This window comes from Aplidium turbinatum, chromosome 10 (assembly GCF_918807975.1).
Source record: "Aplidium turbinatum chromosome 10, kaAplTurb1.1, whole genome shotgun sequence".
NCBI lineage: Eukaryota > Metazoa > Chordata > Ascidiacea > Aplousobranchia > Polyclinidae > Aplidium > Aplidium turbinatum.
Genome location: NC_137481.1, coordinates 9,483,790 through 9,627,968, shown reverse-complemented (window position 1 = coordinate 9,627,968; position 144,179 = coordinate 9,483,790). Strand labels below are relative to the sequence as shown.

The 144,179-nt window shown below is 37.7% G+C and overlaps 7 protein-coding genes, 1 non-coding gene and 1 pseudogene across 13 annotated transcripts; 4 read left to right on the top strand and 5 right to left on the bottom strand.

Annotated features, from left to right (window-relative positions):
- Window positions 1-1,734: 1,734 nt before the first annotated feature.
- Window positions 1,735-9,956, bottom strand: LOC145778367 (UDP-galactose translocator-like). Its single transcript, XM_082589841.1, has 5 exons — window positions 9,823-9,956; window positions 9,359-9,535; window positions 6,194-6,345; window positions 4,987-5,109; window positions 1,735-4,748 (listed from the first exon to the last, which is right to left on the bottom strand). The coding sequence occupies exons 1-5, from the start codon at window positions 9,827-9,829 to the stop codon at window positions 4,197-4,199; spliced, it is 1,011 nt and encodes a 336-aa protein (XP_082445967.1). The 5' UTR covers window positions 9,830-9,956; the 3' UTR covers window positions 1,735-4,196.
- A 6,143-nt stretch (window positions 9,957-16,099) lies between these two features.
- LOC145779174 (U6 spliceosomal RNA) lies at window positions 16,100-16,204 on the bottom strand. Its single transcript, XR_014290526.1, has one exon. It is a non-coding gene; the product is annotated as a U6 spliceosomal RNA (small nuclear RNA).
- An 11,174-nt stretch (window positions 16,205-27,378) lies between these two features.
- On the top strand, window positions 27,379-38,645 carry LOC145779160 (long-chain-fatty-acid--CoA ligase 4-like). Its single transcript, XM_082590737.1, has 16 exons — window positions 27,379-27,506; window positions 28,296-28,454; window positions 29,797-29,981; window positions 30,180-30,332; window positions 30,824-30,958; window positions 31,619-31,729; window positions 33,730-33,911; window positions 34,104-34,162; window positions 34,393-34,529; window positions 35,356-35,495; window positions 35,753-35,924; window positions 36,066-36,144; window positions 36,549-36,740; window positions 36,898-37,012; window positions 37,351-37,511; window positions 37,834-38,645. Exons 1-16 carry the CDS (start codon window positions 27,503-27,505, stop codon window positions 37,986-37,988), a joined length of 2,139 nt encoding a protein of 712 aa, XP_082446863.1. The 5' UTR covers window positions 27,379-27,502; the 3' UTR covers window positions 37,989-38,645.
- A 4,327-nt stretch (window positions 38,646-42,972) lies between these two features.
- LOC145778303 (ADP-ribosylation factor-like protein 3) lies at window positions 42,973-50,361 on the top strand. Of its 2 annotated transcripts, none has more exons than XM_082589765.1 (5): window positions 42,973-43,061; window positions 44,247-44,393; window positions 44,740-44,907; window positions 47,241-47,426; window positions 50,222-50,361. In XM_082589765.1, the coding sequence occupies exons 1-5, from the start codon at window positions 43,059-43,061 to the stop codon at window positions 50,273-50,275; spliced, it is 558 nt and encodes a 185-aa protein (XP_082445891.1). In that variant the 5' UTR covers window positions 42,973-43,058; the 3' UTR covers window positions 50,276-50,361. The 2 variants fall into 2 exon arrangements, with proteins under 2 accessions (XP_082445891.1, XP_082445889.1); XM_082589763.1 differs by lacking the exon at window positions 50,222-50,361 and adding an exon at window positions 48,169-48,398.
- A 1,105-nt stretch (window positions 50,362-51,466) lies between these two features.
- LOC145778302 (serine/threonine-protein phosphatase PP1-gamma catalytic subunit B pseudogene) lies at window positions 51,467-53,965 on the bottom strand (annotated as a pseudogene).
- Window positions 53,966-68,574: 14,609 nt separating this feature from the next.
- LOC145778035 (methionine synthase-like) lies at window positions 68,575-87,617 on the top strand. Its single transcript, XM_082589427.1, has 24 exons — window positions 68,575-68,673; window positions 69,344-69,549; window positions 70,571-70,730; window positions 71,008-71,100; window positions 71,631-71,737; window positions 71,901-72,067; window positions 72,850-73,012; window positions 73,957-74,085; window positions 74,221-74,397; window positions 78,162-78,320; window positions 78,496-78,618; window positions 79,213-79,510; window positions 79,843-80,072; window positions 80,461-80,613; window positions 81,110-81,229; window positions 81,803-82,049; window positions 82,815-82,939; window positions 83,081-83,219; window positions 83,432-83,620; window positions 84,114-84,310; window positions 84,770-84,970; window positions 85,231-85,332; window positions 85,409-85,612; window positions 85,685-87,617. Exons 1-24 carry the CDS (start codon window positions 68,667-68,669, stop codon window positions 85,766-85,768), a joined length of 3,780 nt encoding a protein of 1,259 aa, XP_082445553.1. The 5' UTR covers window positions 68,575-68,666; the 3' UTR covers window positions 85,769-87,617.
- A 3,290-nt stretch (window positions 87,618-90,907) lies between these two features.
- LOC145778316 (uncharacterized) lies at window positions 90,908-97,262 on the top strand. Of its 3 annotated transcripts, none has more exons than XM_082589781.1 (8): window positions 90,908-91,144; window positions 91,511-91,563; window positions 92,054-92,136; window positions 92,275-92,371; window positions 92,935-93,044; window positions 93,775-95,785; window positions 96,014-96,133; window positions 96,217-97,262. In XM_082589781.1, exons 1-8 carry the CDS (start codon window positions 90,948-90,950, stop codon window positions 96,687-96,689), a joined length of 3,144 nt encoding a protein of 1,047 aa, XP_082445907.1. In that variant the 5' UTR covers window positions 90,908-90,947; the 3' UTR covers window positions 96,690-97,262. The 3 variants fall into 3 exon arrangements, with proteins under 3 accessions (XP_082445907.1, XP_082445905.1, XP_082445906.1); XM_082589779.1 differs by having other exon boundaries at window positions 92,932-93,044; XM_082589780.1 differs by having other exon boundaries at window positions 92,932-93,044; window positions 93,775-95,789; window positions 96,018-96,133.
- A 137-nt stretch (window positions 97,263-97,399) lies between these two features.
- Window positions 97,400-108,256, bottom strand: LOC145778317 (sentrin-specific protease 1-like). The gene is made up of 12 exons (XM_082589782.1): window positions 108,126-108,256; window positions 106,996-107,062; window positions 106,853-106,922; window positions 104,527-104,739; window positions 103,825-103,910; window positions 103,200-103,270; window positions 100,724-100,889; window positions 100,468-100,642; window positions 100,220-100,351; window positions 99,423-99,629; window positions 98,902-99,066; window positions 97,400-97,946 (listed from the first exon to the last, which is right to left on the bottom strand). The coding sequence occupies exons 1-12, from the start codon at window positions 108,196-108,198 to the stop codon at window positions 97,785-97,787; spliced, it is 1,587 nt and encodes a 528-aa protein (XP_082445908.1). The 5' UTR covers window positions 108,199-108,256; the 3' UTR covers window positions 97,400-97,784.
- A 6,393-nt stretch (window positions 108,257-114,649) lies between these two features.
- On the bottom strand, window positions 114,650-126,137 carry LOC145777973 (phosphatidylinositol 4-kinase beta-like). Of its 3 annotated transcripts, XM_082589348.1 has the most exons (14): window positions 125,307-126,137; window positions 124,762-124,952; window positions 123,858-124,150; window positions 122,647-122,830; window positions 122,180-122,309; window positions 121,728-121,962; window positions 121,227-121,387; window positions 120,617-120,783; window positions 119,981-120,194; window positions 119,554-119,685; window positions 119,260-119,411; window positions 118,744-118,876; window positions 118,124-118,244; window positions 114,650-115,463 (listed from the first exon to the last, which is right to left on the bottom strand). In XM_082589348.1, the coding sequence occupies exons 1-14, from the start codon at window positions 126,021-126,023 to the stop codon at window positions 115,282-115,284; spliced, it is 3,012 nt and encodes a 1,003-aa protein (XP_082445474.1). In that variant the 5' UTR covers window positions 126,024-126,137; the 3' UTR covers window positions 114,650-115,281. The 3 variants fall into 3 exon arrangements, with proteins under 3 accessions (XP_082445474.1, XP_082445475.1, XP_082445476.1); XM_082589349.1 differs by lacking the exons at window positions 123,858-124,150; window positions 124,762-124,952; window positions 125,307-126,137 and adding an exon at window positions 123,550-123,638; XM_082589350.1 differs by lacking the exons at window positions 123,858-124,150; window positions 124,762-124,952; window positions 125,307-126,137 and adding an exon at window positions 122,928-123,031.
- Window positions 126,138-144,179: the final 18,042 nt, after the last annotated feature.

Below are 144,179 nucleotides of genomic sequence, written 5' to 3'. Positions count from 1 at the left end.
AATATCGTGATGTCACACGCGTGCCAAAGGGGGGGTTGTAACCCCCCCCCCCCCGTTGGCTACGCCACTGTACTACGACATTATACGATATGCCATAAAATAAAATAGACATTAAAAGAAACAGCCATTTTCATCAATTGTAAACGTTTAAAAAATACATTTTGCTTGAATAAAAATTGCTATGCATGCAAAGTAAACTTGAAATCTGGTTTAAAACCCTGTATGCAGTGTCGATGACCAATTGGATGTTTGCAGGCATATACGGCAATTGATTGAAATTATAATGAAGGCTAAAAACTATAAAACAGCCATTCAAGGTTTCAGATTGTTTCAACTGACGTCATTCGATTCAGCGTTGGTTTCAGCTGAGTCAGCTCCAACAAATGTTGCTATTAAAATGCATTTGCAGTTGTATGAAAGAAAATAACGGAGTCTGATCGATGGATGATTTTAACTACAGCATGATAATAACAAAAAATTACCACCCCCCCCCCCCCCCCCAGATTAGTTAAGTCCGCCGTGGGACTAATATCAGCTGTTTAGACGCATACCAAACGATTTGATGCGGATACATAGAATTTCAACAATAATTCCTCACAACATTTCGGGGGGGGCCCGGGCCCCCCCCATAAATCCGCGCCTGTCGGTGAGTAACTCGACGCCGCTCGGACTCATCTTTCAACGAGCCATTGTTTGCTTCGCGTAGTAATAAGCCATTACGAAGACTCGAATTGTGAGTCGTTATAAGCATCAAGTGGAACTCGAAGAATAAGATTGTTTTTTTTTCAACATTTTTGCCTGTGGGTCTCATGACACGGCTAATCGCAATTGCTTGGTACAAGCACACCATGGGAGACAAGCCCGTAGCTAGACCCCTGGTAGGCTACAAACCTCCACTTTAATATTTTTGATTTGTATTTTATATCAGAGTCAAACCGGCCCGTATTACAACCAGTCATAAAAAATAGAAACAAAATAGATACCAGTGTTGTACGCGTCAATGCAATAAATTGACGGCGTCAGCGCGAATTGCCTAAAAACTTTAAGGCGTAAAGTAGCCTACTGCGTCGGCTCTGGCGTCAGCGCTTATTTTAGCCAGGGTCTCACAAAACAGAAGTATTTCAACCAAGTTTAGGCTAACAATACCTATGAATAAAGAGGAGGTATTATGTTTTGAGACAGTATAATTTGTATTGTAATTATCTGCTTAGCCTATTAGTTATTTCCTTGTAGAAACACAAGCATTTCAAAACGTTTGTCTGACAATCTGCTTCGTTTGGGACGCATAATGTCTTTTCCAAGTGAAAACATGTGTTCCACAGCAGCGCTGGATGGTATTGGTGTGTTGTAGCTATTTCAAAAATAAGCCTTGAAAACGTTTACTCGGAAAGGTATCACTGTTCCAAGCGTGGTGTGATGGTTTAGCATGTATAAATCTTTTAACAAGGTCCACTGCAACAAAATCACTCTTTTCAGGGGCATATAGCTTTTGAAAAAAAGTTTCTTCAACTTCCGCGATGACATTCATTGATTTTTCGCTTTCTCTCTCTGATCCCTCGTTCTCGATACTGCTCACGATATGAGTGATCACCATTTGGCAAACTTCTTCCGCTTGTATTCCAGGGAGCCATTCCAACCAACGCAAAAGCTGGTAATTCGGTTGAGTCGCGCTGGCCAGAATACATTGTGAAAATCTCATTGTGAAAGGAGATAAAAAATGACGCATAGCGCTTGATGCTTAAAATCGGCAAAATAGTTGACGGCGCTATCACTTCCGTCAACTAAAAAATAAACTGACGGCGCTAGCCTCAGCGTCAACAAAAAGTTGACGGCGTCAACGTACAACACTGCTAGATACCCAACTATTGCCAGGTGGTCAAAAGTATTAAAACATTTCTTCTGAGAAGTTAATCACTGCAGACTTTGAAAATAATCGCAATTGACCCAACAAACTGGAATCGATCAGTTTTGTAGTTTTCTGGGTCACGCGACTTCGGAACTAAAAAGTTAACAATGCGTGTTTACATATGCGATGTATTTCTCAGTATCTTCACTCTAACAGTGGCTATACACAATTACACATACATCAAATAGTAGCAAACGTCGTATGATGCAACTCTTATATACTAGCTATCTATCTTTACCGACATCTACACAATTTCAGATTGAAAATACACAAACAGGAGAGAGACGTATTATTCATAATAAGAAACTCTTCATGGTAAGCTGTAGGAAACGATTATTTCTGAAATAGTGAGACAATTAGTATGTTGTTTTAAACCATTTTATCAATATTTGTGAACCTTATAAATATTTGACATTGTTGGCTACCAGGGTTGTCCCGGGTAGGCTGTTTTTTTTTTTTATAAAAACAACCCGGTTTTTTTTTTTTATAAAAACAACCCGGTTTTTTTTTTAAAGGACGTGGCTACATCTACAAAACTAGTGTTGCCAGATGAGGAATACTGCTGCAATTTGAGAACACTTCAAAGCTGTTCAAGACAAAAACTTATGGTAACACCTGTGACGGAACAAAGCTTTTTCTCAAAACTTTTAAAAGTTTTATTTTCAACAATTGATCAAATAAACCAGCAAAGTTTGGGTGTTTATTGGGATTTTCATCTTTCCTAGCATTAGTTTTGTTGCAACTACAATAATGCTAAAACGAAAACTAATCGAATTCTTGTTATGTTTAGCAGGCTTAACAACTCACTGATCTCCAAGCATAATTTTCACAAAAATGCGTATTGCATAACAATAGTCGACATATTGTTAAGTCAAAAACAAATTCCGCAAAAAAATAATTATGCTATTTTTACGTGATAAAACCCATTTTTGCCCATAAAACACCTTTTTATACCAGAAAACTCGCCTTTGCCCTTAAAAACCCAGACGGGCTGGATTTCAATGAAAAAAACCCGGGTTTTTGACAGTCCTGCATAGCGCACGCTTAACGTTCGTTTGAGAAATTTATGACGTTACCAAAAGCAATTCTTCAAGTGAGTTTTGAACCTGAACTGGGACGATTACGCTGCTTTGTTTTAACTCAGAAATATTATTCGACCCTCGACAGACTAAAAAAACATCAGAAATGACAAAAAAAAAACGAGATCAGGCTATTCATAAGTATGACGTGCATATATATTAGCTGGGACATTAATCGTATTATGTGAAATTAATTTACTAATACAATGGTAGCGATGGTTAAAGAAACAACCCCGTACCGCAAAAGAGTCTCAAAATACTGAATGTACGATTAAGATTCTCAACATACAATACAGTAGCAATAGCATACAACGCAAAAATCGATACACTGAGCAGACGCTTTGCACATAAATATAATGTAATATAGACACCAGACACAATATAAAGATTTTAAGTTATCTAAAAATATTAAAACACATCACCAATCGTTAGTGTCTTCAAGAATTTAGGCTACAACAAAAAAAACATAATACAGTATTTAAAAAAACTTATGCATTGAAAGATAAAAAATATTTGTAGTGTGGCTAAGTATAACTAAAATACACTGCGTTCTTATGGTTTGAGTTTTGGTTTTTGTATAAAATAATCCGGCGAGAAAATATCTCAAATCAATTGTGTTATAATTTCAGAGCTGTAAAAGGAAAAATATTTTTGACTGCATTGAAGTTGAGGAAAGGCATTGGCTTCAAAAATGGAAAAATTGCCAAAGCCATCTCGTGATAACTGCCACAATATCAAATTTAGTCAACAGTGGTAGCCTTGAGACGTTTTGAGAACTGCACAATGGCGTTTTGAAAGAAATCATATTTTTTTAAATCAGAGATTTGAAGTAGGCCTAGCACTTTACAACACTCATTAAAAAATTAAACTAATAGCTCAAAACTAAAATCGACGGAGTAGCCCACTAGAATTGACACAACAGCCAAACTGGTACAAACGTTTGACACACAAAAAAAATAACACACATTATTAATTATTATCACTAAAAATCTGAAACACAATCCAAAAGGCTCTGTATAATAAAACGTGTATGATGCCTTGAAAATTTCAGATGTTTATGGCTGAAGAAAACTGGTGATTGCTTCCGAAAAGAATTTAATTGCACGAAGCAATTGCCGTTGTCCTATCATAACACCCTGGAATAGTAATTAGCACATTTCCAGCTAATCAAGGTGTTAATAAAATTTTCTATAAAACGAGAGTAACAAACATTATACCGACCGAATTTCAACCAGTTTGACTTTCGTTTTCGCCCCCGTGCCATTAGCTCTTGAATTTCCTTGTGCACTGTATAAATATACGGCAAACATAACAAAAACTGCTCCTAAAACAAACATTAAGGTAATATCGTAGTGAAATAAAAATACAGCAACAACAGTTGAAACTACTATCGAAATTGACGTTGCGAATCCTTTTAGTATATTGTCTGCATATTTAATAACCACAGCAACCAGCAATCCCCCGAACGCCTGATTAAGAATAGTTGCCCAAACTAAAGACGAATAACCGAAAAAGAAACCTTTTTCTACGACAGCGGTACCGTCTCTAATAAAAACACCGACAATCCCAGTCAAGGCTCCAAATAATCCAAGTTGAATGTTTCGAAACCACAATGAAGCACTGGAACCTTTCAATATCTTTTCAAAGTAAACGCCTGCAAAGCCTGACGAGAGGCACGAGAGGATAACGGCAAATAGCCCCACCAAAGCATTTTGTGAATCTTCTGATTGTTTAGGGCTGTTGCTGGACGTTTGAACTTCAACCTAAGAAACAAAGTTTACTTTATGGTTACATAAAAAAGAGCAGTGATTATGTTCTTTGAGCTTGTATGTAGTTTGTATTTAAGTAAGTTTATACAGTTTAACAAAATTACTTACAAAGAGTGTTTTTATGCTCTCTATTAACGTTTTCTCACAAGGGGGCGCTGCATTAAACCACATATGATGCCTCAAAGATTAAAAAAGGTCAAACAGTCATATCTACAAAGTTCATCTGAGTTACCTGCACAATAGCTACACCGGAAAATAGCAAGATCATTGAAAACCATTGTGTCTTCGATAGCGACTTTCCAAGCATACATACAGAAAACATAGCCGTGGTTAAAATCTTCAATTGGTATGTCACCTGTAAAAGCACAAATGACAAAGTTTTCCGTTATTCCTTAAAGCATTAAGTCACTGGTCGGCAAACTTTTTTGCCTTCACGTAAAACAGAAAGCATTGCCCCAAAGTTGTATTAAAGTTTACGAGTGCTTACACAATTTAATACGTTTGTCGTTCATACACGAAAAATCTTTGGGATGAAAAAGGTTTTAAGTTCTACCAGCAAATCAGCAATAATGCCTTAATTACTTACTGTTTAAAATTATATCTCCATAAATTTAAAACATAAAAAATTCTTAGAATTACCATTAAATTGTCGATTTAACCTCGTCTAGGGTAATTTACCCCAGTTACTGTTACCTTACACCAGTTGGCCTAATGCAGGTGTTCTTAACCAGGGGTGCACGCACCACTAAGGGAAGCGAGACCTGTGCCTAGGTGGTGCAGGGATGCTGAATTGTCAAGGTATGTTATAATATGACGTAAGAAGCGAAGTGGTTTTACCAGGTTTCAACAGGGTTGTCAGACAGCTTTTGAGAAAAAGAGCCAAACAATGTCGAAAAAAGGGCCAAACTGGGTAAAAAAGAGCCAAATTGTTCAATAATGTTAATAACGTTGCTAATAAAACATAATAACGTCAATAACGTTACAACATTGCAACAACACAGTCTACATTCTACAAGAACAATTCCAAATCTTCCTCTTTTACAGTGTTTCCTCTCGAATCTTTGGCATTGGCATAAATTTTGTCAGCTAAACATTGTCTAAAAAATCGTAATAACACTTTTTAGTCTCAATTTCCGAAAGACATTTATTTAAATAGCTAGTTTGATAGTATGTGCCAAATGCTTCCAAAAAGAGCCAAATATTGAAAACAAAGGGCCAATCTGGCAAGCCTGGGTTTCAAAAAAAATTTCGAACTTTGGCGACTATTACTTTTCAGCCAATTCTAGAAGGGGGTGCAAGAACTGGTTGGTTAAGGTTAAGAACCGCTGGCCTAATTAAAATTTCTAATTGTGATGTGTTACACCAGTGATGTGCTACATCCCGTTTAGGAATGTTTTGTGCATGCGTATACAGCATCACTGAATGGACAGTTAACTAACCTGATATGTAGCTACAGGGAGATTTGACAGGGCAAGGTATAGCAGATTGTTTTGGATCATGTATATCAATGCAGGAACAGCCAACTTAGCTGTGTCTTTTGGTTGTTGAATGATATTCGCATATAGAAAGATAAGTAACGTTTTCACATTTCCTAAACATAAGACAATATAAATTTTGAAAAGAAAACTGGCAATATTACATGATATTATTTTTATGTACAAATTGATAGCGGTGGCAAAAACATGGTACACGAAAGACTATACTAAGCAACTGTAATTATCCAAGTTTCCACAACCACCCACTGTATATTTCCGGAATGGCCCGTTTCGGCGAGTCCGATTCGGAGAGTTCCCTGTTTGGAGACAGCCTTTTTCGGAGAGTTCCCTATTCGGAGAATTTTTGAAATTTTTTTTGAAAATTATTGGGTTCCGCAGCCTAATTATCATTGCTGTTTTTACATCGTTTTAACGTCGCTAAACGTTGAAATCGTGCAGAGAAATTAGAAATAAAATGTTTGGACAATTAAATGAAAATTCGTCATGTCAGTTCAGTTGAGTTGTTTTTATTTGTGACCATCATATCAAAAACAATACACGTCAACATAGCAAAGGTCGAGAAAAAGGTAGAAGCGACAAAACGCAAACGTAAAAACGTGCTTGTGACCGAAGTAAGTGATTAAGTTGAAAGAAATTTGGCACAGCCGCAACACCTTCAGAAAAATTTAAGATATGAAGGGAAAATAAAAAAAAGATGTTACAAAAAAAAAATCATGTTTATGTCTATAAGTTAGTACTTTTGAATAGTTAAAATGATTACCGGTAGTTTGGATCAACAAATGTGTGGCCTACAGCTTGGATTGAAAGGAAATTATCGAGTACCGTAGCCTAGTTATCCCGACCAGACCAGTAAAAATTTGTTCCAAGAACCCAGTTAGCCTAACAGTTCATTTTTACATTGTAGTAACAGATAACCAAATGTGTGGCCTATCGTTTTAACGTCGCTAAACGTTGAAATACCGTAGCCTAGTTATCCCGACCAGCAGAAATTGCCGTTTCTACATCGTTTTAAGCTAAACGTTGAAATCGTGTAGAAAAGAGAACTTTAGCTGACTAGGATACGCATACTAGGATATTCCACAATATCGTTTCTTTTATAGTTGAAATTATCGAAGCTTTAGATGAGTGGGGTTTAGACCTAACCATTGAGATCTGAAAACTAAAAAGCAAATTAAATTTATTTTTGAACTATTAATGTTTGCTCAGATAAAATTGACATGTATCCTGCGTTGCCTTCTGCATGCAAACTTAGAATATATTAGAGTCTTCAACTATTGCAAAATTCTAAATCCAACGACGCTTTCTGTTTATTTACAGTAGATAATTTTGTATTTTATTCCACAATATTGTTTCTTTCATGGTTGAAATTCTCGAAGCTTTAGATGAGTGGGGTTTAGACCTAACCAGTGAGATCTTAAATCATATTTATGACACCGGAAAGACCCTAGTGATATGGTACGTTCCATATTCATAACTTTACCAAAGAAAACCGGAGCAACAGAATGCTCACTCCACAGAACAATTAGCCTTGTGAATCACCTAATAAACATCTTACTCCGAATCTTGATGATGAGATTGAGATCAAAACTACAATCGGAAATTTCCACAGCACAGTTTTTATTTGTTCCAGACAAAAGGACCACAAAAGGAATTTTTACATTAAAAATGATAACAGAGAGATATATGTCCGATTCTTCTGTTTATTTAGAGAATTTTGTATTTTATTCCACAATATCGTTTCTTTTGCATTCTTGCATTTTATCCAGTGTTTACCTTTGAGTGCCTTTCCAGACGGCAAAATCCGTCATTTTTACATTGATTCAACGTCTGCAGACGTTCGAATCAATGTAAAAATGACGAATTTTGTTGTCTGGGTTCGTTCAAAATATGTGTTTTACATCAAAACAACAGTTTTCATGATTAACAATAGGGGTTAATGAGATTAAGTCTCAGCGAAAACGTGTCAACTAAAAAAAGACAGTTGCCAAATAGCATTTGCCATAAAAGATGAAGTTAAAACCTAAGTGTCAGTTTAGAGTAAACCTATAATTGTTAAATAATTAATAATAATTTTAAAAAAAAATTTCAAAAAATCTCCGAATAGGGAACTCTCCGAAAAAGGCTTTCTCCGAATAGGGAACTCTCCGAATCGGACTCGCCGAATAGTAGCAGACCCGTATATTTCACAGCTCTAAAAACGTTTAATAATCTTGTATGGTATGCTGTAACTGGCTTAGCATTTGTTGCATAAGTGGAATTGCCCATAGCTGCTAACGAACGACGTATAGATTTGCGTTCCATAACGTGCTAATAAGTACCGGTATATAATAATTATAAAAGTTTAGTAATAACACTTAGCAGTATATAACTTAGAATGCTTCATAAAACTTTTGAATTTAAAGTGGGTGAAAGTTCTATGAGTTGCAGTTTGAAAGCATGTAATACTAGCCTACTTTTGTTTGATGTCTATGTTTGGTTAATTGACTTTGTGCAATGCCTCAAAATGCCTGTTTGAAAAGTTTCAAGTGAAGAATATTACTGTATGTGATTTGGCGATATACAATTGTCAGTATAATACCTCTATTTTCCTTGGTCAAATAAGCAAAGCTTTTATGTATGCATATGATAAAGACCTTATTGAAAACCATATTACAATGAAAGGATCCAGGTGTCTAATCATTGCTATAAAATAAGTGAATCATGTTCACACTTTTTTTGGTCAATATCATAAAGGAAAATATATTATACATGGCTAGAATTTGTAAATTGTGCTTGAACACAGTTCAATTTATATCACAAAATTGCTTTCATGCAAAGTGAAGACTCAAAACCAAAGTAATAACATTATAATAATAATGTTATTTTAATAATTATTGTGCAATAATGTCAACAATGTCTTTTTAGACATTACTTTTAAAGAAATAAAAAAAGAGTCAAAAGGCATGTAAATTTCACTCTGTGTGGAGCTACATGTACTTGAGAGGTTAACTGTTATTTTTTTATTCACTTAATAACATTATGTCTACAAACTGCAATATATATGAAATATTTCCAAACTCAAATGTGAGACTATTTATGTAACACACTTTAAAATGAGTATGAAAAAACCTTTGTATTCGAACAGAAGAATCGTGAGACAGGCAATGAGCTTCAATGTCTCTGAAACTACAACAGCTGTTGTTGTAAAGAAACGATCGCCCGGTGTGGTTCGTACATATCGCATACTGAGAATCAATGAGGCATTTTGTAGTACAAGAAGTACAAGGGAAATGTATTTCTTATTAACTGAAAATACAAAAATATGATTATTAAAATTATTCCAAAATCAATCAGTACAAAAATAGCAGACATTACTACAACAGTATAGCCATAGACTTACACAATATACATTTTTGTTTTGTTGCACAACAGAAAAAAAAACTTCTGCTTGATCACTATCAAGCATAAACAATGATAGCTGATCAATTTGCCTAAAGAAAGTTGTTCATGTTCATGCACTAGTTTCTTTTATGATTATAATGTCACACAAGTTACAAACCTTTCCACATGCTGCAGCATGTCTAATGACTTACCTCCCATATTGAAAAACAACAAATCTCTTTCACTGAAAGTTATTTTTTGTTTGCATAAATTTGACGCGAATCTGTAGCCTAGTTAATATTTCATCACTTGTGCCAGCCTATAATTTATATCCATGATAAACTGAAAAACTACACAGTCATATAAAATATACGTAGCCTCTAGTTTTCGGAGCTGGTATACAAGTCTCCCCTTCCCCTTGGTAACTCATGACAAAGACAGGACTCGACCAAACATATGTATTGGGTGAAACTACTTTACCTTTGCATTACTGTTCACACACATGTTTTCGTCAATTCCTCTTTGTCATGAGTTACCAGGGGGGGGGGGGGGGACTTGTATACCAGCTCTCTGTAAGACCTAGTACATAAGCATTTTAGGCTACTAAGATATTACACAAAACAGTGCCATTCACTTTAGGTGAGAAGTTATTGTGATGGTGGCATAGCCTGCAGCACTTAAGCCACATTATTTAGTTCTGAACCGCAATGATGACCCCCATATGATTTTCAGAATGATAGCTTAATTTCCAGAGCCAAACAAATGTTTTAAACAGTTGTGGTTGCATTTACTTAATGCTGACATGACATAACTTTGATGTAATAAGCAATAAAAAGTTCTGTTGGCCCAAAAATTCTCAATAAAACAAGCTATTGATTTGTATTTTGTTGAGTGCCAAAGTCTCAGGCTGCCAGACTGTATCATTGCTGACAAGCTTCAACTGAAAGTTGCCACTTGCCAGATTGATGGTTGCAGCAACTATAACCTCAGTTCGGTTCATTATATTTCAGTTTATAAAAATCAACAAAAATAAGATGAAAGTTAAAACAAAGCCTTGTGACAATAATTATTGTTGTGTTTGAATAAAAAAAAATTGTTGCACCACAGTTGCATTCCGCAGATGTCGATAGGCCCCACTTGCGCACCAAGCAAGCGAAGCGCCCAACACCGGTGCGGAGACGATTCAACCGTATCCAGGTATGTCGTCTGAGCTCCTTTCCTGGAGACATGGATCCAGCGTCGGGAACAAAGGTGTGGAGTCTGGAGGTGTTGTCTGTCCACTCCTCTTGCCAGGTAGGCTATTGGCGATCCAGGATGAGGCACTGGCGTTGTGCTCCAGCAAGGATTGTGCTTGAGCGACAATCGGCTTTTCGATTGGAGACGTTTCTTTACCGATCTGGTGATGTAGCTGTGGAGCGCGTGGTGTTCCTCCAGTGACCGGCAAGCCAGGGAGAGTGTGGCAGCTTTGCGGCAAAGCTCGGCAGGAGCGATGCCTGAAAGAACTGGTAAAAACTCAGTAGTTGTAGGTTTCAAGCATCCCGATACAATACGCAAGGCGTCGTTGATGGGTTTGTCGAGCAAGTGAGTATATGAGCACTGCGACATCATACAGGGGCGCAGTACTCCGCGGCGGAATGGACAAGAGCCAGGGTAGTGGTGCGAAGAGTTGTTGCTGTCGCACCCCAGCTCGTACCTGCCAGTCGACGAATAAAGGCAACGCGTAATGTTACTTTCTTGCGAAGTGATTCCAAGTGGTGTAGATATGTGAGAGTCCTGTCCAAACTAACACCAAGATAGACTGGTGTGGGGTTAAAGGGCAGAATGTTTCCATTGATGTTGATGGTCAGCTCACGCTTTGCTTCCTTGTTGTTTAGATGGAAAGCGGTTGACGTAGGCCTACCGATTTAGATTTACTGAGCTTGAGTCTCCACTTGTGGAGGTAGTCTGACATCTTAGCCATATGTTGAGTTAGGGTCTTTTCAGTGGAGACCATTCCGAAGCATTATGCACCATCGCCAGGTCGTCGTAGGCATACAGCTTAGATGTTGTTGGTGAAAGGTCATGGATGTAAACATTAAAAATGAGTGGAGCCAGGACCGATCCCTGGGAAACATCGTTCTTGAGGCATCTTGGCCTGCTTCTTCGTCCGCGTCCGGTGGTGAGGGTGAAACTGCGGTTGTAGACAAGCTCCATAATCCAACTCTATTGCATCACTACTTGTGAATAATGGGGTATACCCCTTGGGGGACAAAAGCACGGCTCGCCAAGTGGCTAAGGAAGTGTCTGAACTGTGGAAGATTCCAATAGCACCTGAGAAAAATATATCCGGAGACTTCAATCTTGAAGAATTTCAGCATGCTCTAAACTTCCTAAAGCCAGGTAAAGCACCGGGCCCAGACCATATATGCCCAGAGTTCATCCTCCATGCCGGCAAAGCACTAAAATCTTGGCTGCACGATTTCCTCTCTTCCTGTCTGCACCACCTAAGCCTTGTGCTAATAGCCAAGAAGAACGCTCCTTTCTTCACAATGTCTTTCCCTGGCGCTAGCTGATTTTGTTGGCTCTTTTTTCAACAAAGATAAGAGTTAAACTGACTGTTAACAGCGTTGGTCGAATAGGCTACCCTTGTGACATGAATTAGTGGTGCGAATGCGATACTGACGAGCCCAGCCTCATGGGCAGAACACGGAGTCTATCGCTATCAATTCTTGCTACAATCGGTTGCCGAGAAAGCAAAAATATACTGCGTCAAAACAAAATCACTTTCAAGTTTGTTCACCAAACATAGCCACATCCCCTTATGACGAACGAACAAAAACTTACCTAGAGAAATTTTCAAATTCCAGCCAATTGAAGAAATTATGATTAATAAAAAAATATTAAATTGTGCGGTGGGAAACAGATTACGCGAGGTGTAAATTAGGCTACAGGCATTGGACAAACAATTAGAACACACAATCAAACGTAACAATCCATCTCTCAACCGGCAGTTATTCGCCTGTGGCTCATCGTTCCTTTTGTGTGTGTTCTAACTTCTAATTGTTTGTCCAATGCCTGTAGTTTACACCTCACGTGATCTAACCGCATAATTTACTCGTGATCATTTGTTCAGTTTGTGCTTTTCGGTCCAGAGTGTCGTTACAGTTACAGTGCAAAGTCAAATTTATCTTACAATTTTTCATTTTAGGCTATTTATTGCAGATTTAATTCCTGGTGAGGACACACGTAGCCTACGTGTCGAAAACGTTTGAGTTTATTTTATTTTAATTACCGGTATGCTATATTTTTGTGTGTCATAAAGTATGCTAAACCCGCTAAGGATTCTATATTTTATTTCTCTAATCTTTTTTTATTACCATCAAAGCCAAAAAAAAATTATCACTTGCCACAACATAGCAGAAGTCTGAAAAAGGGGAGAATACTGTATATTGGTTGGTTTTTAATGTTTATCTTCGGACTGACAAAGGCTTAATGGGTTATTCTTGGTAGGTTTGCAACTTCACATAGCCTACAGTACTTGTAGATGCAGGGACGGTTATACCGAGATTGACAGACTGAAGTTTCAGATTGTTGAAGTGTAAGGAAATTATTCCATCCACTATAGTTGCCGAGTCTTGAAAGGCGTTACTCAAGTGCAAGGTCGTGTTAACCACCCCTGTACCGCCAGCTAAAAGGGAGCCATGGCTGATTAGGGGCCCACTATTCAATGGCTATAATTAAATCATGCAAGGCCGTATTTAGCCTTGCTTTCCAAACCCCGGACTGAGTCCTACCTTTAATTAAGGGCCTACTCATATTTAGCCCGTGCAGCGTTTATCGGCTTTTAATTTTACTATTTCTTTTCCAGTTTTGTGAACTTTTGTCACTCGCTTTGCTCGCTTAACCACATGTTGTTCATCGGCGATATTGGGCAAGCATAGTTGAGGATTAATTATAGGTTAAGAAGTGAAAATGTTGTCTGTGAAGGTCGAGACACTTCATGTAAAATTTTTGAAGTTCTAGCCTGCTGAAAGGCTACAACGCACTTCCACTAGGCTATACAAATTTTCCAGAAATAAATTATTGAAATCCTTCTGTGGTTGTGGATAAAAACATTTTGAAATGGTAGGCCTAGGCCAGGGGTCACCAACCAGCGGCCCGCCACGCTGTATCGCTGCGGCCCGCAAAAGGTATCAGCGTACAAGTATAACCAAAAATACTTTTCTTGAGGAGTTAAAGAGCACGAAGGCAAAAAACACTTTCCAGGAAGCATATTTTCGTTTTGCATACGATTCCACCGACCGACCAATCAGATTATAGTTCTCGGTGGGGTTTGCTTAAAGTTATTCCAATGCGATGTCCAGGGCTGCGATTTTTGCCTTTTTCGGTGACGAGGTCACTCGACACGCGCCATCACTATTCGACAAACGCCGTGCCTTACTAAAAATAAAACAAAAAAAAAAGGAAAATAAAAAGGAAAAAAAAACTGAGAGAGGACTAAACGTCGTCAGGTCGAGGAACAATCGGGGGGGGGGATCACGTGATGCAATCATAAGAGTGCTGACTTACGTAAACTTTCTTGCGCCAGGTACTTCAAAGCAAGGTCTAAAAGCGACGCTTCACACGAGAAACTCCCAAGGCGTCAGCGCCGCCATTTTCAACACTGTGGGAGAATGCTTTGATCGAAGTTCCAACGCCTGGCATCAAACATTTCGCCACACACGTTTTGTGTTATTCGACACAACGGGTTTCTTTTATAGATACAATAACCGAAGTAGGCTACTTTAATTGTCAACGTGTTTGCAAGTTAGGTTTTATGTCTGACTTATGCACTTGTTGTTCCAAGATTGCAGAAATGTTTTGCAATGTGAATAAAGAATAGTAGACAGATAAACACGGCTGCTACTTGACTTCCATCTACTAAAAGAGTTTCTGTGATTACGTAATGGGCGATTTTGCATTTGCATTCACAAAAACACACAACCCAGCTGGCAAAACCCGTCGTTTTTACATTGATTCAACGTCTGCAGACGTTGGAATCGAAAAAACGAAAAAATATACTAGAGTACGGTAGTCTATCACGAGTCACGACCGCACTGTTTGATTTGTAGTGATGTAATAATACCAAAAGTAGCGATACGCACGCTGTTACGTTAAATAACTCAGGGGGAAAAGTAAGTTAATTTTGGGTTGATTCAACGTTCGAGTCAGCACAAATCTATTTAATTTTCCTGGCGGGTTACATTGCGTACCCAGACAGCAAAAATCATCATTTTTACATTGATTCAACGTCTACAGACGTGAAGTCAATGCAAAATAACGAATTTTGCTGCCTGCGTAACAATGTCTAAGAAGAAATTTACGTTTGTTTTACATTAATTCGACATCTAGCGACTTTGAATTATCATAAAATAACGTTAATTGTTCAACCAGGTAGCCTACCGGTAACAAATTAATATCTCACTGCGAGATGATTGCCTCGATTTACGTTTACACTAACATACACCGTTCATGAACGCGCAATGCCATATGATCAGAAGCATTATTTTTCTTTTCTGCCGAAGAACCGTTTATCCAATTTTGTACTAATTTTTTAACTTGACCCCGTAGCTTTTCTAATTCCGATTTGTTTCCGTTATAAAATTCTTTACAAATTTTGCAAAATACCACACTAACTTTTTCTTCTGTTTGATAATGTATAGCAGGTAAATTCCACTTTTTAACTTTATCTTCTTTCACGATGATTAATATTCGCAACGACACTGGTAAACAATAAGCATTCGATGAAAGAATAACTTTTGCGTAACAATAAGCCGGTATTTATAAGTTTGCAAACTTTTTACAGTTCACAAGAGCATTGTCAGCGCATAAAATAGCTTGCGTGATGCTCTGGGCTACCGCCGTGTGACACGCGATGAAGAAGCGCATAAAATTTCGTTTGATTAAACATTAAAGCATACGGCAATTGTCGCAGCAATCCAAGGTGTGTTGATTTGGCGACGGAAATGTTTTTGCCGTCGTAGATTGAATCACTCAACCAGCGTGCGATTAAAAACTTAAAGTAAGTGACTCTGATACCACACAACTTGTGCGGTAACTCGCGGCCAAACGCTTATAATCTGACTGTTGTGACGTCATATTACTATTCGACAAACCAGCGTAGAATTTTTGGTCGTTCGACAAGAAAGAAAAAATCGCAGCCCTGGCGATGTCCAGCCACACTGATCCAGCGGTTGATTAAAACGTCTGTTTTCGAATTTGTCTGTGAGCATAGGGTTGCTTATATTTTAAGTTTGCAAATGTCATGTAAACACTAGTGTGTGTTTCACCGTTATTGTGTTTCACGACCAGTGTTCTCTTTATGCAAGTTTTTGTTGGCAAAATAGATCGGTGTGCCAACTCAATTTATAATAAATTGGCAAAATATTATATATAAATTTAAAGACTTTTTCTGATTGTATTATGAAAATATTTAGCTTAGTAGGCCTACTGCAAAATGTTTTTTTTTAAAGAAATATGGAACGCTTCACGATTTTGCGTGTCATCCTTGCGCAGGGGCCGTGCTAATTTTCTCTGTATCGTTCCAATTTTAGTGTATGTTCTGCCGAAGCAAGTCCTGCAAAATGTTGTTAATCAACAATTCTTGCCATGCTGATAAGCACCGCAAGTGACAGTTGTCTAATAGTCAAAGGAAGACGATTTTGTAGACTCTCACAAAAAGGATGAAAAACAACTCATTGCTTTTTTAAAGGGAAGACTGTTCATGAATTACTATAGAATTACAATTTTTCGGTGATTTCCACAAGCGTTTGTTTCATGGTGCCTGGTTTCTTTTTCCCTGTTATTGGAGCCTATTTTTCGCTGATATGTTTGCAGGTCACTATTGTATGCAGCCTGATGAAACCGCGGCTCGTCTCTCTATAAGTGCGCAAAACAAGTGGCCTCGTTTATTAGACATTGTTAAAAAGTCAAAAGTGTTGTAAAAGGAGCTTGGCCTGCCAGTACTCAGTAGCGTCGTTCGATTAATTTTGTTCCTGCGGTATTCTAACATATTAAATATGAACAACATGTAACGCTGAATACTGGGTACGAAATGCGTTCTTTTCTAGCATAAGAGTCAACCTACCTAACATTTTATTAGTGCGGCCCGCCACAGCTCTCCTTAGTGCCAAAGTGGCCCGCACGCAAAAAAGGTTGGTGACCCCTGGCCTAGGCTATTAAAATTTAAACAAAACTTCTACAGTACCCAATTGGAATTTTATTTTGATGAATTTGGTTACCGTACCGTAGGCTACATGCAAAATGTGCATCTTGATAAAAAAAATACTGCTCCTAAAGATGCCCAAACGTGACCATTGAAACAAGATTATATTTGTCAAAATGTTCTGGGGGCAAGCCTCATCCCCTTTCCGTTTCATTTATTTGGACATTAAGTTTTGTATTGCATTATTTATTCATGTTATACATTTTACTTATTCATTCATGTTATAAAATTCTGATCCTTTCCCAACTTTTTTCTAGATCCCCTTCTGCATTGTCAGCATAGCCTAATGACTAAGCCAAACTAAGGGGAGCATCTGACTCGAAGATTACATGTCACTTCGCTGCTTCCTGTCGTCTGTTGTATCGCATCTGTGATCGCACCTGGGTTTTTTTTTTTTGGGTCATTTTTCGCTCATTGACCGATTTTTTAGCAAAATGTCCGAAAAAAATATAGTCAATTCGGTCAAAATGTCCGAAAAAATATAGGCTATAGTCAATGTCCTATATCATAAAAATATGACCAAATATGACTAAAAATGACCAAAATAAATAAAAAATGACCGAATTTTTTCAAGTTATTTCGGACAAATGACCGAAAAGTCTCAGCGAAAAAAAAAACCAGGATCGCACTGTTATGTAGGCTGCTACTATGTAGATGTAGCCTATGTTATCGCAATGAGCGAAAATATAAGCATGGTTATTGTGTAGTAGTAGTCCAGTTTTTATCCGGTGATGTCCCCGTTACCGAGGGTGGCCGGATTCACCTCCAAGTGCCGCAATCGTCTTCACACCCTGCCTCCACATCGATCTGTCTAACGCGTCCTCTCTTGTCAAGCCCACCTTGCTGCTTTCTTCCTCAACTTGCTTTTTCCATGTTTTCTGTATTAATAACTATTTTCTGTATTAATAACCATGTTTTCCATATTAATAACTATTTTTTTCGCTTTTTGGTCATATTTTTAAGAGCAATTACTAAACATAGGGACCCACTTGGTCACAGCGGTAAACCATAATCTCTTCGTGGGAAAATTTTAACATAAAGTTCCCGAATCCGTTCGTCTGTATATAATGACTAGGGCCATTTTTATATGACCTTAAAAAATAAATAATATGACTTTATTTTTTGGAAAATATGACTTTATATGACTTTATGTGAATATCGTTTATTTTTACATACGAACAACGTCACTCATGGAACTAAAGAGTAAAACATACGCAACATAAGAGTAATACACTTCCATTTTTATTTTAAACCACTGTTGTAGTACAGTTTCATGTAGTGTGGAATGTTAGAGTCTTTGAAGTTACGATTTAGACGTAAAAATGACTTTAGTAAGGAAAATGAGCGCTCCACAGACGCTGATGTGGGTTGACACTTCTGCAGTTTTGCATAAAGCGCTGGTGAAATGTCTTGTCTTGGTAGCTCCATAATTTGTTTCACATCGTTTTTGTCCAATCGCTTCTTAATGTAATTTTTGAGCTCAAGCGGATCTTTTCTGAAATCAAGGGCATTTAGATCAGCATGGGTCTCTTTGATGGTGTACGTACAACTTTCCATTTTGAGTATTAAGTTGACCTCAATGTGTGACCTCATAAAATATAGGTCTGTGACTGCAAGTGTTATGTAGGCTAATCCTACAGTTTGCCTTCGTTCAATCAGAAATTGCCTTACTTTCTTAGTGCTTAATTGCTTCACCGCTTAAATTGGTACTTTTTTATTTAAAGTATACAACGATATGACTTTATAACTCAAAAATATGACTATATAATTTAAAAAGCTGATATATGACCTAACCAGGAAAATATGACTTTATATGACTTCATAACTTTCTTAATATACCTCATAGGGATGCGGTTTTTGCGTTAAAATTGATTTCACGACTTACTGATGCATAGAAAAAAATATGACTTTAATGACTTTAAATGGCCCTAATAATGACCGAAGAAACACACACTTGAACTTCTTTTCAAACAGTGTATTTCTGTAAAATTAGCCCGCGGCTATCGAAATGGGGTGCAACGCGATACACCTCTAAAACTGTCACTACGATACAGATTACTTGGATAAAAGACGGAGAATTTGTCCAGCTAGCAAGCACCAAATAAACCAGTTAAATGTGCGACCGACTTCCAACAAACAACTTCGAGAATGAATCAGAAAAATTTGTGATAACTCAAAGGCACGCCAGCAGTAGCGCGACGCAACATTTCATGTTTAAACCGGTTTCAACAGGTTTGACACAGGTCTTACGGACGATGGTGCAATTTTGGCTCATGTTTTAGGAATTTCCATGACGTAATATTCAGTAGACCCGAACGGTTTCTACATGACGTTTGACCAGGCTAACAACCGTCTGGAACACCACTAGTGAATTTGGGGGGGAGGTAACGAGATGGTGCTTGCACGGCCCTGCTCAAGCGCACAACTCGAGAGCCAAGTTGTCAGTCGGCAGCAGTGGCCGAGTGGTTAGCGCGTTGGGCTCACAGTCGAGAGCCTGCGTGTTCGACTCCAGCCACCCGCACCTGCTGTTGTTTCTCTGGGCAAGAAACTTTACGACAATTGCCTCTACCCAGTGATCGATTTCGAGTAATGGGTAGTTCCAAATTAAAGTCATAAGCAGAGTAGACAACCGGAAACAGACATTGTCGTCGGCTGCAGCGTGGGTCAGGTGTACGTCGGAAGGCGTACACCGATGCATAGCGCTCAAGTCCGCTTTCCCGCAATGCAGGATAAAGATAAACAAACAAACAAACAAACAAAAGCCAAGCCAGCGCTTAACCAGGCGTAACCACTGAGCTAACGGATTGTAGGCTACTGTACTGTTTCGACAGGAGCGCTAAAGAGCCATTTGGCACGCCATCGTCTTGCCAATGATAGAAGCAAAAATGTCGGTAGTGATTATCCAAGGTCTCGTCAAAAAGCACGCGTCATCACCAGTGGACTTTATACCTTCACAACACGCGTATCAGAGCCTTGGGGTCCCACGAATTACCCATAAGCCCCATAAGTACCCATAAGTACCCATAAGCACCATAAGTCGCGTCGAATTACCCATAAGTCGCGTCGAATTACCCATAAGCCCCATAAGTCGCGTCGAATTACCCATAAGCCTCATAAGTCGCGTCGAATTACCCATAAGCCCCATAAGTCGCGTCGAATTACCCATAAGCCCCATAAGTCGCGTCGAATTACCCATAAGCCCCATAAGTCGCGTCGAATTACCCATAAGCCCCATAAGTCGCGTCGAATTACCCATAGGCACCATAAGTAGCATTGAATTACATAGAAGTAACGTCGAATTACCCATAAGCCTGTATAGTGTAGAGTGTAGTCTATAGCCGTCTAGAAGCCTAGTAGTCGGCTGCATAGCCGAGTGGTGAGGAGCACGGGCTGGGCGTTCCAAAATATAGTTCGACACCGTTCAAGAGCAGGACACTTGAAGGCATGCCTAAAGGTGGACACGAAGATTGGCTTCGTTGCCTTCCCGTCCGCTGATGTGTAATCTGCAGTTTGCTGCAGCAGATGGAGTGTTTTGTCCGATAAAACACCTTAACATTGGACAATTTTCCCTATGAACCAGGTGACTGCAGCATAGCAATCGTTCTCGCACTCAGCCAGAGACTTAATTCTTGCTTTAAACTTGATAATTAAAGAAAAAAAAGAATAATGACAAGGGTGGGAATCAAACCCGTGTCACCAAATTCAATTGCCCTTTGGCTATACCATTCCGCCACGCAATCGCTCGTGAAATCTTCGCTTAATTTGTTTATATATGTAATGTTTCGAGAACGCTCACAATATTATCAGTTTAGTTTGTTTTTATTTCTGACCATCACAACGAAAAAACAATATACGACAAACTTGGCAGAGGTCTATAAAAGGTAGAAGCGACAAAACGCGGACGTTATAACGTGCATGATACCAAAGCAGGACAATCAGTTTAAGTGACACGATCGCAAATCGCAACAGCGACTTGCAGATTACATATACGTTGACATGAAGGCGTAAGTAATTCCACGTTGCTTATGGGTAATTCGACGCGAGTCGAATTACCCATAAGCCCCCTAAGTCGCGTCGAATTACCCAAATGCCCCATAAGTCGCGTCGAATTATCCATAAGCAATGTGGAATTACTTACGCCTCATGTCAGCGTATATGTAATCTGCAGGTTGCTGTTGCGACTTGCGACCGTGTCATGTTAAACTGATTGTCCTGCTTTGGTATCATGCACGTTATAACGTCCGCGTTTTGTCGTTTCTACCTTTTATAGATCTGTGCTAAGTTTGTCGTATATTGTTTTTTCGTTGTGATGGTCAGAAATAAAAACAAACTAAATTGATAATATTGTGAGCGTTCTCGAAACATTACCGATATAAACCAAATTAAGCAAAGATTTCACGAGTGCTTCCGTGGCGGAGTGGTATAGCCGAAGGGCTATTGAATCTGATGACACGGGTTTGATTCCCACCCTTGCCATTATTCCTTTTTTTTCTTTAATTATCAAGTTTAAAGCAAGAATTAAGTCTCTGGCTGAGTGCGAGAACGATTGCTATGCTGCAGTCACCTGGTTCATAGGGAAAATTGTCCAATGTTAAGGTGTTTTATCGGACAAAACACTCCATCTGCTGCAGCAAACTGCAGATTACACATAAGCGGACGGGAAGGCAACGAAGCCAATCTTCGTGTCCACCTTTAGGCATGCCTTCAAGTGTCCTGCTCTTGAGCGGTGTCGAACTATATTTTGGAACGCCCAGCCCGTGCTCCTCACCACTCGGCTATGCAGCCGACTACTAGGCTTCTAGACGGCTATAGACTACACTCTACACTATACAGGCTTATGGGTAATTCGACGTTACTTCTATGTAATTCAATACTACCTATGGTGCCTGTGGGTAATTCGACGCGACTTATGGGGCTTATGGGTAATTCGACGCGACTTATGGGGCTTATGGGTAATTCGACGCGACTTATGGGGCTTATGGGTAATTCGACGCGACTTATGGGGCTTATGGGTAATTCGACGCGACTTATAGGGCTTATGGGTAATTCGACGCGACTTATGGGGCTTATGGGTAATTCGACGCGACTTATGGGTACTTATGGGTAATTCGACGCGACTTATGGGGCTTATGGGTACTTATGGTGCTTATGGGTACTTATGGGTAATTCGTGGGACCGGAGCCTTGAAGTGAAGGGTGAAAAAAAGGTTGTTATTTCAGAGTTGCCAGTTTTCAATTCAATTTATTTATCTTTGTCAGAATGCAGAAGAAATGATATTGTGGAAACGAAATATAGTAACAAAACCAACAAAAAGAAAAGGTGGCAAAACCTTAATATGGTTTAAGACGTGCATGAAAACATCTAATTTTACCGTATCATTATGCTATAGTTAAGCACATATAGTTAAGCACGGCCTAGTATAAATGTACACATTCATTTGCTGCTTTGATAAATTAATACCGAGCTTTGCTGTAACGTGTAAGCCCATCTACTTTTTTAAAATTTTAGGTTTTATGCCAGTTTCTACATTGAACGATTGGCCTAGTTTTTCTTGCAATTGATCTGGAACTTTGGTGAATGCTTGGCAACATTTGTCATTTTAAATGCTGTTTGGCTGGTGCTGGAATGAGAGGTGAAGATTGAAGAATCATTTGGTGATCAACTGTTTTATTTTGATCAACAGCGCACGAGCAGTGTTGTCAGATTGGGCGATTTATCTGCAATTGGGCTACTTTTTGTTGGGCTTGGCGCCAAAAAATGTTGGTTTGCGACTTGCGCTTTTTTGGGCTACTTTCAGTCTCTTATTTGGCACGGTATGGCGCTTAAATTTGGCAGAATTTTAAGTTGTTTGGCAGTGAATTTTGAGTTGGCAGAATTGAATAATTGGTAGAATCCGACAAACCTTTGAAAATGTTGGTAAAGTTTCGGTTTATTACGGAAAAAATGACGTTATTTTTTTGATTCGGCATGAGGATTGATTTTACCGCTGACCATGAGCAGCTTTGACTGTTGTTACATTAATGCTGTATTCATTTTCATCCTGGAAAACGGAAGGACTGACTGGCGAGTGGCGAAAGCGAAATTGCACTTGTATCGAATATCGGAAATTATAGTTATGATCTTGGTTTAGTGCCATAATTTTTGAAGCTTTTATTGGTATCTAAGCTATAAATTAAAGTTGGAAAAATTGAATGTCAGTGGAGAAATTTACTGAATGTAAACTGGTCTTCCTTGTATGATGAAAAAACAATGATAGATTGTTGTAGGCTACTTTTTGTACCAAGATGTACAAGTTTAGAAATGCTGCAGTGCAGGGGAGTATAAATTTAGAGAAGTTGCTCAATTGGCACTAACAATATATACCAATCAGCATTCAGCAATGCATTGGTTGAGCGAGCCTTTTCGAGAGTTTCTGCAATCAAAACCAAACTGCGAAATCGTATGGGACTTCAACTTTTGTCAGCGATTTTGAGGATCAGAACTCTGCTACAACAATTGGAAAAATGCTGTTTGATCCCCGGTCATCAGTGCTGAAGTATGACAGCTCTATTTTATGAAAATGAAGCTTCAGCAGTTGATGATAGAATTTTGTCGGGTCTTGGTTCTTAGTAGTTCATCTGAGTTGACGGGCTTATGCTATGCGTTAGCATCTACTATGGAACCATTTGTATCTTGAATTTGCAAATAGGAATTTGTAGGAAGTCTGTACAGCATTGTCCTGTCTAAGTTTTTTTCTATTAAACAATGCTTGATTCAATATTGAACATTCTACTTCTTGTATCTTGTAACAGTGTATGCATTTTGTATCTACACAATCAGCATGATGGACAAAGATGTTGCTTTGTCCATGACTCTTGGGGGCATGCCCCAAAACCCACCTAGAAAGCTTGCGCCTTCGTCGCTCAATCGTCGACGTCGCGACAGCAAATTGGGCTACTTTTAAATCGCTTTGGCGCATTTTTGGGCTCTTTTTTTTTCAAAAAATCTGGCAACACTGCGCACAAGTACAAAATAATTGACATGGCGAGAAGAACACAATAAACATAGCCAGGTCAGAGACTTTAAAGAACCATTTAACTTGAGGACGAGGTTGCTGCTGACTCGATGACCGCCTGGTCTTTTCGCTATTTCCTCATTATATGGCTTTTTTTCGTGTTTGTGTTACAATATTTATATGACTAATAAAATGATGATTGATTGATCTGTAATATGATATGGTAGGTAATTTATGCAATGGACAGCATCAGCTATTGCAGAGGTGGTATGGTAGTACAAATTAGATGAGTTAGCACAGTAATTTCTTCTTTAGGGTTTGGTTTCAAGAGACAAATCTAAATTTAAGAGAGAAGTTGTTTTATTCAGTTTTTAGACCAGGACACTGGTTATTGCATTCGCTTATGGTGATGTATGTAAGTGAGATTTCAAGTTTAAGTCATACCGTATCAGACGTGGACAACTAGAGTTTTTGTAGCCTTTCGAAATCAGATTGGAATTATAATTACAGTAATTTAAGCTTCTACAAATTAGACTAGGATCAGAATTAGAGTTACCCAAGTTTTCACAAATTAGAATAGAATTTAAACTAGATTACAATTAGTTGGACAAAGTTGTCACGATTGAGTCACTTTGTCACTAACGATTGTCATTGTCAAAGACATTAACAATTGTCTTTGTCATTGAGTCACTAACGATTGAGTCACAAATGTTTTGACCCGCAATGACTCAATTGTTAGGCTGCTGCATTTTTGTGCTCAATTTTTAATTTGAGTAGCCTACAGCCCAATTTTTTTATGTCTTTTCAAATATGAGTAATAAAGTTAGAGTTTTTTAATTTGCTGGAATTTGAAAATTTCTCTGGATAAGTTTCCGTTTATGAGAGGATATGACCGTGTTTGCCGAACGATGGATTACATTTATGCTCTCAACAAGTTAGTTTGGTGGCTGTAAAAAGTTACCAATATATACTTCTTTAAAAAATGGTTTCATCAATGTTAAGTTTACTTTTAGGCAGTGTTTTTTACCAGGCAATTTAGTTTGACTTTTGAAATAAAATGAAAATGCTTCTGGGTAGTATCGAACTCATACCCTTGGGGATACCAGGCCGAGAAACATTGTACGCGCCGCTGATTCAGTTGAACAAAACTATTGTATTTAGAAGTTATATAGGCACTTTTTTCTTCTCTTTTGCTTTGAAAGAGAAAAAGAAAAAAAATATGTCATGACCGGTCAAATAGTGTTTCAGATTAAAAGATCAGAGCCGGTCAAATAGCCACTGCCTCATAGTATACATTGTGACGTCAGTAAATTGATAGTTTAATCAAATTTTGCATGACTTCGTTGCTCAAGGGGTAGAATGACATTTTGATCTTGAACGTATTATTGCATTTTCTTTGTATAAGGTTGGTAAGAGCGCAGTATCCTATAATTTGCCAAAAAGTACTGTTTTTAAGATCTTATTTTTTAACTTACGTTTTGTTAACCATAGACAAATAAAACTTAACAACCAGACGGTTTCAAAATAAACTAAAAATTACAAACATTTTCGGCCATACTTTAATATGTTGCCCTTTTCAAGTAACCAACTGACTAATATTCTTCATAAATTTAAATTACAGATCTGATCTACATACACAAAAACTGAAAAAAGAAACACATAAGAATGAAACGACAAGGCAGAGGAGAGGCAAAATCACAAGACGCCTAATTGCCTAGGAAAAAACAAATTAATGACGCAAAATTACATGAAGACATTTAGAAGATAGGAGGCGCCTGCGGCAAACAACTGCCTATTGAGGGGAGGATTGCAAGATTTTTGACTACAAGAGTGAGGGAGCATTTAGATTTAACAGCTGACAATCAATGGATATTAGATTTAACAGAAAAAGCGCCATTAAAGATCGGATGCAACCTAGTTCGTACCATGAACAGTTCGGACCGTCAGTTCGTACCTTCAAAAGATCGAGAGAAAAAATTAAAAACAACCGAAGTCGCTGATCGCAGTTTCCGCAATCATTTTAAAATTTTCCCCCTGAAAAGATTGAGAAAAAAATAGCTCAAAGCCGAAGTCCGCTGATCGCAGTTTCCGCAAACATTTTTCCGCAGTTTCTGCTAACTCTAACCATAGAGTAATCTATGCTCTAACCCTAACCCTCGCTGATCGCAGTTTCCGCAAAAATTTTTCCGCAGTTTCCGCTAATCGCAGTTTCCGTTTACCCTTACCCTAATTCTAACCATAGAGTATTCTATGCTCTAACCCTCGCTGATCGCAGTTTCCGCAAACATTTTTCCGCAGTTTCCGCTAACCGCAGTTTCCGCTTACCCTAACTCTAACCATAGAGTAATCTATGCTCTAACCCTCGCTGATCGCAGTTTCCGCAAACATTTTTCCGCAGTTTCCGCTTACCCTAACTCTAGCCATAGAGTAATCTATGCTCTAACCCTCGCTGATCGCAGTTTCCGCAAACATTTTTCCGCAGTTTTGCAGTTTCCGCTAACTGCAGTTTCCGCTAACCCTAACCCTCGAGTTTGTTATTTGTTTCCAATTGTTTGGGGAAACTCCGATCAGCGACTTCGGCTTTGTGCTATTAAACTGCGATCAGCGACTTCGGCTTTGTGCTATTAAACTGCAATCAGCGACTTCGGCTTTTTTTAATTTTTTCTCTCGATCTTTTCAGGGTACGAACTGACTGTACGAATGGTTCAAGGTACGAACTAGGTTGCACCCTTAAAGATCATATACTTGATTGTCAAACTTGTTATGAAAATCCATGAGGCTTTGCTCATAAAATCTTGAATTTCGCTACAATTCTTCAAAGGCTGCAGTTTTAGATACTGTGGTATAACAATTGAATGTTACGTGAATTTAAAAAGGGGCCAATTCACATAAAGGCGTTTTTGAGATAAATGCGTTTTATTTATTTTTGTCTTTTACTTTTGTGGTGAAACTTCAATAATAATAATCATATGCTTAGACATACTGGTAAGAAGTATGATGTCTAAAAATGGCACTTGGTGAAAATTTGTAGAAAGACCATGAAAAAGTTGAGGTCCAATTCTGGAGTTAGGCCTTTTTAAACATCAATGGAAATATTGAGGGGGTATTTTTCATGTTAAAGCATAAAAAAAATTTTTTCAGCTATTGTTCAGAAGACACTGACACGAATTGGAAAAACATAAAAACTGAAATTTGAAAAAAATGGAATTGGGCCTTTTTTTAATTCACGTATTCAATTGCATGGTATGCTACCATGGAAACAATTAAAACTAATTACTAAATGATTGATTCGCTATGAAGAAAAAATGTAACATGTAAAAAATATTTGCTTAGGTAGAGTTCTCAATACCAAAAAGATTTTATTCGACATTCTCAGTCTATAATTAGTTAATCTTCTAAACATCTTTGTACATTTTGTTCTACTTCAGACTTTGCAGTGACACTGTAAATTAATTAAATTACGCATAAAACTCAGTGTTGTACATGCAGTTCGTTAACTAGTTTAAAAACTTCATTTTCCTTGCATTTTTCATCAGGACAAGCTATTACCAATAGATATTAAGAAAACATTGTTTCGCTGGAGTGTTAAATTGATGTCCATGCACTGAGCGCAACCAGACAAATAATTTTGTGAACATAATAAAGTATTCAAAGTATGGGTAAGTAAACATTTGCTTAAAATTGCCATAAAAATACCTTTGAGTGCTTTCATAAGTGCATTTGTTATACTTGGATATCAAAGTTTATTAAGACTCATAATAATAGTTGAAGTGATTATTGTTGAAGTTCATAAGAATATTTTTTAGTCAGGCTATTGCACTAGCCCTTTACAATACAGGCTATTCTATATCTGTTGTTGGCATAATATTGTATTAGCTGCTGTAGTATATAATGTTTGCATTTGTACTCTAGCATAGTAATTTTGCGACTAGACTTTAACCATCCCCAACAAATATCTAGGTTCCAAATAACATATTTGATACTGTCAATCAATGGATATTGGATGTGGTTAATCTCATAAAAAAGCTTGGCAAATTGACTATGCGATTCACCGATTTCGACTATTGATCTAGAATAGCGCATGACAAATCTGGTAAAAGCATTAGTACAATAGTACATGCAATGCAAGGATATCACAAAAGGACATGCTAGGATGTGTAATGTGTATTTAGCACAAAATAACATGCTCAATTGAATTACACTGCATGTCATTCTCTATGTACACGCTTGGGTCTGTAGTTATACTCTGGGGTCTCTGGGCTACTAACTTTTTCTTTATCTTAGCTTTAGAAGTCGTTTTGATTTGAGTTAATTTAATATATTTACCGATGATATCTAAATTATATTTATAAAATATGTTTGTATGCTATTATCTGGCTCCGACGTTGGTGTGGCAAGCTATGAATGAATTATATTATATATGACTAATTTAAGTACTTTGTATTCAGATTCTGCTTCTAATTTAATTTCCCCATTCCGTTGGCTGTTTGGTTTTGTCACATTTATACCATGGATTTTGCTTGAACAAGTTTTATCTCACCAGTTGAAGGAATTTTTTCTCAACATGTCTCGGCGAGTGAAAGCTAAAAGAGTCACAAATGATCCAGGTGACAAATAGTATAGAGCTGTAATGTGCAACCTTTTCCCAGGTGTTATTAAATCAGAAGTTTTTCATTTACAACGTATATAATTAATTATATATATATCTTTCTGCTTTCAGTATAATTATATTTACTCTCATGAGGGGCTTCATAGTTTGAGGTATCTAATAAAACTTTTCTGTTTCTCTGAACCTAACCCAGCAAACTATCCACGTGAAGTGGTTGACATTATTAGTATAAGTCTTGTTACTGTTGTTTCTTTGGATCAGAGTGAGGAACTGACGATGCTGTAGTAGTATGTGAAAATCGATTTCTCATTATTAAAAATGAGGCTGTTATACTGTTGTTATGTGAGGCACTGTTACAAATTTTCCATCACTTTTATCGTTTAATTGATAGCAAGTAAATTAAATGTTGCTTTGTTTAACTAATCAAACCTAAATTTGTCTTAATTGTTTGATTGCTGTATTATTTACTTGTAGTAGCTCTAATGCTTACTTTATAGCTTCCATATGTTGACAAGAAGCATGTTTGAGCACTGAGCACAGAGAGTTTGTGAAAAAGTTTTTACATACACAAAAATAAAAATTTAAAACGATGAGCGCTGAAAAAATTAGGTCACTAATCTGACTGAGTGACTTACTTTTGCGACAAGGCTTGGCTTATGTCCCCTATTGTCATGCAGATTGTAGGTGCGAGGTGTGTAACGTACTGCTTGCAGGCCAGAGCACAGGTCATGGTACACTACTTGTTTATATGATCTGTTCAGATTTAGTTCAGTGGTTCATTAAGTGACCAAGTGATGAAAAAGTCTTTGCAGTGTTTGAAAGAACATTGGTTTGAACATTGGTAAAAGCGGCAATGATAATTAGGCTACGGTACCCGATAATTTAAAAAACAAAAATTCGAAAAATCGCCGAATAGGGAACTCGCCAAAAAGGGCTCTCGCCGAATAGGGCACTCGCCGAATCGGACTAGCCAAATTGGACTCGCCGAATAGTAGCAGACCCCTCCAGAGCATGCAGCTGTGTCTCCAATGGGAGAAGCTGTCTTAGTAACTATATGTCCCTTCGCTGTTCTCTGCTGTGTTGCACCTGTCCTGTAATTGTAGTACCATTGTGATAAATAGTTGCACGCTCCTGTTGTGGTGTTGTGGGACATCCGTCCAAACAGACCAAACTATATAGAAAGAACTTCACTCACCGACTGACATATTGTCAGAATGAGTAATATATTAACATTGTTTACTTTGTTTATAGACAACTTGCGTCAAAGTAAAGATGCTATGTCTTATATGCTAGTTGGTTGAGTGTTGTAGCAAGCGAATTAACAACATCTCACTTGTCAGGTGCTCCATATCGTTGTGTGGAAAACACAGAAAAGTTGATGGAAACAGCTTACAGTAATTTCAAAACCATTGATAAAGTTTTTGAAGCTGCAGCAAAGAAATATGCTCGCTATGCATGCTTGGGAACGCGTGAACTTTTAGCAGAGGAAGATGAAATGCAGCCTGACGGAAAAGTCTTTAAAAAAGTATATGCCTTATTTAGGAACCCTTATAGAAGGATTTTCACATCAAAAATATTGTGTTTTGAAGTGAAGGTTTTTGTTTTATAAAAAATTGTCATTAAAATTGTAAGAGTTTGATGGTATTCTTTCGGATGTTGGGATTGAAATAGTATTTAAAAAAGTTTAGCAAGCCTTTATTTTGAAGCCAATCTTTTTATCCAGGCTATCTTTGGAAACTACAAGTGGGAAACATACAACGAAGTATATGATCGTGTACTTGACTTTGGTCGCGGTCTGTCTTTGATTGGACAAAAACCGAAAGCAAAAATTGCAATATTTCTAGAAACTCGATCGGAATGGATGATAGCAATTCATGTGAATATTCTGCTGCTACTGTATTTCTACTTTTGGCAGATTCTACTAAATTTGTGTTTTACTTTTTTCAAGATCTTGTTTGTTTTTGTTTGTCGTATCCAGGCTTTACACCCGGTGGTTGAAGATTTAGATTAAGTGGACGCGGGAAGGCAAGGAAGCCAATCTTCGTGTCCACCTTCAGGCATGCCTTTAAGTGTCCTGCCACAAACACAGCCGCATGCTCTTGAGCGGTGTCGAACCGGCGCCCTTTCGATTGCCGTTTCAGTGTTCTCACCACTCGGCTATGCAAATCATCATTTTTAATTTAAGGAAGGCTACAACTACAATACGTTGCCATCATTGTCATGTTATCTTAAAGTGAAATGCAGTTGCCAAGTTCTCACTAGCTAACCAATTCTTAACGCTGAGTATAGTGTAAAAACTAAAGCTAGACTGCAAGTGGTTGTAATTTTGTTCCATACTGTAGCGTGTTCTGTTTATGTTTCTGTCAGTCATGCTTCCGCAATAACTTTCCCGTCGTGACGGTGTACGCCACCTTAGGAGAAGAGGGTATTTGTCACGCCTTGAATGAAACCGAAGTGTCTCACGTCATCACAAGCTCCACTCTATTGAACACTAAATTGATAGTAAGCTTTTACTTATTTTTAATGTACGGTACCGGAAACCTTTTGTAAACGAAACGAAATTATGCTTCTTTGTAATGAACGACTGAACGTATTTGACCAAGTCAATCGTATAAAGTTTATTTTCATATGTTGTTTTTTCGTAATTTTTCAGTGTTTTGTCTATAGCTGCATGAATTCAAATTATTACATTATCTTGGAAATTTGGTGGAGTTTTAAATTCTTTTCCTAAAATAACGCCCCTTCTTCGTTTGACTTGTTTGTTATCTAGTAGTTTGAATACTCCATGAAGGCGTAAACGTTGTTTAAAAAGATAACCTTCTTTGACCCTTGACCTTTCCAAAATCATCTTTGTGGAATGTGAGTTGAGTATAACGCAGATGTAGATTTGAATTGTTATCAAGGTCTGTTCTTGCTCTACGTGATTATGCAGTCGACATGATTGAGCACTGTTAGGAAACCTATTCTGTCTTGTGACAATTCAATTGGAAATAGACGCCGTTTAATGTGCCTTTGTTTGCATAACCAAATTTTTGGATGTTTTGACGTTTCCATAAAATATGCAGTTATTCGGGTGGTTCCTTTGTGCCTTTTCTGTGGTATTTTGCAAGTTTTTATCAAAGTAACTAAGCTCGACGGCTTACAGAGTTTGCTTTCTTACAGAACTGTTTGCGCCTAACTCCAAAGGTCACAAATGTCATCTACGTCGACGACTGCAAACTAAAAACCGATTTAAATTGTCCAAAAGAGGTTAAACTCCACACTTTTGCTGAGGTAAGTGTTTACTTTACTTACGCTGCATTCTGTCTTGCTATAATGCTTGTTTTCTGTAGTTGTGGTAAAGGAAAAGATTGAAATCGCATTCATTTTCGATTTCCATCACGCATTGAAGCGGTGATCTGATAATGAAATTTTCTACGGTTCGGGAAAAAGTTTTCTCTGCCTATAAAACGTTGAATGGTAGTTTAATTAATTATTTTCGATTTGGTGACAAAAATGTCAAAACTTTCTCAGCTTTGTGCTGTGGTATTCTAAAGGCTTTAATAGCTTCAGTTTCTGCTTACGGCCAACTTACATGTAAGGGAAGGTGTGTGATGTTTATTAAAACCACACGAGCACAAGATACTTTCTCCCTGCCAAGTTTACTTCACTTACTAGGTGCCTTGCCAGAATTATATTCTCCTCGTGCTGCCATGCATTTTTAGACAATGACTCGGTCCTCAGTTTGTAATTAGGGTTGGCGTCGACAAAGGCATAGGGGTGTTCAATTTCGATTATTTGAATATTCGAAATTCAATTTGTTTTCGATTTCCGAATTTCGATTTCGAATATCACAACTATTCACCTAACTGCAAAATGTGATTTTATTGAATGAAACAACATGAAAATTCGCTAGAAAAGGCGAAAAAAAAGCCATGAAAATTTGCGAAAAAAAAAAACACAAAATAACGTCTACAGCTCCAGGCCCATGTTGGTGTTTATGAACACAAGCTGATCGACATGGTCACCCGTCAGTCGGGATCTCAGCTTCGTGACGGTCAGGCCAGCTTTTGAAAACGATCGCTCCGCTGGAGCCGAGGTCGCTGGGATCCCAAACACTTCAAGTTCATCTTCACAGCGAGCGATTCACTGCGCGACATTTCACTGCAGAGTGCAGAGGTTTCGACTCGAAAGCGACATCGAGTGCGTTTGCAAGCGCATAAAGCTAAACGCACGCTCCGTCTACGTAGCAAATTATGTTGTTTTTGGATGCATTCAACATCTGATGACATTGAATCGACACAAAATGGTAGATGTTTGCTATGTCCCAGGCAGCAAGATCAGTCATTTTTACATTGATTCAACGTCTGCAGACATTAAATCAATGTAAAGATGACAAATTTTGTTGTCTGGTGTTGGATTGTAGGATCGCAACTCGTTCATAGTGATTATTTATCGCAAAGCTGTTGCGGTTTGCATTCAAAAAGTGTTTTCCTGCTGCCGATCGCTAGTTCATCTATTGTTTTATGTATCAATATTCAATACAGCATAAAAAGTTGCCCCCACACAGAAATATGCGTGGGGGCCTAGTACCCACGCAGGCCCGTAGCCAGCCGAAAATTTCGCCCCCCCCCCTTGGCAAAATCTCAACATTCTCGAGCAACAGCTACAATTATAATGATTTTGCCCATTTAAATTTTTTCGCCCCCTACCCCCCAAAAAAAGTTGCCCCCCCCCTTGCTCTGCGGTCTGGCTACGGCCCTGCCCCCACGGCTTATACGCCTATGGATTCGGTAAAAAATGGATAGAACTGCGACAAAGCTCAGCCTACACTTTCTGCTATTGCACAACCTAGCTATCTTCATTCTTGAGAGAAATTTGTGAAATTTGGCATTAAAAATGCCAACCTGGCATTCCTGGTGCAGGACTGCCCGTTGAACCCGCGAGAGCGTGTGGTAGTCACGTGATTGACGATGCGCATGCGTCGAAGTCTTTTTCGCTTGCAAAATGCGACAAGACTGATTTCGCGCCACTCGCGTTACTTTCAACCGCGTTCAGCCGAAAGGGCTGCTATAATTTCGAATATGTCCGATACGAATTTCGAATATCACCATAATCGAAATCGAATCAAATCGAAAATCGAAATTGAACACCCTTACAAAGGCATCCGGCTGTAAATCCCTTTGCTAATCATTATATTATGATAATTGCATGACTAGGTCTGGAAGATATATTTAAAATTGGAGGTTGATCTCGCCCAAACATAACTGCTGATCGGGTTACTGTCGTTGAAGGTTGAAAAACAAGGCAAGTCCGAGGAGGGCAAGCAATGCGAACGCACCGCCCCTGAACCTGATGATCTTGCTGTCGTCATGTATACTAGTGGCCAGTCTGGTGATCCCAAGGGCGTCCTCATAAGTCACTCCAACTTTGTGGCTGGAATGAGTGGGATTGGATCGAGAGTCCCGTATCTGAAGTTAGTTTAATCTGAATAGTTTCGTGCATCGATTACTATTACCCGTTTAGTGTAGAACAAATCTTGTTCATATTTTGGTTCCTAAATATTAACTTGCATAATCTAATATTAAATTTAAAGCCGAATGACATACCTAGTCAGAAAAGTGTTTTTATGATTACTTGATTCTAAAATAAAGTCTTGTTTTTTCAGCACCACTGATGTTTATATTGGCTACTTGCCCCTTGCCCATGTACTGGAGCTTGCTGCAGGTAAGATGAAGTGCTGTAGCTATCACCCTCGCCAACAATCTAACTTCTTGAATTAATGTATCGTATACAAACGAAACCGGTTCGCTGTTTAAATTTTTCAAAAGCTTATAACTAAACTTGCGTATATCTTAATGTGGACGAAACATGTTGAAATGTTGTTTAAATTTAATCAAAAGTTAGTATGAAAAACCATACGTTCACATTAGAAGTTTAATCTTTATTCTTTCCAGAGAACATCATGATATGTGGAGGTGCCCGGATTGGTTATTCGTCACCTTTGACCTTGTCCGATCGCTCGAGTAGAATCAAGAAAGGCAGTAGTGGTGACGCGACTGTCCTCAAACCAACCCTCATGGCAGCTGTGCCGGTAATTTGTTTTTTATTTATTTATATGTGTTGCATTTGTAGAACGTTGCTGCAGCACAAGCATATACGGTAGATCAAGTACCACCCCAGGGCTCAGCACTTGAACATTCCGGACATTCTTGAGACTGCGCTCAATTTATTTTTGACTAAGTTATACAGTGTTACCCATCAATATTCAGTAAATAATATGCTTTTTTAGTCTAAGGCTTTGTCAATCTGATTCAAAACTTCATCAATGTATAGTAGCATATCGACAACAGTTGACCCAGACAGCAAATCAACCGTTTTTTTACATTGATTCAGCGTCTGCAGACGTTGAAGCAATGTAAAAAATAGTTGGTTTGCTGTCTGGAAATATGGCTTTTGAACTACTGGAGGATGTGGACTACCCTTTAAAACAAGAGAAAACGTGAAAGCAGCAGCAGAATTTGGAACTTTCACTAAGAACTCGGCATCTTGCGCAATCACTGTGTACATCGTAAAATATTGTAGTAGGCTTACTCTAATATATTTAGCTACTCATCTACTTAAACAATAAACATCGGTGTCCAGTGAAATCTGTCGTTCAAATTGAAAGGTCATGGTGTGTGTGCACTGTCGCGATGTCAAACAATGCACCTGTTTCGCTCTTTGTAAATCAATGATTAGCCGATCACATGGAATTGGGTAACCTTTGTAGATTAGTTTTGATGTTTCCAATCAAGCAATAGCAACGCAAAATGGTTTTTCTCATTTTTTCTAGAAGATTTTGCTCTTTAGTAGCTGCTTATCCATTGGGTGTTCGATTGTTTGATTTGAAGTGACAAGTGTGCTTCAAATTGTTCCAGGAAATCGTTGAACGGATGAGGAAGGCTATCATGCAGGGCGTGCAGGAAGGAAGCGCTCCCATCCGCTTGCTCTTTCACTGCGCATACGCTTTCAAGCTGAAGCAAGTTGAACGAGGATACGACACGCCGTTTCTGAACAAGTACTTTTATGAAAACTCATCCTAGTATAAGTATGAGCCAGCATTGTAATCGGTCGTCCTTAGCCCTGAAACCAAAGGTGCAGGCCAAATGTAAATTTTTGGGCATACCTTGCTGGTAAATCTAACTCTGTTTATGTTATTTGCATGCACTGGTCGGATTACTTTTGATATTCTTGTACCAGTTGCAATTACCGGTACAGGCTCCAGTTGGTAGCTAATATCAGATATGTATGAGACTTTGAGTCGCACTTTTGCAGGATCATTTTCAAGAAAACTAAAGCTCTTCTTGGAGGCAACATTCGTGCCATGCTATCTGGAGGAGCTCCGATGGACGCGCAGACTCAGCGCTTCATGAATGTATGCATGTGTTGTCCGGTAGGGCAAGGATACGGACTGACCGAGACTTGTGGAGCGACAACCGTCTCCCAGGTGAGAAGCTCAGAGATGTCCATCTTAAACAAACCATTTTTTGAAATAGCGGTATTGGTCTTGAAAAGTATCATTTTTCAATCAATCGGTTTTGCTTTTTTATTTTCAAGTGGTAATTGATTGATATCACCACAATTTCAGATCACTGAAGATTATAGCACTGGTCGAGTCGGCCCCTCTCTTCCATGCTGTGAAGTGAAGCTGGTCGCTTGGGAAGAAGGTAAAGTATTGAACGTTGACCCATCAACTGTTCAAACCAAACTCAGTTGCTGTTGTCGACACATCGTGTTGTTTGTGCGGCATTACACTGCATTTTTGTAATGAGTCAAGATGAAACTTTGTACTTAAAGCGCATCGTGTTTGCACCTTTAAACCTACATTTAGAATTAGCTTTAAAGCAGTTACTTCTATTTAAAAACTGGCGTATATCTTAATGCTATTCACTACCTTTTTCTACTTTTCTATAATTTAAAAAAGACACCACATATGTTCAATTGAATATATCGCATTAGCAAAATTCCTAGTGAATAGATTTAAAAACTGACAAACATTATAATAAAATTTAGGCCGCCGCGAGTACATTTACTTTTGCTCCATGGTTAAAAGGCGTTCTTTGTATCACAGGAGGCTACTCTCCGTCAAACAAGCCACATCCACAAGGTGAGGTGCATATTGGAGGACCAAACATCACTCAAGGCTACTTCAAGAAGCCAGAGAAAACTGCCGAAGACTTTTACGTCGATGGCAACGGACAGCGGTGGTTCAAGACCGGCGATATTGGCCAAGTCGATTCTGACGGCGCAATCCGCATTATTGGTAGGCATCGAACGCGTACTATGATTGCAGTTTGGTTTTAACTAACCCACAAATACAGCGTCCACATCAAGCAATTGTGAAGACACATTAAATTTCAAGACACATTAAATTTCAAGACACATCAAAAGACACGTGTTGAAACAAGTTGCACTTTCAGATCGCAAGAAGGATCTTGTCAAACTTTCTCATGGTGAATACTTGGCACTTGGAAGCATTGAGGCAAAGCTCAAAGCCTCTCCATTGATTGACAACGTTTGGGTGTTTGCTGACAGGTAGGCTACTTTGTTCGCAGAAGTAGTTGTAAAAATAGCTCTAGTCAAGCAACTGGTAGTGGTCTTGTTTTGGAGTTAATATCAACTAATATACTTTTGTTTTTCAAAAGTAAGTCTTGACCATCTATCAAGGGAAGAAAGCAAATCTCATTAACACTTGACCACTATTGACATGATTAGACACATACAGTTACTTATCTTTTGTTGGAACGATTGTCTAACAAATGTTGCATATTCCCTTGGTATAGTGTATATCTCTGCATACAAGATTGAAAAAAATCTTGAAAAGATGTTCCTTTGCTGGAAAAGTGTCGATTATGAATATCTTTTTCTTTCAGTACACAACCGTACGCTGTAGCTTTCCTTGTTCCCAATGAAAAGAACATCAAAGCTGTTGCTGCCAGCAAAGGAATTAAAAGCGATGAGCTCTCTGCAATGTGCGAAGATCCTCTGATTATGAAGGAAATGAAAAGCGCAGTCGACAAAATCTCTAAAGAATGTGAGTAGGCTACTTGCGCATGCCTGCAAATTGCTATCTTTCAAGTCGTACTTCTTATATCTAGTTTAGAACGAATACATTATCGCTGGTTAATTACAAACTTACTGGAGGCTTTCTATTTTTTGCATGACGCGCAATAAATTGCAGTTTTCGATGTCGTGCAGCTGGTAGTCCTACTCTTTGCCAGGTGATGGTGGTAGTTTTTTTTATTTTATCAGTAACGACGCTAAGCCATGTATCGTTTCGTCATATCGACTTTGCATCAACATTATTCTGAATCGTTCATTTTGGCGCTAATTGCTGATTTGTTTTTGTTTTACAGCAAAACTTCAGAAGTTTGAAATCCCTCAGAAGTTTTTCTTGGACCCCATGCCATGGTTGCCAGAAGATGGTCTCATCACAGCTGCGTTTAAGCTTAAGCGAAAAGCTTTACAGAAGCACTACGCAGAAAAAATCGTCGCCTTATATGGGCAATAAAAAAACAAGCCTGTAGTGAAAAGCTGTTTTGGCAACATGCGGTCGAAAGTTTTTGTGTTGCATGTTGAATCGCCCTTGCATGTACCATTCTTTATTCTGGCTCTGTGAATGAAAACAGAGATATTGGTATTAGTAAACAAATGATTGCTGTTGATCAACTATAGGCTACATCGCTGGGACACGTTTGGTCGAACAAGAAAATTCAAGATTGCATGTTTTTTCAGAAATAGAAATAAGTGCCAGCCTACCTCGCTTGAGCATGTCGTTTGGTACTAGCTGCGTATGAACCTGACATACACATTAACATTCCACCAACAACTTTATTGATTAGATATTTACTCGAGGACTATATGGGCCTTTGCAACAACTTGTATTTGCATCCCAGTTTAATTGTATACCTAGATATTCTGTGCCATGGTATGTTTAAAATGAACTGTTTGGTTTTTCACCTGGTGCGTTTTAATTACACAAATTATTTCCGGTTGCTGTTTGTGTTGGAGTTGACTACTTTCAGTTGTTTCAAATTTATTTATTTTGTAACCATGACAGCAATTTTTCTAATTCATATTTTTAATGACGAGAAAACAGTTGTTTCACTGCGGCTCGATAATGTTTTGATTGTGTAATTTGATTTAAAATAAATTTCAAACTACCCGATCATTGTGAATGTTTTCTGAAGTGAAGGTCACAGCATTGATGTCATAACTACAAAACTAAGACGCTAACGCGCAGGTTAAATGAGTTACAACGCACCAAGCGGCCCTGGTTCGATTGTTGGAGTGTGCACTTGAGTAACGCTTTTCAAGGACTGTTCTCCATTAAGCGACACCAAATGGATAGAATAATTCACAGAAAACAACACTTGAACAATCGTAAACTTCATTCTGCCAATTTCGGTAGCCGGGCCTGTGTCGGTGATTCATAGCCTCTACATTCTACAAGTATGCATTGATTAAAAAGTCTTTTAGCCTCTCGTAGCAAATCATCAGAAATCTCATCACAATTAATTTGACTCAGTTTTTCACTGTTATTACGGTAGGTTACACAGATAACTTGTCTTGAGATATAGTGTACTCCACAAAGCTTCATCTCCCACACTGGCTCGGGACTGCAGAGAATGACACAATCATTTTAATGTTTGCTGAACTGAGCTTTCACCAAATGCGAACAAACCATTTTATTGTCTGCTCGCTTTTTCCTATTTACTTCGGGAGCAGGTTGCATGGAAAATTACAGAAACATTGGGAAATAACATGTAGGTTAAACTGGTTGGATCGCCGGTGTAATTTTATCTCAAGTAAACTAACCTACAAAGTGCGAACTTCTTCACAAGTAAACTTCACTACAAAGTGCGAACTTCTTCACAACTAGTGCGAACTTCACAACTTCACTGCTAGAGAACTAGAGATGTGCAAAAATATCAGTTAGTAAAAATTAGTAGATAGTTTTTTCAATGACAGAGTTGTATCATATTTCCTTTCCATAAAGAGTAGACACACCAGAAATTTAATTTACATTAAAGGGGTACTAAAGGAAAAACCTGACTTGGCGATTTTCCACGTTGTTTGTGTTTATTTGTTTGTTTTATTATCTTTATCCTGCATTGCAGGAAAGCGGACTTGAGCGCTATGCATCGGTGTACGCCTTCCGACGTACACCTGACCCACGCTGCAGCCGACTGCAATGTCTGTTTCCGGTTGTCTACTCTACTTATGACTGAAATTTGATACTACCCATTACTCGAAATCGATCACTGAGTAGAGGCAATTATCGTAAAGTTTTTTGCCCAGAGAAACAACAGCAAGTGCGGGTGGCTGGAGTCGAACATGCAGGCTCTCGACTGCCAGCCCAACGCGCTAACCACTCGGCCACTGCTGCCGACAATTAACTGCTGCCGACAATTAGGCTAGGTTGTTTAACTTGCTACCATAAAACAATTTTCAATAAAAACAGATCAATAAAATCAATTCAATAAAATCACATCAGATCTGAGGTTTTGAGCAAACTGTCTGATGTTTTGACGTTGAAATCTGATGTTTTAATGTACATACATAGCCTACAGTTAAATCGCCGGCAGTAACAACTGTTGCGTGATTAGCTGATTGCTCGTCTTTTATTACGTAGACTGTACAGTCGCATGCTTCGCTGCTCAGGCCCATTCTGGTTTTAAAAGCTCTGACAAAAGTACGCGCGGAATGCTGAGCAGACCGCAATGGGGCAAAATTTTATTGAAAATTGTTTTATGGTAGCAAGTTAAACACAAAGAACGTGGAAAATCGCCAAGTCAGGTTTTTCCTTTAGTACCCCTTTAAGACCTGTTTATGAATACCGTACCTACTTTATTACAACTGGTCGCCATAAATTTCACGTTATTACCAGGTAAACGTTTTTAAAAATATATAGGCGTTTTCAAATAGGCCTATAGGCTACTTGGTAGGCTTCATCTTAAATTTTGAGGACTTAAATCTTGAGGCCCTAGACATCAGCCTTTCTAATCTAATGGTAAATCCAGCACTGAGCGACACCCAGCCCTGCGTTTGTGGTTCAAAGCTTCTACAAGTAGAAGTAGGCCATGCGAAACTTTCAAGATGATGTTTTGTTTTTATTTACTGTATTTACATGAGATATAAAAATGCGGAAAATTTTATCTGAATAAAGTTAGAAAGAAAAAAATTATCTTTGAGAAGTTTGCAAACTCCAAATAAAATTAAACCTAAAAATCTCTGAATTCTGTAATAAATGATGAAAAATCTAAAATAATTTATTTCCATGACCATTGAATTGAACGACATTTTCTCCTTTTAGCTTTTCAAAAACATTTAGTTGGTCATGCTCTAGCCTGTGAGGCGTTTCCAAGGAAAAGCAAAGCTGTAAAACACTTTTTCACTGAACTGGCAAGCATGTAATTCTGAGTGACTGAATTATTTGCATTTAGTGGAAGTCAGCTTGCACTCATAGTAAGAAGTTGTTGGTTATATCTTTAACGGTTGTTATTATTTTCGTTTATAAATGTATTTACTGAATTGTAGTTATATTAGCAAATGAGAAATTTGTCACAAGTAAGCTGGACTAGTCAGTGAAACTTCCATTGTATTGTTCAGCTTCAGAAAAAGATAGGACAAAAACAAACCAGTCTAATGGTGAAAACATTTTCAAAAGCAAACTTCTTGGCAAAATATAAGACTTTGAACTAATGCTGTAAAAGAAGCTTAGTATATTCGTGGGCACTAGGCAGTGTGAATTGGAAAATAATAAACAAAACTTAAAATATCAGATAACAGAATAATTTTGTTGCTTCCCACTGCAAAACAGTTTTTACTAGAAAAAGTTACGGTATGTCACTGTAATTTAGAAAATTTGTTGTTACCTACCGGTACACTTTTATCTCACTCATAAAAATATTAAAATAAGTTATGACAAAAAGTTAGTGATTTTTCGGTTTAATTAAATTTTTAAAAGGAAAATAATCTGACAATAAAACAACTGATTTTGATGACTTTGCAATATGCATTTTAAAGCAGATCTTGTTTGCTTTTTGTTAAAACTTTTTTAGGGGCTTATTAGTAAATGTTACTTTTAATATAGTTTCGGTAGAGAGTTTGCTTTCTTGTACCAAAGACAGGCAAGACAATACAATAGAACAGGATTGATATACTTTACATATTTACTTTAATGATATACTTTACATATTTACAAATAGTTTTAAAAGTCGAATGTTTTCGGGCTAACTTAAGCCCCCTCATCAGGAATCTAAAACTATTTATAAAAATGCAATTAATTTCAACTTCTGTGGTGCAAATTCTTTTGTATTTGCGCAGTTGCCTTTTCCTAATTAATGTAAATTGTTTTTTCATCTGTCTGTATGTTTTTCACACTACCATATTGCTTTTAATCACTTTTAATGTGTTTTCTGAGGCTTATAGTCAGTTAGCTAGTTACTTTCAAGAAGTTGAAATTTATTGCAGTTTTATGAATATTTTCAGATTCCTGATATACATAAATGCTTAAGTTAAGTCGAAAACGTTTGACTGTTAAAACTATTTGTAAATATGTAAAATATAGCATGATAATGCTCAACCTGTTGTATTGTTGTATCCTTCCTGTCTTTGTTACTTTTAAGCCAGTGGGAATTTATTTATTCTTTTTTTTGCATGAGAAAGAAAAATAAACGGACTAAGCTTGAAGGCTACTAGAGAGCAGCCAGTCTTTGGTTTCACATTCACATATAAAGGAAAAATTTGTTCCCATGGTGCGTGGTTGAGTAGAAAAGCCCGACGCTTGTCCAAAAGCTAATTTGAACATCTCTTGTGACGTTTCTCCTTTTTATTTCTTATAAGTTCTCTTCTCTTTTTCCCTTGTGCAAAAAAAGAAAAAAAAATGGATTCGTTGGCTGCTTAAAAGTAACAAGCACCATTTTACATTCCATTGTTTCAACAACAAAAAAATTGTTTGAAGGAATGTGATCATTATATATACTGGATTATGCTCATGACTTAACATGTCAAAACAAGGCTAATCATGCTTCTTCAGTAATTGTGGGCTGTGGCTCATGATATCAATTACAAACTCAATACTTTGGCTACCGCTACATCATGTCAGTTTCTTTCAGTAACTTGTCATCAGTAGTCCGAATTTTTGTGGGCTTTAGACTGTAGCCCCATCAGATAACACCATAATCTGTCCAAAGGTGGGGGCTTATTGCAAAGTAGATTTTAATAGTTTTAGCGAGGAGCAACAGTACTCTTAGCACAGACTCATCCATGCTGTGATATATAATTGTTTCAAATTATTCAAATTCTATTTGAATAAGGTCCTTCTGATGATCCTCCTTTTAGGGTGAAACAGGCTGTAAAGGTTTTAGCAAGTAGTAACTACAGTATATTTGATGTAATTTGCTCTGCTTGGCTTTTTTCTTGGCATTGAGCACTTTTTGTAGTAGCCTATTAATAGTATTTATTGTTTAATTGTTTCAAATTATATTTTCAGATCACTAGTTACTAATTAAAATAAAAAAAGACTTTAGCATTACTTTATGATAAAAATACATGACACTGTTGAAACACAAATATTATGGTAAGTTGAATTCGTGATATTGTAAGTTGAAATTTTCTGATTTTTTTTTTAAAAATAAGGATAATATCTAAAAACCTTTCATTTCTGTTACAGAATTGTATTCATTTTAAAGGGCGGGGAAACCCAAATTAGCTTTTGCGAGTTTTTGTTTCAGCGTGATGTCATTGTGTACAACATGCATTTTAGAAAAAAAATCCAAATTTTGTTGCCCTCGTCTCGCTAAGGCCGCTTTTGTTTGATCCCCGTTGGCGAGGCAGCATCCAGCTGTGACGCTGTACGCTGTGACGTCACAAGGTACATACAGTATTGTTCGAATTAATTGAAACTGTCAAGAAGACAGGCTGAATTTGTGTATATATATTTGGTTTATTGTGATAATTTACAGATGTGTATAATTTAATACCTAATGTGGCCTCCACCTTCTTTCAATATTGCAACAATTTTTAGGTGTTACAAGGTCAAAGCCTGCAACACAGAACAGCAGTGTAAAAAAAATCAACTGTTTTTTTTTCGGTAGAAAACCGAGAAAACCCTGACATTGCAGCATCTGAAAGATCAGGCCGCGAAAAGTCAGAACACAAATGCCCTGGAACAGAAATAGCTTCCCGGTTTTTTTGGTTGGTGGACATTCTCCGGATCCATTGTCAGCAGGACATTTAGCAGCTCTTTAACGTATCCTTAACAAAAACGTTAAGTGAACGTCTTTGCAAGAATTGTTAAGTTTCATTTTACAAGCATTTATCTTCAGCCTGTTTTCTTGACAGTTTTAATTAATTGGAACAACACTGTATGTACCTTGTGAAGTCACAGCGTACAGCGTCACGGCTGGATGCGCACAAAGCCTTGCAAACGGGGATCAAACAAAAGCGGCCTTAGCGAGATGAGGGCAACAAAATTTGGATTTTTTTTTTCTAAAACGCATGTTGTACACAATGACATCATGCTGAAACAAAAAACTCGCAAAAGTTAATTTGGGTTTCCCCGCCCTTTAAAAAAGATGGTATGGTATGGTACATACAAGGTAGCGTAAACAAATGCAGTTTTGTTATATCCATGTGCAAACATTGACATAAATAGCAATTTGGAATCAACTTAATTAGCATTTGGTATTTTTATTGAAAAAAGCATCTTTCCAGCATTTAATTGTAACAAATTGTTTGATTAAATTTGTGTTAATTTTTTCAGGGTCTTTTAAGTCTTTTTCGAAAATTAATGTCTACTGGTCCACGGCGAGAACTTCGAATTTTACTCTTAGGTTTAGACAATGCAGGAAAAACCACAATTTTAAAGAATCTAGCTTCAGAAGACATACTTCAGATTACTCCAACTCAGGTGGGCTTAATGCTTCATAATATTTTACACTAGAAGGCATGCTTGATACTAGAGTATTACAGATGTTTATTGTGTAATGTTGTTTATTATAATAAATACATTTTCTGATAATCTATGTATGTTGTATCTTAATTTATTTGTCTTCTACTGTAATTTTGTAGTTAGTTGGAAATATATTGACATTTGAACAATGTATGTTCATAGTACAATATAACTTTTTGTCAGGAAATTCTTAGCTGAGCAGTACATGTTATAGACTGCAGACGAAACATATTTCAAAATTACATTGGCTATTCATGGAAGAATTGACTCGGTTTTATGTAATTGTTTATTTACTTTTTTACAGGGATTTAATATCAAAAGTGTCCACACAGATGGTTTTAAGCTCAATGTTTGGGATATTGGCGGCCAGCGAAGGATTAGACCATACTGGCAAAACTACTTTGAAAATACTGACATTTTAATTTATGTCATAGACAGCACGGATCGCAAACGAATGGAAGAAACTAGTTTTGTATGTCTACCAAACATTCTTTTAAGCAACTACTAAAAATTTTGCATATGCAACATATGGATCTAAAATATCATAGTTAAAATTTCTCCAGTACAGCAGTGAATTTCAAATTTTATTTTTCATAAAGGAATTGTTTTTATTACAGTGACATAGCTTGATTGGCCGATATAGTGACATCAAAACAATTACAGTATTTTTATTAGTTTAATATATTGTCTATATCTGCTTTGGTCATAGGCAGTGCTGTATTCGTAAAAAAAGCACAGGGTATACTGTCAGATTTGCCAAAATGATAAATAATACACAACTTGCAAAATACTAATCTTTATTCTACCATAACATGAATTATAAACATCAAAATTGGGCTAGAGATACCAAATTGTTTATTTCTCTATGAATACAGCCTGCCGAGAGGAATCTACATCTTTATCCTCTTTAAAAATTTGGGATCTAGTATCCTTAACTGATCGGTGGTTTAGTAGCCAGAATCTTACATATTTGTAGTGGTAAATTGAGCCACGGGTGGTCCATTGCAATAAGCATCAAACAGCAGCTCACGTTATCAATGAGCAAAGATGCTCTTAAACCTGTGATAATATTTTTCATTAAACTGAAATCACGTTCACATTCTGCTGTTAAACAAGGTAAAGTTGAAATAGCTGTAAAGAGAGACTTCAGATCATTGGGCACAATTTCAACTTTTTCAGTAAAGCCTCTTAATCCTTGGATTGACTGTAATTCATAATCAATGTCAAAGCGTTTACAAATTCTTCTCACCTCTGCTTTTCCATGACGCAAATTTCCTTCTATCATTTTTTCTGGTTGCAAGTTAGCAATATCAACCAGTAGCTGAGCATTGTCAGTGTCGGTATTAGTGCAAAGTCTCATTTGCATTCTGCTACCAATGCTCTGAATGAATTGATTTGCGTTAATTGGCACTATTTTAGAATTTTGTATCAGAGGAATATTTCTGAACATTAAATTATCCTTCGCTGCTAAAGCCAACTGTGTTTTTTCTCACGGATTTTCCTTGAAACTCTCAATAATTCGTATTGTTCATTTTATTAAAAGTTCGGCTCTAGGTAAAGTTGTACTTTGAGACTGAAGTTTAATGGATAACATGGATAATTCTTGCAGAACATCATACATTAGGAATCAGTAAGGATAGCATGGGCAGTTACGCACTCGCTTGGGAAAACCAGAGGGTATACTATAGATGCTCGAAAAAGCAGAGGGTATACTGCGTATACTGCCGTATACCCTCGAATACAGCACTGGTCATAGCTCTCTTCACTGCATTGTTATTTGACACATTCTTCTGCTGATACCATCCTTGTTTGGAAATTCTTGCATGCTATAACCTGATAGCTGATATCAATGAATCTCCAGCATAGCAGTGCTTCAGAAACAAAAGATGGTATTTATGCCGACTGGCTTAGTGGTTAGAGTGTCTGCCAAGGGTTCGATACCCCGGAGTCTCGGGTTATGCACAAGACTTTTAAAGGTGGTAGCCTACTGTTGCTATTTCTGCAGTCCTGTTTGGCACTAAAAAAGAAAGGGTTTAGGATAATGTAGGCTAAACAGCACAGTATCCACACAGCTGCTCCTCTATGCGACTATGTTGACACTCTGCTTTGTAAAGCACGGAGGGCAATGTATAGGCTATTTGTGATAGATACAGCGCTAGGTTAAATAGAAACCATATCATTATATTATATGTTTTAACATGGCTGGTTAGATATTAGGCTTGATTTACTGAATGTTGTACACCGCTCTTAATAGTTTGATTAAGTTTTTCCAAATGTTCTAATTTCTCACGTTTCTGTCTGGTAATGTTATTACTCCTTATGTCACCTGAGGATGTCTATATATCAGCAGTGAAAGATGAGAAACGGTAATACTGTAGTGTAGGCTATTGAGAAAATTTCAATCAAACTGTTAGTGCAGCAGTCTGATCAGGGATATCCTTGAGTCGGATTAAAAGAATTAGTCAGTCTGCAAAATGGTACAAATCGGGTGGTAGCCTATCTCCGAGGAACCACATCTTAAAACGCACTGGTCAACATCCAGTGGTGTAAAAAAGCACTCACACCAATCACACATTCATGTCGACTACTGACTCTGGGCTGCATCAGGCTACACTACATCTCTTTTCGCATTCATTTTAATAGCGGTAGCCTCAAATTAAAAAATATTTTTTTATGTGTTTGTCATTTGTTTGTTTTACTACCCTAGCCTACCCTAGTTTTACTACCCATAGCCTACTGCAAACACATTGTCACTGTAAAGCTTCCAAAAATGGGTTTATCTTGATGTCTTTATTCGTGTTTCAGGAATTAGAAGAGCTTCTTGTTGATGAAAAACTGAGTGGTGTTCCATTGTTGGTTTATGCCAACAAACAAGACCTTTTGCAAGCTGCTCCAGCTTCAGAAATAGCTGACTCTTTACATTTGCATATTATACGTGGTCGAACGTGGCAAATACAAGCTTGTTCCGCTATGAAAAATGAAGGCATACATGTAAGTTGTTTAGTTACCACTTGAACGAATAATATTACCGTATTTTCTAATTCTGGCTTAAGAAAAGTCAAGCACTAGTCCTAAAGTCTACCGTACTTGGTGCGTTTTGGTTGGTTGGAATCTTATCTTTGGATAGAGAAAGCCCCTGATAGGTTATTCCTGGCAGTTTCGCATAGGCTACTTGATGAGCTTTTAACTCACTATGAAACAGGTCCAGTTGTCATCATTCTTGAAAGTATTAGTCAATAGTTTAAAGCCTATTACAAATACTGTAGTTTAAAGCCAGTTACAGAGCATTGTCCGCCGCTATAGCTCAATTGGTTAGCGCATGATTTCTGGAACAAAGAAGCTTCAAGATCAAGCGGTGCTGGTTCGACTCTCGGGGTGTGCGCTTGAGCAACGCACGTTAAGGACTGCTCTCCATTCAGCGGCACCTAATGGATGGAATAAGTCCCCGGCAACAAGACTTCAACAATCGGAAAAACTTCACTCTGTCAATCTTGATGATCGGGCCTGCGTCACTGATTCAAAACCTTTACAAGTAGGCTATGCGAAATTGCCAGGATTAAGCTCTGCAAGAAGCTTTCCCAGTCCGAGGATAAAGATTCAATCTATCAATCAAACAAGTTACTCTTCACAAGTTAATCGAATCAAAAAATAAAGAGCCCACAATGTAGGCTACTAGGCGGCTAGGCCTACTAGACTCATGAAGGAAATTTTCTGAAAAGCATGGGATTTGAAGGTGGATGGAAAGAAGAAACGGAGACGTCAAAAAAGAACAGGTGTCCTAAAGGATGAGGCGGAGAAGATTGGATTGAAGATGCGATTGCTGCAAGGAAAGAATTTGGCTACCGGTACCCAAACCTGTGGAGACAATACCGAATTTAGATGATGATTTTTGCCTTGTCTCTATCTGAGGATAAATATTCCCGCAACCTATAAATCGAATTATGAAAAAAAGGTGGTCTTTCTTCATGTGGTGCTTGTTCAAACCAGTTTGATTTATATTTCTCATCACAAAAGCGAAAACTAACACTTGCCATATGTGTTAGTTTTCGCTTCGAAAACTAACACTTGCCGTTTTAGTAACCCATGCCTATAATAGCATGGGTTACTAAAACGATAGAAAACAGTGTGGCGCCCGAGAGCTAATTTTCTCTGACGCAACGCGCGTCACCGTGACGTTATGTCGAATTCCAGAATCTTCCTTTCCAATCAACAAATAACGCGTAGCCTACTTTCGGAATGCAGTCTTGTAATCAATCTTTGCATTGTGCCTGAATCGCAGTACCACTGTATTTCATCGACTAGTGAATCCACCGTTGTATTACGTCAGATGATCGCATGTAGAATTGGCAATGCCTGTGGATGCGCCTCTCCAATTTAAACTAGAGTTCCTTTTAGGAAACTGCAACTATGATCAGGCCCGGATTTAGGAGGGGGGGGGCAGAGGGGGCAGGTGCCCCGGGCCCCCCGACTTTTGAAAGGCCCCCCTACGTGGAAAAAACGTGATTTTGTGTTATTTTTTCTTCCTTTCAGCCTTCGAAGTTTCTTCAAAATGGTGTGCAGTGCTGAATTGATGCTACTGTAGACGCAGGGGTGGTTTTTCGCGCCGTAGGCGCAAAAATTTTTTTGCAGGGGGCCCCCCGATCTAAAAGTGCCCCGGCCCCCCATCAGCTAAATCCGGCCCTGACTATGATCCTTCACTAGACTGCTATTCAAACCAGCTCAGTGGCCGAGTGGTTTCGCCTTTGGCTCTGGTGCTGGTAGATCTGAGATCGATTCCAGGTCGGGTCAAACCGAAGACTTTAAAAACGGTACCGATTGTGTTCTTTCTTGCATAACGCAGTGCAGTGAGAATAAATCCGGTAATAATGTGATAACATCGTAAAACCTGATATAAAATTAAATATGAGCCCTGTCGCTAAAAGACCTTAGCTGTTGTAGAGCGACAATAAATAAAACCATAATTGCTATTCAACTATAGGCCTACTATACTGTTCGAGACGATTCGAGGATTATTCAACTCAGACACGCTATTATTCTGTTTGTAATCAAGAATATTAAATGGTGAAATGTAGTATGCAGAATTCTGTTCTCTGGAAGATGCAGTCGTAAACGAAGTTTCTTTTCCCCAAAGTTGAAGTTCTTTTTGTTGTGATGAAGTTCGTAATGTAGTACGCCAGCATGCTAGTATTTCGGTAGTGGGATTGTCAATAGTTCGGTGTTCTCCTTTTGCTACGTTTGGATTGTGTTCTTCTGAAACTAGCAGTCAAGTTAGTAAACAACGCAGTCTTAAAGGATTCTATCTTGTGGTCAAGTACTATTCTGTCAACTAGTCAATAAAATAGGCAGTGGAGAAGACTGTCGTGTCCTGGTCATTCCTCGCCAGTTCTGATCTCGGTTCTGCCCAGGAATGTCGCCGTCAGCACGGACGGCTGCATATGAGCGCGCGTGCTAACTACCGCGTCCGCTACAACAGCATAAAACGCAAATTTTAAAATTGGATTGACACTGAAATAAGATAAACTACTCAGTAAAATGGTTTAGCAAGATCGAAAAACCAGCGAAGAATTCCTAAACTGAACTCTTGATAAGTAGCCTAAGCTATGCAAAACGGCAAGAATCAAGCTAATCAAAACTTGTTGTAGACCGGAGAAATATGTTTCAATATCAAGTGTTGACATTTACTCAAATTATAGGCTATTGCTCCTGGCAGTTTAACTTTTGATCGTAGGCTACAGGTAGCTTGTCGATAAAACAATTCTATAACCAAGCATTCATGTCATCTGCAGGATGGAATGGAGTGGGTCATGAAAACCGTTGCGTCGAAATCTAGAAAGAAGTAAAGTTGATACAGCTTTGATCCTTTTATATGGCGTTTACTTTTTGGTTATCGTTTTTGACGTCTAATAAAGTGTTATAATAATTTGTAGCTAGGCCTATTAATATTTTTTTTAGCCTAGGCTACTAGGGTTTTCAATTTGTGGGCCTAAGCTCTTTCAGTGCTAGTAGTTAGCACTGCGCGGTTGCCATTATTTCACGTAAATTTGAAGCTGAATTTCAAGTTTGATGGCAACAACGTTTTAAACTTACTGCAGAACGGTGTTACTATACAGTGATTATGAGCGATGATAGGCATCGCATTGCGCACTTGCTTTATCATGTTTTGCGATTTATACTCAAATGCAGCTTCATGTTGCCAATGCTAGTTTTAACCGCCAACCCGGACTTCTGAATCCGAATACTTGTTTGTGATACCGCATCCGACAGTTGTTGACTAACGATCGGAAACTTAGGAATGAAGGATTAACCAGCGATTCACAAATGGCCTACTATTTTTTAGATCCATGTTTTTGTGTTTGATTTTAAGTTTGGACAAATCACGTCTGTAGTCCATTCATAAACCCTTCTCAGGAGCAGCAAAGTCCACCGACAACTCTGCAGTCTAACAACACAGTTTTAGTGGTTTTTCGTTTAGTAGAATGAGATCAAAAAGTGTGGCCGACTCGCAGTAACACATATAGTCCGATAGCCAAGGATTCAAAACCTGTCTAAGTCAGTATGCAGGGAAAGCTATCGGAATAAAGCTTCGTCTACGCCATGTTTTCCGTCCGAAGATAAATATCCCCACACATGGTGTTGGTGCTCACTAATGTTCTGTCGTATTCAAACTGTAGCCAACCTTATGGAAATGTGATTACTGCTGATCACTTGATTATAGGTACCGGTAACGAAAGCGTGTTCAACTGTTCAGTGCCTTGTATTAAGTCACGAATTATAATATTTGACTTTTCTGGCGTCCTTTTTCTTCCACATCTCGCGTCACTAACTCTGAGATTACCTTTTTTGGTTAAGTCTTATTTCTATGTTTTGGTTTAGTCTTATTTCTTCTATTTATTTCTGTGTTTATTTTTTAAACATGTATCGTATTCATGCGTCCACTGTATCAGTCTGCAATCGCGACTCTTTATTATTGCTTAAACAAACAGTTGCTTGTGTTCAAATTTCTGGCTGCTTTCTGCATGCAGTGTCATGTATTCCTTTCCGCTGTGAATTGATTGCTTAAAGTAGCCTTATACTTTTTGAATAAAACAAGACTTCATCAGCAGTAAAAGATAGTCTTGTTTGTTTTAAATTTCAGCTTTATTGTGTTTAATATTCGCTTTTGAATGTTTTTACACCAGTTATTAAGTTTAAAAATAAACGTTTGGTAGTTAAACATTATGTTTGAAGGAAGTGGAAGGTAACCCAAGTCCCAAGGTATCAGCTGATCACGACTTTGCTGTCATTCGAATCATTGCGATCAAATTCAAACATCACAGAAAGTTTCGAGACTCGATCAGAGGAAAAGTCGTAATTGCTTATCAATTCAAATTCCTTACATTAAAACAGCAGTTCGGTATTGACCACCAACATGTACTTTATTGTGCGAAAGTCAAAACATTAGACATGATCACATCAAACGTGTCCATGATACCGCAATGTTGGTGAGTTCCTTAGGTAGGCCTGCTAATTTGATGACCATGGTGTGACAGAGACATCAACAAACAAATTTCTCGCAGACTCAACAAGCAAAAGTTAACCTTACGTTGCTTCAACATTTCCAGAAGTTTGACCCTTTTTTTGCTGGGGTTTACAAAGCTTGGCCGTCATCATACGTTTTTCTTCAAATAAAAATGTGCTATTGAAGTCAGTTGGTTATAAGCACACGGAAAAGTAAAATCTTAATTCAACACAGTATAAAACAGCCACTGACACGATACATATGAGGCCTAGATGTATAAAATTAATTACCTCCGTGACGATGAGGCTTAGTATTATTAAAAAAATTGCTCCAGTTTGCAGGACAGCAGTTGTTCAATTGCCTTAGCTCCACATTGACGATTTGTTTGTGCAAACAAGTGTCAGGTCACGATTTAATTTTAAACCAAGAGGGTAAAAGTTTGGTTTGAACGATTGATACTCAATATTCGTCAATTGTACTGCTAGTTTTACAAAAAACATGTGAAGACAAATGATAAACCAAAGAAGTAGTAACAAATTCTGCTCATGACACTACGGAGCGACATGAATTGAAAAGACAAAAGTAGATGCACAGAAAATCTACATTATTTCCGGTGCAAATCTTCAGTGATGCAAGTTGTAACAATCATGTTAAGATATGATGCATAAAAAGAAATCACGACTTGCTCCCGCAATCAAATGTGACACACAATTTTCTATTTCATAAGTTGAAAATAATCCACCATAATCGAATACTGCGTAGGAGTATAAGCATCTGAAATCATTTCCTAAAAATTGTTGATTGATTAAATTCAATGCATATCAAACCAGCAGCTTTGGGGCCAGTAAGCACATAACCTCATTACTTTGAATCTACCAAAGAAAAATACGTGACATCAGAAAAAAGGCTTAGATTTTCAATTAATTTACAGTTAAAACAGTAAAAAAAGCTGCGACATCTAAACCCTACGTTTATATATAGTGTCTTGTAACGCAAAGCAAATAGTTATTTTTTGGGTTGTTTGTTTTTGTTTGCACTGTTCCGGGGTGGTGTAACAGGTCGACCAGTATTCAAGCCTCCATAAGGGAACTTCTTTTTGTCAGCTGGTTTTAGAATTTGAAAGGAACACATCAGCGTTTCATCAACACTCATCATCGCTCCAGCATTATCAAATTCGCCACAATAGTTGGGAGCTGAGAATAGCGTAACCACTTGTCGTTTGGCAAAGAACTCGTAACCATCTTCAACTACTTGGTGGGCCCTGCAAATCAGATCCAAGTCATGTTTGTGCAAAAACTTTGCCACAACTTCAGATCCAAATGTAAAAGATACGCCACGATCATTCTCTCCCCAGCCAAAGACTTCCTTATCGGGATCGGACCATAAAAGATCACAAAGAAGACCCTGATCTGGGACATCAGTAGGTCTCATGATACGTCGGATCTGTTCCATTGATTGAAGGTCTGGTGACAGACCTCCATGACAGCAAAAGATCTTTTCATCAATAATTGCAGCAAGAGGAAGACAGTTAAAACAATCAGTGAAAGTTTTCCATAACTTGATGTTATAACGACGTTTGCATTCATCATAGAAACCATAAATCCTGTTGATGCTTGCACATTCATGGTTTCCTCGTAACAAGAAGAAATTCTCAGGGTATTTGATCTTGTATGCAAGTAGCAATGCAATGGTTTCCAGGGACTGTTTACCTCTGTCAACATAATCACCCAAAAATAGGTAATTTGACTCTGGCGGAAACCCTCCATACTCAAACAACCGCAATAAGTCATAATATTGCCCATGGATATCTCCACATATTTTCAAAGGAGCTTCCAATTCCAGTAAAATAGGCTGGCTGAGAAAAATTTCTCTTGACTTGAGACAAAGACCACGGAATTCGCTTTCAGTGAGTTGCACATTTTTGCCTGGTCTCGAACCTCTAACTTCCAGAAGACTTCCAATAATTTTGTCAACATTAAATTTATCAGCATCAGCCATTTTTGGGTGTAATTTTGACAGTCAACTAAAACCTAGCACTGAAAGTAGACAAAATCAAAGTAGTATTGGAAATACGCATAGCCTAGTGAAATTTTACTTTTCAAAGAGAGAGAGAGAGAGAGAAACCTTTTATTTTGTCTGTTGCGAGAAAAGTATACGGTACAAAATATAGACAATGCAAATAAAATAGCACCATAACTAGAATCTACAAACAGACAGGAAGCAGCGAAAGACTATATTAGTCATCGAGTCAGCTGCTTCCCGTGTTTTTAATGTGACAAATGTCAAACATCGGCATTACGTTGAAACCAAGATATGCGTTAAAATAGGATAAGCTTAAGTTCCGTAAAAAATGAAAACAAAAAGTTGTTTACTGCTGCGACAGTCAAGTGAATTGCTGTGATTTTATTCAAATATCAAAAAGTATCATGCCCTACAAAAGTAGTAAGTTATGAGAAAAAAAACAAACAAAAAACTAAGCATAAACAACAACTTCTAACTGCTAGCATAAAAGACGAAACAGAAAACACTAAAAGTAGGCCTAATCATAGTATATAACTTTAAACCTTAACAAAATCAGTCAGTTTATAGGCCGACTTGAATACAGTTAATAAGATGACAGCCGTTAATAAATAGTACTTAGCACTAGTTCGTGAGTAGTAGACCTAGGTCTACGTAGTATCAACAATGTTCAATCCGAAAAATTTGCGATAACACTCGTCAATGTTGTGGCAATAAAAACAGTCACAGACAAAGTTTTTTCATATAATAAATTTTACATTTTTTTGTGAAAGTTTTTACACTCGTAGCCCCTACTACTTCAGAAGGTAAATCATTCCATATTTTTGGGCCTAAGAATTTCAAACTGCCTTGGCCTTTTCTTGAGCTGACACTACGTAAGTGAAAGTTATTTTTTTGAGAAGCTCTAGTGCCATGGCAATGTACTTCAGTAATTTCCTTAAAGTAAGGTTCAAAATAGCTTGGCAATAGCATATTTTTAAATTTAAAGACAAATTTAGAAATTTCTAATTGATGCAAGTTAGTGATGGGAAGTATGTCGAGATCTTGGTACAGTAGTGAAAGTTTTGCTCTTCTGTTGCTAAAGGTTATTGTGCGAATGATTCGATTTTGCATTGTCGAAATTTTCTTGAGCAGTTTTTGTGTGCTTGAACCCCAACATAAAATGCCATATTGTATTATTGATCGTGCAAGAGCATAGTACAGTGTTAACATGCTTTGTTTGTTTGTGTAGTTTCTAATTTTATAAAATATTCCAGATATTTTTGCCAATCTCCCAGATAGATCTTCAATGTGATAATTCCAACTCAGTTTGTCATCAAGAAATATGCCAAGATATTTGATGTTGTTTGTTTTTTGAATTTTTGTGTTGTTTAAGACTACATTTAGTTTTGAAGTTGACCCTCCTTTTCGTTCAAGTAACATGTAAAATGTCTTGGAGTAGTTGATACATAATTTGTTTGCATTGAACCAATCAGTGATACGCTGCATCTCAATTTCAGTGTTTCGCTGCAGTTGCAAAATAGATGTTGCTGAAGTAAAAAAAACAGTGTCATCAGCAAATAGCTGAGAATCGAAAGTTGTTATAAGAGGCAAATCATTTATGTAAAGCAGAAAAAGCAATGGTCCAAGTATAGATCCTTGAGGAACACCACATGTGATATTTTCATGCTTTGATTTGAAGCCATCAGCAGAAACATATTGTTGGCGGTTGTGTAAGTAAGATTTTATAAGGCCTCCCATTAAACCTCTCAGGCCATAAAACTCCAGCTTTTTTAGAAGTATTTGGTGGTTAACGGTGTCAAACGCTTTTGCTAAATCAAGAAATAACAGGTAAACGTAATGATTTTTTTCTTTGAGTTCAATTAGTCTTTCATGAAGATTACTTAATGCTAACGTTGTAGAATGACCTTCCCTAAATCCAAATTGTTGATCATTAATCACGTTGAATTTGTCAAGAAAGCTCATCAAGCGTTTGTAAATAATTTTTTCTAAAAGTTTGCTGATATTTGAAAGCAAGGAAATAGGACGGTAATTAGTTGGATCTGCTTTTGCCTTTTTCTTGAAAATAGGAATAACTTTTGCAATTTTTAGAGCGTCAGGAAATATTCCTTGTTTCAAGCATGCATTAAAAAGTTTAGTTAAATGAGGTGCAATAATACTTTTTGATAACTTTAACATTCGAGAAGAGATGTCATCTGGTCCATCCGATTTTTTAACATCTAGTTTGTTTATTAGGCATTCGACTTCATTTTCATCAGTTTCATATACCGCACATGTTTGTTTTAAAGCAGGCCCCATGAATGAATCAAAGTTTGACTTTTGCTTTAAGTGTGAAGTTAATTTTTCGCCAATATGTGTAAAGTGGTAGTTAAGTTGGTTGCATATTTGTTCTTGTTTTTTGTATGAAATGTTTTCTGCAATAAGTTCATTGGGAAGAGTATTCGTTTTAGCTTTCTTTTTTTGAAGAAGTTCATTGATAGATTTCCATGTTTTTGATGAGTTGTGTCTCGATTCATTGAAGCGTTGTTTGAAGTAGTTTTGTTTTGAGATTTGTTTAATGTGAGTTAATTTGTTTCTATATTTCTTGTAAAAAGATACTTTTTCAGGACAATTTTTTTTGTAGCAAAGTTTGAATAATTTATTTTGGTGTTTGATTGAAACCAGAATTCCTTTTGTGATCCATGGCTTGTTGTACAATCCAGACTTTTTCCTACTGAGTTTTTTTAATGGGAAATGAGAGTTGATTAGTGTTTGCAAAATAAGTATCAATTTATTAGTGCTGTCGTTAATATTTTTATAGCTTGTGGTTAATTTTAGGTTTTCAAGTTGATCTGAAAGTTCACTCAAAAAAGCATCAATTTTATTTTCTTCAATTTTTCTTGTCAAATACGGACGTTTTTTCATTTTGCGTGGTACAGTTTTGATTAATAAAAATGTTGGTAAGTGATCAGATATATCATAAGTCAATACATTAGTTTGTGCACTTTCACTGTTATTAGTATAAATGTGATCAAGTAATGTTGACGAACTTTCGGTAATTCTGGTAGGCACATTAATCAAGTTTGAGCATCCCAAAGCAGTTACAGCTTGCAAATAAGAAGAAATTTTGGATTCTTTATTAGATTTGGCTAAATCAATGTTGAAATCACCCAAAACGAAGAAGTCACAACGTTCTTTTTGAATCATGTGTAAAGTATCACTGAATTTATCCAAGAAAACTTCATAATTTCTGTAAGATGGATGTCTGTATACAACGCCTATAATAATTTTTTTAGAATTGGTATGAGACAGCTCTATCCACATGTTTTCACAGTCTTCGATTATAAATTGTAGATCTTGTCTTTCAGAGTAAATGATTGAGTTATGAAGGTACATTCCAACGCCACCAGCAGTGGTTGGAGAATCAGCTTGTATGAATTTGTATTCAGCAATATTAACTAATGGATTTTCCATTTTTAATTTAGTTTCCGTTATGCACATTATATTAGGTTTAAAATCCAACTGAGTCATTAATTCTTCTAATTTAAATTTGTTTTTTATTAAGCTAACCATGTTGAAGTGAAATATTGAGAATTTTTTTTTTGATCCATGCTTTAGTTTTGTACGTATTTCAGCAACGTCTGCATACTCAGAGGTGGTGACGATGGTTTTCTTTGACGTGTTTTCAGTGGCAAAATTTGCAGGCGTAGTAAATGTGTTCTGGTCATGAGAATATGTTTTGTTACTAGAGAGGGAGTTTTTTGAGTAAGAATTTACGTAGTCAGCAGACATTGCAAGAAAGAAAATGTTTCCAATAGACAAACAAACAACCAATGATATAGGATACAAAAGATAACGGAATGATTGTACAACAAAACAAATAAGTGAATAAACCACCAACACCTGCATTTATATCTTATAATCAATATAACAGAACTGAGAAATTACTTAGGCTATGGGTGACAAAAGAGACAATTTAATGCAAGAACTTGCAATTAATTAAGACTAAATAGAACGTTACAGCAAATCAAGTCGAAGTAGTGTGAGAAAAAACTTAGAAACAAAATCACTATTAATACGTCATAATAAACAAGTTTAACAAGGAAGTTAAAACATCAGCCTTCTACCGTACGTACCAAGTTAGTGTTATTTAAGTAGAAATTTACAATAAAAAGTTAGTGGTGAACTACAAACTATTGGCCAACAAAAGAAAATTAAAGAAAAGGCAAAGTTGTAACATACAGTAGGCCGACAATGAAAAAGTCCAGATTTAATCCTTTAGAAAATTGATTTGGTAGGTCATAAACAACCTTTTTCTGAGTCAATGGTTACAGCACCAAACCTGGACAGGGTTTTCTCTTGTTCTGGGTGAGAATGAAGGTTGACAACGGTTAGGTAAAATATGAAGACGTCCGAAAAGATTTCTTGTTACTTTTCTTCAAAGTTCAATTAACTCTGAGCAATCCAACTCAGAAAATGCAACTAACAGAATGGCTGCCAAATTCACTGATAGCTTCTAGCTTGCCTAAATCAAGGTTTCTTTATAGTGACCTCTTTCTACGAGTTCTTTTTCAATTTCGAAAGTTTTGCTACTGAAATGATCACAATTAAATACCTTTCTTATTTTGTCCGAATTTAGTTATTCTCCAGGTCTTAGTTTTTCTTGAGTCCAATTTATATATTTAGACCTGGAGAGCAAAATCTTTGCTGTTTACTTTATAAAAGCGCGGGAAAGAGCTGACAGTGTGTACAAATGTGTACAGTGTGTACAGTGTGACAAAGTAGAAAAAAACATAATTTATCAAATTACACACTTGTTGCTGTTGTTACATTTATCAGCAATGTTCAACAGGTGCAAAAAATAGACAACTCTGGTGGTAATGAAGCTCATTTAACCAAACTTAAATTTAGCAAGTGCGACAAAATGATATAACTTGGAATATAAGCTAACAATAATTTAGCTAATGCAACACAACGTAATTTAGTACATAATTGAAATCATTTTGATTGATTGAATCTTTATCCTCGGACTGGGAAAGCTTCTTGCAGAGCTTAATCCTGGCAGTTTCGCATAGCCTACTTGTAGATGCTTTGAATCACTAACGCAGGCCCGGTCACCGAGATTGACAGAGTGAAGTTTCCGATTGTTGAAGTCTTGTTGCTGGGAAATTATTCCATCCATTAGATGCCGCTGAATGGAGAGCAGTCCTTAACGTGCGTTGCTCAAGCGCACACCCCGAGAGTTGAACCAGCCGCTTGATCTTGAAGCTTCTTCATTCCAGAAGTGAAGTGCTAACTAATTGAGCTATCGGGGAGGACTTTTCTAAATTCCCTCCATATAAAATGCCATGTCAAGGCATAAAACAGAAAGATCCACTCAATGCAATTAATAAGTTTTATGTGTCAACTCTGCTATTGTCAATCGTTGACTTACACTTTGTCTCAGGTTAGGGTTAGGGTGAGAAAGACTTCTTTTTCTTCAAACTGCAATGGGAGGTAAAAAAATGAACAAAAACACTAAACAAAGTGCAGGAAAAATTTGGATTTCTTCAAACATATGGTCTACACAAGTGCATAGGCGTCGAAATAGGGTGGGCGACGCCCACCCTGTAGTGAAACGAGGGTGGGCAAAATATGTTTCGCCCACCCTGTTTTCATGACACTTATGAAGTGTTCATTACAATTATTTCCGTTTTTGTTAAACGCTGAATTATCCAACCAACTGCAGCGCAACTTTTTGTTTTATGCTATGTCTCTCGCTTGGTATCTGACAGAACAAAGCAATTCCGCAGCAACGCTGCGTTGAAAAAATGCAGTACTCACTGCATTGTTGTTGCTAAGGCAACTGCCACACGCTGGCAATTCCTGGAGAAAGCCACGTTATAATCTTTTCTTCGAATGGTCTCACTTTCATTACGTCACAATCAAACTTCAGTTCCGGGTCAGCGTAAGGGAATATGAACATGACAATAAAATAACCGATACAAACTAAAGACGTACGGTACCGAAACAATCGCTTTTACAAATCTTTGCTTCTTACAAATCAAAATGCGGCAAATCCGAAGGCGCCACTTTAAAGATAACAGGTCAGGAGTCACACGCTTTTTAGGTCGCAAAGGAAAACATAAAAGAAGTTTGTTTAGTTTAGCAGCGCTCATAAGATCGCAAGGCGCAAGAAAGCAAACATCAAACCTATTAAAGCTTAATTGCTGCAGCGATGCTAAGCGCAGTCTTTGTGAGAAAGACTAACCATTGCGAATTTGCGAACATACACATTCAATGAAATCTGATTGAAAACTGTCGCCCACCCAGAATTCCTCTATTCTAAGAAAAAATCGACGCCTATGCACAAGTGTAGTGATCATTTTATTGTCTGCCTGTGACATATGTCATAAATTGTTATTTTACTCAAAAAGCATGGTTGAATGAAGTCAAAATTTTGCAAGAACCAAGTCAAATTAGTTTCAAAGGTACATCACCCACAGTCCCACATACATTTCAGCCAATGCAAAACAGTTTTGTTTCAATGTTTACAGCACAATTACCCATTGTTTACAGCTTTGTTTCAATGTTTACAGCATAATTTATACCCCATCTTAATATATCATATATACAGGGTCATCAATATAATTAACGTTACAATTTCAAGCAACTGTATTTCAGGTAGAGATGTACCGATACCAATATTTTGGCCGATATCGATATCACTTTTTTAGGCCGATACCGATATTTTGGCCAATACTTTAGTGTTAGGCTACAAAAAGAAGCAATTTTGGTATTTGCAAGTAATTATATCAAATGCTAAGTTTTACCTTATTTGCATAAAACTATTAAAAAAAACTTTGAATTGGCATGCCAATTCAAAGCTTTTTTTAATAGTTTTATGCAAATGAGCATAGATATACCATTGAGTATTGAGCATAGGGATGCACAATACAGAATATCGAATCTTAGAGATTCGAATCTCAATGTATTCGAATCGCATTTGCAGTTTTTTTTCGGATATCAGGATTCGAAAATAAATCTGTTAAATAAACAGTGTGCGACGTTAAACAAATGTAAAGTTGATATTTTCCGTCTTGCGCGCCGACTTTTTTCGTGGACTGTTTGTTCCAAGCGCCTTTTTTCTTCCTTCATATGGTTCACACAGTTATCAGAACTGCAGACACGCAGTGCATTCCCGTATGAGTGAATAATTCAGGCCTCAAAATTCACGGCAGACATGTCCGCCGTCACAGCATGTGATGTCCGCGGGAAGTACCATCTAGATCGGTCATATTTGTCCGCCGAGAAATAACACAGGAACTAGCGATACAAATCGTCACTGCATGGCACGAACAATAGTTGCGAGAATATAATTTTTGCGCATACTAGCGCGCATCTTGAAAATGTAAATACTGTATCCCTTAACTTCTATTGAAAACTTTCGATTTTTACGTTGATTCAACGATTGATGACATTGAATCAGCGTAACAAAAAGCATTGTGACGCAAGAGGCCACACGACCTCGTTCGGTGGAAGTTAACCAGGTATGCGGCGTATTTAGCAGCTACACGGCGCTTCAGTCTTCAAGCGCATGTCGTTGGTCTGATGAAAGCCTTTCAGAGTGACTTCGCTGAAATTTTAAAACGCCTTCTAAACCGTAGCTATAGTTCTTAAATGGCAAGGAATTATCAAGATGAAGTAATTAAGCATGACAATTGACGCTAAAACTGGTGTGTCCGCCGATATAGCTGCTCAGACCAGACACGTTTGTCCACCGTCAACAAAAACGAATTTCGAGGCCTGATAATTTGTGTGTGCGGCCACGAATGATTCATTACATGTGCTGCACAGTACTGCGAATTGATTTACACCACGCGCTTGAGATTCGTGAACTGGTGAGCAGTAGACTGTAGAGCAGTGATTCTTAACCGCGGCTCTTAGAGCCACGTGCGGCTCCAAGCTAGCCTTCTTGCGGCTCTCGTTGATCCCTGAAAATCCCACAAAAAAATATAAAAAAATCTATTTATAATAACTAGGGCGATTATTTTATGACTTGTCAAAATTGTTTGCGAAGTCAAAATTGTTTACAAACTGTATTGTCGTTGTGTCGTAGAGGTTGCATTGTCAGTGAAATTTTACATCTTACACAGTGATGTCAGGTTGTTTTTTTGAAAACAAGAAAGTGAATCTAAGAAACAAGCCCAAAACAGGCAAATCAACACAAAGACAAGCCCAATAATTTGCAACCAATACCAATTAGCACAAAGCACGCTTAAAGCACACATAGGCTATCCGCTAAAGCACACGTTAATTACTTGAGTGTTTTCATGCGGCTCCATACGTACTCTGAAGTTTGAAATTCGGCCCCGACACCAAAACAGGTTGGGAACCACTGCTGTAGAGGATTAAGGGGATACTAAAGGAAAAACCTGACTTGGCGATTGTACACGTTCTTTGTGTTTAAAATACCAACCATAAAACAATTTTCAATAAAATTTTGCCCCATTGCGGTCTGATCAGCATTCCGCGCCTGCTTTTGTCAGAGCTTTCAAAACGGGAATAGGCGTGAGCAGCGAAGCGTGCGACTGTACAGTCTACGTCACTATAGACTAGCAATCAGCTGATCGAGCAATAGTTGTTGCTGCAGGCGATTTAACTGTAGGCAATTATGTATGTACATCAAAACATCAGATTTCAACATCAAAACATCAGATGTGGTAAAGGCTTTTGTTATTGCTGTCGATAGTGATGTATTCTCGAGCAGTGTTTCCACTTTTTGATCATTTAAAAAAAATTAAAAATAAATGAAACATTGGACTTTGGGCCTTGCCAGTGAAAACAACTTTATTTCGGTAATTTTTTTTTTGAAATGTATTCTTGAATGTTCAGTTTACGCATTTTAATGCTTGATTCCCGTTTGAAATTTTTTGAAAAGTTTGATAAAAATCATAGATTCACTGTAACGCAGGCATCAATTATTGCTTCGATATTATTTGGAAAAAATTGCCGCGTAATTTTAGAATAGATTCGAAATTCTGGATTCGAAATTAAGTATTCTAGAATATTCTAGAATAGCCAGGTATTCTGTATTGTGCATCCCTAATTGAGCATAGATATAACTCATTGAGCATAGATTGCAAACATGCCCTGCTGGTACACATACAGAAGAAATGTCAATTCCCTGATGCAAAGCATGCTTGGTCTTGCTTATAATTGACAGTTTTTTGGAGACCTGCTGAACATTTATAAAATATGTTCTCCCACAACCTTGAAGTGACGCGCTAACCAATTGAGCTATCGGGGCGGATATCTGATGATAAAAGGCTTCGAGCAAGATCAACTAGACCAGTGGTTCCCAACCTTTTGGTTGTCATGGACCCCTTTAGACAAATTATTAATTCTGCGGACCCCTACCTAAATTTTGCTACTCAACTACTGTGTCATATTGTATTGCCGCTATGACTCCTGCGGCAAATACCAGGTTAAACAGTTGCTCAAATAAGAAAATGAATGAATTGTTCAAGAAATGTCAGCAGTATTTGAATATTAAGGCGACCCAAAGTGCCATGCCGAAACTTTTTCAACGTAAGCAAATTTAATGAGGGGGCTGTTGTTGCCTTTACTGAACTAAACGACTGAACTGTGGTTGAGTTTTTGACAATGCAACACGCATGTCATCTTCAACGTCCAGGCAATTTCGATGTTTAGTTTTTATTGCAACAAGAGCTAAGAATCCTGCCTCGCAAAGGTTAAGTGGTTATGAATGGTATTATAACAAAGCAATAATCGCTTTCTTTGCCAAGAATGGGTAGGTTTGCAGTTGTGAGCACCAAAATTCTTCCACGGTTTTTCAATGAAATTCAATGCGTAATAACTCTTTTAATCTCAAATCAATTAGGTCATCTTTACTGAGATCGTCATCGCTAATGTTGTTCAAGTCAAAAAGAAAAGGATTTCGAATCCAGTTTCAACTTCGTTCAGCAGGTGTTCTAAATTAAAATAACGTCGAAATGACATTTGCAGGGTTTCCAAGTGTGCACAAAAATTTTCTCCTATAGAGATCAAAAGAGTACATTCTCTTTGAGTTTCATCCATCAAGATAAGATCTTCTAACATTGGAAAGTTAGCGTAATTACCTGCTTCCAATCTGCGTTTTCAAACCGGCAACTTGGCTAAAAACGCCTTCAGTTTTTCAGCTGCATCAATTATTGTCACACCTGGTCCTTGATTATGCCATGATTAATACTTTTAATATGACCCAAAATATCGGCTAAGTAGGCTATGCCGTATAAAAAACTTTTATTCTCAAATAATTTTGAGAGTGGACTTCCTTTCGCTTTCAAAAGAGTTGTTAGCCTACCTCATTTTTTAGCTGCTGCAGTCGTTTTAAAACTTCTCCTCTAGATAACAAACGTATATACCTCAAAATGATACAAAAGTACTTCGTAATCTGACCCTACTTCTTGACAGCGCTTTAACAATACGGTGTACTTGACACATTTGCATTTAAACAGAGAAATGAAAGTAAAAAAACGCTTTTTTTTCCAGAATTCATCAAGGTAATCACGGACTCCCAAGGGGTCCGCGAACCCCAGGTTGGGAACCACTGAACTAGACCTAAGCAGGTATGATGAAAAGCTGAGCTTATTAAACTGGACAACTTTTGTACTTGTTTTCTTTGAACTCTACCCATGGATATTAGCCAACTGTGTTAAAATCTTTAGCTGAATGTCATTGTCAGATCTTACAACATCTCTGACTGGATCCTTAAAGCACAAATTAGCTCCTAACCCTTTCACACTAACAATCTGCCAAATCTGAAGAAACGTTTTTATGAACTTATTTTTATGTTTTGTCAACCAAGTTTTGTTTGAAATTGTTTCAAAATGTTTGAAAAAATACCTGTTGACTTGGTTCCAATCACAGATTGTATCACCAATATGTAAACACTAAACAGCACTGCTCAAATTTATTAATAATAATGATGATTTGATCATATTGAAAGTCTGCTGTTAAATGATGAACTGGTACGGTACGGTATCATTATTAATAAGAATTCGGGCCCGCCAAAAAATACTTAATCATAACTGCTAGAACAGTGGTTGCTAATTGTTTAGAATTATATGGAGCTTTCCAAAAAAATCTTTCTTCCGTGGTAAAACATACTAGGCTTGACATAGGCCAATATTTTGTTTATCAAAAAAAATACCGTACTTGTTTCTGGCGACTCTGCAATGTAGGCTATCTAAAATAGTTTTTAAGTTAAAACCTTGCATATTAGGCTTTTAACTTTTGATGCAATTCTAGTAAGAGCGCTCTCTCTTCACTATGCTTGGGTAAGTGATACATTAAAATTTGTTTATTTCCATCGTAACCAGATCTGCATCCAGTAACACAACACTTTCAGCCCATTATCACTTATCACATTAGGGCTCGAGATGTCTCTAAACTACGAAACATATATGTTACTTTCAAAAGCACACAGACTAATTAGCTTGGATTCAATTTTAACTCATGTAGGCTACTAAACATATCTAACCCACTAGCCTGCTGGCTGGTGGCCTCTGCAGCTTTACTGCCAGGCTAATCTAGTTTCACACAAAAAAACCTCAAATTCTCTGAAAAAACTGCAATGCCTAGTTTAAATTTATTGTTATTAAGCATATTTAGCTCTCTGAATAACAATGCACTCGCAAAAATCAAAAGCACTTTGTGTGATAGCTAAAAACCTCGCTTGAACCATCCGCCTCCAGTTTTCGACTGGAGGCGCGCGGTGTCCAGGCCTGTTATAGAGATCGTCTTGGCTAATTAACAGCACTAATTAAACATACCTAATTAACAGTAAATGCGTCATGTATATCAGAATGATGAAAAAGCACCTCGGTGCTTACAACATCAAATATTTATTATTATATACTTCAACCCATGTGTATTGGTTGATTCCTGTCATCATAATATTTTTACCAGGGCGGAGACTTGTACACCAGGTTCACAAGTAAAGCCTACGGGTAGTTGAGCTAACAAGTAACTACGAGCATGCAATGAATAGCCAAGCTTGATGCTAATAGAACAATGCAGATTATCATAACAAGGTTAATGACGGTAAAATACTAATAACGGTGCCAATTGGCGTTTCATAATAAACCAAGATTATGATAAACAGAAACCCTTCTATTGTCAGATGTACTGATAGCCTTCATATCCCTTTCTTTAGATAACCCTGACTGCATTATGTACCGTACGGTACCGTAACACAGTATTAGTGAACTCTCCCAAGTTTAACCAGCACAGCCTATTACAAACAGTTGTAGGATTGTATCATACAGCTGTGATGCCCATGACTGTTCACGAATTGATATACTGTCAAATTTAAAACAAGAGAAAATTTACGGTATATACCAGTAGTGTGATCAACTTCAACAAAATTTACCCAGTGATTATGATTAAGTTTTGAAGAAAATTCCAACCAAAACTAGGCTACTGTAAAAAATACTAAAGAATCTTGTTTGTGGGTGTGCTTTGCATGTCTGTTGGTCTACATCGCTGTTTTTTGCGCACCAACTTTAACATTCTGACTTTCCTTATGACTCACACCTGTACCCCAGAATCCATCCACCAAGCTTTCTCCGCCTTATACAATTACGTCATTCACGTCAGAGCAGTTTATTACTGACGTCAGAAAATACATAGAAATCAGCATTTTATTTACATTTTACGAAAAAAGTTTGTGTGGAGATCTATTTTTTGTTCACGAAGTTACGCCCAAACCAACTGAGCTATCCGGTTTCTAGAGTTTTGTTCGATGTAACAGTTCAATGGGCAGGCCCGAATTTAGGGAGGGCATAGGGTGCAGGTGCCCCGGGTCCCCTGACTTTTAAAGGCCCCCCTACGTGGAAAAAATGTGATTTTTTTATTTTTTTATTTCAGCCTTTGAAGTTTCTACCAAATGCTATGCAGTGCTGTATTAATGCTACTGTAGACGTAGAGGTGGTTTTTTGCGCGTAGGCGCAAACAAATTTTTTGCACGGGGGGCCCCCCCGATCTAGAAGTGCCCCGGGCCCCCCATCAGCTAAATCCGGCCCTGTCAATGAGAAGTAAAAACTGCTGTTGCTCAATAAATAGACAAACTTGACCAACAAACAAACTTGACCAACAACAATCTGCTTATAAGAATAAAGAAAAGAAAAAATGACAAACTCAATGTGTTCGATTAAAAATAAAACATGACATTGAATTTAAATGAACTTGTTATTTGAGGTGATGATGGCCGCCAATAATTTATTTAAAAAAAGTTCAATTTAAAAAAGTATTGGTTGTATCAGCATTATCGTTTCCAGAGTGCAATTCCCAAATGCTGAAGTGTTTTGATTTCTATATATCGTACCCCAAATGGAATGGGAAGGTTCATCCCAAGAGTTGCGCCACCTGGTGAGATGTAAACCATGACGTCTGGTGTCGGTGGCACACCATGTTCCATTCCAAGAAGGCGCAAGAAGGCTATCTCGGGCTATGCGCTTGAGCAAACGTATTTCAGGACTGCTCTCCATTCAGCCGCACATGCCTAGTGGACAGTGATTTACGCGCATACAAAAAATATTGACGCCGTCAGCGTAAACGCAAACGTTCGAAAAAACATAGGCCGTATGCGTAAACGCAACTTGTAAAAAAAGTTGGCGGCGTCAACGTCAGCGTATAGGCCTACACTAACGTAAACTCATTTTGTTTGCTAGGTGCCAAACATTCACACAGTATAAACCACTCGAAACAAACAAGTTTTATTTTGAATTTCTACGAAGAAACACAAGCATCTGAAAGTGTTCTTTTGACATTTTGCTGTGTTTTAGTTCGAATATGTCTTTGCCCAAACATTCTTTCAACTGCAGCGCTGGAAGGTATTGGCGTGTTGTAGAGAAAAAAATACATTAAAAAGTATGCGTTGACGCTATGCGCTAAAAAACCGTGAAAACTTTACGGCGTAGCCTCAAGCGCAAACTATCCAAAAAAATGTGGCTGCAAGCGTTAACGCAAACAAAAAGTCTACAGCGCAAGTATGCGGCGTAGAATTTGCGGCGTATACGTACATCTCTGCTAGTGGATGAAATAATTCCTCGGCAACAATATTATAAAAATCGAAAAACTTCACTCTGCCAATCTCGGTAACCGGCTCTGCGTCAAGCGCCTCTACAAGTATGCGAAAATACCAGGAATAACCGATCAAGGCTTTGTCCAGTCTGAGGATAAAGATTCTGAACAAACCAAAGTCATATCTTTACTTTATATTTTCTCGTAGCTTTATTTTATATTTTAACTGATGAACAAGTATTGTCCGAACTTAAACTCATAAAATATTTTCAATGGCAAAAATTTTTGATTTGACTCTTGAGGTTTCGCTTTACTAGGCTATGGAAAGTTGAAAGCGTTCGCGTTTTGTCGCTTCTACCTTTATCTCGACCGTTGCTATGTAGACGTGTATTTTTTTTGCTTTGATGGTTAGAAATAAAAACAACTGAACTGAACTGAAAACGATTTCTTGCTTATGACAATCCTGCCGGTTTCCTTATTAATCCTAAGTAGTTTATCAGCTGTTGCTTTGGTTGATTGAATTTGAACATGGTATAAATTCGCTTGCAAGGATTTGTTTTGCCAGTTGTAGCTACACGAGCGGCAAGTGTGGTATCTGGTATTGTACGTAAAGTTAGCAATATAAACATTTCTTGGACGTTGAAGCATAAACCCATTCATTCTTGATTATGGCTGGTAAGTACATTTATTAGCTGATTTAAAATACAAGCTACATAGTTGGCGTAAAAAGATAAAACTTACACAAGTTATAGTGATATTATTAATAAATAAACTGTTAAAACTTTTTCTGCCAAATTATTATTTGCCATTTTCAATTGCAAATTTTTGAAGTGGATACAGTCGTTAATCACAGATTAGTGCATTGACCGTATAGTTAAATGATAAACTACATGTATATATTTTGATTATACTGCAGCTGTTAAATTTTATAAAGGAAACCACATTTCAATGTCATTTAAAGTCAATGATTAATTCCTGTTTTTGGAAAAGATTTCATTGTAAAATGGTTGGAATGCCTGGTTAATTTAATCAAACATTTATTGCATAGAAGATGAAAACAGTATAGTTTTTAAAACGTTTACTTTACGTTAAAGGTTGCAGCTGACTTTGGTGACCTTTTGGTCTTTTGCTTCCATCCTTGCTGAGTGAATTCTTTTTGTTTATTGTTTTGTGTATATTTTTGTTTATTTGCAAGCAGAAAAAATAATCAAACTGAAACCAAGCATGAGTTCAGAATCTACATTTTGTGCTCTTTATTTAATGATTAGATTTGGTTGTAATTATATATTCTTTATGCCACCTTGAAACTTCTAATTTTACATAGTAGTTTATATTAAAATCTTAGGTCAAACCACCACAGCAGAGTTATTGAACATTTTGCCAAAAAAAATCCTTGTATTTGATGGAGGTATGGGCACCATGATTCAATCTCTGAGATATAAAGAAGAAGATTTTCGGGGAAAAGAATTTATTGATCATTCCAAACCTCTAAAGGGAAATAATGATCTTTTATCACTTACCCAACCAGAAAGCATATACAAGATTCACCGTGTAAGTATTTGATTATTTTTTATTGACAGAATGAAAAGAATCAATGCAGTTAAAATAGAGAACAGAAACAAAAATAACATAAGGAAAAGCTTGCTGAACCATAATGGTTTAAAATGTGTATTATATATATGAAATGTAGGCTGAAAAGTTGCATGCAAACCTTACAATTCAAGCAATTAGATCAGTGGTTCTCAACCTTTTTGTCTTGGTGGACCCCTTTTGGTTCCTTCGAAGCGGTCGCGGACCCCTAAAAATTTCAACTTGAAATTTTGGTATATCGCGTTTCCTTATGGAATCATATGTTACATAAGTTTCAAAGCAACACACCTAAAAGAATTTGCTGAATTCGCAACGCACTTGACGATTGATGAGATTGATGAAATCATGTTATGACTTATGAGCTATATGTTGGCACACAGGATCAAACATCGGTAAGCTATATGCTCATTTGATGTTTTTCTATAACTTTTATCAAAAGTTAATAGAATACTTGCGACTGTTACAAAGAATTTCTCCCTTTTTTCATTTGAAATCAATATTAATTCGTTATAGTCACAGTATTGCAAAACTGTTAGTGGTGATAGACTGCTGACTAACGTTTGTATTTCTAAATTAATCATTGATCAACAATCTGTTGTCTTAAAAGAATTTAGTTGAACATGGCCAACATAGCCTTATAAAAAGGTTTAAGTAATTTATATGATATTTTAGTTAAGAAACCAAACCTTTGTGCAATGTCCTTTGCAATTTCAAACGACGCACCAGTGCGTTGCGACTTACAGTTTAAGAATCACTGTAGGCTAATACATAAACAAAGCACAAACAATTTTTAAATTTCTTAATTTATCCGTCTTGTTGAAAACTCGGAAACTTTCGCGGACCCCCGGAAATCGCTTCACGGACCCCTTGGGGTCCGCGGACCCCCGGTTGAGAACCACTGAATTAGATGAAAATAGGACTGTTGTTTATATGAAACTTTGTTTTAATTGTTTTGTTACAAAAAATCTTTGTCACTTTTTAGAGCTATTTGGAGGCTGGAGCTGATTTTATTGAAACAAATACTTTCAGTGGAACAGCCATTGCTCAAGCAGATTATGGCCTGGAAGATTTAGTAAGACGATTGAATAGGGAATCTGCTTTAATTGCTAAACGTGCAGCAGAAGATGTGACTAAAAAAACAGGTGAGGTTGCTTATTATCTTCACTTATGATATAATATACCAACATCAGTACATCAATCATCACATTTTTATTTCAGTCTATGTGGAGCTGTTGAAAAAAGCGGTTAACAAAGTTAAGGTACTATTGCTAATTAAAATAAATTGACGCAGAAAAAGAATGAATTTGAAATAAGAAAGCACATCAGTAGCCTAGTGAGTAAAATATTGAGATTTCATGTTAAATTAAAAACTGAAATCTTTGTTCATTAGATGATTTTGATGTGTTGCTTAATTCGCAGGTACAAAGCGATATGTTGCCGGAAGTATTGGGCCGACCAACAAAACCTTGTCAGTTTCACCATCAGTAGACAGACCTGATTATAGAAATATCAGTAAGTGAAGGGGTTATCATAAAAAGAATTCTTCTAAAAAAACAGAAATATTGTGTTATTTATCCAATGGTTATTTTTTTTGCGATATGCCTGTTATACTTTTAACAGCATGAGGACATATATATATGATGGACAATGGTAGAAATTTTGAACAGACAACTGCTACTTATTAAGTGCAAATGTTTGTTTAATTTTTTTTTGTGTCGGTGTACATTTTTTTTTCTCATGTAGGCTACTCATTGTACTGGTTATGTCACATTTGGTTTCATCAGTTAGGATTGGTTTGATATTGCGCACAGGATTGTTGTTTTTCACTATGCTATGACAGAGAGTCATAATCTATAAAGCACCATTAGTTTCTGCAACTGTAGATATTAGCTGTATGAATTTCAAAAACGTGTATTTTTACAGTGATATCTGTCTTTTATCTTGGTGATTTCATTTATCAAAGCTATTTTTACTTTGTCTGATATGTTTAAATCCTATAGCAATAATGCAAGTGTTCACTGATACAGTAATACATATTTCAGCATTTGATGAACTTGTTGAAGCATATTCTACGCAAATACGTGGATTATTGGATGGAGGAGTAGACGTTTTGTTGGTGGAAACCATTTTTGATACAGCTAACGCTAAGGTAACTTTTTTAGATTTGACCCTGTCATGTTTCATTTTGTATTAGCATGCCACAATAAATATTTAGCTTGGAATCCATCAAACACTTTGAGCATGCTTCTGTTGCGACATTATGCTTAGAATGAATGATAATGCTTTGTGTGATTTCTTATTTAAATTTTCAGGCAGCACTTTATGCGATAGACGTCGTTTTAGATGAAGCAGCGTATTCTCATTACAAAGGAATGCCTGTGTTCATAACCGGAACCATTGTTGACAAGAGTGGAAGGACGCTATCCGGCCAGACAGGAGAAGCATTTGTTATAAGCGTGTCTCACTCTCGTCCAATGTGGTACTGCAATAGATTTCAACAAACATATATTCTTGACATGGAATTTTTTGTTTCATCAATAGCCTTCTACTCAATGTATATGGGTCCATGTCTTTTAGGTGCCTGCCAAATGGGTGTGCGCACTGTGGTGTCAGGATATGTAGGTGTGCTCACTGTGGCGCCCAGTCATGTGTGTGCAATTCGGTGTTTCAAATTGCACTCATAATCATTTATCAGAAATGCTTGATTATGCTACAGTTTTCCCCGCTGTGTTACACCTAGCTGTTGCAAACTAATGAAATAGCGTCAATGCAAGCTGAGTATTGTTGGCCAATCTTACACAATATAACTTGCTGGTTATATTTACAAAATGGGCTTTTTTGTGCTGTTTCTATTCGATTTAAGCATTTCAAATGCTCCCACTCCCCCTTGAGAAAATCCTGCGTACGCCACTATCTGCACTCTGCAGTATTACCATCAAGCACCTAATAAAATATACTTTACTGGGAATAGTACGTAAATGATCCGGCGCCGCACCTAAATATCCTGACGCTACAGTGTATGCCCCTATTTGGCAGGCACCTAACTTTCTGCCTGTAAAAGACGTGCTCCGATGTATATGACGTGCAGTTTTGTAAGATGGACGCTGTATTTTATTGTGCTAGTTTTATCGTTATTTTTTCAAGTTTCACTTTTTTCTCATTTTCTTACAATTTCTCATTAAATGGATTTATAATGCCTACTGCCTACATCTCTAGCCAGTATGTATTCGTATTAATTTGTTCACTTGATTGTATTTACAGCTTGGGTCTAAACTGTGCTCTTGGTGCCCAGGAGATGCGTCCGTTTATCGAAGCAATTAGCACATGCACCGATGCTTACATTCTGTGTTACCCAAATGCCGGCTTGCCGAATACTTTTGGGGGCTACGACGAAACACCGGAAGTAACGGCTCAGTACCTTGGGGTATGGATCTCGTGACTGCACTTTTTGTCTCAGAATGAAAATTGAATGAGCCTGTTCATCAGGCATACTTTGTATGCCCATTGCCCAGGCATCTTTTGTCTCAGATTGTTGCATTTATTTTGATTACATATTTTTCGTTTATCATGATAGAATTACGGCACCGTTTTAACTAATCAGTCAAATCTTATGCATATTTTTCCTATCCAAGTTGATGTCTGCTAGTTGAAGATTTTGGTTAATGAAGGAAAGGGAGGAAGCCAATTTTTATATCATCATTAACTATCTCTCCAAGACACAGCGCATGCGTTGGATAGATGTTGGTTAAACTTTTGTACTCGTGCAACTGAGAAACTAAAGATTAAGACAACTTTTGAATTTTATTTAATGGTACTGAAATATTGTAGATCAGTTGTTAATGCTATGTGAATTTGTGGGTCACCCAAAATCCGGGCCTTTTGTGGTGGCGAAATGTGTCCCTGTTAACATTTTAGTCTTGCATTCCCTGACTATCAGCAACATCTGTCAGTGCATGTTGTTTTAAAAATACGATTTATGACACTTTGGTTACGTTTCTATTTTCTATTCATTTTGTATTTTACGGCACCTTTAAACTTAATTCCACAACCCTAAGAATTGCTCTATGCATAGCCGAATAGTGAGAGCCCCAGTATAAGGTTCGATAGGACGCCGGTTCGACGTCGCTCAAGAGCATGTGGCCGTGTCTTTGGCAAGACACTTAAAGGCACGCCGTCGATTGCGGAGTGGCACACCTTAGACTATAGCCTTTAATTTCTCTAATGATTATGAGCAGTACACTGCTTTAAAGAGAAACACCTATGGCCCTTCTTAGGGCTATACCCTGCTCAACTGAAGAGGTGCTATCACCACCGGTTATGAAACAAACTTTGTCTGACAGAATTTTCAAGGAGGCATTTACGTTGCAGGAGTTTGCGAAGAGTGGCTTATTGAATATTGTTGGCGGCTGCTGCGGAACAACACCCGAACATATCAGAGCAATTGCAAACGCTGTAAGCCAACATAAACCAAGAGTTCCCCCGAAGCATCCGCACGAGGTGATTACGATTTCCTACCATGTGGTTGTTTTTCTGATAAAAATTTGATTCATTGCATTCAAGTATTACTGACTAACCAACCGTTGTTTTGATTGATGGTTTTGGTGATGTTTCATTCTGATATGGCTTTCACAGGACAGCCTTCTGTTGTGTGGATTGGAGCCGATGGTGGTCAATAAATACACAAACTTTGTCAATATTGGTGAGCGCTGCAACGTTGCGGGTTCGCGAAGGTTCGCTCGTCTGGTTCAAAAGGGAAAATTCAACGAAGCTTTGGAGGTTGCGAAATCTCAAGTGGAAATGGGCGCGCAAGTAAGTTATATATATATAATAGGGTGGTTCAAAAAAAATCAATTTTTGAAAATGATATGGGCTACCCTGCCAAAAGTTTCCATTTCCAGAAAAAATAACTTGTGTAAAATATTTTTGAAAAATATTAATGTTTAGGGGTGCCCCAAGCCCCCAAACGTTTTGGCGATTTCGTCATAAAAGCCTAAACTTAAAATGGCTGTGTTTCGAAAATGGTTCATGCTAACATACAAGTGTTTGGGTTCATTTTGATCAGCAAAGTGAGCTCTATGATTTGGCAAAAAGTAATAGTACTATAAAGTGAATTTTCAAATTTCCGATTTTCATGTTAAATTTTGTTATGTGTTCTAAAGTTGTATTATTGCTGTACAATAGTAAGCCTATAAGTCTATTGGTTATTACCAAAGTCCACACAAGGTCTTAGGTCATATTGGGTCCCCCACTATGACAAAATGGGTGTTAGCTGTTTAAAACAAGGATTTTATGGCGACCAACCACTCACTGTTGCCCAATTAAGGTGTTCTTTGATGCTTGAGGAAAGCGTTTGCGATGCTGAGACACAAGCTGCAACTGGTCTTCACCTTTGGTCAAATGTCCAAAAAATGTTTTTACAAGGGCAACATTTCTTTCAGCATAGTCATTAGTGACAATCAGTCATCTAAAGAAATCTTTGGCCATTTGGTAATCACTGTTTCCATCCCATTCTGCAACTGGAAGGTGGAGAAAGGTATGTGGGATTTTCAGTTTCTTGAACAGCAGTTGTGTGTTGGCTGCAGCGAATGTTGCCAAGATTTTGGTGTGTATGTTATCCAACAACACAGTAGCTCTTTTTTCTGGAGTCCTCGGTTTCCTGAGCGACCATTATTGCTTTTGCCATTCGATGTTTGATGATTGGCTGAGGATGTCGCAGAGGATGTTTAGGCAAGCTCGATAGGAGTCTATTACAAAAGAAAAAAAGGCATCGAAATGCTGTAGAAAAACAACACAAGCAACGACAATACATCAGCCACAATGGCTATTCTGGAAGATAGCAGCAGATCAGCAACTGAAGAATTTGTCTCAGAGAGTGAGGAATAAGCTGGGTAATCTGCTGTTTCCATTTTATCCCAGAAGGGTAGAGAAAAGGTTTTATCTCCTACTTAACTTGCAAGCCTATACAGAGCTAATGTCTCCAATCGAGCAGCAATGTACATCGTTAGTGACACTGCCAAAAGTCTGGGACATAACATTAAAGACCTAACCTTCAGTACTTCAAGCATCAGGCGCGGCAGACGTCAGCATCGAAAACAGTTTACAACAGAAATCATGAAAAACTTGTCTCCGAAAGCTCCTTTAATGGTTCACTGGGATGGAAAACTTCTCCCAGATTTAACTGGACACAATCACGTCGATCGCCTTTTCTTCCTTGTGACCTTTCAAGGGGATACACAGCTGTTGTCAGTACCAAAGCTTCCATCTGGCACAGGTGAGGCTCAAGCTCATGCAGTATTTGATGCCTTTAAAGATTGGCATATTGAAGAAAACGTTGAAGCCATGTGTGTTTTGATACCACTAGCATAAACACTGGTTGCATTAATGAAGCTTGTGTCCTTCATGAGCAGCTACTTGGAAGAGACCTGCTATATTTGGTGTGTCACCATCATGTTTTAGAACTGATTGCAGGCGCAGTCTTTAATAAAATTATGCCATCATCTTCTGCCTCGGACATCCTGCTTTTCAAAAGGTTTAAAGATTCCTGGGAGTTTATAGATCAAAATAATTTTAAAGATGCATTGACGGATGATGCAGCAGATAATATAAGGGTATTAGAGAAGAGATGATCGAGTTTACCACTGTAAAATTGACCACAGAAAGACAATATCGAGATGATGATTGAGAGGTCATGGAATTAACATTATCGTTTCTTGTTGCCCCATTACCTTATGTAACTAGGTTTTGATATCCTGATGCTGTCATCATGAAAGATGGATGGGTTAAGTCATCTACACATTCAAAGTGTGGATGTTTCGCGGTCAATTTCATTTGACTTTGCATGAACATAGAGGACTTCATGAATTGTGTGTTTTATTTTCTTGTATTTATGTTAAAGCATGGATTACTGCTCCATTGGCTGTGAAGGCTCCCAATCTGTGTTTCTGAAAAGCTTGAAGGAGTATGCAACCATCAATGAGTCAATCTCCAAAGTCGCAACAGAAAAATGGCTCGCCATTTGAGGCCCCTTTCTGAAGAGTTGGTGGGTCTGTCTCCTTTAGATAATAATGGTCGCTCAGGAAACCGAGGACTCCAGAAAAAAGAGCTACTGTGTTGTTTGATAACATACACACCAAAACATCGGCAACATTTGCTACAACCAACACACAACTGCTGTTCAAGAAACTGAAAATCCCATATGCCTTTCTCCACCTTCCAGTTGCAGAATGGGATGGAAACAGTGATTATCAGATGACCAAAGATTTCTTTCTTTAGATGACTGATTGTCACTAATGACTATGCTGAAAGAAATGTTGCCCTTGTAAAAACATTTTCTGGACATTTGACCAAAGGTGAAGACCAGTTGCAGTTCCTTTTGCAGCTTGTGTATCAGCATCGCAAACGCTTTCCTCAAGCATCAAAGAACACCTTAATTGGGCAACAGTGAGTGGTTGGTCGCCATAAAATCCTTGTTTTAAACAGCTAACACCCATTTTGTCATAGTGGGGGACCCAATATGACCTAAGACCTTGTGTGGACTTTGGTAATAACCAATAGACTTATATGCTTACTATTGTACAGCAATAACACAACTTTAGAACACATAACAAAATTTAACATGAAAATCGGAAATTTGAAAATTCACTTTATAGTACTATTACTCTTTGCCAAATCATAGAGCTCACTTTGCTGATTAAAATGAACCCAAACACTTGTATGTTAGCATGAACCGTTTTCGAAACACAGCCATTTTAAATTTAGGCTTTTATGACAAAATCGCCAAAACTTTAGGGGGCTTGGGGCACCCCTAAACATTAATATTTTCCAAAAATATTTTACACAAGTTATTTTTTCTGGAAATGGAAACTTTTGGCAGGGTAGCCCATATCATTTTCGAAAATTGATTTTTTTTGAACCACCCTAATATATAAGTTAAAATTTTGCAAAACCTGCACTTAATTGAGATTATAATGCATTTTTCTGTATATTTATTCGATATGATCTCCAATCTGTTTATTATAATTTTAATGTTGTGTCTATTATCTTTTATTTCAAAATATTATTGTTTTTGTTTTTTATAGATAAATTATTTGAACTATTTAACGATTTTAACATTTACTCAGGAAAAAAAATGTGTTTTCTTTTGTAAGCTGTTGTTTGCCACTTTGTAAATGGTTTAATACAATAGAAACCGCCTAATTCGACAGCGGATAACTCGACATTCCGCCTAAGTCGACGCTGCTTCCCTAGTTCCGGCAAAACGCCATTGGTTTATACATGGCCAACCCGGCTAATTCAACACCGGATATCTCGACATTCTTTCTAATTCGACACTTTTTCAAGGTCCCCAGAAAAGAAATTTCGTGTAAGTCGCCGATTTCGATGTCAAACTGAATGTCATGCAACTTATTTTCATCCCAAACTTCTATCTTACGCAGATGGATAGCGGCTACGAATAAGCAAAAATACACAGAGTTTGCCTTATTTGGGTGGAACTCGACGGCTTTTTCGATTTCCCTTCAGGTGTCGAGTTAGTCAGTTTCTACTGTATTTCAATGTGTATATGACTATGCAAGGTATTGGACATTAACGTCGACGATGGCATGTTGGATGGAAGAGCTGTCATGACGCGATTTGTCAATTTGATAGGATCGGAACCCGAAGTTTCCCGAGTGCCTCTTTGCATAGATTCTTCTAATTTTGATGTAATCCTATCTGGTCTGAAATGTACCCAGGTTAGATTAAAACTACAAATAATCTTTTTTCTGCGATTTTAAATATTTACTGAGTTTGTGAGATTTAGCTTGTTTTTTTTCGGTCTGTTTTCTCTACTTTTTTGAAATAACTTTTCAAGAAATAACTTCAATCGGCGTTTGTTTTGGAAAGACTGACAAAGTTTTTTTTCTCAAGGGAAAATGCATCGTTAACAGCATCAGTTTGAAGGAAGGAGAAGAGGACTTTTTAAAGAAGGCGAGCATCGTCAATCGGTTTGGTGCCGCAGTGGTCATCATGGCTTTTGATGAAGACGGACAGGTTGGTGACGTCATTGATTTTAGGCTTAGTGCTTGGCTGAGATTTGTGAAATTGCTTTCAGATGATATGAAAGTAGTTAAAATTTGTCACATGTTGATAGTGAATCAACTTTTGCTACCTTGACATTATCTTGCCTTTACATATCCGGCTTTGTAGTTTGAGAGATTGAAGTTTTGCTGATCGAGGCTAGGATATTCTTACGAAGGAATCGTTCAGGAAATGACGCGTGCGTTTAAAACTTGTAGCCTTATAATAACGTGAATCATGTTCTGTTGCTTTTCGAATATTTCATCTTGTGTTGTTTTTTTCTGACATTTAAACTGAAGAATAAAACCACGTCTGCTAAGTTTTAATCAAAAGTTTTGAGTTTTCAAAAAAAAGTTTTTATTTTCTTTCGTAGACATGCGGAAATGTGTAAGTGATCGCAAACATTGAACAAATGCATTCGAACTGAAGCATTTTTCAGCTGTTAAGGGAATAACTTTAAACAGGCAGCAAAAACTTACCGCTTTTTCATATAGGCTAGCGACATTAAAACAATGTAAAAACAACTTTTGCTGATGTTACATCTTGTTATCTATTTTTCATCAACAGGCCACTTCGGCTGAGCGTAAACTTGCAATTTGCTCTCGTTCATATCACCTGTTGGTGGATCGGTTGAACTTTGATCCGAACAACATCATATTCGATCCTAACATATTGACGATTGGCACCGGCATGGAAGAGCATAACGAATACGGGATCAACTTCATCAAAGCGACCAAGTTAATCAAGGCAACACTTCCACACTGTCGTGTCAGCGGTGGCCTCTCCAATTTATCGTTTGCCTTCCGCGGTATGGAAGCCGTTCGAGAAGCCATGCACTCTGTGTTTCTCTACCATGCCATTTCAGGTGACTTTTAGCGAGTTGCTTTTTTTAAGTAAAAAGGCGTTTCTTGAAACTAAGATATGAAGATGGGAACAATGCAGTCAATGCATCTTATGCTCCACCCTGACAATGAGATAGAGTTAACCATTAGACTGGATCATGAAATATTTGCTTTTCAAAACTAAATATAGCGATTGGGCTTCTCATCAAGCGTCTTACTATTATATTTGTTGATAAAGTTTTGCTATTTTGTGAACGTTAGTTTGAAAATTTGTGAACAATAGTTGAGTTTAGATCCTCAATTCACTCCAATCTAAACTTCTCACCCAACATCCTCATCATCTTAACTTCTTTAGATGGCATGGACATGGGGATCGTCAACGCAGGAAATCTTCCTGTGTATGACGAAATCAACAAAGAGCTCCTCCGTCTCTGCGAGGATATTTTATGGAATAAACACCCGGACGCCACTGAGAGGCTGCTAAGATACGCGCAGACCCTCACCCAAGGAGGGAAGAAGGTGGTAGAAAGTGAAGAGTGGAGGTCCTGGAATGTGGAAGATCGTCTCTCACATTCATTGATAAAGGTGCTCGAAATGCTACTACTGATCTCCATAGCGGGTGGGCTGAAGTTTGTGTGGGTTACAACTAGAAGAGAGAGGATAGATGTGTGAAAGACAACTAAATTGAAGTTCATGATGCAGTGTGGGAATTGATGTGAAATTATGAAAGATATAAGGCATGTAAATATGTAATGTGAACGCGAATATAGAAACTAATTTATAAATGTAAACACACATTCGTTTTCATCAAAGAATGCAAATTTCAAGGAGCTTATAAGCACATCATAGAAGGTACCAAATGTACGTGTGTCAATGTATAATGTGTTTATAATCCTTTCACAACAAAAGAATATGGGAAAATCCAAGGATATCTTTGATCGTTATTTTGTGACAATTCGATACGCGCTTGTAGGGAATCGACAAATATATCATAGAAGACACGAAGATTTGTCACTCCAATACAGAGCTGTACCCGAGAGCGCTAAACATAATAGAAGGACCGCTTATGAAGGGGATGAGTGTCGTTGGAGATTTATTCGGTTCTGGAAAGATGTTTCTGCCGCAGGTCAGTTCCAAAGTGGCAGTTCCGGTTGTAAAATTACCAAGTAGACACTCTTGTGTTACCTTTGGAATTCGTGTGATATTATAGATGAGCTGCAAGAACACAAATTTCTACACTTTTTATATTACAATACTTCAAAAAAGTAATCATTTTGTGTTAACAAACAAGTCTTGCTAGGGTTCTGCAGCTTCGGAAAGTGCGTGCTCGTGCTGTCAACCATCATAAGCACGTGGTTACCTAACCTGTGTTCAACACAAAGAATGCCGTTTGATGACAGCATTCAACCTGTATTAAGAAAAATAGAGAAATATTATTGGAACTCTGTTATAATCCAACGCTTTATTCTTCTGTTGAAAGCGATTTTTTTGCGAATATATTTAACTCTTCTTACAAAATCCGTTTTTTTGTTGTTGATTCAACGTCTACTAAAGTTATGTCTCTCCATTGATTTGTAACTTATCCCTCGTGCATCATGATTAAAGCTCTTGCTCTTTTCTAGGTCATAAAATCTGCTCGAGTGATGAAGAAAGCCGTCGGTTATCTGATTCCTTTCATGGAAGAAGAAAAACAAGCAAAGTACAGGAAAATGGAAGAGGAAGGAATGGAGTTTGATGAAGGCGTAAGAACAAAACAGGATATTCAAGTGCAGATATCTCGTTGATATTCCCGCAGCAAAACTTCACTGCGTTTGTTTTCACAGTTTTTTTTTTTTTGGTTAATTGCGAACGTAACACCTCAGGTGCGGGCAAGGCGTTGCGACGAATCAAGTTAACAAATGAACTAGTCGAATTAAAGCTCTTTACTTCGCTGTACGTATTAACTCAAACTGTGATTTAGCAATCGATCTTCCCACCAATTATCATTAATCTCAATAAACAATCAAATTTTTGAGTTTGTCAATTCAGGGTTGCACGTACCAACAGCGGATCATTCAAGCGGCTGATTAAGCTAATAATCGATGCAAGAATCAATAATCAGCGATTTTAATCAGCGGATTACGGTTGGTGCATACGAAAAAAATTGTTTGCTTGCTTAATCAGCAGATTTTCTTAATCGCTAGATAATCCACTGTTGGTGCACCCAACCTTATGTTGACGTTTCTGAAAATTTGAACCCATCTTTTCACCACAATCCTTTTGTGCATAAGAAACCGCTCTTGCTGTTTTTAACACTGAAAACGGGATGTTAATAGAGTTCTTACGCGGGGACTGTGGTCATAGCCACAGTGAAAGGAGACGTCCATGACATTGGAAAGAACATTGTCGCTGTTGTGTTGGGCTGCAATAATTTCAAAGTGATCGACTTGGGGATCATGACACCCTGCGAGAAGATCATCCAAGCAGCTATCAAGGAAAAAGCGGACATTGTCGGACTGTCGGGTCTTATTACTCCTTCCCTTGAGGAAATGATCCACGTTGCCAAAGAAATGGAAAGGATTGGTAAACGGAAAATGAGCTTGTTCTACTAACACAGATAATAACCTTGTTGTTTTGTCATTTCTACGTTTATCTTGCTGGTAATTAGTTAATAGGCATACGAAGCCAAGTAACTTCATCAGATTAACATATTTAAGTTTATTACAACACTTACAGAAAAAAAACTACATTGAAATAAATTTCGAACGTTTTCGACATCAGCCCGCCGCCCCGATAGCTCAGTTGGTTAGCGCGTGACTTCTGGAACGAAGATGCTTCAAGATCAAGCGGCGCTGGTTCGACTCTCGGGGTGTGCGCTTGAATAACTTACAAAGGACTGCTCTCCATTCAGCGGCATCTAATGGATGGAATAATTCTCCTGCAACAACGCTTCAATAATCGGAAAGTTCACTCTGTCAACCTCGGTGGCCGGGCCTGTGTCAATGATTCAAAGCCTCTACAAGTATGCGAAACTGCCAGGATTAAGCACTGCAAGAAGCTTTCCCAGTCCGAGAATAAAGATTCAATCAGTCACATGATGTCCTCTTCAGGAATAATATACAGTAATATGCGAATAAAACGCTATAATCCGTCTTTAAACAGACAATTGTGTGCTTGCGGCTGGTCTATTTTGCTCTGTGCTTTTCAAATTAGTTTTTCGCACCTTGCCTATATGTACATGCCATACCATGTGACTTAAACGGGAGACTAACTTATAGACTTAGACGAGATTCAGACTTAGACGATAAATTTTAATTTTTTTGTACAATGTTGTTTTCTGTTGTGTAGGATTAAAATTGCCGCTTTTGATTGGAGGTGCAACGACCTCGCGAACCCACACAGCAGTGAAGATATCCCCGCGGTACAGCCAGCCTACCATCCATGTACTGGATGCATCAAAGAGCGTAGTCGTGGTATGTCTGAGCATTAGATTTAAGCCAATTATCAGTAAGTTACAATTCGTTAATTGGATAGTTCAACATTTTTGCCGTGTTTAAGTATCTAGGGTAGAACTTCTGTCACAGAAATATTTATTCGTAATGTTGAAAACGCAGTGTTCTGCCCTGCTAAACGAAGAAGTCAAAACGGAGTTTGTGGAAGAAATTGCGGAAGACTACGAAGAAGTAAGACAAGACCACTACGAAGGCCTTTCTGAACGACGATTTTTATCATTGAAGCAATGCAGAAATTCAGGTTTGAGTTATGCTAAAACATAAAAGCATCGCTGCGTTTAAATCGATAACGTTTTTAGTCGGATTTTTTTTACAATTGCGGAAAAGTTTTTAGTGAATTTTTCCATACGGTTTGCGATGTTGCGTCGTTGTTTTTTGCATAAGTTAGTCGGTTTAATAAAAAGTGTAAGCACCTGCAAATAAATTCTTTGACAAATCACAAATTTGCATCAGGCTTGATGATTGACTGGAATGCGTCTACCATCGTTGAACCCACTTTCATTGGAACTCGGGTGTTCCGCGATTACAATATCGAGAAGTTGCTTTGTTACATCGACTGGAAACCATTCTTCGACGTGTGGCAGTTAAGGGGAAAGTATCCCAATCGTGGATATCCAAAAATCTTCAAAGACAAAAACGTTGGTAAGGGCATATTTTCACGAGTCCTGTAAATGCATCTTCTGCATGAAATTTTATTTGTGTAAATCTTTGGGGTAGCTGCTTGATTCAAAGACCGTTATCTTCACTCTGTGGCTTTCATCGTACTCGAAAGATGCACTGATACAGCCTACCTCTATTTCATTATTTTTTGTAAAGTTTAATTCTCTTGTGTGCTGTGTAACTGGACTGTTTACATCTCATGACGAGGGACACACTGACCGATGACCACACTCGTATAATTTTATTGTAGTTTTTCGGTTTGTACTGTAAACATCCTGTTGTACTTACACTATAGTGACAGTTTTTCGGTTTATGCTGTAAGTATTAACTTGTATGATTGCTGTGGGGTTTTTGGGGTCTTTTTTTTATAGCTTTGGTACCAGCTGAGTAATTGACCGACTTCTTTAACCATTGAGAAACGCTTGAGTTTTAAAGACACCATGTAATTTCCGCTTTTAACAGAATTGATTTTCAGGCGAAGAAGCTCAGCGCGTGTTCAATGACGCGCAAAAAATGATACGAAAAATATCAGATTCCAATCTTCTGCAGCTCCATGGCGTGGTTGGTTTTTATCCAGCAAACGCAGTGCAAGATGACATATACATTTACGAGGAAGACGTTTTGCCAAGACCCAGTCAACCGATGGCAACCTTGTTTGGATTGCGTCAACAGGTACACTTGATGGCGCACTGGAGATATGCTACTGTTGTGATTCAACGTTAGCTGTTTCGAATGTGTCTTTGATTCAGTTATGTAGATTTAGTTGTGTTGCTCATACAGGTATTAACAACTTTTATGTTTTAAATTATTTTAACGATGCCAAGCCATTGTTAATAAAATCGGAGTTGGAGAAAACTAGAAGTTTAAACTTCAGAACAGTTTAGAGCTTCTGGTATTTAATACACGAACGTTGCTGGATTGAGCAGTTACCACGATTTTTCATATGATCATGATCGATTATATGATCGGTGACTGACGGAGCTTCGTTTGGTATACTTTTAGAAATAAAAAATTGGGAAAGCATAATCTATGTTTCTCTGACAGTGCAAGCATTTCTGATCCAAGGGGCATACGTTGATGTGATGCGACGTATAGATTTATGTGATCATATGGGGATAAATATTTCTGCAGGCTGAAAAAGAAGCTGAAGCCACAGACCCGTATTATTGTCTGTCGGATTTTGTTGCTCCATTAAACACACGAAAGCGCGACTACGTTGGAATGTTCGCTGTCACGTGTCAAGGTGCCGATGTTCTGTGTGCAAAATGTGAAGAAAACATGGACGATTACAGCAGCATTATGGTGAAAGCTATTGCTGACAGACTAGCTGAGGTATGCTTCATATCTGCAATTTTTTACGAATTCCAGCTGAATGCCTGAAATTGCAAAACATAGGCTACTGTTACGTTACAGCAGTAAAAATTTACTTGCTTAAAATTGGCGTATTTTTGACTTACTGTACTTTAGGATTGGTTAGACAGCGAGGTGATCGAAGCATGGTGTCTATCGCTGCCAATGATTGTTGTAAGCTACTCTCTGCCACAACAGTTTGAAGATTTCACCCCTTTCCACATGATGCGTTTGTGTTGCAGGCTTTTGCTGAAGCGTTACATGAAAAAGTTCGTACCGTTTTGTGGCCTTACGCTTCCGATGAGCAATTTTCGTCGGGTGATCTCCACAAAATCAAATATCAAGTGAGTATCTTTTACATAACCCTGTTTCTGATGAAAAATAAAAATACTTTGAGTAATGTTATACTTCTCACCTAAGGGTATTAGGCCCGCTCCTGGTTATCCAAGTCAACCGGATCATACGGAAAAAGAGACCATGTGGAACGTGATGAAGATTAAGGAAAACGTTGGAATTGAATTGACCGAATCACTTGCGATGATACCGGCCGCTTCGGTCAGCGGATTATACTTCAGCCATCCACAGTGTACCTACTTCTCGGTTGGAAAAATATCTGAAGATCAGGTAGAAAGTAGCCCAAGTGCCATTGTGATTGCACGTTGTGTTGAATCGCCACTAATTTTGTTTGATTTACAGGTTGCGGATTACGCTCAACGTAAAGGATTGGAGAAGAATTGCGTTGAAACATGGCTTGCGCCTATTTTGTCCTACGACGTTTGAATAATGTAATGCAGTGATTTTATTTGCCGCTTTGTGGTATCAGTGTTTTATAGCTTTTGAGTTAGAGGAAATAATGCTTTTGAAGTATTACTTTACCTAATCACGACAAAAAAAAACATGTACAAAACGTACTATGACAAAACTACCCAAGTTATTTTGCTAAGTTTCTTTGTTGCACATCGATCTATGAGGCCATACACAGCAGGCCTTGCCAGCGTACGAACCCATGATGGTGACTGGAGGCTGGTGTAATTCTGATTTCGAACTCTGGTAAAATTATATCTCTGGAATGATAACGCGAAATCAATATGCTAAACTGTGACAGCAAAACTTCTGATTTTTAAAAAAATGACATACCTTTCTTTGTTGCCAGATGCACCTCCAATTTCCAGCACAATTGTCAAAATTTTGTTCAATATTTACATGGAAACAGTAGCACAAAAGTAGGCTAAATCACATAAAACAACAAAGTTGGTAGGCCTACTCCGATTGGCAACTTATACCAGCGATTCCGACTGCTATCAAGCGTAGCAGATGAGCTTCCAGTCACATTTCAACCTTGCACGTTAGCATGGCCTGTGCATATAGATCACTACGCTTTGTTATTGCCATTTAGTCTGGTCCTACAAGCTATGTCAAAGGATGACCACCTCCTCAACCAGATTGTTCTAACCTCGCACTCCCAAAAGCCCCAGCGCTTGAAATCTCGACGCCCGTTCTCCCGACATGCTGCAGCTATGTGCAAATCGAACTTCCACATTTCCGAAGTTTGGAACCGTGAATGGAGAGAAGTTGCGAGACCAACCCAATTCACAGTCCTTCCCAATACCAACACCCCACCTGGAGCAGAACTACCCCGGAAGGAATGGGTGAAGCTCAATCGCCTGCGGACTGGAGTGGGCCGTTTTAGCAGCAACATGTTCCAGTGGGGCCTCGCCGATTCACCATCTTGTGCGTGTGGCTCAGATTTTCAAACTGCACACCACATTATCTATCAATGTCCTGTATACCGACCACAAGATAGACATGTGGACCTAACAACGCTCGATGAATACACAATCCATTGGCTGCTGCGCCTGGATGTAACAACGTGATCTGTGGCGGCCTCAAACGCAAGAAGAAGAAGTTATTGCCATTGCGACCGGTTCCAAATATGGTTACTGAGTGAATTATGTTTTTAAACATATTGAAAATTGGATCACTATGTTTTCCGTTTTTCTGTTTAATTGATTTCTCACTGCCGTTTTATAGTTCAACAAAATATGCAATTTGTTATATGTCGTAGATGTTTGTAAACTAGTCGACTTCAAGCACAACTAGAGACATTTCGTGAGCATGTGTGTTTGCCAAAATGATCCGTTTCGGGCGGGTTTTGCACCTGGGCAGGAGGTACGAGTGATAATGTGAAGCTCTCATGCGCGTTAACTTTAGTTTTAGCTTGCGAAAAATGTTTCAAAATGTGTGACGATTGAAATACAGTATCATACATTCCGGTCAATGGGGTTTGGTAGGTTAGCTACTGCTGTTTTTCTTATATGCTAGCCAAGTAGTTTTTTGTCAATCAAAACTTTATGGCATATTTTAACTTCACCGATTTAACTAGCAACGAGGAGAACACAAATGTGGTTTCAAAACAAAAGGTTGATGCTGTTGAAAAGTGATAACTTATTGTGGCTTACCTTGTATTTAATATTGGTGTAAGTTCATAATATGATATTGGTACCGTAGGCTATCATCAGGAGCAAGTCGACAATAATGATGATTATGTGCCTGATTTTGGCGATCATGGTCTTTCAAACCTCTCTGTCATTTGAAAGCCGTATAAAATCATTCGATTTAACCTGTGTGTTGTGGCCCATTGATTCAAGCTGTTTAAACATACAGTATTAAGCTAAGTTAATCTTTGTTAGTTTGTTGACCTTAGGTTAATAGTAACTATATTGCAGTAACGTAGCCAGGAATTTTGAAAGGGGGGGGGGGGGGGTTTTGACGACCCATCGTCTGGGGGGCCTCCCCCAGAAAATTTTGAAAAATTACTTTTAATTTGGTGCATTCTGAGAGCATTTTCAACAAAAATGTGGGTATAAATAATCCTGTAAAATGGTGCTGTCCGGTGGCATAGCAAAAGGATAAGATCATGTTTTCTTCGGCATTTTTCGGAAATAAAGCTAAGTCTCTATGTTTTTTGTTGCTAATTCCTGGCTGAGATGTTTGGTATTGGCAAAACTCGCTCTTTTAATGCAGTTTTGTTTAAAATTAGGCAATTTTTTTTAGACTGAAAGTTGCAACCCCCCCCTGGCTACGCCACTGCTGTATCTACAAGATGTCGATTAAGAATATGATTTTTGCAAAATAGCAAGTTTGGAAGTTTTCCAGTTAAATTCGAAAAATCAGCAGTGTTTTGCTTCGTTTCGCGTAGGGGTTTCGCGGATAAAAAAAATGGCTTTAAGTTTTTATAACTTAAAGCCATTTGAGACGTTTATTTTGGTTGAAGCAATTGCTTTGCAATAGGCTATAACTTACAGAGAAATTTTGCCATCAGGGAAAGTGAGCAGAGTCGATGAACAAATCTCGCCAACAAAACGGGTTTTCTGTGGTGGCAGAAATAATTACGGTAACATAATGTCAAACTGAACTCGACTTTTTTGCGTTCTAGATAAATTTAGTAAAAAAGATAAATGTGGTGAACACGGTTGCTACTATCTCCTAAACTTGAGAACATATCCAGCCTATTGGAAGTGCAGACTGGGCCACTGTGAAACTTCCCTGACCAATAGACATTGCCGGAGTAGCATGTGCAAGCTTAACTTTCAAACTTCACGCTTGCTTTGAAATAAATATCTTCAGCGTATTGGTATGTTGATGTCAGTGGCGGATTCGGAGGGGACCAAAAGTAACTTTATTCACGGTGTATTTGCAAGGTCGGATTAATACTGACATAGGCGTGGGCTACGGTAGGCCTACACATCATTGTGCTTTGTTAAAATAGCCCGGTCCTCAAGGCTACTCGCTGGATCTGACCTTGGTTGATGTTAGCCGCAGAATTTATAATTCACTTTTGTAGGCCTATTCGTTTTTTTTTATTGTCCGATCATCAATTAGAATCAGTGCCGTGTTGAGTAGTCTATTATCTCTGCCTCCTTTAAAAAATCCGCTGGTGGGCCTCTATTATTGGTTGTGGCATCTGAAAGGTTTTGTTATGACATTTCTCAAACCAATTAAAATTTCACTTCCATCATTCAACAATGAATAAACTCATCTTCGTTCGTTGGAAAAGAATAATTAATCATTTGACCACCATGATGTAACTAAAAATAAACAAAATTAATAGGTTTTTATTTGTTTTGTTACTTTGCGAAACAATTAACACATCAAAAGATGTGGCAAGTGAAAAATTGTCTTGTTGGTAGTTTGTGCATCTTATGATTTTTTCAATTGGCTCAATTTTGCGGCTTTTTATTTTCAACAATTCAGCATCAACAAAAAGAATTGTAAGTTATTACCTGAATTTCTACCGGAGAGAAACTGAGGTATGGTGGTGATTACTTCTTTTTTCAAACTTAGGATACTTCAATGAAATAATGGATGAAAAATGGGTTAGATGTGTGGAAGAAATGGTGGGAATAATTGCTTGTCAGCATCTGGCAACACTAGTTAGTAGCAGAGTTGCCAGGTAGATCAAAATTTGACCAAAAAAACGATGATTTAATACAGTGTGGATTGCTGAGCCATGAATAAAACCTATTTCATTATTCTAAAATGTCCAAATTTCATACATTGTTAGTTTCCTGCTTCCTGTCTGTTGTGGAATCTACCTAGGTCCTAGATTGTTACTAGATTGGTTACTAGATTGTGACATGGTTATATTATTTATTTTATTTATAATTGTGTTATACTTACCGGTACTCTCGCAACAGACAAAATAAAAATTTCTCTCTCTCATTGATTTATGAGGTTACAGAACTGTAGCGCACTGTGCAGGAGTTCGTTGCATGTTTAATTGAATTGTGAAAAGTTAAGCCATCGATGGGGTTCTGCCAGGAATTGCCACTGTCAAACTGCAGATAGAAAATTGGTGCACCAACTATTGCAACCAGCTGCACATGATGAGAACCATCTCTAAAATTAGTTAACTTCCAAGGCACAACTTTCAGAGGCTCAAATCTCTAATTTTTAACCTCAAAAGAGCATGGAGTAATCGTTACAGGGTGAGACTCCTAAAGCAAAAGTACGGTAGTTGAAATCTTACCTCAAAAATCTCTCCTTCAGCAGTCAGAACTATCCCACAAGACTTGGTAAAGCTAAATTGTCTTTGTAGTAGAGAGTAGAATGTTTTAACAATAAGTTGGAATAGGGTCTTACTGAATTGCTATCATATGTACGCGGACCAGTCTGCAAGACTGCATAACACATCATACGGTACATCATTGTTCTATCTAAGGATGTCAAGATGAAATTGCAAATCTGACAGCGCTTGATAGCAACACAGTTCAATGGCTGCAGTGCCTGGATGGAATAATGTGGCTCGTAATCAGGAAGAAGACTTGATACGCTGTGACGGCAACTGACAAAAAAGTGATTGTGCAACCTTATCAGACATTTTTTATGGTGATTACACAGTGATGTTTTTTTGAAGAGTACTCATACTGTATCTTGGATTCTTGGTCCTATATATAATTAGTTCTTCAATTGAGAAATTGGGTGAAAGTTTAGACATAATGTACGGTAGGACAAAACAAAGTGATTCTGCATTTTAAAATTTTCTAAAAGCTTGCTTCAGACATGTACCGGTAGTACACCTCTCAAGTCTCAAACAACTAGGCTATTGAGTATTGATGCATGTTTTATCATCATCATCATAATCCATTGTCGGTTTGTTCCCCACTAGTGGGGGTGGCCGATTGTTTCCGCGCAGCAATTGTTTTTATCCCTTATCCCTTTACCCCTTATCCTTTTTATCCCTATCCCTTTATAACTTGTAGAATGTGCAAAGATAGACTTCTTTTTTTCTGATGGGTTTGCGGTTGATAGCTTAACTTCTTTCTCATTATGCAATCATTTCAGTGACTGTAAACAAATTATAGAATATTATTGTTCATAATCAATAGATTTTTTTGCAGATTATAATCTAGCATTTTATCAATATGTTATGTTTATATTAGAAAGTTAAAGGTTTGTCATGCCATTGGATTCGGTGTTTGATAGTTTGGCAACTTTGGTTGTGTCTGTTGCTTCAGACAACAACATATGTGTCAATAATCGTGTGCCAACCGAATGCTTAAAAACGACAAAATCATCCAACACTGCACAAAATGACGTTCAGCCTAAATCTAATGCCAATGAAGACTTATCTATTTCTAAATGTCGCAGCAAGAAGTAAGTATATATTAAACTTTGTACGTTCAAACTTGTTACAGCATGGTAGCCTATCATATGACATGCTTTGTGGAACTTGTCCAAGTAAGCAGTAAAGCATAATTGTATAATATATTGTTGTATAACATACATGTTAAAATACAAATTTTATTTCTACAATGTTTTTTGATTTTCAACCTATATGCTAAATAGTTTAAAAAATGTTTATTTATGAAAACGTTTACATCTTGGTTAGTTTGTATTTTTTACGTTGGATAGTTTAAAAATGTGTATATTTATCAAAGGTTAGTTACCGAATTTAACAGCTCCATTGGATGACATGGTTACTGCAATATTTTTACATATATCGGTACATATTTTGTTTAGATATTTGGCAAAGAGAAAATGGAAAACTGCAAATCATTTGAAAATAAATGCTTGTAAGTATTATGTAAAGTTGTAAGTTATTATTGTTTGAAATGGATTGTTTTTGTTATTAATTGTTGTTTTATCACATTAATTCTTGCCCACTTTCAAATGTGTTAGGCTAGTTAATTAAATTTTAACAGTGGATTGCTTATTATAAAACATGTATTGTATATATCATGATAACTTTTTTTATAGAAGGGATATCTAACTTATACAAGTATATAAGTGCAGTCACATTCACGCCATAGCTTTCATGATTTCAATTTCACAACATTTCATAAAACAAGATTTTCCATTGGCATTCAGTTACTTACAGACCATGCTACAGAAAAAAATGTCCCTTTCTGAAATGTAACTACCAGTGGACAAACCTTAACAAAATTTAACAGAAGAGATTTGTGACAAATCTGAAATGAAGTTATATACTGGACATGGAATGCACATTGCACAATTTTTGTTGTATCTGGTTTATAATATACAATGAAACGTTTTTGTTGTCAGCGGAACGTGAACGCAAAGGAAGATTAGCTACAAACATTAAGAAGCTGAAGGATGCTATTCCTATTAGCTCTCAAAAGTTGCAAGTACGTTACTGGTAGACTACTACATTATTGATATGGTGTTTAACATGATGCTTTTTGACTGGGACTAGATTTTGGGAATGTCCAAAAAATGTTTACTTTAAATTTAGTTAATTTTTAAATTTTTCATACGAATTGCAGACTAAAGAAAGTGTTCTTGAAGAAGCGTTGAAATATATAAGCAGCTTGAAAGAAAAAATAGAAACCATGTTGCAAAAGGATTCTTCAGAAATTATTGGTAAATTAATATCGTATTTGAAGTAATTCTTTTCACGGAAATATATATAGCACTTTTTTAATAGTGAAACTTTACCTGATTTATAAAACTGTGTGCGAGACTCAGCGAGAGTGATTGTCATTTGTGTACTTTTAGCTCTCATCTTAGTCATAAATAAGTGACCTCAAACATGAAGCACAACCAAAACCAAGCCAGCAAATGAACTCGTTTTTTACCTTGATTCAATGTCTGCTGACTTTCAATCGATGTACAAAAGAACGAATTTGTTGAAATCATCATCACTGAAAAGGCAAGAATATCTCAATTTGCCATTTATGCAACAGAAAAATGCATTAACAAATATGATGAAGAAATAATATTCATACAAAGAAAAGAACATTGTTGTTGCTTTGTCCGTGGTGATCTATTTTACACATTGCTCAAATTGGATTTTTTACTAATCTTTGACACTACTTAAAGCACATGCCACAATGAGTGAAAGTTGTTGAAATAATTTTAATTGTAGTTGTAACTCATTGCAATGTAGCTGCGCTGATGTACAAATATACCTGTGTTTACAGCAGCAGAAATGAAAGCTTTGAGAAAGAAAGTATCGGACTTAGAAAATGAGAGATCTTTGTATTTGAGAGTGCTTCAAACTCACGGACTCTTACCCATGTTAAACAGCAAAACGGTAGGTCATCGGTAGGATGCTTTTATATTTCCTAGAACCAGTAAAGCTTTTAAATTTCAACTAGGTTCCATTTGAAGTTTTTTGCACAAGTTTTGAAATTTGTTCTTGCTTACCAAGAAATTTTCAATGATGTTTATGACGTTTTTCTCTGCTAATTGATTTTAATTAGATGCTGTAATATTTTTACTCTTCCTAAGTCTAAGGGAATTAGGAAATGTTTATTGTTCAGGAGTGGTTTCAGGAGTCCTAAAATTCAAGGCTGTGGAGTTAGCAAACACGGCAAACCGACCATAAAATAAAAGCAATAAGCATTGTTTTCGCACGTTCTTGAAATTTAAACAATTGCCGGTACTCCTGTTGGGTATTAGGTAGCGAATTTATAACAACGTAGTTCGAAACCATGTCATATACGAAAGGCATCATTTTCAATTTAGCATAACTACAGCTTTCTTGAAGTCTGGACAAAATGGCCATTATTTACAGTTAAAATAACTGACAACCTTGAAAACATCTGATGAAGTCGATGCGCTAAAAATGAAAAAATTAGAATCTCATATTTACCTCCGTCTCTACAGCTTTGTAAAAATCTGATAAACTACAGGCCTACAATCTAGGAGGAAAGAAAACTATCTTTCATTTGCTATCATTTTGAAATCATATATTTGTTACTGCTGGTAATTGATCAAATCTTAATTAAAGCGATTTACTTGTTGGTATTTTTGTCTTTAAGGGATCATGCCCGCAGTTGCCGATACCTCGCGTGCACAAAGCTCAACATCCTGCACCCACCACCTCTCTTAAGAAGAGCGGCAATAGTAATCAAACTAATACCTGCACTTCCACAAACAATACCGTTAACCATTCTACTACAAATTTGATAAATGTACGACATTTTACAACTCCTACCTCAGCCACTCAAAAGAATTACTCTTCCAGCAATGCAGCAGCTGAGTTTAATTGTGTAAAAAGCACAAGTAGCAATGCACATCCCACGACTACGGCCCATTTCATATCTTCTTGTCATAACTCCCCTCCATTTTGTTCAACGGAAACAAATCTGTCTACAAATGTAACTGAATTCGTTTTTCCTTCCGCCAACACTTTGTATCCTCAATCGAGTAAAGCATTTTGCTCTCTCACGTACAGTCTGGCTCGTATGAACGGCAATGTACCACCTGACATTCCAAAGCTGCCTTGTGTTGCTGCCATTCGTCTTTGCCAAAACCAGAGACATGACAGTGCTGAAGAAAAAAGCGCGAAAAAGTTATCACCAACCGCAGCATTGCAAGCCCGTTCCCCGCTTTCAACGAGTTCAGTCCCAGAAAAAATTGCATCATCTTCCTTCGAGGCAAGCTCCAACATTTCTGTTCAACCAAATCTGACATCGGTTTCTAACCTTTGCAGTGTTTCTCCTCCATCTTCTATGAATCAAAATGACACTCCAGCGGCTGCAAGTTCGGGCTCTTCAAAATTAACTTGTACCTTGTCAAGTTCAACATCTGTGGAGTCGTTACAAACTTTCCTTGAATCGCCAAATTCCTCAAAGTCGAAGACCACGTCAGACCACGCATCCACTCACTCGTGTGCATCGCTCGGGTCGACTCCCGAACGGCACTTAATGTCGTGGTTGAGAAACCAGGAACCTTGTGATGTTCCCACCCTAAATCAAACTATTATTCCCAAACCATCGCTTGATGGTGGCCCAACGACAATAGACAGCCAGCCAGTATTTTCCGAGCAGTTCACCAAAAAGTCTTCCACTCACGATAGCCCGTCGTACGAAGCTAAACCTCAAGCAACTAAGAAAGAGACAAATTCTTTTAACATCGCCAGTTTGATGAAATCTAAGTATGCGACAACCGCACGAAACCCACCGTTGCCTAGCAACAACACGAATGGTATTCCTTCTCATCAGACTAATTTCTCTAAAGAATCATCGATGCTTCAAATCTCAGTTGACCATCGTGATTTTAACGCCGCTACACCAAAGGACACATTTCAGAACTCGTTCGAAAATGAAATTTTGGATTGCCTGCAAATTATACCGAATTTAACTACGCCTGAGCCTCCTAACATGCAGTCCTCTACTAAGGCTGATGCATTCCACACGCACTCCACATTTACAGGCACGGCCGATTACGGTTATCTAGATGCAGCCAACCCTGTAAGACATGCCGTTTCAGAAATGAAAAAGCAAAAGGGTCAAAGTGTTTCACTTAATTTTAGCGACATGCAAAGTGAAAGTGTGCATCGCACGCAATCTAGAGCAGCAGTTTATGATAAACGAACAACTCAAGATCACCATTCAATGAGTCATCATCCGTATCCTGATCCAGCTGCACACTGCGTTGAAACTTCCCTCACAAACCTTCGTGTTGATCCACCGAGCGAAATTAAGGAAAAACAGCCTTTCATGTTTGGAAAACACCATTTCTCTCATCAGCCTTCAACTTCCAATTTGAATTACATCCCAAACAATGCATCTGTGTCGCTGTGGCAACCCGCCATAACCAGTACACCTCCGTCACGTCAAATAATCACCACTTTACCAGCGATTCCGGATTGTTTTTCACCAATGGCTTACCAGTATATGAATACAAATACACCTCGCCTATCTCACACAGCAAGTTCCGGGAAGCAGGCTTCACCTAATTATAAAACTACCCCATCGTGGGCTCAGTCTGCACCAAGTGCAAGATACGCCGCGGTAACCTCAACGAAGGCACCAGCCCAGTCTTCAGGCAAGTAAATCTTTAAGTTTAAACATGTTTTACAATTGTTGGTTAAAAAAAACATTTTTTTTGTGCCATCCAAAGCTTGTGTGTGTACTGTGTAGTTTAGGAAGAATAGAGGAATCAACGTAGAAAGATTTCTAGTTTCGCAAATAGGCTACTGCTATGTTTGAATGGAAATGTAGTGAAAAGGACACTCACTCACATTTCAAACGCTTTTTGGAAATTCAATTGCAGAAAGAAATAAAGAAAAACAAGATGTTCTTAAAAAAAGAAAAACGACTCGCGTCGTCTCGCAACAACCCCCCAAACGTAAGAAATCGCACACGAAACTCCCATCTTCATCAACACGCCAAAGTAAGTATGAAATAAGACCAGTGTCCAGTAGCCTATACAACATGCAGAAATTTTTTGGTCATCAATATTTTCTGTTTTTTCAGATTCCCACTCGATACCTCAGCTGATGGGATACCAGCACTCCACGAAAGTACCCCAGCATTCCCAAGTGTACATGACGCACGATGGGACTTTGTTGCATTCAACCAGGAACAGTGGTGGGTCGTGTACAAACAATCCAAGCTACAGCGGTCATGAAAAAGCTCCAATTTTTGGCTCAGCTACAAATAACGTTATGGGCACGACTGGTGTGGGTTATAACCCCGATTACGGTGCCCAACCAAACCTTTTCCATTCCCCGCCAGCGGTTTCTCTACAAACGCCGTCCTACCACACCCCGCATGGGGGATACCCGTTCGCTTACAACCATCAGGTCGGCCACCAGCAACCCACCAAGCACATGTACATGCCACAATTTGCCAACACGAACAATAACAACAACGCCTTATCATTGGTGGCCGATAAACAGCCGAAAAGCTCGCAATCGCAACACCACATTCGTCAGATTCTCAGTTGATTTAGAGTTTAAGCCAACCAGCTGACAGAGAATCCTTCACTTGATTTGTATCATCTTTTCGCCCTTTTTCAATTCACGTCACGGAATACGTAGCTTATGATTGGTTCGAGGTTTCAGATGCAGTGGCAGAATTTTGTCATGTTAAAGTGGCTACCGATCAGAACACTGTTTCTCTTTTATCTTGGGAACGATTTTTTTTATATACAGTAATCTCGTCTGTGAACGGCTTTTCACGCTTAACAATCTCGATCTGTCACAAAACTAGCAACGCTGGAGTGGCTCTTATCCATTCATTAAAAGATTCCTTACTCTGCTCTGCTTTTTGCTGAAGTTCCAATACTTTTTTTAGTGGGCAAGTGTCATACATTAAATGATTGTAGATACTGCACTAGAAGTCTACAGTGCTGAAATGATTCAATTTGTAACGCGGTACATTTTGTACCGCGTTATAAACTTTGAGCTTAAGTCAATCCGCTAGAGGGCCCATGATAAATTCTAACCGAATCGAAACAGCTTAATCGGAGCCCAGAAAGTCAATAAAACTTTGCAACAACAAGTTTATTATGGTACGAAAATAATCGAAATATCAAAAAAATGTAACACATTAGAGTTGCTATCCAAGGTTTACTTTGAAGCTTAATGTTGATAGATGCTGCCAATGAACACTCTTTCTTCACCAGTCAAAGGGGCTGTACAAATATCATCAGACGCCATTTTCATGCATTTTATTGCAACTTCCAAGGCCATCATGTTTGAATAGCCTCAAATAAAATAGCTGTATTCAGAACATTGTAGCAATCGCTGCTTTCTTGCCACATGCCAAAGCACACGCTTGTCATCCAGTGCAATATGACACGAAAAAGTAAATATATTTTGAAACGCCAATAAAAAAATTGTAAAATGCGAGTTTGGAAGTGTTCGATTTTTTTAAGCAAGGTCTAGCGGGCAGTTGTGACGCAACAAACAATATTTCAAAAATCTTCATAGATTTCCGCTTTGCTGTAGCCTATACGAATTATCCAGAGTTCCACGGTGCAAGCCTTTCATCAGTTCTACAGTTTTAAATAACTTTGGTTTTAGGCTAGGTAAACTGCATCATCTAACCAAACAGCCACGCATTATTTCCCAAACCATGGTCAGGCGAATCAAGGGCATGTCACTTTGCTGGAACGACAGTGGCGCTTTTCTGCTGATGAATTCTGCAAAAGTGCAAGCGAAAACCCCGCAATCGGATCCGTTTTGTTGCTGAGGAATTTCCTAGGATGAAAAGAAAATCATTCGTTAATATTTCATCATCCATTGCAAAACAAACAGATAGGGAATATTAAATTATTTGGCTTTCATGGTGACAGAATCAGGGCTGTGAGATCGGGCGAAAAATATACAACTCCGACCCCTCGGCTCATAACTACCCGACTCTGGACACGTCAGAATCTCCACAGCCCTGGTTTGTATTGTGTTTCCACTTCAAATAGTTAACCAAATTTGTGAAAACACTTAAAGCACAATTCACTACGGTACATATGAATAATAATAAAAACACCAACAGGCTAGGCTACTGAAGTCAGACGAAAGTTAATATTGTTGTTCAGTTTAACGTTTAGAGCAGGGAAGAGTAACCTTTTTACATGCGTGAGCCAAATAGTGATAATGCAGAGGCCGGCTGCAACGATGCTTATTCAATAACATAAGACTAGGTAAATTTCTCTTCGAGTTTTAAATGTTGTCGCGGGCCGTAGATCGCCCGCCCGCGAAATTTTTTTCCCGCGAGATTTCTGTCTCATTTACATATTTTGGTAAAAGTTTGTATTAAAACCGTGTGAATGCAACATTTTCTCGATGGCACGGTTGGTTCAGTGGTTTCATCCTCTGCCTAGTGTTCGTGAGAACGAGGGTTCGACGCCCGTCGAAGTCAAACTTTTTTTTTCTTTAAATTAATTTTTGCGGTGCACAAGAGCTTTTCAAAAAAAGTAGGGTTAGGGAAAGCTTATATTTTATTATCATTGCAGAATTTCCTTGGTAAATGGTTATTTCGCAATCTGAATCAACTAATCTCTCAAAACACTTTCGGAAAATCTTACTTTTAGAGTGACTAGAATCAATGAGACAGAAATCTCGTGGGAAAAAATTCGCTGCCCGCCCTTGGTGTAGAGTACGTATAAATAAGATACATCACAAGCATACTCTATCACTAGCGTGATTATTGACTTACAGTTGGAGATTTGCTGATAATTTTCCACTGTGAAACATCAAGGGTTGTTTTCTTCTTATCTTCATGTTCACTTGCCAAGTAATTCTTTAATATTTGAAGACATTGTGCGTTTGCATCCCCCATAGAATCGTAGTATCGCAACTCTTTTGTAACAAAATCCGCAACCTGCGCAAAGTGTCGACAAAAAATTGTAAGAATAGATTGCCGCCACCAATTACATGCGAGACAACACAATTCCTTATGCTGCGCAGTTGAGAAGTTACTGCACAAACAACTTTGTGTTAGGCGCTGTTCTAAATCAAGTGACGCCATTTCCTCAGCTTCTGACATCCCACTCGTTGTTTGAAAAGTCACTAATATGAAAAGACAAGGCTGTTTCGCTCGTTTTAAATTCGTCACTTTATTACCAAGATTCCTCAATATGGCGCTGGTAGATTTTCAGTACGAATTTCGTTTCTAATATCCTTAACAACAACAACAAAAAACACCAGCACACACAGTAGGCTACAATAGCAACGTACCGCAAGAGTCCAGTGTACGCCGAGGTGAATTGGAAAAAAAAGAATGTCCTTAGAAAAAATATCAACTCGTTTTGTCCATCTCCTAACGGACTTGTATCCTTGCGAGCTAATCTTTGGGTAGAAAAATGTATTCATGGCGTGGGCACTTGGAAGATTATCCACCGACTTCGACCGCTCAACAATTAACTCCATATAGAAATTAATTATCTACAAAACACATTGAAAGAAGTAGGCTACAGTAAAATTCGTCACCTCATGGGGATAAAGGAAATGACGAATTAGGCGAACTGACAAATAATACAAACAGGTTAACCTTATGAATTATGCAACCGGGACCGACAAAAATGTGACCAATAAGGCGAACTGACGAATTATACTGTAGCCTATATGCATTCAGAAAAGTCAACAGTGTTTTGTTAAAATATGCAAAAAAGTTTCGTCAATGTAACTGGAAGGCCTCTGACAGCAGTGTACCGTACTGAAAATGTGGCTGCGGCAGGTATTTCATAGAAACAGTGCAATCAATCAAAATGTAGTACTTTTCAATTACTAATTGGTTCAATCAAGCGTCAGTCAAAACGGATATGCAAACTGTACAATACATAGGAACATTGAAAAAGTCAGTAAACTTTTGTCAAAAATGCGAGCAGGATTCGTCAGTGCAACAGGCAAGCATCTGACAATAGATTACGACAACGTACCACAAATGTGGCTGTGGCAATTTTTTTGTTTTGTTATAAAATAGTGCTGTGAAGCGTCAATCAAAATCACAGAGCCCACATGGAAGCTAAACTAACCTCGTCATTGAGCCAGTTATGACCGGATAAAGTCAGCATATGCTGTCGGGTAATGGCGATGTTGAAGCGCTCATTGAGGACTTCATGCTGCGGATAAGGGATAAGCGCCTTGGCAACAATGTCTTCCATTTCCTGGATAGTTCCAAAAACGTTAAGGCTAAGAGCGACAAATTGTGAAATACAACACACCGCTTTACATACAATTGCATGGAAGTTTGAAGAAGCAAATAATATGAACGGAGTCTTACTGGAGTAAGTTCAGGGATTGGCTCCACATCCACGGTGACATTCAACCTCGCTTCCAATAAATCAGACAGGAGTTCTTCTTTCATCTCTCGCTTCTCTTTCAGTAACCTTGCCCTGGTCTCTTCTTCTGCCAACCGTTGCTTTCGTTCCCTTTCCCGCCTCCCGTACGACGACATTCTACAGGTAGAAATCTAAGCAGTCACACATCACCTTTCCGTTTCGTATATGAAATAATTTCTTCGAACTCGAATTACTCACAAGTCTTTGACAAATGACTTGCAGAGGTAAGGACTTGATGGAGAAAACCAGTCATCAATCAGAGGCCGCTTGTTCGGGGGAGTTGCCACCTCAGACGGCTTGAGAACTGACAAACTATTTCTTGATGTTCCGAACTGAGGACTGTGTGATGATGAGATGGCTGTTGCTGTAGGATGAATGTCAATGGTTAATACCATGGCGACCTACAACACAGCTCATGCTAACGTGCAAACTTTACATTTGACGGGAGGCAGATCCGCCAAACATCGGAATGGCCCGTTTCGGTGAGTCCGATCCCTTAACGGGGAATTTTTTCAATTTTTTTTTTAAATTATTGGGTACCGTAGCCTAATTATCATTGCCGTTTTAGGGTTAGGGGTTAGAGGTTAGGTTAGGAACTCACCGAATCGGACTCACAGAATAGTAGCAGACCCCCAAACATGATAGCACTTGGAATCGTTACTAGAAGTTGATAGCTTAAATCAGTGGTTCTTAAACTTTTTGAGACACGCCTCCCTTTTACAATTTTAACAAAATTCGCGCCCCACCTGGTTTCAAAATCATTAAACATTAAGCAGAACAGCAATTTATTTCCAGGTAAGTTGCATTAATGCGAAGGATGTGACTTTTTTGTGGATACCTTCAGTTCAATTTGGTGTTTTCTCAAGGACAGTATCAAGGTTGGAAAATGAAGCTGCGTTTCCTTTTTGAACTCGTCGATGCCACAGCCCCAGTTTTGCTATGAAAGCATAGATGGCATCATAATTTTTTATGCGATTTGTATTCTTGCCCTGCAGGAGCAGATTTAAATTATTAAGGGCTTCGAAAATGTCCACGAGGTAAGCCAACTCGACGATGCCAAATTCTGAAAGACGCTTTTACAACTTCCGCCGACAACGATTGGCGAAAGCACTCGCTACTTGCGATCTTCATTTTTTTAAAAGAGTCATTCTTGCATTGGAAAATAGCTAAAGGTTTACTTTGGTAGTCAAGGTGTTTTTTTTTCATGATGACGCTGCGAACGAGTTGGTCTCAAACCGTCGTTGCTCAGATTTTAAAAACATATGACGCATTGTGGTACAACTTGGTCATTTACTATAGCATCTATAAAGCCAAACTTCAGATAATTTTTGTCATACCTTTTCCACACTCATTTTATGTCAATAGAACTGATTAATTAAAAATAAACCTAATTAAATCAATGCTAAAATTAAAAATATAATTTTCGCATGGTAGGCCTACTATCAGAGTTGGGGATACTGTTGTACTTCTAGCCTCTGTCACTTGTTGGTCAGTCGTTGCCAATATTATTACAACTAAACCTCGAGGCTGCTGTGTCAGAAAGCCGTTGTGTTACGAGTCAAGGTGTCGCGCAAACATTTAGCAACGTCTAAAACATTACAAAGAATGCGAGATGTGACAACAACACGCTCTACAAACATACTGTGCCACTGCAACACAAAGTGTCATCTTCAACAATTGACTGTCCACAGTGTCCAGCGTAGTTGTGAAGACATGTTTAGTTATAATTCATGCAGAGTTTTTCAATTTCTTGCGCCCCTCTTGTGAGCCTCACAGGCCCCCCAGTTTAAGAACCACTGGCTTAAATAGTAGTTAAAAACCAGTCTATATGGGACACTGAAGTAAACGTACCAGAATTTCAAAACCTTCAATTACTGGTTAATTTACACGTTGGCAAGGTCTCTGTGTTTAGATCAATATGGTTGATACCATGAATAAACGTAACGTTATCACAGGGATGCAATAATGTGATCACGCAGTGTGACAATTGGTAAGCGCGAATATAATTTATATGCGGTGGAGCAGAGTTTGTAAGTGTACTCTGTGCACTGATATTTTCAATATGCTTCTAAATAATGAATCGCTCCACCCTTGCATCAGGGGTCTGCTACTATTCGGCGAGTCCAATTCGGCTAGTCCGATTCGGCGGGTGCCCTATTCGGCGAGTTCCCTATTCGGCGAGTTCCCTATTTGGCGATTTTTGAATTTTTTTTTAAATTATTGGGTACCGTAGCCTAATTATCATTGCCGCTTTTACATCGTTTTAACGTCGCTAAACGTTGAAATAAGGCCCTAACCCCCAACCCTAACCTCTAACCCTAACCCCTAACACTTACCCCAACCCCTAACTCTAACTCCCAACCCTAACCCCAACTCCTAACACTTACCCCTAACCCCAAACCCTAAAACGGCAATGATAATTAGGCTACGGTATCCGATATTTAAAAAAAAATTTCAAAAATTGCCGAATAAGGAACTCGCCGAATCGGACTAGCCGAATTAGACTCGCCGAATCGGACTCGCCGAAACGGGCCATTCCGCGCATCAGCATTAAGGAAAACTTACGTATATTAATAAAATTTCTTTCAGTTTTAATATTCATAATTACAGCAAAGACACTAAAAAAATTGAAAGTAAAGAAAATCGTTAATACACTGAGGAATAATAAACTTACTGTACTTTCCATTCGTATTTGCTTTGTTGTTACAATCCAGGGCAGCATTTGTATCAGTGCTTCGTGTTGAACTAAACCAAACATTTAAAATTACAGCAACATGCTCTCTACTGCAAGCAAAGCCGGGAAAGTGAAGTAAGGAAATCAGCATTTGACACAATATAGATTTTTTTTGAAAAGCGTTTGATTAAAATTTCGTTTATAACTTATGCGCCCTACTGTATGCATTGTTAAATATTACAAAAATAAAATTTCTCGGTAGCTGTACGGAGCAGAAAGCCAGAAATGGACATCGGTAATCTCGCAACTTGACAATGTTGCAAGCAGGATGAAATCAAACCCATTAAGCCATAGTATAACAATCACTAGAAAAAAGAACGCACACAGATGGTACGATATACGACAAAACAGAACAAGCCTTTTCTGTAATCTGTAAGTGTTACAAGTTAATTAAGAAAAAACTTGTTTTATTTTGAAATATTATTAGAGATTTTCTTTGCGTAAATCCCTGCATTTTGGTGAATAAATTTAGCCTCCAATGCTGTTTTAATTGAGTTGCACTGATATGTAGACGCGCTTCTAGCTATAGGCAGTAATGCATGAATAATTGAATATAAAGCCTTACCTTTGGAAGCAGCTTGAAGGTACCTTCATAGGAGAATCCAAAAAGCTGCCATAAGTATTTTTCTGTTCTAACTGGCGTGAAAATGCCTGTTGAATTAAAAGTGTAGATTTATGCTTTAACATAATACTGTGCACTACGCAACCAAAATTGTGTGCCTCTACAAAATTTGGCACATGAAAGCCACATAAGTTATCACGAAAATAAATGTGTTCAAAATCAATCATCATCAAACAGATGAACATGTAGAGAAATGAAGTTTTACGGAAGATAAATATTTCGTATTAGACACAGGCTCCACAGCTATTTCAAAATGATAATGGACGATACTGTAATAGGTGTACCCTAATAGTGCAGTCGAGTAAATGCCCAACTTTGCTTGCAAAAAAAAACAGCATGATCAAGCAAAGGTTTTTATTCAGCTTTGAGAGTGTGCGCCTGAGCAGTACATTTCAAGAATAGCTCTCAATTCAACTTTACTTACCGAATGGTTCAAAGCCTCTACAGTCTATAAGTATGATACGCAATACTGTTATACTACGACAATGTAGCTTGTTTCAAGCCTGAAACTGCAAAATCCATTCTCATAAAAAGTTTTGCATTAAGTAAATTGCCAATACCAGCAAGCCATACAAATCATGCATGTATATCACCTATTGTAAGGCTATATCTTCAAACAGTAAATAAATTACCATTACCACTCACAATGTTACTTGATCCAGACAGTGGAGTTTCTGAAAGATCGACTATCACATCTTCTTTGGCTGCTGGATTACTGCCTGCACTATTTTTTCGACAAAAAATAGCTTCGGTTTCGGCAAGAGTTTTAGTACGGTACTGCTCTATGAGCAATCGATATTGTTCTTTTTGTTCGATTTCAGAACATCTTTGCACTTCATTGAGACGATACATACGATTCTATAATATATGTTTATCCTTAAAAATGAAGATTAATCACCATCAAACGATAGTATTGCAATATTTTGATTATATTGCACATAATAGTTCAAAACACTAAGACTTTCAGCAAAGAAAAATTTGTTAAGACAAGAAGCTTATTACAGTGAATCATATTCCAAGTTAGATCAATTTAATACTACTGTTGTAGTACAACATATTATACAAGAACTGAAATTGGTGAACTTCTTAAATTAAGGTGAAGTTATTTCTCTGACTTACTCTATACTGCATTTAAATAAATGTCATACAGTGTACAGTAAAATTCGCTGAAGCTGATGTTTTGCATAACTTATCACTTTTTGAAAGTTACGTCAATTTGCTTAACTTGCCATCAGCTAACTCGTCATTTTCTATTACTTGCCACTGATTTGTTTACCCTTAAATTTTTTTTTTATTTCATCCAACATCAATTCATTTAAAATAAATGTTTCAATCAGTTTAAGTGCACAATTACACTGAATGGTCAACTTCAAAGCTAATTAGAACATAAAAATCTTTAATCTCAGCCATATTCATTTGATGCCCTTCGGATAGTTAAAAATGTTTTTTTAATTATTGTTTTTTTTTAGTAGGTATATAATTGTTTTTACGTTTTTTTGTTTTTGTTTTATATACTATGTCCTATTGACATCGTTGCATACATTTTCCAAGTAACAACTGTTTTCATTTATCATAACAAAGAACTGCAAAAATAACTGCCAAATTATACTTGCTGAATAACTTATTATGAATTAGTTTACTGCAGTTTTGACTAAGTTTAAGTCAGAAGTGCGGCCGCATGCTCAACAAGTGGTTCCAATGAACCACCCAACTTTAAGCATGGTATGTACTAACAATGGTGAGGATGAATACTATTTGTATGAGAAATCCTGGGAAACAGTCCCAGTGGTGACCCTGTTAACAGTCAACCTTCTTTATTACTTGTCCCAATTTCTTTTAGGTTGTTTATTTTTTTCAATTCTGTCATTGCATATAACCTATTATGATGAGTAAACATTGTTTAAAGTCTAATGGGTGAATCTACAGTCTGGCCGACTGATACAGGTTAACTTACGGATAAAAAAAAGTAGAGAGTACCATACTAAATTGGCAAATTTAATTTTTTTCAATTCAAATTAATAAACTAGAATTTGGTGGTACGGTACTCTTTACTTTTTTGATTATTTTATCACACTACGCATCCTTTTTTTATCATTGGTGAAGTAAAAAGAAAATTTTAATGAAAAGTGTAGTGACAAAATTTTATTTCAGATGATAACTTATATGTCTTGATTATTTCAGAACAGATATTTCAGAAAAAACCTTTAAATTTTGTTCCAGCATTTAAATTTCGGAGACACTTGTTGAGCAAAACGATTGTTTTTATATTTTTGTTATTTTTTTCAAAAAAAAAACAACTCATACCTCTAGTTACACTAAACCCTTGGTAAAACTAGGTGCAATCTACAATAATTTTCTCAAGATCAAATTTGTTCAAGAAACAGAAAACTGTTGGCTTTTTCTTCAAAAAAAGAAGAAACAACTTATCTAAGAATATAACTACATCAAATATAGTTATTACTTTCTAAAATCTCTACGGCCTGTTTCACCCTAAAAGGGTGAAAAGGTCCTTATTCAAATAGAATAGGTATATAACTATTTATCCCATCCACAAAAGAAGCATTAGAGATATATATTAAATCAACTACACAGCTTTACATGGTGTGTCACAAAAACAAATTTAAAGAATTTTTAACGATTTGTTAATTCACAAAGTGAATGGCTCTTTAAAGAAATTATTAATTAGTTAAAGAACAGCAATCAAACATTTTGGAATATTTCGGACCAACACAAAACTTCCAGTTGTTGATACTGTTGCTATGTTACACAGTTGTTTTATGTGTTTTGTTGTGCTTTTTATATGGTTTGCACTAGTTTGGAAAAGTCATTGTTTGGCCGAAATTGTCATCATTCACTTTCACTTGGAGGTGATGACTTAGGCAAATTCTACTGTATTGTAAAAAATGTTGTTGCTATGTCGTTGCAGTATAAACAAATTATACGTATCTATAAAAAAAACTGCTATACATACATATTTGGATTTTCTTCTTGTTGCTTTCATTGGTATTTGCAGATAGGTTTTATCAAACATCGTAAGGGATCTAAAAAATATTTTGTTTAGTGAAACAAAATGTTAATAGCTCTTTGATCAATTTTATACAAATGCAAACTTACTTTCTTTCCTCATGTGAATATGGTTTACTTGTCCTACTGTTATATCCACTATAGTTTGGTGAAGATTCTGAAACAAAAGTCTAAATCAACAATATTACACTACCACATTTAGTAACCATAGCCACTGTGTACCAGTAACATTTATTATTTTCTGAGAAGCAGCCAAAAAATATTACAACATGACGTCACAACATAAAAACTAAAAGATTTTAAACCTTAACACATTTAATTTATCAAATCATAATTTTCCAACATATTCTTATTAAGAGCTAGACTTTGTTTTGAGATGCTATTAACTACTCAATTTATTTGTTTCAATGTCATATAACAAATAAACCAAGTGAATCAAAATTTTAAAAACAATAGATTGTAGGCCTATAACAATAGGTTAGATTATGGCCAGTGATGTACTCGCATACAAAAAATATTGACGCCGTCAGCGTTAACGCAAACGTTTGAAAAACCATACGCCGTATGCGTCAACGCAACTTGTAAAAAAAGTTGGCGGCGTCAGCGTAAGCACATACACTAGCGTAAACTCATTTTGTTTGCTAGGTGCCAAACATTCACACGGTATAAACCACTCGAAACAAACAAGTTTTATTTTGAATTTCCACGAAGAAACACAAGCATCTGAAAGTGTTCATCTGACATTTTGCTGTGTTTTGGTTCCAATATGTCTTTTCCCATTGAAAACATTCTTTCAACTGCACCGCTGGGAGGTATTGGTGTGTTGTAGCAAAAAAAAGACATTAAAAAGTATGCGTTGACGCTATGCGCTAAAAAACCGCAAAAACTTTACGGCGTAGCCTCAAGCGCAAACTATCCAAAAAATGTGGCTGCAAGCGTTAGCGTAAACAAAAAGTCTACGCCGCATACTTGCGGCGTAGAATTTGCGACGTATACGTACATCTCTGATTATGGCACAATCAGGATGGTACGGTACCGAAAGAGAATAAGCAGTATCTAATCAGTCACAAAACATAATTTTTATCGGCAACACGAAGATAATGAAAAGATATGACCAACAATAGGCTACTGTCAACATACGGTAAGTCATACTGTCTTGACAATATACAACACCTCAAAAATATGCTTGAGCAAAAAAAATGTACAAGTAGTTCACTTACTGCGTAGTGATTTAAAGCAAGGTTCTTTCCTTTTTGAAAGGAGCTTTTTCAATGGTGCAACTGTTGCAGGCATGACAGCTTGTACAATGTGCACACTACAGCGTATTAATAGTTTAACAATGCTGAACTTGTAAAATACTTTGTAAAAGATAATGTAAATAACAAAAATATAAGCTTCCAAATTTTATTTTTTACAACTTTATAAGTAGGCCTAGGCCATCACGGGGCGGCAGCTTACACAATACATTAGGTGCCGTACGGTACTTGCACTTACTGTACTTCGGTATCAAGCACTTTTTAATGTGTTGTCACTTCTACCTTATTCTAATCTTATGCGTGTTGGTATGTATTACAGTTTTTGAGGCGATTAAAAATAAAGAAAAATTAAAACTAATCTGAAATCAATGCAAAGTAAGCTGACCCTAGTCAAAAGCAACTTAGTCAAGTTTCAAGTTACGATTTTGATTTGAACAAACTCAAGATCAGGGTTGTCAGATTAGTTGTAGCCTTCCCTTCGAGATTGCAGGTCTAGACATTTCATTTTAAGTCTAAAACAAAATACCATTTAATACGCAGTATAGCCTACGTTGTAAATACTGGCAACCTCGAAATGTCATTAAACGAATTAGCAAAAGCTGCCGATCAAATGTCAAAACTAACAAACGTTTCCCATGCCACAGTAAGCGCAGTGCAGTAGCCTATACCACAGAAAAAATCCCAATGCCCAACTAATGCAACATATTGATCGCTGACAACATCAAATGATACTTTGTCGGCAAGTGTGTCTAATCTTCAGTCTGATCGCAGCCGTCAACCTGTTTATTCCTACTAAATGCAATGAAAAAAAGGTAATTACCGAAACAATCTAGACTTGTCTAAACAATCCCAATTTGCTTCTAAAAACTATTCCAGATTCCAGACATTTTTTTTCTCTACTAGCCAGTTCGTTTTGATTCCAGATCTGGAATCAATTATCCCAATCTGACAGCCCTGCTCAAGATTCAAGCAGAGAAAATTTTATAGTAGAGTTGCCAAAGAAAAATATACATTCTCAACAAGAAAATGAGGAAGTAAGGGAGAGGGATGTTCTGGAGGCTCATTCACCTTACTCGCTGAGTCAAATTGTTGTGCTCACGTCTAGGCACAATTTCTTGTATTTACACCTTGCTTTGTTTTTTGCTTGCACCGTTACCTACGGGAAAAACGCCTTCCCAAAAGAAATGCAAAACTCTTTAATTTTCTTTCAGTTCAGTGTTCTGTTAGATGCCGTCCGGAAAGCAGCAACTTGATATCAGTTTAATAATTTTATGTTCTATGTAAAACTCTAATTTTATTCTAAGTCTGGTAGAAAAAACAGAAATAAATAATAAACAGGTTGGTGATGGTCTGAAGTCTGCCAGACAGGATAGGGACACTTATTTGACAAGCTCCTCAACTCAGCAAGCGTCTTTCGACAGCCTTGAATGAGAGACACTCTAAGGGAGAGGGAGAAAGAGAAAACTTTTACTTCGTATGTTGCGAGAATAGTATACGCTGCAATTATAAACAATACGAATAAAATAGCATACAAATAAAATAACAACTAGATTCCATAACAGACAGGAAGCAGCAAAATAGGTAGGCTACTAGGCCCTATAAGCCTATTATGCTAGTCATTGAGTCAGCTGCTTCAAGTGTTTTTAATGTAAACTCTCGCTTTGAAAAACTGCTTTAGAGTTATACAATATTAAAGTCGGCAGCAGTGGCCGAGTGGTTAGCGCGTTGGGCTCGCAGTCGAGAGCCTGCATGTTTGACTCCACAGCCACCCACACTTGCTGTTGTTTCTCTGGGCAAGAAACTTTACGATAATTGTCTCTACCCAGTGATCGAATTCGAGTAATGGGTAGTACCAAATTTAAGTCATAAGTAGAGTAGACAACCGGAAACAGACATTGCAGTCGGCTGCAGCGTGGGTCAGGTGTACGTCGGAAGGCGTACACCGATGCATAGCGCTCAAGTCCGCTTTCCCGCAATGTAGGATAAAGATAATAAAACAAAAACAAAAAAAAGCTTTCTAAAAAGATGTAAAGTCTAGAAGAAAACGACAATTTTGTAGAACTCATAATTTTATGCCACGAATGCGAATATGAAGTGTCGAAAGTTGTCACATTCAGGTGTAGCTGGTTCGAAGTGAGAGTCATTTTCATCTGTCACTTCTAATTTCTTTGATGCAGCGAAATCGTTAACTTGCTGTTCTGTACTCGGCGAGACTCTTGAAAAACTTTTTTTTTTCATGTGAATGATAAATGTAGCGTAACTATGCCAAATAATATTCTTTGGGGCAAATGTCAGCAAAAAATTAGATGGTAGAACACCAGAATCACTTTCCCTCGGGCTAGAGTTGGCTGCATCACATTTGCAATGATGAAGTTGGGTTGCAGAATTGGCAGTAGGCTAACCTTTCTCTTGCTCATGTGGTGTAGATCAACAATTGTTGATAGAAGAGCCACATTAATAATAACAACTGACCAATCCCGCTGTAGGCTACAACATGGAACATGTCACTGTATGACTTAATTGTCAAAAGAATATAACAACTAGTGATCAAACAAAAGTTTAGCACATTTTATAGAATAATATTAGAACAAAATATCTGAAAAGATAAGTGAAAATTCACTTTTTTGTAAACTCTTTATTGAAGAGTTTTTGTTGACTTTTTGCCAAGAGGCCCAATTTGATATAGCCTAGAAGTGCTCCTACCTATGATGATGTCAGGTGTAGAAACGATTTATGAGATCCCTTTTTTATTTTTAATGTTCTTGTTTTGCGCTCACGCTTTAGTGACTTCCAGCTGCATGAGTTTGAATCTTTGTGTTTCATTTATCTTAAAGCATTCTTTTTGTGTTTCGACTTGAGCGGTGGACGGTCACATTTATCAATAACTCTTACTGATGACGGTTGACTATTCGCGTGTGGATTGCAAGTAAGTGTCTTCGTGTGTACTTGAATAAACCTTTAGTCAGCTAGAGTCAGTATCGTAATGAATTGAGGCCTAACCTGGTAGCCGTTCTTGTCGGACAAAGTAAAGCACAACTGTTGGATGCAGGGTCCGAATTTTGCCACACCAAACTTGCAGCACCAGGCTAAAACAGGTCGTTAGTGACTTATCTACAATGCGAAGTTAGCAACGATCATGATGCTCAAAACGAAACTCAACCTATTGTACGCTAATCTTAATAATTAATTAAACTAGGGGAAGGTGGGGTTAGTTGAGTCAGTGGGTTAGTTGAGTCACCATTGTTTTCTAACTAACCAAGCATGACTTCGTGAAGATTAATTGCTAGAAACAATAAGCATTATGGGTAACTGCGTCCATCTTGCTTTAGCAGGCGTGCAAGTTATACAGGTTATACAGTCAGCAAAATGCCATTTTTTGGACTAAAAAGTAAATATTTTCAGCTCAAAGTTGATTGGGATGCTGAAGCTATGCTAGGCGTAAGCGAAGATAGCGTCAAAGTTTCATATAGTTTATAGCTATCTTAAGCACAGTACATTTGTGTAAGACCGATAAAGCTTTACGTATAGATAATATGTTTAATAATTGTCACGAGGAAGGATTGGGGTTGGTTGAGTCAATAGCTGCAGGGCTAGTTGAGGCAGTGACTCAACTAACCCTCCTCAAGTTGCAGGCTGCTGAAATCTTACTTCTGAATTTGAATTGCTAAACGTGCATTAGTAAATCAGTTATTTGGACAAAATGAGCTATTATTTGATTAAAATTATCCATTAGGCCTACTTTTCTGTTTAGTTTCACACCCTCACACATCTCATTAATTACAGCCTTTGGACAGGGCTGTGTATGGCCCGTTTAAGGCCAACTACAACACAGCATTGAGTTCCTGGCAAATAAATAATCCTGGAAAGGTTTGTAGTATATATGATGTGGCTAGCATTACAAACCAAGCCTATGAAAATGCTTTTTCCCACAAAAATATTGCTGCCGGTTTTGAGACAACAGGGATATATCCTGTGTACAGAGACATTTTCACTGACATAGATTTTGCTCCATCAGAAATGACCAACCGAACTTTAGAGTTACGTGTTGGGATTCAAGCTGAAAACTGTGCTTCAGAAATCAATGAACACATGGATCAGTTGTCCGTAACCTTCGAAACACCCAACATTAGTGCTACACATCAAGCTTGTTCCAGCGTAACTTCTGCTCGGAATTCAGCTAGTTCAGAGACCACTTATGTGTCTCCAATGGAAATACTTTCAATTTTGCCAAATTTGGTTCGCGAAGCAATACAATGTGGCCCGCGGGAAAAGCATGAAAAGTATTAGATTTCACGTCACTAATTTCGATAGAATGTGTGAAATTTAGGTCTAGGCGGTAAGAAGACTTTTTTTAGAGAAATGGCACGAAGTAGGGCGAAATCGAAAGAAATTAGGGCCTGGTTGTAGTAAAGAAATTTTTTTTTTTCTAAGTGAAACGACATAAAGTCGAGTAAAATAACCGAGGAAAATTTGGGTCTGGTTGCAGTGAAGACTCTTTTTTCAGGGAAAGACTGTGGAAACGGGCGAATTTAGGGCCATGTGGCCCGCCTGGTATTGTTAATAATTTTTGTGGCCCACAGTACAAAGTAGGTTATTACCCACTCCTGAATACAATAAACGTTAATTGATGGTATAGCCTAGATCAGAGGTGCCAGATGGGGGCGGTGCCCAATATAGACCCAAAAAGTTATGCATCTCATGAATGACATTGCGCCTCAACTAACCCCACCCACTGACTCAACTAACCCTGCCTGCGGGGTTGGTTGAGTCAAACGGTGCACTATGTTTGAGGTAATAAAAATGGCAATTAAACATGAGATAGCGCTTTCATAAATGGGTAGTAGCAACCATACTTCATTACCTTTGTTTCACTTAGAGTTTCATAAGTGTATCTACAATAGGTAAAAAAATATAAGGAAAAATCTGAAATATGACTCAACTAACCCCACCTTCCCCTACCATTCAACGTTTTATAGGCAGAGAAAAGTCTCTGCCTATAAAACGTTGAATGGTAGTTTAATTAATTATTTCTGAAAGTTCCTTGGTTTCATATTATCTGAATAATCTTAATAAGCATGAGATGCAGAAGAGGAATTTTAACAGGAGGTTAAAAAAGAAACGAATGTAGTTTTGAAATGACTTTCGCAAAACTTACGCTATTGAAAAATAGAGCCTATAGCCTACACTTTGAAAGTGGACGAGTCCGAGGCCAAAGCACACGTGTCTTCAACAGTCTTGTCTTCGCCATAACAACGGATCTGCGATGCAACAAGAGACGAATCGGTCTAGGCTAACCATGGTTACCTTCAGGTAGCCATGGTAGTCTAGTAGCCACTAGAAACTGATGGTTTAAGTCAGTATTTGCTTATGACAGTATGTCGGGGTAAAAGCTTACATTTGCTCGCTGTCACACATTTTGCACCTGGTGGTTTTGTAGGCTTCATTGACTAAATTTTAGCTTTCTGCACTTAACACACCCTGGCGAAGAGTATAGTGCAGTCAAGCTGCCCTCGGAAAGCGATCACTGTTGTTATAAGCAAAATTCGGTTGCTACAGTCAGGAGAGGACAAATTTCAGTTCTTGTGGGAAGGCGGTCTTCCTCAAGACAAATACTGTACATCAAATGTGAGCTTCCCATTGACATGGAACCCTACAAATACAGACAAGCTGATATTACACAACGGCATTTCTAAAAGCTTATCCCTTTTGACATTGAAGGAGTTGCACATTTGGCTGTCAAATCCACTCCGTTGCAAATTATAGGCTACTATTGCTGATAACCGGATGCCTGATTCTACTGGCATCTGAAGATAGAGTTAAGTAAACAAACATGACAGCTGATGATCACAAGATTGCTGACATCTTTTTGAAAAGAAAATAATTAGCCTTTTTTTCAGACTCGAAAAAACTATTTCATTATGAGTGCTCTATATCTATGTAAACATCCTTCAAGGTTTTCAAAACTGTCTGCTGGTTGGCATTGTATTTGTACGGTGTTGATTCATGATGGCTATATGTTTACATAATTTAATCTTTTTACCACCTTCCTTACATCCATGTGAAAAAATACTAGCTACCGGTAATTTATGTTTCATGCCACTACTAAGCTAAATCAAAACCTGTCAGAGAAAAAGTAGTAGTAATAAGGTAGGTTACTGAAGTAGCCTATCACCTTCAACAAAGCTCAGAATGTAAGGAATCTCGTGTAGTGTTGGTAAATCAACATTAGGAAGCTCCTTGGAGGGTCTAATAACAAAAGAGCTTTCGCGGGCCCGTAACTTTTCCCAGGGGTCCGAGAACTTAAAGAAACAAACTAGTATTCGCTGGATACAGTGAGTTTTTCTTAAGAATGTCTTAATTTGAGACCCAAAAGAATCACATTGGTACCGGTCTTGAATTATCCCCTTAACGGCTCTGTCTATGGATGCACTCGCAGCTAACATCTAGAAAGAGCAACAGCATTAGCCTAAATTCCACTGGATAAGAAATCAAAGAAATGTTTTTGGTGTAATTTATGTTGATCAAACAGCACTTGGCGCGACCTCACAACAATTAAATGTGAAACTGCTTTTGCGTGGTTCCAGATAAGCGGGTAATAGCCTAACAACTACGTTGCCAGAGACCGGAATCTAGCCACAAAAGGTAAAAAAACAACAGCTTTATTTGCTGGAAATGCTATGGTTTAACTAAGCTATGGCGAATGCATTGTTAACTACTAATCATTAAAAGTAAATACTATGAAATATGACATTAATCAAGTAAATCAATGTAAACGAACGATAAAATCATAAATCTGCATAAAATAACGAAAAATCAAGTTGGCAAAGTTTTGGAACAGAAGTGCACACACTAATTGCAATTGCATTGGTTACTGCGTAGGCTAATTCGTTATAGGTTAACAACACATTTAGGCACTAGTAAAAACACACAAACAAAATATTTCCTAACATAAACTTTCGGCTTATTGCTATAGAAGTGACAAAATATGGTACAAAAAAATAACAAGTGTGAGACGCACAAGTATGCACAAATAAAACTGCGACAAATCAAATGTGAAAACGCAGCCTGAGTAGTGAGTGAGTAGGCAATCCAGTTTGGCAAGCAACCAAATCCCAGGAGTTTACAGGATCCCGTTTGTTAAATATTGAAAGTTATCATAAAGCTTTGTGGTCCACGATCTCATTGATCCTTCAACCATGTTTTCGATAAGTTCATGAAGTTGGTCTTCAGTAAAAGAGAGATGGAACCTCTCTCTCAAGGCTTGCACTGTCCTGGCTCCATGTAAGCACTCCAAAGATGGCCCTGAAACGAACCAGGTTCAAAAAGTATTACGTATAAATGCGCAGAACATGTTTTATTTGCGACTCGTCATTGCACATGACTAGGGAACTGTCTTCGGAAAGCTCGTGATAAACAGCTATTATCACAGGGAACCGGCAGCATTAAGCTGAAACAGGCCGTTTGTTTCTACAGCCGCCCCGATAGCTCAGTTGGTTAGCGCGTGACTTCTGGAACGAAGAAGCTTCAAGATCAAGCGGCGCTGGTTCGACTCTCGGGGTGTGCGCTTGAGCAACGCACGTTAAAGACTGCTCTCCATTCAGCGGAATCTAATGGATGGAATAATTTCCCGGCAACAAGACTTCAACAATCGGAAACTTCACTCTGTCAATCTCGGTGACCGGGCCGCGAAATATTTTTTCCCACGAGATTTCTGTCTCATTTACATATTTTGGTAAAAGTTTGTATTAAAACCGTGTGGAATGCAACAGTTTCTCGTTGGCACGGTTGGTTCAGTGGTATCATCCTCCGCCTAGTAATCGTGAGAACGAGGGTTCGACGCCTGTCGATGTCAAACTTTTTTTTTCTTTAAATTAATTTTTGCGGTGCACAAGAGCTTTTCAAAAAAGTAGGGTTAGGGAAAGCTTATATTTTATTATCATTGCAGAATTTCATTGGCAAATAGTTATTTCGCAATCTGAATCAACCAATCTCTCAAAACACTTTCGGAAAATCGTACTTTTAGAGTGACTAGAATCAATGAGACAGAAAGCTCGTGGGAAAAAAAATTTCGCAACCGGGCCTGTGACAGTGATTTAAAGCCTCTACAAGTATGCGAAACTGCCAGGACTAAGCTCTACAAGAAGCTTTCCCAGTCCGAGGATAAAGATTCAATCAATCAATCAAACAGTTTTGAAATGTGTTATTTAGTCGATCAACTTCAACGTGAGATCTACAAACAAAAATGTAGAAAACAAAAGGTGACAGACAACCTGGTCAATAACGTTGAATCAACGTAAAAACGGTCAGTTTTCTAGCTGAAAATATCATGACAAATTTGAGAAAGGCTTACAAAGGAGAAATGAATTTCGAAACGGTAAAATCACCTAATATACGATCGTAGAAAAATCAGACTTATTTGCTAAGGGCAAACATGATTCGATAGCGTTTCCAAAGATTAGTGACCAAGCGAACAGTGACCTTCGTTTAACACCAAAATTTTTATTAGAAATTTATGAAAAAAGGTTTGCGAACATTTTTCGAAGCAAATTGCCTTGTTCATTTTGCTTCAATTTTATCACGAAATCCCAGGAATTGTGTTGTGCTATGTGTGTGAAAGAAGATCTAAATTCACAAGAATCTCGGAACGCAGAAAGCGGTGTAAAATTAACATGCGTCGTATTCGTCAACAATTCATGAATTTCAGGCATACAATTCAGAAAACAAATCTTTTCTTAATATACCGAAACTTGATTGAACCAGCAAACTGGTTTTGAAGATTCACTGCAAAATATACGTCTATCAAACGTGAATAATGACGCAACACAATATAAAAGTAAAAAATATCTGGAGTAAGTCTTTTACACTTTCTAACAGCGCAGCTTGCCATCAGTATACCGCCAAACGATTTCAGAACATGACCAGTCCGCAATCGAATTTAGTTTTCAGAAAGCAAAACAATGAAAATCTGCGGTCAATGCCCAACATGCAGTTTAATAATTCAAAGTCGGGCGTAAAAGCCAAAGTTTCGTCGTTCTCTAACAAACATGGTTAATTTTTTCACCAAAACTTAACGTTCTGTTGCTGCATTCGACCTATGCAACGAAAAAAATAACAATCACCGTGTTGATCTCATAAAACAACAGTGTTTTATTTTTTATCAAAAAACCAATGTGATATGTAAAGAACATTCTGTTTCCTATAAAGCGACACCCAAGGCAACAGACCAATGTGAATAAAGACTAACTTTCTGGTTGGAACGGCAGCACGAGTGCAACTGCATACAAACCGCGTTTTAAAACACAACACTGAAAATTATAACACCAACAACTGTTTGCAGAACAAGATTGCATAATCTACATTACACTCGAGGGCATAGGGCAAGTTATAGACTTTGAACAGATTTGTATAAGTTGCTTCAAACAACCTTCGACAGCATTTCCGCTTTATGTGAAATAAATCGATGCCAATCCATATCTTGTCGCGTTGTATTGCGTGTGGTATGAACGAGATTATTTCACTTCACGACTAACGTGCACAGCTGCAGAATACAGTAGTGTACCTCGTACGGCATATCTGTAATCCGATAGTTTGTATGTGGCAAATTGCTTGGAGCGTTTCGCAACTAAACAGTCGTGATATGTATATTGTATACCCAGACAGCAAATCAACCGTTTTTTTTTTACAGACGTTGAATTAATGTAAAAACGCTTGGTTTGCTGGTTGACACTTGCAGCCGTTATATCAACGTAAAAAATGGATTAAGTGATGAGAAAAAAACAAACATTTCACATTGAAACACACGATATTAAAACTATCACAAACTCGAAGATAAGCGACGATTACATTTCCCTTATCTAGTAGCCTATAGTCACCAGAAAAAAGAAAGTCACTTTATTTACATTTCCCTTGTTATAAAAGTTTGATTCAAATTCTCTGTCTCCATACCAAGAAACAACGATCACCTGCGGACGTGATGTCAACAAGCTGTATGATCCTCTCCATGTGCTTGCGTGCTGATACAAGGCCTTGTAGCATCAATATCTTGTAATATTCAAACATGTCGCCATCCAGACCACCCATTACCTATGACGAAACAGATGAACGCAAATGAAGCCGGTGATAAATTGCAGCAAATCGCAAAAGTAAATCACGTATAAATGATGTGGTATTTGTTTCCTTTTCTACAGAAAACAGTGTTGTTCATAAAAGAGTGAACACTGAACATTATCATAGTTGTTCTCGGTGCTATCAACGTCTTACGGTTACCAGATATTCAAAGAGTTGCAAATAAATTCTTATCATCTGCTTTATTCCATTCCTCTTCATTATCGTGCCTTGGACAAAAACAAAGTAGTAAATTTTCTTCACATATGATTGGGCTTGGTGACTATGATAATAAATAACAATAATAATCGTGTTTTTATTTGCGCCCATTGCGATAACATACAGTACACTGCTATCACATATGCGATACAACAGACGACGGGAAGGTAATTATGAGTAATCATACAAATTAACAATAAAAATTAACAGTTGGTAGGCTATAAATGGTAGAAAATACATGAACTCCACTATCTCGCACCTCAACGAATTCCCTGGTCAACTTAAAAGGAGAACTTTCAAATCCCAAATTCTTAGGCGAACTAGAAAGAAGGAAGCCGAAGTCAATGTGGATGATGTGGCCGTCAGAATCAAGCAATATGTTTCCATTGTGTCTGCAAAACCTCTTTTTAGAATACATGTTTTTAAAAACGGCTCTGCCTAGTTTTGGATATCAAAAGCTTATAAATGTTCCAGTTGTGGCGACTGTAGCTTGCGAGAAAGACATTTTTCTGAAGTGAAAAGGGAGCGATGGAGAAAAAAGTTTGAGAACCACTGTTCTAGCATATCTATAATTTACATCTAAATGTGTATATGAGAAATATTGTCTACAATATGAGAAAAAATGACGTTTAAACGAAAGTTAACTGACAGCAAAATTAGGAATTTTCAAATCAAAAATTAAAATTTTGAACTCGATTCAACGTCTCTTGTTTCTCGCAATACTAGGAACAAGAGACATTAAACCGAGTTCAATATTTTCTCAAAATTCACCTACCTGTCTTTTACTTGCAACAAGTAGCACACAATGCTGTACGCAGCGCAACTCTCAACAAAGTTACGCTGGGCGGTCAAAAAGCTTTCCGTATTCGAGCCACCATATTCTTGGTAGAAATAATTGAGTAGGGAACACTGGCTGTTCTTTTTGATCTAAAATATGCGAGAAACCATGACTAGGACAACATCCAATTGCAGGACAATGTACACATGACAGTTTGCCCTCAAGCTGTTTGCTGACAAACAAATTTATGCATCACTATTATTAGAGCAAATTACATATTATCAACGTTACCTGATGAATGGAAACAGCGTTTGTGATCGGCTCAATTATGCCACTGTCTATGGACGTTGTTACTATTTCGTATGGCCTCACCCACATATTAACCTTTTCCTCGATCCAAATCTGGTGAAGCTGTTCCAACATCTACAGAACACGAAAAAGAATTTGCACGTTGAGCACACAATCTCAGACAGAAAAACCCATCATTTTTGTATTGATTTATCGCCTGTAGAAGTCTATAGACGTTGAATCCATATAAATATGACGGATTTTGCTGTCTGGGAAAGTGTCTAAAATGGCAATCACAATGAAAACTGCATGATTGTAAGTGCAATAGCTTTTCCATGTTTGTTATACAAAGTTATACAAAGATCTGAGAAATGCGCAACTTAGCAGAAAAATAAAGAGAAACTGACACAAAGAAAGCGAGTATTGTCACCTGATAGGCAAGAAGTTCCTGTCGGAGATCGTCTCCACACTTTATGATGGCAGTGAGTAGCTTCCAGTTTGGAAGATGACCGTAAGGAGACGACTCCCGGATCCTTTGGACTTTTTCTTCCCATGGCTCTTTCATTGCAGCAGCTGAAGGATCGTCAGGATCACGTCGGAAATTGGACAACTGGCCACCATTGACCATCTGTGTTAGCCGACGCCTGAAATTTATTACGCTTAATTCAACTATTGCGGAAGATGAGGTCAATGTTGCAACAGCACGTTTTAACATAAATTTGGTCCTTTTACTATGCAAAAATACCAAATCGAAAACCCCTCCATTTTTTATGTTTGTTAAAAACCTCTAAATTTTTAAAAGCTGACACCACTCTTCATCGTTTATGCTCGATCAGGCTACCATACTAATATTTGTACGTTGTTTTCTTCAATGTTGCTTGAAAATGACTTCAGTCGGGGATTTAGTCAAGCTAGTGCACAGTCAAACTATTTTGAGCAAGTGTAGCTGTTTGCAGTCGATTCATGGACTCATGGTTAGTTGGTTACTGCAAACAAATCGTATTTGCGAAAAAGCTGAAATGGCCAAGCACAAGTTAGACAGGCAATACACTCACAAATACTTCACCTTATTTCTCCAGCGCCGACGTAAAGCTCATGACCATCTCCACTGGCAATGCTTTCAAGTGACAAGGCAGATGCGTGCGAAAGAGAGTCACTGCTACTTTCAGTATTCATCCGCGCAAAATCGAACGAGCAAGTAGAGAGCAGTTCATTTCGACGGTGAATAGAGGACTGCATCAAACAGATATATACCAGTTGTAGAAAAAAGATTTAAAAATTTTACTAAATAAACAAGAATATAACATTTGTTTCACCGTCACGTATGTAATTAAATATCTTGCCAAGACGGCCATGTTTTGTAGGCGAGTGGTGAATCTAGGTCCATTTAAGCAGAGGTGAGCAGTATACGACCTACTTTTTTCTCAATGTAGCAGCAGCGGATACAGGCGTTACATTTGCTTCAGTTTCACTTTCAGACTTCCAATAGCATTACTTTCCAATTTAAAATGAAAAAAAAGAATGATTTTTAAAGATTTTAGTTAAAAATATTTAGATGTAGTAGCGGGAGCGGCAGCGCGTTTCTTTTCATTGATTGGAAGCGAGTAGCGGCGCTGTTTCAACGTATTATAACGGTAGAATATTAAACCTAAATGTTTGAATATCACGTTGAATACCTCGCATTGCAGATCGTTGATGTCACTTTGAGACCATTCATCATCAGTTATGACTTGTTCATCATCATCTAAGGGCAATAGCGCACTGCTTTCATCAGTATCCAAAGACACAGAGTCGACGATGCTCATTTCAACCTTTTCATATGGAGTCTTGCTTTCACCTTTAAATTGGAGTAAATTACATGTTGTGGGAGCAGACTCTTATTACAAGCATTGTTGCAGGTAACCATCGTATATAAAACACTGGAGCAATCTTCTGCAGCAGTAGTGGTATTGGTGGAGAGATGTGGGGCATGAGGGAAAAGTGCTCCTCTGCAACGTAAAAATCACCTCATTTTCATTGTATTTGCGTTAAAAGCATTGCATCTTAAATTTAGTCAGTGGGCTTTTCTAGCTGCGTTCACCTACTGTTAGTCAAACCGGAATTTACGCCCATTCATGTAAGGTGTCGTATAACAACAATTAAGGATAAACTAAATGTAAAAAATTACAGCTTATTACCTGATTCTCTGTACACGAAAGATGACTTGTTAGTGGCAGTGAAACTGAAGTTATTCGTTGTCCCAGCATAGCAACCAATTGAAGTTCCGTCATTGGTGGCAGCATTAGTCTCATACTCTTTCATATTCTTTTCTGAGAATACTAATTTTGAAACGTTCTCCAATAGCTTAGCCGGGATGTCATCAGTTACTTTGTTTTGACACTCTAATACTTCCACATACATTAGATACGGAGCCTGCAAGCCATATAAGACAGTGATTTATTTTTTTCGTCTGTATTAAACAGTCGAAAATTACATTCGTACGGTACTAAATTTCAATACCAAAGGTGATATGATAGAAGTGAATTTCTATTAGCTTGAACATAAAAAATATAATAATTTACTTTTTTCAATTTGCATGACCCAATAGGGCCAATGGACGAATGGCGTACCACACCAGCATGCTACCAACCTTGTCCTTTGAATTGAGCACAACACCAGCAGATGGAGGAATCCTGACTATGTGATGTTGACTGTTGCGAAATGGCAGCCACACCCTGGCGGGCAAGTTCAAGTTTAAAAGTTGCAACTCAGCAACTAATCTGCAGTGGAAATAAAAGTTGAAGAGGCCGTTACACATTTGGCTTGCCATAGTTATCCAATTTTAGAATTGTTTGCAACCACAGTCAAGCCGGGACCATTTCAAACAAACAAACTTTTGCCATAGTAACTTGTCACCGCATGGTATCAATTCGTTGTGAGATACAAGCTGGTATTCTTGCAATATTTATTACACACTATGTAGGAAAAGCAAGTTTACGCAAAAATATTATTAAAAATAGCAAGAAAAAACGACATAAGTTACTTTTACAAGTACAATTACTTTCCGCAATACTATCAAGTAAGTACAGTATTATTGTGAGCACTATCTGATCTTGCCTGCGTGTTTTAGTATCCTTTGTGGGTTGTGTTGTAAGTTTTTTCCCAATGCACATCAAAGCTTTGATAAACTTTTGTTCAGGCTGTAGCCTGTCGGCTAACGTTGCAAGATCATGACTCTCAAAAGCATGGCCTGTCAACAATCTCTCTTCGCTTTCACTGTTAGAGCCCATGTCATGGTTTTCTGTGTGATTAAACACAAAATGTAAATATAATGACAGCCTATGCACTATGTAGGCCTCTAAGCTTCTTTATTTTTCCAACGACCAAGCATGACATACCAGAGCTACTTCTCGGTGGACAAATTCTTGCATCCGGCAACCAAAATAAAAGTCCATTATTAATTTATGTGTTTTTAGAAATCCGTTAATTGATATCATGTTTTGCATTCACTTGGGTAAGAACAATGCAAACAAGGCCCTGAAACATATTTGCACAAGAAGATGTAGAGCTAGTCTTCGAGTTTTTAGAAGTCAATGATCAGACTTTTTGTCAATCATAACTTCATAAGCAATATTTCTCAATGACGAGTGAGCCTTGTTTATGACAATTTACTTTGCCTGGTAATGAAAAAAGGTTGCGGATGCAAGTGAAGAAAAAAAGGTTTCGTGTACGACTACGAACGCAAGTGAAAAAAAAAGTTTCAAACACTAACAGAGTGGAGAAATATTGGTTTGTGGAAGCCAGCAACCAAACATGGCCTCTCGGTGCGGCAGTTTCGGAGGCCATTTAACGCGGAATGGCCCGTTTCGGTGAGTCCGATTCGGTGAGTCCGATCCCTTAACAGGGGATTTTTTCAAATTTTATTTTTTTAAATTATCGGGTACCGTAGCCTAATTATCATTGCCGTTTTAGAGTTAGGGTTAGGGGTTAGAGGTTAGGAACTCACCGAATCGGACTCACCAAATCGGACTCACCGAATAGTAGCAGACCCCATTTAACGAACTCACGGTGGCCATGGCCGATGGGAGCTTAGAGGCCTGATATGTTTCCTATTGTAATAACAGACGGTTTTCCGAAACAGAAATACACAGAACTCTTTCAAATCCAAAAAATAATATTTCAAAACTAAACACATCTATTGCAAGTTCATAAGAAACAAAGTAAAATGTTGCAATCAATCAGCAACACACCAAGCAAAGAGTGATGCTACTCCAAATGAAATGATTCAGGAAATCAAAGAAAAAATAACATCTTTTAGCGTACGATACCTGATGTAATATCTGAATTTGATCTCTTGCATAATTTTCTTCTGTGTCTTGGACTAGAATTTTCACTGACATCATTCTGGTCATACACGATTGGAGACGTTTTTAATGAAGTGTTGGAAATTTTGTTTTCAGTGCGTTTGCTGTTAGAAGATTGATTGCTTAATTTTCCATTCAAGATTAAGCTTTTCAACTTCTGTGCACGGTTGGAATAACTCGATAACTTGTTTTGGAAGGAAGAATATCCGGCTAGAAGCCATATACAACTTGAAGAAAAATCAATACTATCGTTGCACCTAAAAAGGACTAAGTTCAGAATAAAAGTAAATTTGGAACCTAGAAATGAGGATGCTCCGATTACTCCATGCTTTCTTGACATCATGTTATATAAAAGTATGTCATAAGTTTTTAACATTTTATGCAAATATATGTGTAGGTAATCTTTCTACGATGAAATCTCATTTGATATATTCTGCTTTAAAATAACCACACTATAAATCAAACCCTACACGATGTTCAATCAGAATCACATTATCATTAGACCCAAAGGCTTTGAAATTAAAAATATTATGATCCAAACATTTCCTATTATCTTACCCACTTTCCCCACTGAAGTGCAATAGAATAAAGAAATATATTTTTAGCTTCAAACGTTCATTGACTTTCAGTTATACCAGCAGCATGATTGGTTTGAAAATTAAACAACATTTTATTTCGGATGGTTTGAAGTCACACAAGTGAAAGATTATGCTATTAAGAAACTGTCTCCAAGGCTTTCTTCAAGATACAATGAAACTATGCAAATGAGATAAAATCGTGAAAGTCAATTACAAAAAATAGGGGTCTAAGAGCATGGTGGTTTATATTCAAACAAAGTTTAAAAAAAACAAAATTGAAACACCTGTACCTGGCTACAATGTAAGAATGAATCGCATCTCTCATATCACGATTCATATGAATATACATGATAAGTAATTCAGGTAAATAAAAGTCGACTTCAGTGTTAGGAAACATAAAGAGTTTGTTGCCCAAATAAGTTAGCACTCCAGCTTCCTTAGATTTGTAAAGATATTGCAAAGCAATTGACATGTTGAAAACCTGTGCAAAATAAAGCACTGGTTATGATGAATTGGATTACAGAATCAAAGTCACATATTACAATATATATACAAAAGAAAATGCATTTATAAGTAAGACTAGTATGCGTGGTCTTTGGTCTATATACAAACACAACAAATATTAAACAAATGTGCATTAATGCTACAATGAAATAAATAGGCCATTAAAAATTAATAGCCATGATTAGCTTTGAAAAAATATTACTATTAAATTTTGCTTCATATTATGAATATACAAACCACCAAATTGGTAAAAACGTCACCTTGAATTCTTTATCTAAACATGTATAATTACAATTACCGTACCCTTAAAGGATATATATGAACAACATACCTGTGAATCAAAAAGTCTAAGCAGCCATGACTTTGTGGGTGATTTAGAGCATTTTACAATGTGTTTATTCACTTGGGAAACAATTGAAGTATCAGATGCCATGCTTTGCAATGGCAATATACTTGGTTGATCAGTCAATGGGTTGGTGTTATTGTTACCATGAGCAGTACTATTTGCGGTTGATGGTGAGGTAGATGTACTTGGTGGCAAACAATTGTTTGCAGAAATAGAACTGTAGTGTTTCTCCTTTTTTATTGATTTTGATGAAAAAAAGTCTAAACCTGGATCATTTATTTGTGGCTCATGCTTTCTGAATGCTCTGCCAGGAGCAAGTGAGAATGCAGGTCTCTCAATAATAACTATTTCATGTTCAATAACTGCGTGTGACATACATAAATCACTCTCTTTTATTTGCGTATTAGTTTTCGATTTATCTTTTTGACACTTGGAATGAGCAGGAAAACACTTTTTACATTCCTTTGGACGTAAACAAGTGCAGTTGACTTCAGGAGATGCATGATGAAAATTGTTCAATGTGCAATCTTTGTTGACAATGGAAATCGTTTTGCAGGTTTGAGATGGTTTATTGGCTAAGGTAAAACCAAAACTATTGACAGAAAGCTTTTCTTCATGTACAACCCAATCCTTGGAAGTATTTTTTCCTGTCAAGAAAATCACAGATCTTGTCTGCTGAGATTGAGTTACTGAAGCATTCATATCTAAATTTGTCAAATCTATACATTTGTCATAAAATAGAATACTACTACAGCCAGACAAGAAAAGTAGGTCAACCTGATTTATAGTTTTAAAATGATAGTTTGATCAACTTGACATGCTTGTTTGATAAAATGTACAAACTTATATTAAAAAATGAAAAAATAAGGCTGTGGGTATACTTACACCATAGGTGCCTAACTATTTTTTTGGCCGTGGGGGCGAAAGCGTGTTTCATCAGCAGCAACGTAAATTCAGCAAAATGTCACGCAGATGGATGACGTAATTATGTCGTCATTATGTCGTCACACTAGGATTGCTTTTATTGCCACACTCGGAGTTATCGCTACGTTCGACCTACGGTTAATTATTATAAACAAAGCTCGACCAAAACACATGCTATGCGTCTGTGTTGGCTAGCGGTTGATGGACTGCGACTCTTTAAGCTAAGCGCAACATAAAGTTTAGCAACGAACTAGATTTATTAGCATGAAACAAGAGACGAAAAGGTTTACTAAAAGGTATACTGTAAATGGAATGAAAATACTAACTTGATCATATGCTTGAAAATATACCTGTTGAAAGCAAAATCATTCATGTTTACATCAATTCAACAGCACGTCACCTTTAATAAATTTAAAAGTTGCTGACATCCGTAAACAGCCCTTGAATAATAGTTACAGAGAGACGTTTGATTAAGTTTTCGACTTGACATTGCTCCCTTTTCACTACAATAACGCAGCTTATGGCTGACTAGCTTTGAAGCTTCAATTCGCTGTAATACGCCCGTTTTCGTGTTGCAGATGAAACAACAGATGCGCATATTCCCCGCCTTTGATCGGGTTTCTATGGCAATGGACGTGTGTGCGCCATGCAGTTTGCGCGAGTCCGTTGTTGTATTGATTATGCTGCCGCGTGTGCGAAATGCGGTTTGTACCAGCTCTTGTTACGTTGGTTAGTGGTTACCTCGGGCCGAGACTTCAAGTTCATTTTCACAGCAAGCGATTCACTGCCGCGACAATTCTCTGCAGAGGTTTCGACTTTCGAAAGCGACAGCGAGTCTGTTTGCAAGCGCATTAAGCTAAACGCACGCTGCGTCAACGTAGCAAATTATGTTGTTTTTGGGTGCATTCAACATCTGATGACATTGAATCGACGCAAAATGGTAGATTTTTGCTATGTCACAGGCAGCAAAATCAGTCATTTTTACATTGATTCAACGTTAAATCAATGTAATAATGACAGATTTTTTTGTCTGGGGTAGGATTGTAGCATCGCTACTCGTTCTAGTAATTATTTATCGCGAAGCTGTTGCGGTTTGCATTTAAAAATGTTTTCCTGCTGCCGATCGCTAGTTCATCTATTGTTTTATGTATCAATGCAGCATAAAAAGTTGCTCCCACGCGGAAATATGCGTGGGGGCCTAGCCCCACGGCTTAGGCGCCTATGACTTACACTATATAGTGTAATAATAGCCTCAATAGCATTGCCAGATAAAGAATTAGGCCGTAATTTGAGAAAAGTTTAAAACTGTTGAAAACAAAAACTTGTATTTTTTTTTAGTTTTGGGCAAAGATCAAAACCGTTACGTTATTTCTAACTCTAATCCTTACCTTAACCCTTCCTAACTTTAAGCCTAACTCTAGCAACACCTGATTGTAACCATGGCAACAAGTGTGTAAAAATAGCCACTTTGAAAAAATAATCACTTGCAATGCCATTTGGCTATGCTAGTACCAGTATTATAGCTACCAGAAACTCTTCTGAGAAGTTTTTCTCACAACTACAAGCTTCCAAGTCTAATTGAAAAATAAATTGATACAAAGGTAAATGAACAAACCTAGCTTTAAACTACTAAGTTAGCTTTAAACATACTATCATAGTCTTTTAAGTATATTATCACATTTTTACTACTACTACTACGTTCAAAAACATGTTGCAAGAAAGCAGTAAGATACACAATTTTTGTTATCAAGACTTCATGGAAAACACTGCCATAGTTGTTACAATTGCACGTACAAGACTATTGACTATCTGCAAATATAACAAGAGTGATGTCAACACAATTAAACAGATAAAATGGGGCAAAAAACACTTTTTAAATAAAACAGCAAACTAGCATAAATTAAATGTTTTTAGAAGAAAAAAAAAAAAAAACTGAATAAGGAACTTAACACCTACCAGCTGCACAGTGGTTGAAACCTTGTCTCAAAATAGTACTGCAGCTTAACTGAAATATAAATTGGTCATCAAAACATGATGCTGAATAATCACTGGTTAAGTAAACTGTATTACTTCAATATTGTACCAATTTGTTGAATGGGATCTACAGATACAAGTCTGGGACAGAAAATACTCTGTATTTCTCAATTTTATGCTAACTCAGTTGAATGTTTCTTCAAAAATAATATGCTCTTTGTCATTTCATCTTATAAGCTTGTAAGTAAGCTCATCCACACAACCAAGTCAAACTGCTATTGTGAAACATTATAATGAAACAAGTATGGTGAGACAGAATCAGAAATCACACCAACAACAGGGAACAGTTACAAAATTATTTTTATTGTTGTTGATTTACGCTTGACCAGTTCGCATTAATGTTGCCAGATACATCAATTACAAGACAGTTTATTTTATAAGAAAGGCGAATCAGTTTAGTTCAGTTGTTTTTTATTTCTGACCATCACAGCAAAAACAATACACGTCAACATAGCAAAGGTCGAGAAAAAGGTATAAGCGACAAAACGCGAACGTTAAAACGTGTTGTGACCGAGTAAGTTATTATTTAGAGAAGAATTTGGCACGGTCGTAACACCTTCAGAAAATTTTTAGGTGGCAAGGAAAATGAAAGAAAATGTTTAAAAAAAACAACAGCCCATAATATTATAGCTTTAGCTGATATTTTTCAAGAATTATATTAATAAACATTTTCTATAAAGATCGGCCATGGTGCGTTATCAAGAGTGCTGATGCAGTGGCGCCGGCAGGAGGGGGGCAGGCGGGGCAGCTGCCCCCCCAATGTTTCGGGCATCATCTTTTTTATTTTTTTTGTTTTTTATTAATACATATTAATATTATTTTTTTAATATTTGGATCCCAACCTCAAGTAAGTCAACTCAAGTTGCAAGGGGGGGGAAGGTAAAAGCTCTCTTTTTAAAAAAAAGTATGGAAAACCTTGATGACTAAATTGTACAGTAGATAAAAAGATTTTCTACAGAAGCAAAGAGAGACTTTTTAAAGTTTTAACTAACGTCACATTGATGTAGGAAAATAACAACCTGTTAAATTTTTGATCCCTCACACTCCCATGACTTCTTCCGCGCGCATTTTGGCATTGGTTGCTTGCAGTGATTCTTTCACTTAAACAAAACGTTTTGTTTCAGCAGTTTTGAGTTGTTCGATTCTTAAGTTGTAAAAAGGATACTCAATTTCTCCAATATTTATCATTTATGTTTCTTCTTTATTCTCAGCAGAGTATAAAACTTGTAAAAGTTTTTCATCCATACGACGTCATTTATGCAAAGCGTTACGTTAGCGTCACATCGGGGGGGAGGGGGTTCAAGCAAAACGTTACGTAACGCTTTCGAGTACGTAATGGTAGTTTTTTGTGCTGAATTCGTAGTGAAAAAGCGTTACATGGGGGAGGGGGGGGATTGAAAAAAGCGTTACTTTGGCGTTACATGGGGGAGGGGTGGGTCAAAAATTCGGAAAAAAAGCGTTACGTAATATTTGAACGTTCCCTTACAGTGAATGGCGTCTTTGATTCACGGAAGAGCTGCCTAAAATCATATGGCATGTCTACAACATTTTTATCTTCTTGTTTGATTGGTGTTGTATGTGATGGCGCGGCTGTGATGTTAGGTCGTAAAAATGGCGTGGCAAAATTGCTTCGTGATGAATTTCCAGACATTGTGGTGTGGTATTGTGCAAACCATAGATTGGAACTATCGGTTCGTGATGTTGTAAAATCAGTCAGTAATGTGAATCGATTTCGATCTTTTATGGACAAGCGCTATAGCCTTTACCACGCTTCTCCTAACAATAGCAGGGAATTGGATGAATGTGCAGCGGCTGTTGAAGTGCAGTTGTTGAAAATCGGAAGGGTAGGCTACTGGACAAACGTTGGGTAGCCTCGAGTTTCCGCACAGTTAACGCCATCTGGAATGATTTTTCAACCCTTGTCGAATATTTCAAAAAGGGAGTTAGTAGCGACAAGAGATTCTCTGGAACGTGCAAAATATCAAGAACTCTTGTCGAAGATAACATCCACGGATTTGTTGTTGGACTTGACTTTGATGTACGAATCCTCGCAAGAATTATCCGAAGTAGCCTAAGCCTCGAACTGCAAAACAGAGCATGTAGCCTACTATTTAGGATCCAGATAACAAAATTAACAATCTTGCAAAATTATTTAAAAATTAATTGCCAAGGATGCTGAAGAAAACTTAGAGTTCAAAGGTGTGAAATTGCATGTAAACAATTGCAGAAATAGCCCGCTAATTAATCCCCGCATCTATCATCACTTAGGAAATTCCATCCAAGATCGCTTGTTAAATTCAACAGACTTATCGTATATTAACAGCTGCAAAATAATTGATTCAACTACTTGGCCAGAGGACACAGTAATGACACACGGAGAAAACGAAATCATTGAAGTGGCAAAGAGATTGCGCTTAGATGAATGCGAAGCTGTGAGAGGACTTTGTGAAGATATAACTACGAAAAGAAGATCCCAGAGTCTTCAAAATTTGATAATGTCACTAAAATCTCTTCCAATTTCATCGAGCGAGTGTGAACGCGGATTTTCACAAATGAACCTCATACTGACATCTGACCGTGCTTCTTTCTCTACACACTATGTAATTGTTTCAAGTTCACTCTTTAAACGAATGGTCGGTCCTCCACTGAGAAAGTTTTTACCAGAGAAGTATGTTGGATCCTGGTTGCGCCAGGGACGTAACTCGGCAATTGAGACCCGAAGTCGCCAAAGGTCCAATGGTTTTGAATACGATAAAAGTCTTAAAAAATTGTAGGCTATAACTTGTATTTTTTTGTGTTATTGTTTTACTAAAATACGAATATTTGCATTGAACAACGCTATATCATCTATAGACCATGATAGCCTACTTACTTTAGAAACGTTTTACGTACATCAAGTGTATTGTTTCAAAGTCCTATAAGGGCATATTTCTAAATCTCTTCTACGGCACCTAGCGCATTTGGAAATTAAAAACTAACGTTCCGGAAGCTAATCTTCTGGAAATCCACCACTGGTCGTAATCCACCTTCAAAGCGGTACTACAAAGAACAATTTTCGATAAGGGGGGCATCAAGAATAAGTCGACATGACTTTTAACCCTTAGAAGGTTGGGCTCCTGGACAGGCCCGGATTAAGGTCAAATGGGGCCCCTGTGCTAATGAATTTTATTGGGGCCCTTAGCCCTTACCAGCTTACGTGGAGCGTAATGGAAGTAAGCTGGTTTCGCTTGCAGAGGAAACCGAGCCTTGCTTAGGTAAGTTAGATAACTTTGAAATAGCACGTGATCGATGATTAAATAAGCATGTGCAAATTAAGTCAACAATGTTTACGTTATAATGGATGCAATTATTTGCTGCGGTAATGCCAAAGAAAAAATACAAGAACCATGTTTTTATTTCACGTGAAGGGGGAGATATATTGACAAATGTGTTACTTTTTTTAGACAGAGGGGCCCCACTTTTCTTTTTTTTTCTAGAAAACTTTTTTCAGGAAAAATTTGTTATTTTATTTTATTTATTTCATTTTTAGGAAAAGTGGGGCCCTCTGTCTGCGGGGCCCCTGTGCTTTAGTACACCCTAGCACAATGGTTAATCCAGGCCTGCTCCTGGAGTCTTGCTCAGTTTGGGGGGGGGGGGGGGCTGTCAATTCTTCTTATGCTTTAGGAGTGATAGGCCTATCTCTGTTATTTTGGCACGGTTTTAAAATTTGGGATTCACTTTGTAAAATTATTCACGCTGAGCATATCCGAAAATTAAAACCATGTGAATTTTAGAACTGCTCATATACGTTGAAATGTTGAGGTCACTTATGAGTGTAATTTGTAGCGTGAGTTTACACATTATTTTTTGGTAGAGTAGTAATGATGAACGTGCATAGTAATGTTGTGATTAATTTTTTTTACATTATTTTACATACAGCCAATGCCCTTCACGCTGTGAAACAGTTAGGATTAACGAGACATGGGCCAAATTAATTACTTTCATCCAGCTGGTGGGAAAATGTTTCACAATAGAATATGAAATATTTCAGAGGATGTGCTGAGAAATGCCTTATATCTTTCAATTTATAACCTTTATTCGCTCAAAATTTCAGCTCAATAGAGGTGAACAAAAGTTAGGAAAAGTCAAGAAATCTCGTAGTCGCAGCCTCAGTGGTTTTAGAGATACAACTGTTGATACAAAAAAGTTGAATTGACAGTCTCCCCCCAACCTTCAAAGGGTTTGCATTGAGTCAACAGATCTATGCCTTGAGATTTACGTCAGCTCTGGAGATTAGTAAAATATAAGGTTGTCATCTTCAGTGCAACAAGACCATTGATTAATTGGTTTAGTGAGGATTCGTAGTCCCATTGCTTTCATTTTGAGTGATCACACTGATTTTCAATTTATTCCTACAAGACGTTACGTAATGAAAAAATATATAACTAAGGTTGGAAGACATTACGTCATGTCTTTTCAATTCAAAATGAAGTTCAAAATTTATTCTTTTGTTCATAGTCGTAATCCTCCTTCAAAGCGGTATTACAAAGAACAATTTTCGATAAGGGGGGCATCAAGAATATGTCGACATGACTTTTAAGGTTTACGTCAGCTCCGGAGATCAGTAAAATATAAGGTTCTCATTATCGTGATTGTAAGCCGCGGAAAATTTTTTCTCTAAAAAACAGATTCCCGGGAAGCTAAACATTTTTTCCAGCCCTGGTAGAAAACAAGAGAAATTAAACAATATACCACTGTCTTGCATGTCTTGCACCAGTGGCGTAGCCAAGGGAGGGGGGTTCGGGGGTTTCAACCTTTCAAATTGAATTTACGGATGTTAATACATTGTTTACAAGAAAATTCTTAGCCTATGATGTAATTTCTCGTCAAACTGTGCAAGGATGCAAGCCATCTGCAACTGCTGAGATCGCTTGTTCGATCTAGATTAACATCTAAACAGCTATTCGTTATACAAAACTTGAATATATCAGAAATAGCCTAAAGTAACTTCATTGTCTCAAAGCTTTTTGTTTGACACTCATCAAGATGTATGACCTCTATGACGTTACATTTTCTAAACTTTGGGTTGACTTCAGAGCATAAAAGTTAGTGACTTACCGGAATAAGATCGTTTTTTGAATCAACCAAGGAGAAAATTGATAAATAATAAAACTGTAATAATCTCGCAAAAAAAAAGGTATCAACCTATGTCTCTAAAACAAGTTTGCCTAATTTTAAACGAAACTGCATTAAAAGAGCGAGTTTTGCCAATACCAAACATTCAAATATCTCAGTCTGGAATTAGCAACAAGAAAACATATAGAGCAGGGGTTCTTAAACTTTTTTTAACGCCGACCCCTTAAAAAAAAATTTGGTTTGCGTGGACCCCCTTTGTGGCCTAGTCCGAGAAACTTTTTTTGATAAGCATGAATTGGACATAACGCAATAAAATTAAAGTGAATTGGTAACAAAATTTATGTTTGAAATAGCGAATGCAGATTGTTTTTCAATATCTTCGATTTAATTTCAGCAATGTGAAGGATGCTGCTGTTAGTTTTCAACAAGAATATGAAATTGTGACTTCGTCTTTGATAGGGCAACACGCATGTCATCCTTTGCATCCAACCGGTTTCGATTCCTTGGTTTGATAGTTACCAAGGATGAAAATTGTGACTCACATAAATAGCCTATGTAGTCCCAAAGGGATTATACATAGCAGCCATGACACTCTTTACCAAAAGAAGATATGCTTGCGTCAACGCACTCCAAAAATCGCCAATACTTTTCGAATTGAAGGACATTCTTAATGATTCCATTGCCCTTAGTTCAATGAACTCATCTTTTGCAAGGTCCTCCTCATCCTGATAGATTCCAGTTCAACGAGGAAAGAGTAAAGTATCCATGCTGTATTTTTAATATCCTCTGCGGCTGAGCAGTGGCCTCACAAAGTGTTTTGCAAAGCTTCCAAATGACTGCACATGTCTGTGTGCAGAGAAGATGGTAGAGCATTACAAACTGCAGTTCCATTTTGAAGCATCAATTCTTCCGACGTTGAGAAATAAGAATAGTTAGTTAGTCTCCAATGTCCTTTTTCATAGAGATAACTTGTCCTGAAAAGCTTTAAGTTTTTCAGAAGCATCCATAGTTGTAACGGCAGGGCCTTGAATCGAACGATTTACCTCATTCATATGAGTAAAAACATCCGCCAAGTAAGCTAACCCTTGAATAAACTCTTCACTGTTAAACTGCTTTGAGAGTTCAATATTTTTGTCTCTTAGAAAAAAAAAAACTTCCATTCGAAGTTCAAATAAGTGCTTCAAAACTTGTCCCCTTGACAGCCAGCGAGCTTCTATATTATAGAGGAGAACTTCATGTTCCGCTCCCATTTCTTGACATAACCTCTTGAATATTCGATGGTTTAAAGCCCAAGCTCTGATAAAATTAACGATTTTCACACTACCTGACAAAATTTCTTTCAAATTTGTTGGGAGAGTTTTTGATTCTAATGCATGGCGATGTAAAAAGCAATGAGAACGATGACCTGAGGAAAATCATCAGCGTTATTTGAACTTAATTTCTTTTCTTTTGAAAAATTTATTCTATTGTTGAAATTATACACTAGGATTTCCATTGAGCTTTCATGGACCCCCTAAAACTAGTCCGCGGACCCCTTGGGGGTCCACGGACCCCAGTTAAAGAACCCCTGATATAGAGACTTAGCTTTATTTCCGAAAAATGCCGAAGAAAACAATGATCTTATTCTTTTGCTATGCCACCGGACAGCACCATTTTACAGAAATATTCATACCCACAATTTTGTTGAAAATGCTCTCAGAATGCACCAAACTGAAAGTGATTTTTCAAAATTTTCTGAGGGAGGCCCCCCAGACTCCCCGCCGCTAAGTGTCGCATTCGGCGAACACGCCATCGGGCTTCGCCCGCCGGCTGTCAACACCCCCCCTTTCAAAATTTTTGACTATGCTACTGTCTTGCACTGTCAATATTTTGCCCCCCCAATGTTGAAGGTCTGGCGGCGCCACTGTGTTGATGGTAGTGTGGGGAACACATCTTGATGCGTTTAGCTCATAGCAAAGAAGAGCAAGGCAGGCAAAGAAAACCCCATAAAGAAATCCCACCGCGGGCAAAGCCATTTCAAGCGCAACGTACCAGGCCTTGCACTCACAAATTAGTTACAACTTGACGGCACGAAAAAATGACAAAAAACAAATAAAACAAACAAGCAAAAACAACATCATCATCTTGCGGAAATCCAAATATACCCAAGGAAGTTATGTCTTGCAGATATCAAGCGTGCTTTGATATAAAGTTACGTCGATAAAGCGATAATTATAAGACCCCAGCCAGCTAAATTCGCCACCGCTACACCGATCCAACGTCTGCAAACGTTGAATCAATGCAAAAATGACAGGCCCCGTTATCTGGGATGTAGTGGTGGCATGTCACAGTAATGTGAGAAACTTGGGTTACTGATGTTTTACGCGTTAAATAAAACAGTAATCCAATTCTGCATATTACGTCTGATATTATGTTGAAAAAAGTAGCAGACAAACAAACAGACAGTAGCATCAGAGCCCATAGTGGCTCTGATAGCATAACGATCCGGTCCAAAATATTGATGTAAACAACTGGTTAGCGCATATGGCCAGTGGCCACCGCTTCATTGAAAGATGGCGATTGGCCGAAGAGGATGGAAAAACTTCTGTAAACCCTGTAGAACTTTTGTAAACAATAAAAAAACACAAGAAGCAGAAAGCCAGTAGGAGTAGGTTAATTACAATCTTACTATTTCCTAATAAACCTACACACATTGGACTAACTTATTATTGCAGGGCAATGGAATATTAGTATGTTTGGTGTATGCAATACTTAGATAGGATTCTTTCAAGAAAGATTTAGCTTATTCATTTTTGATTTAAAGCTTCCTCAATCTCATCCGCTTGAACAAAGCCTACCAAAAGTGCAAAAAATTACAACGACAAATAGCTTGCAGCTTCTATCACAAAGTCTAGGAACTTAAAAAAAAGAGCTCAAACAAGACCACATGAATAAGTAGCCTACATACGAAATATCTTACATCTCGCTGATATGCTGATGGTCGAGTTTAAATATAAATTGTTGATTGCCTTTTCTATAGATATTATTGTTATTTTTGTTTGCATCAGACAAAGCTGTTCATGTCCAAATGCCAAATTAACGAACAGATGCTGCTTGAAATTTTAATTCAATTTATTTTTGCTTGTTTGAGTTGCTTCATAAAATGCAAAAAAAAATCCGCTCAGTTAGCTCAGTGGTTGAGAAAAGATAACCAGGGTCCAGGTTATAACAGTGTTGTACGCGTCAATGAAATAAATTGACGGCGTCAGCGCGAATTGCCTAAAAACTTCACGGCGTAAAGTAGCCTACTGCGTAAGCTCTTAAAGAAATTGACGGCGTCAGCGTTAATTTCTAGCGCAATTTTAGCCAGGGTCTCACAAAACAGAAGTATTTCAACCAAGTTTAGGCTAACAATAGCTATAAATAAAGAACAGGTATTACTTAGGTTTTGAGACTGTATTTAATTGGCTGCTTACTGCTTAGCCTATTAGTTATTTCCTTGTAGAATCCTAAGCATTTCACAATGTTTGTCCGACAATCTGCTGCGTTTGGGACGCATAATGTTCTTCCCAAATCGAAACATGTGTTCCACTGCAGCGCTGGATGGTATTGGTGTGTTGTATTTCAAAAACAAGCCTTGAAAACGTTTACTCGGAAAGGTATCACTGTTCCAAGCGTGCTGTGATGGTGTAGGTAGGATATATAAATCTTTTAACGAAGTCGACTGCACCAACATCGCCCTTTTTAGGGGCATAGAGCCAGGGCCGAATTAAAGGTTTATGGGGCCCTGGGCTGAGCTTTATCAAGTGACATTTTTCGCTAACAAGGCTATCGATCAATGACGCTAAAAGCATTTCTCAGCAGCTGGGGGATCCGCCTCCAAATCCCGAGTTGTGTGTATTGTGTAGTTGGTACTGTGCTTTTGCTGCGATTGGGATCGAAAAAAGCGATTAAACAGGAACAATATTTTTAGAACAACAAAATGACATAATTCGTTTAAATGCTGGCTTTATTAGAGGGGCGCAAACTCTCAAACTTACCCTGCGACGCCACTATTCTCTAGGTACGCTACTGTTCTCTAGTTGTCTGTTTGAAAGCAAAACCAATCATTTTAGAGCAGATCAACAAACGTATCCGTTTGTGAGATAGGCTATCACTGTTCAAAGTGAACTCGATCCTTTCTCCACAATTTTTAGTGGCAACACTTTCAATACAAATTGCTTATAGGCGATTATTGATAGGCTACTGTACGATAACATGTTCATTTTGTGCAATACTGTAGCTTACTGTTCAAAACAAACAATTTTGCCCCAAGAAAATTGTGAGGAAATACCTGAATACTGAAAAGTTTGGGTGTTCATCAGGACAATTATCGTTTCTAGCACTAGTTGCTACGTTCATCTGATGAAATTGAAAGTAAAATTAACAACAAACAAGATGGTTTATTGCTTCACTGACGTTTCGCGCACCATGACAATGCGCATCCTCAGAGCGAATAACATACAAAATAAAATTTCACCAGGTTATATACTGCAGTGCGATTGAACGCAAGAAAAAATAAAATAAAACACGCAATATTTTAAAAAATTGGCCAATAATGATTGAGGAAAGTAACCGCTCACACATTATTGGCCAATTTTTTACAATATTGCGTGTTTTATTTTATTTTTTCTTGCGTTCAATCGCACTGCAGTATATAACCTGGTGAAATTTTATTTTGTATGTTATACGCTCTGAGGATGCGCATTGTCATGGTGCGCGAAACGTCAGTGAAGCAATAAACCATCTTGTTTGTTGTTAATTTTACTTTCAATTTCATCAGATGAACGTAGCAACTAGTGCTAGAAACGAGGAAATACCTGGTTAATTTTCAACAGTATTTCTTTGGAAAATAATCGTTTCTGGTTGAAAAGCAAATTTAGCAATTACAATAAACTTTTAGTGCTTGGTGTGAATGGTGTCGAATATTTAAACACAAAAATGTTGAGATACAGAGCGATCAAAGTAAGCTTAATCTTTCCACAAAAAAAATAAACGTTTGTTTTTGGCCGCAACTTTATGTGTGAACTGTGAATTGTTTGTCAGCTTTACACAATAAAAACAGAATCATATTCAAAGGAGTAGGCAGTGTTGTACGTTGACGCCATCAACTTTTTGTTGACGTTATTTTTAGTTGACGGAAGTGATAGCGCCATCAACTATTTTGCCGATTTTAAGCGTCAAGCACTATGCGACATTTTTTGTTTTCATGGAAAATCTTGTTTCACAATGAGAGTTTCACAAATGTATTCTGGCCAGCGCGACTCATCCGAATTACCCGCTTTTGCGTTGGTTGGAATGGCTACCTGGAATACAAGCGGAAGAAGTTTGCCAAATGGTGATCACTCATATCGTGAGCACTGAGCAGTATCGAGAAGGAGGGATCAGAAAGAGAAGCGAAAAATTAATGAATGTCATCGCGGAGGTTGAAGATACTTTATTTCAAGAGCTCTATGCCCCTGAAAAGAGCGATGTTGGTGCAGTGGACCTCATTAAAAGATTTACATATGCTAAGCCATCACAGCACGCTGGGAACAGTGAACAGATCTCTTTCCGAGTAAATGATTTCAAGACTTGTTTTTGAAATACAACACACCAGTAGCCCACCATTCAGCGCTGCCATGGAACGCATGTTTTCATTTGGAAAGGACATTTTGCGTCCCAAAACGCAGCAGATGGTCAGACAAACGTTTTGAAATGCTTGTGTTTCTACAAGGAAATAACTAAGAAGCTAATTACAATAGTCAGTCTCAAACCATAAAACCTGCTCTTTATTTATAGCCATTGTTAGCCTAAACGTAGTTGCAATACTTCAGTTTTGTGAAACCCTGGCTAAAATAGCGCTAGAAATTAACGCTGACGCCGTCAATTTCTTTAAGAGCTTACGCAGTACTTTACGCCGTAAAGTTTTTAGGCAATTCGCGCTGACGCCGTCAATTTATTTCATTGACGCGTACAACACTGGGAGTAGGCTATGGCTATAGGCCATAAATCAAAAATGAAACTGTAAACTGGTAGGCGATACCGGTAGTCATTTTGTTTGCTGCCCTAGAAAATTCTTCATATCAACTCAAAATCGACGCTTTCTTGCTTTCTCGTGGCAAAATCGCTGATCAATTCTTCAAAATTCAATGAATCCAAAATATCGTGTTAAATTACGTAATTTAACGTCGAAAGTAACCGCACATCATTAGCCAATCTTTAAAAACATTGTGTTCTATTTCTCTTGCCTTCAATCGCACTTTTTCTGTTGGTCGTCACCGCTTCGAATTTTTAGCCTATGTCTATTAAGGCGATGTGAAAATCAAAAAATTTTGAAAAATCAAAAATCGAATTATCACACAGGGTGACTATTGCTATGTAGAGTATTTCTGTAAAATTTCACGCAAAAATATTCAGTAACCTTAAACATGTAGTCGATTTTGTCCTTGGCATTTGTTGCCAGCACAGAGTTGCCAGGTACAAATTTTTTGAAGAAAAAACTTTGTTTATTTTTTTTAAATTGTAAAAATTTCCAACTTTAACAACCACAACAACAATTACATATGATGTCACTGCTAGTTGCCCTTTTAGGTAAAGGCTGGCGGTGTACGGTAAGATATTAAACAATCACCTGGCAACCCTATTTTTGCTTGGTCAGCAAAAACTGATGATATTAAAGCCTTTTTCACTTCTATGGCAAGAGTAGGAATGCACTGTGCATAAGATAACACTTTGGTTTTGTTGTAGTAATATGTATTACATAATCACACATTGCACTGCATTAATATTCGATTGTTTTCGCCGATTTACATTTGTTTTTTGACAGATATAGTAACTGCAACTCTCCAATGGTAGCTTACACATCAACCAACCAACTTTATATGTGCTTGTAAAACGTGCACAAACGTATGAAGAATACAGCCAATGAACAAGAAACAATGGTGAATATCAAAACATTATAAGTCAGATTTCGTGTCTGCTTTCGGCAAGACCCTACGCGAAGCAATTCTCGCCCGAATGAAACCATCCAGTCGTTGAAGGCCAGCAACACTTCCACAGTCGTTAGTGACTTCCCAAATGAGACGCTGCACAGCCTGAGTATGGGCAGGAAAATGAGGGCATTCAAATTTTGTGTTTATCAAACCCTTTAGTTCATCTATGGTCAAGTGTGAAGCAAGGCTAGACTCAGTAAGCGTGGCATGGTCCCAATCAAAGAGCACAGTGAGTTGGCATCCAAATTTAATTTTGGTTGGGTAAAAATGCGGACAGAAACATCACAAGAGTTACTGCCTTTGCGAATATTTTCTAACATGTTCACAGAAAAAGATCACAGAGCAGGATCATCACTGGATACCGGGGCATTGTCACATTCAGATGTACCAGGTGCAGCTGGTTCGAAAGGAGTCAATTTCTTCATCAATTGCTGCAGAAAACTGCTGTTTTTCTCCAGTTCTCTTCCTCTATCACTTGTGACTTCTTTGCTGCAGCGAAATCATCTCCTCGCTGTTGTTTGAGGCTCTTGAAAAACAAGTTTTTTGTGTGAATGATAAATGTAAAGAACACAAAATAATCCATGTAAATCAGTTCAGTTTGTTTTTATTTCTGACTGTCACAACGAAAAACAATATATGCCAAACATAACAGATAATACTCTTTCGGACAAATGGCAGTAAAAAACAGTGATACGGTAGTCAAGAAAAATCTTCTCGCCATAGCACGACTAGCTTTAGTGAAAGCACAAGCCTGCCTTTACAGACATAGAAATCAGAACATCTGAATCACTTTCCTAGAGGAAATGCTTTAGGAAAATGAAAAATCCTTAAACCACCTACTATCTAGAGTTGGTTGCACTACATCTGCAATGGTGAAGTGGGGTTGTACTTGTAGAATGGGCAGTAACCCATTCTCCTTCTCATATGGCTCCATTCAACAAATGTTGTTAGAAGAGCCATGTCAATGACAACAACTGACCAACCCCAGTACACAGCATGGGACATGTCTATGCATGACCCTGTTATCAAAGAATATACTTATAAAGCCTTAGCCTACACTTCATAGAAAATTACTAGCCAAAAAAGTTTGTAACTATACCGTATGTAAGAACTTACCTTTTTGTTAACTCTCCTTTGAAGCGTTTTCGTTGTCCTTTTGTCAAGAAGCCCAATTTGGTATAACGGTGCTTCTACCCCACGATAACGTTGGGAGAGGAGAAACCTCAATTGTTTTAGGAATGCGATCTTCATTTGAAAAGAGAATAGTTAGCTTTTTTTCTAGCTTCCTGAAAAATTAATTCCTTGTGAGTGCTCTGTCTCTGTAAACGTGCAATTAATTATTTCAACACATTAAAGTTTTGAAGTGTCTGCTAGTTGGTTATTGTAGCCTACGTGTACTGTTCATTCATGCAAGCTACGGTATATGTTAGTATTTTTAACAACTACCCTTCATCCATACAAAGGTATACGAGTTGGTCTATATTTTATGTCACTACCAAGCTTAGTTAAAACCTGTCAGAGAAAAAGTTGCAGTAATAAAGTACTTGAGTATCACCTTTAACAAAGTAGGCTGCAAAATGCAAGAACATATCGTAGTGTTGGTAAATCAGCAGTGGGAAGCTCCTTGGAGGGTCCAATGACAGAAGAGCTTTCCAAGCTTCTTACTCTCTTTTTAGAACTTTTAGGCATGATTTAACAGTAAACAATGCTACTCACAACAAGGTTAGCTTTATGAACTAAAGATAATATGTGAAGAGATTATTGTATTTTTTGAAAAAAAACATAGCCCACTTACAGTACACAGAACTAAGAATTTAAGTGCTGAAAACTTAGTTGTCTGAGCCTTCCGTAATACTATGAACTTTATTAGTGTCATTCTCAAAGCTACATATAAAAAATGCAGAACCACAAACAGCAACTTCACCTGAATAAGCAGTTCTTATTCCAGAAGACCTGATAATTACAGACACTGCCTCTTAGGCCTACTTTACACAATTTGGAAAACCTAGCCTAAACTGACTTTGAACCGAAGCCTGAATGATTTAACAATCAAGTATAAAATCATAGCAAACATTTCGGCTGAACACAACTTCTTATCTGAATTTTGCAGACTGCATCAACAGGAAAAAAAGAGATAGATGGGAGGAATCCGTCGCTGGAATAGACTTCACCCACTCAAGTCGGAAAGCCTGGTCAACGCTCAACCGCCTCACAGGCAGGACCACGAAACCAAAGCCATGCCCTATAACGGCCAACTCCATAGCGAAACAACTTCTCGCAAATGGCCAATATCAAGGAGCTGATAAAGCGCATGCCAGAGCAGTGAAAAATGAAATCAACCAACTATGGAAGGTACCCAGCTCAAGCTGTTTCCTATCTACCTCTTTTAACATCTCTGAGTTAGACGCAGCCATCAAACACCTAAAAACTGGCAAATCACAAGGCCCAGACAAAATCCCACCAGAGCTAATTAAACATATTGGACCACTCGCAAGAGAGTGGCTGCGACAGTTCATGTCATTCTGCCTAAAGAAGTTGCTCCTCCCAAAGATCTGGAGGAAAGCTAACATCATAGCCATTAGAAAGCCCAACAAGCCAGCTGATAATCCTAAAAGTTACAGGCCCATTTCCCTGCTCTGTGTGCCATACAAGTTACTTGAGCGTCTCTTACTGAGCAGACTCGAACCAATCGTTGACCCAAAACTGCCAGAAGAACAAGCTGGATTCCGACGCGGCCGATGCACAACTGACCAGGTTGTCAAGCTTACTGATGACATCGAAAGTGGCTTTGAAGCCCGTGAGAAGGTGGGTGTTGTCCTAGTGGATCTTACAGCAGCCTATGACACTGTGTGGCACCGTGGTCTTACTATGAAACTATTACAACTCATTCCTGACCGACACATGGTTAAGTTTCTGGTAGAGACCATCTCGAACCGTACCTTCATACTGCATACCAACGAGGGAAAACCCAGCAGACCACGCCGCCTGAAAAATGGCGTCCCCCAAGGGTCAACACTATCGCCACTCCTATTTAATATCTATATAAGTGACCTCCCATGCACTACATCGCAACAGTATGGCTATGCGGATGATCTAGCTCTTCTATATGCTCACAGGAACTGGCATGAGGTGGAAAGAAAACTTGAAACTGACCTGAAACTGGTGGCTGACTATCTGGACAAGTGGAGGCTCAAACTGAATGCGTCGAAAACAACAATCTCTGCTTTCCATCTAAATAATCGGGAATCTCAGCGTCAACTGTCTGTCTCGCTAAAAGGAAATCCTTTACCATACACTGCAAACCCAACTTACCTTGGAGTAAAACTTGACCGGCAGTTGACCTACAGACCCCACATCGAGTCACTCCGTGCCAAGGTTACCTCGCGAAATAACCTCTTGAGAAGCCTAGCAGGAACAGGATGGGGAGCCCGAGCATCAACCTTGCGTACAAGTGCACTAGCCTTGGTCTACAGCTCAGCCGAATATGCCTCAGCTGTATGGAACCGCAGCAGACACACAAAAAAGATGGATGTGTGCATTAACGACACCTTGCGCATCATCACTGGCTGTCTCCGCCCCACACCTACTGCTTATCTGCCAACTTTGGCTGGCATTGCTCCTGCTCATGTCCGTAGGGAAGAATCCTCTCACAAACTGGCTCTACATGCGAGACTCGATCCTCAACACCTTCTCTACAGTCACTCCCAAACAAATGGACCAGTCAGACCTCAACGCCTATCATCAAGGCGCCCATTCCATCGATATGCTACACAACTTGTGGATAAGAACTTCA

Bases quoted from the DNA above. Each gene is read 5' to 3' on its own strand.
- LOC145778367 (XM_082589841.1), bottom strand. The intron at 6,346-9,358 runs GTTTTTTCATAC...TCTTATGTTTAG, and splicing joins TCTTCTGTTCGAATACAAAG to GAAATGTGAAAACGTTACTT. The intron at 4,749-4,986 runs GTAACTCAGATG...TTTGTTTCTTAG, and splicing joins CCGGTGTAGCTATTGTGCAG to GTTGAAGTTCAAACGTCCAG.
- LOC145779160 (XM_082590737.1), top strand. The intron at 34,530-35,355 runs GTAATTTGTTTT...AAATTGTTCCAG, and splicing joins CCCTCATGGCAGCTGTGCCG to GAAATCGTTGAACGGATGAG. The intron at 37,512-37,833 runs GTGAGTAGGCTA...TTTGTTTTACAG, and splicing joins CGACAAAATCTCTAAAGAAT to CAAAACTTCAGAAGTTTGAA.
- LOC145778303 (XM_082589763.1), top strand. The intron at 44,394-44,739 runs GTGGGCTTAATG...ACTTTTTTACAG, and splicing joins TTCAGATTACTCCAACTCAG to GGATTTAATATCAAAAGTGT. The intron at 47,427-48,168 runs GTAAGTTGTTTA...TGGGATTTGAAG, and splicing joins TGAAAAATGAAGGCATACAT to GTGGATGGAAAGAAGAAACG.
- LOC145778035 (XM_082589427.1), top strand. The intron at 70,731-71,007 runs GTGAGGTTGCTT...CTTAATTCGCAG, and splicing joins AGATGTGACTAAAAAAACAG to GTACAAAGCGATATGTTGCC. The intron at 84,311-84,769 runs GTACACTTGATG...ATATTTCTGCAG, and splicing joins TGTTTGGATTGCGTCAACAG to GCTGAAAAAGAAGCTGAAGC.
- LOC145778316 (XM_082589779.1), top strand. From the start codon at position 90,948: ATGCCATTGGATTCGGTGTTTGATAGTTTGGCAACTTTGGTTGTGTCT. The intron at 93,045-93,774 runs GTAGGTCATCGG...TTTGTCTTTAAG, and splicing joins CCATGTTAAACAGCAAAACG to GGATCATGCCCGCAGTTGCC. The intron at 95,786-96,013 runs GCAAGTAAATCT...ATTCAATTGCAG, and splicing joins GGCACCAGCCCAGTCTTCAG to AAAGAAATAAAGAAAAACAA.
- LOC145778317 (XM_082589782.1), bottom strand. From the start codon at position 108,198: ATGCCTGCAACAGTTGCACCATTGAAAAAGCTCCTTTCAAAAAGGAAA. The intron at 107,063-108,125 runs GTAAGTGAACTA...CTTTTGTTTCAG, and splicing joins TTGCTTTAAATCACTACGCA to AATCTTCACCAAACTATAGT. The intron at 100,643-100,723 runs GTGAGTAATTCG...TTCTACCTGTAG, and splicing joins AAGTCATTTGTCAAAGACTT to AATGTCGTCGTACGGGAGGC.
- LOC145777973 (XM_082589348.1), bottom strand. From the start codon at position 126,023: ATGAATGCTTCAGTAACTCAATCTCAGCAGACAAGATCTGTGATTTTC. The intron at 124,953-125,306 runs GTATGTTGTTCA...TATTTTGCACAG, and splicing joins TTAGACTTTTTGATTCACAG to GTTTTCAACATGTCAATTGC. The intron at 121,963-122,179 runs GTTGGTAGCATG...TATGGCTTGCAG, and splicing joins TGCTCAATTCAAAGGACAAG to GCTCCGTATCTAATGTATGT.